General features: G+C 38.6%; 1 pseudogene; it reads left to right on the top strand.

Moving 5' to 3' along the window:
• The first annotated feature begins 83957 nt into the window (after positions 1–83957).
• Positions 83958–84365, top strand: LOC149233335 (putative anthocyanidin reductase pseudogene; annotated as a pseudogene).
• The last annotated feature ends 59814 nt before the right edge of the window (positions 84366–144179 follow it).

The raw sequence follows: 144179 nt of genomic DNA, 5'->3' as shown, positions 1-144179 counted from the left end.
TGTTGCTTTTCTGAAGTGAAACACCTAAGGTAGGTTTCCAGACATTTGTTGACGGCTTCAGTTTGGTCATCTGTTTGTGGATGATAAGAAGTATTGAGTTTTAGTTGGGTGCCTTGTAGCCTGAAGAGTTCCTGCCAAAAATTACTGGTGAATATCGGGTTGCGATCGGACACAATAGAAATCGGCATGCCATGCAATTTGAAGATCTGATCCATGAAAGATTGATCGACCAAAGTCGGTGTAAACAGGTGGGGTAGGGTGTAGAAATGAGCATACTTCGAAAGTATGTCCACAACCACCATGATGACTGACTTGTTTCTTGACTTTGGAAGACCTGTAATGAAATCCATAGAAACCTCCATCCATATTGTTGTTGGGATAGGCAATGGTTGTAATGTGCCTGGTGCTTTGACGGTCTCCCCTTTGTGCCGTTGACAGACATTACATTCTGCTACAAAAGTGAGGATGTCCTTTTTCATGCATGTCCAAAAAAATGATCTCCTGGTGCGAGCATACGTCTTCTAAAAGCCTGAATGTCCTGCAATGGGGGATGAGTACAATTCTGCCAAAATGCGACTTTTGAGGGTGGATGTTGGTGATATTACGACTCTGTCCCTGTAGCGAAGAATCTCATGCTGCCACGAGTAGCCCTTGGTGGAATTTGGATCTGCCTGCAATTGAGAAATGAGTTGGGAGAGCCCGGGATGTGAAAACCATTCCCTGCGCACCTCTTCAATCCATTCTGGAATGGGAAGGGAAATTGCTAACAGGGTACTTCCCTCCTCAAATTGATGAGATAATGCATCTGCTACACTATTTTCTTGTAATTCTTGTAAATGATCTCATAATCATATCCTAGCATTTTGGCGAGCCATTTATTTTGTTGTGGGGAGGATAAGCGTTGCTCCAAAAAATATTTAAGACTTTGATGGTCTGTGCAGATTTGGAAACGTCACCCCAATAAGTAAGGTCGCCAGGTCTCTACTGCATGTAAAATGGCCATCATTTCCTTCTCATATGTAGATTGGCCCAGATTCTTCCCACTTAGGTCGCCCTTCCTGCATTAAGACCGCCCCAATACCCGTACCCGAAGCATCACATTCAATGACAAAAGATTTGGTGAAGTCAGGGAGTGCTAAGACTGGAGTGGAACACATGGAATTTTTGAGAGTTGTAAATGCCTGTTGTGCGTCCTCATTCCAGAAGAATGAAGTTTTCTTCAGGAGTTGAGTGAGGGGCTTCGCTATGCGACCATAATTGCAAACAAATTTGCGATAATAGCGTGTGAGACCCAAAAATCCTCTCAGGCTCTTCAAGGTCTTAGGTTGAGGTCAATCCTACATTGCCTGGATATTTTTGGGGTCCACCTTGACACCTTCACGCCCCACAATGTGGCCCAAATACTCAACTTCTTCCATGCCAAACGAACACTTGGACATCTTAACAAATAATTTATGCTTGCGGAGCAGTTGCAAGAGTAGATCTACATGTTGAAGATGTGCAGCCCAAGTGCAACTATAGATGAGGATGTCATCGAAGAAGACAAGGACAAATTTCCTAAGATATGGTTTGAGAAGGTGGCTCATAAGGTTCTGAAAGGTAGATGGGGCATTACAAAGACCGAATGGCATGACTAGGAACTCATAATGGCCTTCATGAGTTCAGAAAATAGTCTTTGGAATGTCGACTTCCTTCATGCGAATTTGGTGGTAGCCTGAGCGAAGATCCAGCTTAGTGAATAATTGAGCCCCATTGAGTTCATCCAGCAAATCATCAACCACCGGGATGGGAAATTTATCTTTGACTGTCAACATATTGAGGGCCCTGAAGTCTAGACACATCCACCACTCCCCATCTTTCTTGAGCACCATGACCACCGGTGATGAATAAGGACTAATGCTGGGATGAATGACACCTTCTTCCAAAAGTTCCTTGATTATTTTTTCTATTTCATTATTTTGGGTGAACGGATATCTGTATGGGCGCACATTTGGGGGTTGGACCCTTGGAAACAAGGTGATGCTATAATCATGTTCCCCTCTCGAGGGTGGAAGCTCATGAGGCTTGTCAAAGATCGGCAGATGGTTATTTAAAATATTTTGCATATTAGGATGAATCGACAGAGACTTGGTTTCGACTGCCTGGATGGCATTAAATTGAGCTATAACTCCATGATGGCCCTTTTTTAGCAATTTTTCCATCATATGTGAGTTGATGATAGAGGGAGCTCCCGCCTGGAGTCCACGGAGGGTATGTGTGGAGTTGTTCTGCTTAAAACTCATATATAACTCCTAGAAATCCATTGTGATTGGCCCAAGGGTGCAAAGCCATTCAGCACCGAGGACAATGTCACACCCTCCCATGTGTATGGCAAACATTTGGGTCTTCAATTGATAATCCCCCATTTGAAGTTTGACATTTTCACAGCGGCCTTCACATTTCATTATGCCCCCATCCGCAATTTGAACTTTGAAGTTAGAAACTGCTCGTACAAAACAATGCACTGCTTCCGCGACTTTTTGATGGATGAAATTATGTGTACTTCCACTATCAATCAAGACTACTACTGGGCGATGTTTAATAAAACCTTTGATTTTGAGAGTTTGAGGTGAAGAAATCTCGGCCAAGTCATGTAGCAAAATAACGAATTCGTCAGGGACATTGTCCTTTTGGTTGTCCTCTTCTACTGCCTCATGTTCCTCCAGTGGTGGATCTTCCTCCGATGAGCTGTAATCAGTGGCATCAATTTGAAAAAATTTGGGCTCCTTGCATTTATGACCTGGGGAGTATTTTTCATCACAGTAGTAACATAATCCTTGCTTTCTACTTTCGGCCATTTCTGCAGGTGACACCTTTTGAACCTTAAGTGTTTGAGTCGTGATGTGAGCCTGTCGGGGGCGACCCTTAGCTGTGAAATTTGGGCGACTGTACTGGGCTGCTAACGCATGTTCCACGTTACGAGCTACCTTGCAAGCCTTCGTCCATGTGGGAGGGTGGTGCAGTATGACTTGGGCTTTTATGGCTTCTTTAAGACCACTGATAAAACATTCCATGTAGAACACATCTAAGAGGTCCCTAGTGCGGAAGGCTAAGGCTTCAAAGGCTGTAACATATTCATCCACTATGCCAGTCTGTCGGAGCTTAGCAAGACGACCCAGAAAAGAAGATTCCTGGTCAAAGCAGTCTGTAAGAGATTTTTTGAAGGTGTTCGAAGTCACAAAAGGTCCATTGCAATGGTGATGCCATTCCCACCATTGCCACCTTTCAGTGTCCAAGTACATGCTCCCCACCATAAGCTGAGTCTCATTATCTAAGATGTTATTCAGATTGAAATACTACTCCATTTGTGCTATCCATGCTGCCGGGTGAGAACCATCAAATTTATGCATATACAACTTGGGAGGTCGCGGACGGGATTGTTGGTGGAGGCCCCAGAGGTGAAGAGAGTGGCTAGACTCACCCTCACTGTGTCCATTGCCAATATACGCCTCCTCGTGGGCTTCCTCCTTGCCCTTCAAGATTATGCTAGTTAGAATGTCAAGCTGAAGTTGGAGGGATTGCAAGGTTTGTTCTAGTTTGTCCATCCTCTCATTGACCATAGCTTGAGCTCTAGTTTCTACCATGCACCGACCTGATGTTCTTGAAATTTGGTACCGCCCAAAAAAAAATTTCACTAAGAATTGAATGGTACAACTGTGCTCAGCTCGTCGTCCTGATTCTGATGGGATAGATCACCAATAAGCACCCGGAAGATCTCAAACTCTTTTTTTTTAACGAAGTTTTACTCTTTCCTTGGGAATACTGCAGTAACCGAATCCTCAAAATGTCAATGCTGCCAAAAGTGCTGCGAAAATCATGCCTGGGTATAGGAACCCCACACAACTACTCATATTCGGTGGATTTGAGAGATCTGAATGGCGGATCGGATAGCTCTGAGCGGCGGAACAGATTGATGCTGCGGATCTAATGGATCTAATAGATCAGAATGGCTAGTCAGAACTGCAGGACTTATGTCTACTGCTGCTGCACCCCTTTGCGCGAGTGGATCTGGCAGAGATGATGCGTGATCCCAAGATAGAAAAGGGAACTATGGTCTCGAGGAGTGTCAAGTGCTACAGATCGCAATATACATAAGGGTCTGGCAGTAGTACTCGGCCCAATGTTTCAGGGCTCTAACTAAGGAGGATCAACCGTACCCTTAGCCGTACGACCCGACTACCCTATCGTACGGGCGAGTAATCTCTCCGAGTGCTGTTCTCGGTGTACTGTAGTAGCAAGACAGTCGACGGTTTATCTATGGAGAGGTTGTAAAGGAGCTAAGGGGCTTCCGATATACCCAGAAGGTACTTGGAAGACAGTCCGTATGCGGTTCTGTCTAATCTGCTACTACTCGAAGGGGTACCCACAGGGGTTACAAGGGAGTCCAACAAGCGTGACCACCTCTTGTATTTCTTGCGTGCATGCCTCCCCAAATCTACAGGTTTATGCGCTCAACGACAGATCCCGTGGTTTAAAGACGCTATAACACGTCTCTAGCCAAAAAAAAAAAAATTGTTAAGAAATGGAGATCCCACCGGCCCTGGAAAGTGCTCCGATACCACTTGTTATGCTCTTAACCTGCAAAAAGATACCCAAATACAGAATATGCGAAGAAAGATACCCAGAACATAGAATAGTGAGAGACAACAACAAATATTTTATTATTCAGAAAGCAATGTTCACTGGCCTCTTCGAGGGGGCAACCTCCAATAGAGCAGAGCTCGATACAAAAATAAGACACGATGCTCCTCACAGGGAGTCTCTATCCTTTATATATGACTCATACATGCAATACCATGGATCAATACCATAGGTTTTATTAATACCATCTATCTAATACCATGGCCCATTTGCAACTAACTGTGGTCCCGTCATTAATTGCGGGTTAACCACTTACAATTATTAATATGGGCTTTATTGACTCTTTACTATGACTCGATCCCACTACATAAATAAGGGGGTTAGGGTGGGACCCTAACAGAAGAGCATGCCATATCATCCACATGCAAATGGGATGGTGGAAGCATTTAATAAAATATTGGAGAGCGTGCTAACAAAGGTTTGCAATGCTCAAAGAAATGACTGGGATGTGCGCGTGCCCATGGTGCTATGGGCTTAGAGAACGACTTGCAAGAAATTGAATGAACAAACGTCGTTCATACTAGTTTATTGTGTAGAATTTGTGATGCCGATGGAGAACATTATACCTAGTCTGCACATAACGACATTCACAGGAATGGAGGATCACGGAGCCCTGGAGGAGAGTTCATGCAGCTAACAGAGCTTGAAGAGGATTGATTTCTAGTTGGATTCCATCAACAAGTTCAATAGGAGTGTGAAAATGAATGGCACGATCGGCACATCAAACTACACACCTTCAAGGTAAATGATTTAGCTCTCTAAATAGGTACTTATTATAAATAATAATATATAAATAATAGATTTATTTTATTAAAAATATAAATAAACAATTATATATATATATATATATATATATATATATAAATAATTATATAATAAAATTATAACCAAATAAATATATAAAAATAAAGAATAATATAATAAAATTATAACTAAATAACTAAATATTAAGAAATATAATAAATAGCTATCTAAATAAATAAATTAAATAAGTATTAATGAAAATACCATTCATAAGCCGACTACTAATGAAGACAACAACAATATTTTACAAATAACTATTAATAAGCTCCGTAATTTTCACGCTCTCTCTTCTCAAAAACAAATCTCATTGCCTTGATCATGGACTCACTAAGCTAGTCTGAAACGTTGGTTTCAAATCTATTCACAGGTTTTTCCTCAAAATAAAAGAAATTCTATCAACCTGTATGGACTCCCTCTTTAACACCATTAAGTCCCACCATGGAAGGGACATAATGAACAATGCTTTAAATTTTGAAAAGATGAGAATCTCGAGAGCTAGAAGTATGTCAAATCTCATATTTCTAAAAGAATGTAGGGATAAAAACCTCATTCCAAACTTCGCCAAATGTAACCATCCCCTTAACCGAGGTAGGAACATCTCTGTCTTCAATAATCTCAGTAAAACCTTCATCAAACATGAAATCAAATTTACCAGAGTCCTATTAATTAAAATTTCTGAAAAACTTCTGAGATTGCATCTCGTGCTAGCATTGGCTCTCCGTTCTGATCTCTAGCAAATCTTGGGTGCCTTCACCTTCGCCAAAGCTGAAAGGATCTTCAATTATATCTTATCAAAGAAATCCAAAAAACTTAAAATCTATGGTAACACTGACTTCTGCTTCAAATCTTCTCAAACGCAGAAAATTGGTAAGGAATACAGCTACACTCGCCAGCACAAAGTTAACCAGTAGTACAATGCCACCATGAGGCAGTTTGACATGTGGGAAAACCCTCTGAAAGCGCAGACTGATGCTAACATCGTAGAAAAAGGCAGCAATTGGCATAACGTTCTCTAGCATAATGTACAGCAAGGAAATCAAGCTGTCAACGCAGTTAACAACGTAGGCAGCCCCATCACACAAAGCATTCTGTCCAACAGCGCGCAGAAAGAATGCATCAAACAAGTGGACAGCGAGAAAACGTGGATTAAAGCCAATGAATGTCTCAATAAATTAAACAATCAAACAGCGCAAGAGAGGACTATTGTTGCAGAAGATTTTACGCAGAATGACATCAATAATATCCAGCACGGCGCTCCCATCAGACACACTCAGGTTATTTATAAACAGATAGATGGAAAATCACAGGTTAAAAATACTCTCAGGCAAATAAATAGCCAGACAACGCAAAGTATAAATAATACACAAAAAGAAACTGTGATCAACCTCTCAAATCTGGCATTAGATGACAAGTTGAAAATGTTGCTAGAAAAAGGCATGAATTTTTCTTTATCTCCAGCAAAAATACCTGTGTATGATATCATTAGTAACGTTGAAGTCATCATCAGAAACACTAATCAAAATGTTGCAGAAGAAATAAGACAAGACGTGGCTAGAATTCTCAGAAATGCGAGACCTCCTCCCAGCAACATCTCCAAAGAAGAATCCATAGCTTTAAAAAAACATCACGAAGAATAAGGACATCATAATTTTAAAAGCAGACAAAGGAAATGCCACTGTTATTATGAATAGGTCAGATTATGACAATAAGATGGAAGAACACCTTAACAAGAGTGGCTGCTATAGAATTCTTAACAAGGACCCCAACAACAAAATTCTCCACTTAGTTAGTAACAAAATCAAAAACTCCTCTCTTGACTCTACTATTAAGAACCGATTAATACCAAATAGTGCCATCATCCCTAGAATTTATGGAGTTCCCAAAATCCATAAATCTGGAATTCCTCTCAGACCCATTATGAACACCATAGGATCACCTACTTACTGGTTAGCAAAATACCTTGCAAACAAGCTTAGACCTTTATCAGGTAACACTCCCTCTTATATCAAAGATTCTGCCTCTTTCATAGAATGGATTAAAAACCTAGAAATCAGTGACAATGCTCTCCTAGTTAGCTTTGACGTACTGTCTCTCTACACTATGATTCCTGAAGATAAAGCCATAGAAGTTTTAAAGAATACTACAAACCATGAAACTGTAGATCTAGTAGACATTTGCCTAAAATATTCATACTTCAGCTTCAAAGGTAAAATCTATGAGAAAACTCATGGAGTTGCCATGGGTTCTCCTTTATCTCCTCTGATTGCCAATTTATATATGGAACATTTTGAACAAATGGCCCTTAAATCTTTCCCCTTTACACCTGATGAGTGGAAAAGATATGTAGATGATATTTTCATTAAATGGAGACATGGTTTAGATAAACTTAACGAATTCTTATCCCACTTAAACAGTCTCTCAGAACACATAAAATTCACTATTGAGAATGAAAAAGACAACCAGCTCCCCTTCCTAGATGTCCTCCCTACCAAGAAAAATGGCAAACTAAGCCACGAGGTCTTCAGAAAACAAACTCACACCGACAAATATCTTCACTCTAATTCCCACCACCATCCGAAGCAAAAAGTAGGAGTCATCAAAACCCTAGCTGCCAGAGCTTCAAGAATCTCTGACCTTGATCATTTAGAATAAGAACTTAACCATCTCTGCAAAGTCTTCATCAACAATGGCTATCAAAAAAACATTATCCAAAAGATATTCAAATAATCCACAACCAATAACCAAAAAAGGAAGACTCTAGAATACCCTAGAATCTCCTTACCCTATATTAAAGGAACCACTGACAAAATCGCTAGAATTCTCACCAAGCATAACATTATGGTTGCCTTCACACCCCCTAACACCATCAAAAACATGCTAGATTCTGCCAAGGACCTTATTGACACAAAAAATCACAAAGGGGTGTACTCAATTCCTTGCTCTTGTGGCAAAGTATATATAGGTGAAATAGGGATATCCTTTGGCATTAGGCTAAAAGAGCATATTAATGACATCTCCAGAAATAGGTCGGAAAAATCTGGGCTAGCTCAGCATGCTTGTTCCTCCTCACATTATATTTGCATGGAACAAGCAAAATTAATTCATAAAGAAGACCATTATTTAAAAAGAAGAATAAAAGAAGCAATTGAAATCGAAAAATACTCGAATAATATGAATAGAGATGATGGTCTAAAGTTAAGTGATGCCTGGAAACCACTATTAAATAAAATAAAAAAACAATAATCATAATAATTAATAAATATATAATCATAATAATAATAATAATTAATATATAATAAATAATAATTATAATAATAATAAATAAATAAATAATAATAATAATAATAAATAATAGATTTATATTATTTGAAATTTAAATAACAAATTATATAGATATAAATAAACAATAGTATAATAAAATTATAACCAAATAAATAAACAATAATAATATATAATAAATATAATAAAAACCTATCTAAATAAATAGGTATTTATTCATTTATTTTTATTCATTTATAATAAATAAATAAAAATAATTAAGAAATTAAGAAGAAATAATAATAATAATAATAAATAAATAAATAATAAATTTATTTTATTTCTAATTTAAATAATATATATATATATATATATATATATATATATATATATATATATATATATATATATATAATAAAATTATAACCAAATATATAAATAATAATAATATATAATAAATACCTATCTACAAATAGGTACTTATTATAAATAATAATATATAAATAATAGATTTATTTTATTAAAAATATAAATAATAAATTATATATATCTATATATATATAGATAGATAGATATATATAAACAATTATATAATAAAATTATAACCAAATAAATAAGAAATAATAATATATAATAAATACCTATCTAAATAAATAGGTATTTATTAAATTATTTTTATTTATTTATAATAAACAAATAAAAATAAATAAACAATAATATAATAAAATTAAAACCAAATAAATATATATAAATAAACAATAATATAATAAAATTATAAGCTCGAAGGCTATTTAGAGGAAGTAGGATGTGATGGCATGATCTTAGCTGGGATAGTCGTTATCCTTCTTCTCTATGCTGACGATATTGTTCTTTTGGCAAGGTGCCCTTCTGATCTTGATAAGCAACTCAAGCTTCTTAAGGATTTCTGCTCTAAGAAATTTTGGAGGCAGATTCTGACTAGGAAGACTAAGGATAATAATAAAATTGCTCTTCACGATTGGAATTATTATCTTAATAAGCTTTATGAATCTCCAAATGTCATGGATAATTTGGAAACCCTGCTCACAACGAAAGAATTTTTCTCTTTAGAAGACATTAAGTTTGGGTTTAATCCCCTCGCTAATGGGAAAGCTAAGGACATTGAAGGTTACCAGGCGGAAATCATAAAAATTGGAGGTCATGTCCTCATCCCCCACATTCACAAGCTTTTCAATCAAGCAGTCAAGCAAGGGTTTCCTAAACCTTGGACTGAGAGCCTCATTATCCCTATTTTTAAAAGTGGGGATACAAATAACCCCTCTAATTATTGGACAATTATGATCAGCCCTCTCTTAGCCAAGTTGTATGGTAGTATTCTGGAAAAGAAGTTAAGCATATGGCTTGAGAGTGAAGGTAAGCAGGCTAAAGGCTAAGCAGGTTTCAGAAGGCATCACTCAACAACAGACCACCTTGTTACGCTTAGGATCATTGCGGAGGAATGTCGTAATGATAAATCCAATTTATTTTGTTGCTTTGTGGACTTTAGAAAGGCTTTCGATACGGTTCCTAGATACAACCTTTGGAATAGGTTAGAAGAGCTAAAGGTTGCTCTTGAGTTGAGAGTTGCTGCTATAGGGTTATACGAGAATGTAATTACCAAGCTAAAGAGCAATGAGGGGTGGTCGGAAGATATTAAGTGTAACATCGGAGTTAAACAAGGTTGTCCCCTCTCCCTACCCTATTTGGCATTTACATCGATAAGCTCAAAGGCTATTTAGAGGAAGCAGGATGTAATGGCACAATCTTAGCTGGGATAGTCGTTATCCTTCTTCTCTATGCTGACAATATTGTTCTTTTGGCAAGGTGCCCTTCTGATCTTGATAAGCAACTCAAGCTTCTTAAGGATTTCTGCTCTACCATGGGTATGACTGTTAACACTGACAAAACAAAGTTATGATTATCAAATCCAAGAAGGAAACTTACGCTAATTTTATGTATGACAATAATAACTTGGAGGAAGTGTATTCTTACAAGTACCTAGGAATTGATATCCATCACAAGCTTAACTGGAACCATAGCATTGAGAAAAGGATTAATGGGGGGTGGAAAGCTTATTTTGGTCTTGAAAATAATTGTAAAACAGCAAACCTCGTAATGTGGGATAAAAAGAAATTCCTCTTTGAAACTTTAGTCGCTCCTGTTATCTTATATGGCTATGAGGTTTGGGGTTGCAGCATCTCCAGAGAATCATGCAGAAAGATTGAGCAAATCCAGAAGTGTTTTATAACTTATAACCTGAAAATTAAAAGTAATACACCCTATCCTATTCTCCTTATAGAAGCAGGTATTTCCCCTATTGAGAGCCTAGCTATGCTTAGGTTTCTGTTGTACAAGCACAATCTCAACAACATAGACGATCATAGACTTCCTAAGCTAGCTTTAAATTCCAGCCAAAACCACCTAAGGCTCAATCGAGGATGGCATAAAGACACAAGGGCCTGGTTAAACTATTGGGAGATCAACGAGAATGATGCATTGCAAAACATAAGTAACATTAAAGATATTGTTACTTCTAAGTTCAAAGAAAAATTGTGGTGTGAGAAAGATTTAGCATCCAAAAGAAAATTAAGTTATTATAAGAAGGTCATCAACTCTGCCCTTGAAGATCAAAAGTATCTCTCTATTTTAACTAGCTCAAAGAAGAAAATTAATATAGCAAAGATTAGAACGAATTCTCATGAGCTACATAGTGAAACAGGTCGTTGGGCAGTTCCTAAAATGCCATGGATGGAAAGGATCTGCCATATTTGTGAGAATAGGAGCATCGAGGATGAAAACCACTTCCTCTTAGAGTGCCCTGTGTACAACCCCACTAGATCTCAATTTCACAATCTTTGTTACAATACTGACCTTCCTAGCCTTTTACAATGTCAAAATTATAGTGAGCTCGGGAGGCTTCTCTCCAAGCTTTTTGAGCATAGGAATAAAATCTTAAATCAAAATAAATAATTTGTTTATTTAGGTCCGATAGATCATTGTTTGGTCTCAGCGGACATTAACCACCACCATCATCATCATCATCAATAAAAACCTATCTAATTAAATAGGTATTTATTAATTTATTTTTATTCATTTATAATAAATAAATAAAAATAATTAATAAATTAATAAATAATAATAATAATAATAAATAAATGATTGATTTTATTTGAAATTTAATATATATATAAATAAACAATAATATAATAAAATTATAACTAAATATATAAATAATAATAATAATATATAATAAATACCTATCTAAACAAATATGTACTTATTAAAAATAATAATATATAAGTAATAGATTTATTTTATTAAAAATATAAATAATAAATTATACATATATATAAATAAACAATAAGATAATAAAATTATAACCAAATAAATAAACAATAATAATATATAATAAATAAAATAAATATCTATCCAAATAAATAGGTATTTATTAAATTATTTTTTATTTATAATAAATAGATAAAAATAAATCAATAAATAAATAAATAATAATGATAATAATAATAATAAAAATAATAATATATGGATAATAAAATTATTTTATTTGAAATTTAAATAATAAATTATATACATATATATATATATATATATAAAGAATAATATAATAAAATTATAACTAAATAAATAAATATAATAAATAGCTATCTAAATAAATAAATTAAATAAGTATTAATTAAAATACCATTCATAAGTCGACTACTAATGAAGACAACATCAATATTTTTCAAATAACTATTAATAAGCTCCGTAATTTTCACGCTCTCTCTTCTCAAAAACAAATCTCATTGCCCTGATGATGGACTCACTAAGCTAGTCCGAAACGTTGGTTTCAAATCTGTTCACAGGTTTTTCCTCAAAATAAAAAAATTCTATCACCTTGTATGGACTCCCTCTTTAACACCATTAAGTCCCACCATGGAAGGGACATAATGAACAATGCTTTAAATTTTGAGAAGATGAGAATCTCGAGAGCTAGAAGTATGTCAAATCTCATATTTCTAAAAGAATGTAGGGATAAAAACCTCATTCCAAACTTCGCCAAATGTAACCATCCCCTTAAACGAGGTAGGAACATCTCTTTCTTCAATAATCTCAATAAAACCCTCATAAAACATGAAATCAAATTTACAAGAGTCCTATTAATTAAAATTTCTGAAAAACTTATGAGATTGCATCTCGTGCTAGCATCGGATCTTCGTTCTAATCTCTGGCAGATCTTGGATGCCTTCACCTTCGCCAAAGCTGAAAGGATCTTCAATTATATCTTATCAAAGAAATCCAGAAAACTTAAAATCTTGGGTAACGCTGACTTCTGCTTCAAATCTTCTCAAACGCAGAAAATTGGTAAGGAATACAGCTACACTCGCCAGCACAAAGTTAACCAGTAGTACGATGCCACCATCAGGCAGTTTGACATTTGGGAAAACCCTCTAAAAGCGCAGACTGATGCTAACATCGTAGAAAAAGGCAACAATTTGCATAACGTTCTCCAGCATAATGTACAACAAAGAAATCAAGCTGTCAACGCAGTTAACAATGTAGGCAGCCCCATCACACAAAGCATTCTGGCGCAGAAAGAATGCATCAAACAAGTGGACAGCAAGAAAACGTGGATTAAAGGCAATGAATGTCTCAATAAATTAAACAATCAAACAACGCAAGAGAGGACCATTGTTGCAGAAGATTTTACGCAGAATGACATCAATAATATCCAGCACGGTTCTCCCATCAGACACACTCAGGTTATTTATAAACAGATAGATGGCAAATCGCAGGTTAAAAATACTCTCAGGCAAATAAATAGCCAGACAGTGCAAAGTATAAATAATACACAAAAAGAAACTGTGATCAACCTCTCAAATCTGGCATTAGATGACAATTTGAAAATGCTGCTAGAAAAAGGCCTGAATTTTGCTTTATCTCCAGCAAAAATACCTGTGTATGATATCATTAGTAACGTTGAAGTCATCATCAGAAACACTAATCAAAATGTTGCAGAAGAAATAAGACAAGACGTGGCTAGAATTCTCAGAAATGCCAGACCTCCTCCCAGCAACATCTCCAAAGAAGAATCCATAGCTTTAAAAAACATCAGGAAGAATAAGGACATCATAATTTTAAAAGAAGACAAAGGAAATGCCACTGTTATTATGAATAGGTTAGATTATTACAATAAGATGGAAGAACATCTTAACAAGAGTGGCTGCTATAGAATTCTTAACAAGGACCCCAGCAACAAAATTCTCCGCTTAGTTAGTAACAAAATCAAAAACTCCTCTCTTGACTCTACTATTAAGAACAGATTAATACCAAATAGTGCCATCATCCCTAGAATTTATGGAGTTCCCAAAATCCATAAATCTGGAATTCCTCTCAGACCCATTGTGAACACCATAGGATCACCTACTTACTGGTTAGCAAAATACCTTGCAAACAAGCTTAGACCTTTATCAGGTAACACTCCCTCTTATATCAAAGATTCTGCCTCTTTCATAGAATGGATTAAAAACCTAGAAATCAGTGACAATGATCTCCTAGTTAGCTTTGACGTAGTGTCTCTCTACACTATGATTCCTGTAGATAAAGCCATAGAAGTTTTAAAGAATATTACAGACCATGAAACTGTAGATCTAGTAGACATTTGCCTAAAATCTTCATACTTCAGCTTCAAAGGTAAAATCTATGAGCAAACTCATGGAGTTGCCATGGGTTCTCCTTTATCTCCTCTTATTGCCAATTTATATATGGAACATTTTGAACAAATGGCCCTTAAATCTTTCCCCTTTACACCTAATGAGTGGAAAAGATATGTAGATGATATTTTTGCTAAATGGAGACATGGTTTAGATAAACTTAATGAATTCTTATCCCACTTAAACATTCTCTCAGAACACATAAAATTCACTATTGAGATTGAAAAAGACAACCAGCTCCCCTTCCTAGATGTCCTCCTTACCAAGAAAAATGGCAAACTAAGCCACCAGGTCTTCAGAAAACAAACTCACACCGACAAATATCTTCACTCTAATTCCCACCACCATCTGAAGAAAAAAGTAAGAGTCATCAAAACCCTAGCTACCAGAGCTTCAAGAATCTCTGACCTTGATCATTTAGAAGAAGAACTTAACCATCTCTGCAAAGTCTTCATCAACAATGGCTATCAGGAAAACATTGTCCAAAAGATATTCAAAGAATCCACAACCAATAACCAGAAAAGGAAGACTCTGGAATACCTTAGAATCTCCTTACCCTATATTAAAGGAACCACTGACAAAATCGCTAGAATTCTCACCAAGCATAACATTATGGTTGCCTTCACACCCCCTAACACCATCAAAAACATGCTAGATTCTGCCAAGGACCTTATTGACCCAAAAAATCACAAAGGGGTATACTCAATTCCTTGCTCTTGTGGCAAGGTATATATAGGTGAAACAGGGAGATCCTTTGGCATTAGGCTAAAAGAGCATATTAATGACATCTCAAGAAATAGGTCAGAAAAATCTGGGCTAGCTGAGCATGCTTGTTCCTCCTCACATTATATTTGCATGGAACAAGCAAAATTAATTCATAAAGAAGACCATTATTTAAAAAGAAGAGTAAAAGAAGCAATTGAAATTGAAAAATCCTCCAATAATATGAATAGAGACGACGGTCTAAAGTTAAGTGATACCTGGAAACCCCTATTAAATAAAATAAAAAAGCAATAATCATAATAATTAATTAATATACAACAACAACAACAACAACAACAGTAGCAGCAGCAGCAGCAACTAAATAATAGATTTATTTTATTTGAAATTTAAATAACAAATTATATATATATATAAACAATAGTATAATAAAGTTATAACCAAATAAATAAACAATAATAATATATAATAAATATAATAAAAACCTATCTAAATAAATAGGTATTTATTAATTTATTTTTATTCTTTTATAATAAATAAATAAAAATAATTAATAAATTAAGAAATAATAACAATAATAATAATAAAAATAATAACAAGATTTATTTTATTTGTAATTTAAATAATAAATTTTATATATATATATATATATAATATAATAAAATTATAACCAAATATATAAATAATAATAATATATAATAAATACGTACTTATTATAAATAATAATATATAAATAATAGATTTATTTTATTAAAAATATAAATAATAAATTATATGTATATAAATAAACAATTATATAATAAAATTATAACCAAATAAATATATATAAATAAACAATAATATAATAAATTTATAACCAAATAAATAAACAATAATAATATATAATAAAAACCTATCTAATTAAATAGGTATTTATTAATTTATTTTTATTCATTTATAATAAATAAATAAAAATAATTAATAAATAATAACAATAATAATGATAATAAATAAATAATAGATTTATTTTATTTGAAATTTAATATATATATATATAAAATATAATAAAATTATAACTAAATATATAAATAATAATAATATGTAATAAATATAATAAATAACTATCTAAACAAATATGTACTTATTAAAAATAACAATATATAAGTAATAGATTTATTTTATTAAAAATATAAATAATAAATTATATATATATATAAACAATAAGATAATAAAATTATAACTAAATAAATAAACAATAATAATATATAATAAATAAAATAAATATCTATCTAAATAAATAGGTATTTATTTAATTATTTTTTATTTAAATAAATAGATAAAAATAAATAAATAAATAAATAATAATAATAATAATAAATAGATAATAGAGTTATTTTATTTGAAATTTAAATAATAAATTATATATATAAATAAAGAATAATATAATAAAATTATAACCAAATAAATAAATATTAATAAATATAATAAATAGCTATCTAAATAAATAAATTAAATAAGTATTAATTAAAATACCATTCATAAACCGACTGCTAATGAAGACAACAACAATATTTTTCAAATAACTATTAATAAGCTCCGTAATTTTCACACTCTCTCTTCTCAAAAACAAATCTCATTGCCCTAATGATGGACTCACTAAGCTAGTCCGAAACGTTAGTTTCAAATCTGTTCACAGGTTTTCCCTAAAAATAAAAATAAAAATAATATATGTATATATATATATATATGACAACAAGTTTGATAACTTTCCAGGAAAATTTCGGATGGATTGGCTGGGGCCATATGTCATCAAGGAGATTACCAATGGTGGAGTAGTTCAGTTGGTAAAGTTGAATGGAGAGCCATTCCCAAGGAAGGTGAATGGCAGCCGATTAAAGCCATACACCGACGATCCAACTAGATGACTACATGATGGAAGAACAGTGCTCTAGGTAGCTGAAAGGAGGTGCGGGAATATAAACTACATTGCCCGATTTGGAGAGTTGCACGATTGGGGAACTGCGCGGAATGAATGAATGTCACAGTGTCAACAAAAATGCATGGGGAGTTGCACTACCAAAGAAGGGACCGCATAGGGAAGTCGGAAAGTGATCGATATAGTCATTGTTCATGACTTGACAATGGGAAAATGGCTAAATTGAGTGGGGGGCGACATTAAAGTCAGAATTTAAGGGCAAGATATTTAAAAATCTGCCGCGAATCCAACATTTATGAATGAATTTTGGGGGAAACGGTCGGATTTGAATTCGAAAATGCCTATAAATTATAGGTGGTTTCCCAGGAAAAACACTAGGCATTTTGAGAATTGAGGTGTTGATCTCTCAGGCACATATGAATCGTGAGTACTTTGAAGCTTTGATAGTGAGTTCAGTTTTTGAGAAATTGGCAAAGGAAACGCAGGAGTTGTTCTCTAGTATCATGTCGGCGCTCGCAAAAACTACTGGTGTTGGAGAAGCAATGGCAGCAGAGGAAGATGCCCCAGAGATAGTAAGTGTTGAAGTACCTACAGAGGTACCCAAATCGCCGAGGTCATCCAGGCCAAGGCCTACGCCGACCAAAGGATGTACGAAAATGAAGAAAGATAAGTAGAAAGTGACACCACCGGTGTCAATGTCACCCAGAAAACACCCGTAGAAGGAAAAGCCCACCACGTAGGAGAAGGGAAAGGTAGTTGACCTGGAACCTGAAGAAGAAAGTGAAGAAATCAATATGGGTGGGGATGACATTGACATGGGGGTCGAGGACATTGACATTGAAGGGTCCGACCCTATCTCTAAACTACCCGAATACATTCCCCCACGCCAAGGTAAGGTAAAGGTCCCCAAGGATATTGATGAGTGCAAGGTCACGCTACATACACCATTGCTACTAGACAAGATCGCGTTTCACGGACTGCGCTTGATGTGTGTCTCCCTTTTAAAGCTGGAGGATTGGGATTTGGCTGATAGAGAGTGCTTTCCCTACTTAGCGACTTTTCACTTCATGCGCCATGTCTTCTGTAAGGACACTGGTGTGACCGCGCTAGAGCCAAGGAAATGGATAGAAGGGGTGGACAAGGTAGGACTACTAAACATGCTGTGGGTGCCACATTAAAACCACGTGCCCATAACCATGATAGTGATCAAAAAACCTGTTATGCTTGGTGCACGATGGGTGCCTATGGTTAGAAGAACCAATATTGACCACTGACATGCTGATCCATAGGATCACTTGGCTGCTGCATTTAGGACTAAATCCGACCATGGCATTTGGTGGAAAGACAGGTGAGCATGACCTCGCCGAGCAAATGAAGGACAAATTTAAGCTCATTAAGAAGTCGCGTGGCTACTCCATTTCTAGTATAACTGAACCTGCGGTTAGAGTAGCCACCCAGATCCTGGGAGGGAAAATTATGAGAAAGTGTTGCGTAGATGAAGTGTCGGAACTAGTCATATCATTAGTGGCCAGTGCACAGAGGATGTACAATTCAACTGGGCACGCTACCTCTGCAGCAAGTTCCTCACAAACTGCAGAGAGGTGCATGACCACAACAAAAATTTTCACTATGCATGGCTGCTCCTATCCATAGTGATTGTTGCATGAGAGTTACTGGAGGATAGTCAGTTTCCTCCGATCGTGCAGGATTTACCGGAAGAGGTGAAGTTCGCTTCACTCTAGGCCACCAAGGACCCCAAAATGGTAAAGGATAGCAAGATATTTTGGATCTTGATGGAGACGAGTATCAACATGGCCATCAACCGCAAACCACAGTTGTCACTAACTGTCTTCGACAAGTTGGCAGAGTATGTGGAGTTCAAGGCAGACTTCCATTGTGTCTCCATGCAAGCGTTGAAGGACCCTGAGAAAAAGTGGTATGACATTCCATACCTCGCCACAAACGATGTGATTGCGGCGGTCCTCGACCACTGGCTAGTAGAGTGGCGCACGGCCTCAGACTTGATATCTGGGTCTAGCAAGTCTACAGTGAAGCATAAGAAGGAAGAGGTCAAACTAAAGATGGAACAATTGGTTGAGAAGAGGAAGAAAGAGGCTGAGGACAAAGCCAAAGTAGAGCACGCTGCCAAAAAGCAGAAAGAAGGGCAAGAAGAAGAGTTGGAGCGTGACTCCGATTGGAGTCAGAAATCTCCTTCCCCAAGGACAAAAGAGGAAGAGTAGCGATCTGACCAGGGAGGAGCAGACTCGGAGACTACTCCGTTCTGGGTTAAGCACAACAGGGAGCATGCGAAAGTAGGGCCTCAGAAGAAGTTCAAGGCCAACAAAGCATCCCTCGACCCAATCACCTTGACAGAGGGTGATTTGAACGACATTGGTGATGCGGTGAGGGATGTGATCGTAGAATTGCTACAATAGTTCGAGTAGCAATAGCAACAGGCCTTAGGTGCCATTCAAATGGGTCTGTGCAAGCTGCAGATCCAAGCGTCATATGTATAGACTAGTGTGGGGTGAAGCAGCGCGGTGTCAACCAGTTTAGCACCTAGAACATTGGAGGCAGCACAAATGGTGTACACGTTGGATCCCTGGGCCATAGTGCTGCCAGATGGAGCACTAACTACAGATGAGGAATTTAACAAGGCCATTGTCAGCTCCCTCAAGAGGGTTGGGCTAAATTTGGCCACGCTTCCAAGTGAATCTCTTCACACCTTGCAAGCTGGTGTGATCGCCAAACTTCGGGCTCGAGAATAGCGTGTCGTGAACGTTATCATTGAGAAGGTGAACAATGCTCAGTTGGTTGTACAGAAGAATTCTGCCATTGATCTTCTTAAGGCCACCATGGAAAAAAATGAGCACATGAACAAGGTGGTGGCTGAGGCATGCAGGACTCTACCAAAGCTTGATATTCTTGAATATGCGCCAATTGATGTGAGAATACGGAAGATTGTTGCCAGAGTGCGCGATGTGATAACAGAGCTGGCTAGGGTCCAGTTTGAACTGAACCTTAAAACTATAGAGCTCAAGTTGAGGGCCAAACCTTCGACTCCACCAGAGGTTAAATAGCAGTGTGCGACTGATGTCAAAGATGCAGTAGCAGCTATAGATGCCATCGTGAAGGAGTGCACTGCGCTCTTCGAGCAGTAGCTCAAAGTAGTCACCAACCTACATGAGGATTCCACTGTGCAGAGGTTGGAAACTAAGGCGCGGGAGCTGCAACAAAGATATTATGAGGTTAAAGAGACATCGTGCACCGTCACCATTACATAAAGGTTAGCGAAGCTGTAGGAAGAAAAGGCATTGAAAGAACAGGTGGATTCAGCTCAGCGCAAGGAGACAGTACTCAAGGCCATATTGGGGCCTTGGCTAGGGGAGGCCTATGTCCTCACTATCTCCATTGAAGGGAAATTAGCGAGTCCACAGGTGACACAACAAAAAATAAAGGCAAATAGTGCAGAGCCAGCGATGGAGCAACTGGTCAAGCAGGTGAAGCAAACATCAACATAGTACACTGCTGAAGTCACAGTGGTACAGGTGGAGTTAAGAGGTATTCGTGATAAGATCTCCATGCCAGCAGAGTGACTCGAGGGTGAGTCACCAGATTTGTGTTGGGGGCCCATTGGGAACGGGTCCCCTACGGTCAATTTTTGGGTTAAAAGCCCAAGTATTGGGGCTAAAGGCCCAATTTTTGTGTAAAGAATGTAAAGTCTCCACATTTTGTGGTCGCGGAGCGTGAATATGTAAGCATTCAAAAAGGGATTCCGCCCTTAGTTTAGATAGTTTGTGTTGGCTTGATGAGATCCGCCCTTGGTCCGCAGACAATGGGATTGTATAAAAAGGGAGTCTTAGAAGAGTCTAAGGCAATATTTCATACGTTTTTGGTAGAATCCTGAGTGATTTTATGGGTCTATGAAGGCTAAGAGCGAAGAATCTTAGCGTAGGAAGAGGTTCTACAGCTAAGTGTGAAGAGTCTTAGGGTAGAAGTCTGCTGCTGAGTGTGCGGACCCCTGCAACTGTGTGTGCAGGGTAGTCAGAGTCAGTACTGGAAATCTGGATTACCAATAAAGAGAAGTATTCTGGAATTACCTGTGTATTTTACTTATGTTAATTGCATGTGATTATGTTATTGAACACTGGGTTTATGTTTTAATGCTACTCTGATGCGCGAATCTATATGTTTCTCTTTGTTATATGAACACAAGTAAGAATATATGTTTACTTATTATGACGGTATGAAACTAAGAGAATATGAGTAAATATAGAAGTAGGAGTAATTACAGAGGCACATAAGTGCCTGATCTATCTATTTAGGGTCCGTGAAGGACAACCGAAGAGTTTCGCGGAGGCTTCCAGGACAAATAAGAGAAATACTTTGATAAGCCCTAAAGGGCTTATCGGTTTGTGTGAAGGAAAGGTTAGGGCATATAACCGACATCAAAACCATCTCATGGTGTGGAAACTTGGTTCCCGCATCCCCCCATACTGCATCAGATGAGACTTTAGTCCGCGCTCCACTGATTGATGCCAAAAAGGCCAATGGTGTAGGTATTTGCTTGGCTTCTTAACGCTGAACCTGGGTCAGGGCCCATCAAGCCAATAGTAATCTTGTAGGCATTTTTTTTTATTAATCAATAAAAAAAATCCATGTTTTCTTATAACGTTTATGGTGAAATTTTCTAGCATTTTAACTTTCTAAAATTTGCGAAGTCAGAAGTCGACCAATATTTCCATTTCGACAAGTTTTGTGGAAAAGGTGTCGATTGCGACTTCATATCGTGGTCTTTTAAATAGTTAGTATGTTGGATTGCTATTGGAATGAACATTTAGCTAGCAAAGAAAATAAGCCTGGCCTCAATCAGGCCCGATGCATAGAAACATGTAGTTGTTAACTATTAAAAAATAAATAACTAAACAATTGTTCACACTAGGTTGCAATAAATTTTAAATCCATTATTTCATGAAAGTGAAAACTATAAGTAAAATTTAGAGGAACGAGACAAATAAATAGAGTATATTCAACTATTTATGGGTTCAGGAATCACAAGAAGCAAAGAAGCATGCTTGCATGTGAAAATATCAAAATATTTATAGCGGAATTACAACTCGCATGTGTGCTTATAAAAGTCACTGAATGCAAAAAACAAGTTAAAATATGAAGTTATATGAAATTGCAAGGTAGAAACTAACCACAAATAATAGAAATTTATTTAAAATGTGATCTTGTAGAGAATTTTGTTTAAAAGTCAATATAAAAGCTCAATGTTCTCCTATAATGTTTACGACAAAAGTTTTCAGTATTTTAGCTTTGTAAAATTTGCGAAGTCAGAAGTCAGCACATCTTTCCATTTCCACAAGACCCATGAGCAAGGTACTGCCCCCGACTCCATATCATGTTCTTTTAAATAGTCGGGAAATCACAAGGAACATACTTGCCTATATTTACAACATTATACACTGACGACATAGGTGGTAGTAGTAGTTTTTTTGGAAGAGTTTGTATCTGAGGAGATATTTGTTGGAAAGGGATTTGAATTAAAATTTTGAAGCGTTTTAAAATTCTTTTATGTTTGGGTTTTTTTGGGAATGTGTTTTTGTCTTTTGAGCGATTCAATTTTATTTGAAATTATATTTCTATGTTTGAGTTATTTTAGTGTATTTTTCTTTTATGTTTGGGTTTTTTCTAGTGCATCTTGATTAGTTTTATTTGAAACTATAGTTTTATGTTTGAGTTATTTTGGTACATTTTTTTTATCATTTTTTTGGAAATTATTCTTTTTTATGTTTGAGTTTTTTTATTTTTTATTTTTTTAATCAATTTTGTTTTAAATTTGAAATATATTTATTTAACTTACAATCTTAGACAATGTACTCTAAAATATTAAATTTTATATATATATATATATATATATATATATATATATATATATATAATCTTGTGAAAAAATATACAACCAAATTAATTAAAAATGTATATAAATGATTAAACTCTTTTATACTTTTAAACTATTTTATCAATTTATATTTAAAATACACCTTTAGAGTATATCTAATTTTTGGTTTATAATATGATTTATGTGAAGCTCTTTTTTACTTTGTTTATTGAGCATCTGTTTTTTTAACAATAGTTTTAAATTGTATGAAGCGATTGAATTGTTAATTTTTATTAATTTTACTTAAGATTGAGGATGATTATAAAATCAATTAAAGTTTAAATGAGTTTTTTAAATATTTTGACTAAACATTATAAGAGAAAAAGGGACATAGTTTAAAGCGACATGAATGCAAATTTAAATTTTATTTCAGTTTTTATTTAATTTTATTCATATATTTTGTAAATCAATTATTTGAAATATTAAATAATTAATTAAAATTAAAATTAATTAGGTTGGTATCATATTCCAAGAGGTCTCTTCGACTTCTCATGACAATTGGCATTCACAAGAGACTTTTCAACTTTCTCTAAAGTGAATAAGCTAAGTTCACATAACCCCAAAGGATTATGTTTCCAGGACCCCCCTCCCCCCTTAATCCGAAGGAGTGTATATGAGTCCAAGAAGAGAGATGAAACACAAAAGTGTATGGAATCCAATGGTTGGATGTGCTCTCTAAAATGGTGATTTAAAGAATACCACAAACCAAATGGGTTGTCTCTACTCTATTGGTAGAAAAGGCTAGTCTTTTCATTGTGAATTTTACCTGTTTCAACTAAAAATAAATAAACTTCCTTAAGTAGTCATGAGGGAGATCAATTATGTAATTGTAGTGTATTAGGAAGGGCAATAATTATTCAATCTTTGGATATGTGTATACGAGCTTCATGGTAGATGATTTAGGTATCAATCATGGGTTCTTATTAGTTGTGACTGCACAATTAAGGACTTTCTCCCATTGGGGCCCTTCTGTAAGGATGTCATTATTCGAAAGTGTTATCTATCTAGGTTGCAATAGTTTGAGGGGGCCCAATGTCTTAATTATTTGAGGCCTCCTTTCATGTTGTGTAACATGGACAGTGAGATGAATAACATAGTGAATTATATTCAACAAATTTAATAGTACATATTTACTTTGTAGTTAAAATATAATGAACTTCAGTCTAGCATCAGTCCATTGTGGAAATGTTAGTCAACCACAAAACTCTGAAGCAAAAAATCAAGGACAAATTGGATAGTCTTCATTAGTAGGTTGAATATTTACAATTTCCTCTTAGTGGTCATTAGAGCCGTCATTTTCTAGAAACAAAATATTGATCTTCCTAATCTCAATGCCCTATTTAGTCATAGTCCAAGTAATATGAGCCTGAAGATTTCATCCTTCTCCCTCATAACAGTTAATATGGTTTTTAAGTGTTGTAAAATTTTGAATGTGTTTTAGAAAATTTATACCACTAGATATAATACACCTATGGGAAGTTTGGATTTTTTTTCTCATGGGCATGTGAAGAAGCTTCTTACATACAGAATATCCTTGGAAGGTGTCTCTTTCTTGATGTAACTACTACACTCTCAACACAAATTTAGGAATATATTTTCTCATTCTAGTTAAGAAAAAAAAAAAAAACTCCGACAAGAAGATATAGTTATAGAGCACATTAAATACATACAAAAGTTGAGTCTAAGGGTAGAGAAAAATTCATAGGATAATTTTCTAGACATATTTATGGGAACCTTAAAAGGAAATAATCCAACATGAGGTGCATCTCCTTGAACCTAAATCTCTAGAGCATGCTTTTAGTCTAGAAATGAAAGTTGAAAGTAAAAATATGGCTACTAGAAAATTGGTCATTAATAACTATAGAGAAAATCATTCTCCCTTTTTGAAATTGACAATGTTGACACCTAAGCAAATGGGAAAAAGAAGAGAAAAGGGACTATTATCACAATTTTAGTTAATACTTTTAAAGTGCTGACAGTTTCAGTGTCAGCGCCAATTTGTAAAACATAGGTAAAAGCACCGACAAATAAAATATCAACTCTATTGTGGATTTGTAGAATAAAAATGCACTGACAAACAAGGTAGCAGTGCAAATATGTAAAATTGACAAATTAAACACTCACAGATGGACGATCAGTTATTGAAGGAAATTTCAAGTTTGGATGGTCAAGATGAAAAGGCACTAATGAAGCACACACTAGTGAAGGAGAGGGAACTTGATCAAGTGAGCATTGACAATTAATTTATCAGTGACAAAACTCAGTTTTTTATTCTATTTTTCGTGTAAAACACAATCACTTAGGGCAAGGTTTATGAAAATATGGGAACATTGTTTCAAGAAATGGAATAGGTTTTTGTCGAGAATGAGCCCATTAACAAAATTTCTCTCATGTTTTTCACATATATTCCGGTTGGAAGATTCAAAGGATTATTTGCAGCCCATTTTTCCAGATTTAAATGTTAAACAATTTCATGTTTTAGTCATCAAATTTGGGTGTGATTTTCAATATGTTGAAAATTAGTTTTCCAAATATGAAAGATGATTTTGTTGAAAATGAACCCATTAAAACAAATATCTCTTGGTTTTTGCAAAGGTGTCATGGTTTGATAAATACAAAAGGAATATTTGGAGCCTATTTTTTAGGAATTTGCCAAAAAAAAATTCTATATTAAGAAAAATGCCTAATCTACTTTCAGTTCGAGAGCCATATCATCAGATTCGACTTGGGCATTAAATCAACATATGACAATCAGATCCACATCCTCAGGAAACACCTTTGTATTCAAATGCACAAATTTGGTGAAGGATCAACTCTTTTTTGCAACTAATTCTAGATTTAGTTTAATTTTAATTTAGGATTTGATTTTGTTTCCGAAAAGAGAGAAACAGTTTGGGATATTATTTGTATTATTTAAGAAATGCTATGTAATGTAACAGGGGTTCAGTTTTTGTTGAAAAAATTATCGCACACTGTGTATTTTGGAATATTTTAATGAAGAAAGCCTGAAACTACAACATAAATTCATGTGTTGGGTGTTATATATTTGTTTTCTCCAGTTTGATGTGTTTCTTCTTGCCATGATGTATGATATTCTAATGATTGAATAAATAAAAAAATCGTTCATTGCAATGCTTTGTTTATAGATTCAATTGTTTGTATTCTTCTTTCTAAAGCTAGTTTTGGAATTCATCTATTTGATGCTCCTTCTCACCAGATTTCTCCTCTCATATTCTACTTTTCATTACACCAAATTAATGATTCATAATTTCTTAGCTACCTTGCCTTTGTTGACTGTTTTAGTGTGATATTACATTAAGTCAAAATAGACTCCATCTTCCAATGGTGTTTATTTTTCCCCATATTCCAACCACACCAACAAATTTTACATTAATCTGGCAATAGATAATTTAACAGACTTGCTACCATTGTGAACCTAGGGTAGTTGAGTTTAAGGAGAGATCCCCCTCTAGATTGAGGGGCCAACTTCAATCCCAAAGTCATTAGAGGTTACCTTATATTTTTTCCCCACAGTGAGGGTTTTCTCTAAGTGATAATAGGGACTATGTTATAATTGTGACAACAAGTATACTAAGGGGCATAAATTTCATGAAAAAATATTATTCTGCATATGCTATGAATATGAACGAGACCAAGAATTGGAGTTGTCACAAGAACTAGATCTATAAGAGACTACTCCAATGATAACTTTTCATGCATTGGTAGGTATCAATACTCCACAACCCCTCAAGATAGAAGGATATATAAAAAAATGAAAAAGGTAACAATGTTGATTGATTCACATAATACCCATAACTTCTTCAATTTACAAATTGCAAAAATTTCTTAATTTATTTGTATATATAGCATAATTTCAAATAATGATTGAAGAGAAAGTATCATAAATTATTATGGAAGTGCCAAAATTTCAAGATGAATATTAGGGGGGGTGGGGGGTGTATTTATTAGATTACCCCATGGTTGCAATCAAAATGGGTGGTGTTGATGTTGTGTTAGGGTCCAATAGTTGCAATCATTAGGAACAGTGGCCCTTAATTGTCAAGATATTTTCATAAGATTTTCCTTAGAAGGAAAGGAAATTGAGCCTAGAGGTATCCAAGAGAAAAAATATAACATGATAAGCTCTAATAGCATTAAAAGTGTTCCAAAAAAGTACACCATAGTGTAATTACTTAATTTTGTTCATCATATGTTCAAACATCTATATCCTTTTCTCTAGTGGATATCCAAAATGTTATAAGCAATCATTACAAGTTATTTAGAGCTATCCCTAAGGGTCTTCCATTTACTTGAGATCATGACCATGTTATTCATTTGCAACCTAGAAGTACAACACCTAAAATTAATTCTTATAGGTATCTTTATCCATAGAATATTGAGATTAAATGTATAGTTCAAGAAATGATAGGGGTTATCATCATTCAACATAGCTAGATTTATTTTTATTCATTAGAGGTGATGTTTATAAAAGAAGATGGTTCATGACATATGTGTCTCGATTATAGGAAACTCAACAAAATTAAAATCAACTATAATTTCCTATTCCTATCAATTATTAATTATTATATGAACTGCATGGAACAATTTTCTTTACTAAGTTGCATCTCTATTTACGAAATCATCAATTCAAAATGAGGCAAGAACACATTCCCAAAATTTTCTTTAGAAACCATGAAGGTCATTATGAGTTTTTGGTTATGCCATTTGGATTTACAAATTAATATTCAACATTTCAAATCTTGAGCAATTTTATTTGCAAACCCTTCCGTAGAAATGTTGGGTTACTAACTTTTGATGAAATAATAATCTATAACAAATATTAGGAAGAGCATGTGTGAGATGTTGATGGAGTCTTAACAATATTATAAGAGAAGCACCTATATGCAAAGCCTTCCAAGTGTTCCTTTGGGGTTCATGAATTGGAATATTTGGGTCATATTGTATCCCGTGAAGGTATCGAAGTGGATCCTAATGAAATCAAAGCTACGAGGGAATGGCTAATCCAAAATACTCTAAAGAAACTAAGAGGATTCTTAGGATTGACAAGATATTACCACAAATTTGTCAAGAATTATGGTCAAATAGTAGCACCTCTAACAAAAGTATTGAAGAAATCATTTTCTTAGATTAAAGAAGCAATCAAAAATTTTGGAAAACTTAAAGAGGCTATGTGTACATCTCCCATATTAGTGACACTTGACTTCAAAAATACATTCATTGTGGAGTGTGAAGCCTTAGGCCATGGCATTGGTGTAGTTTTATGCAAGAAGGAAATCCCCTTTCCTTTAATAGTTGCGATTTTAAAGTAAAGTAGTTATTCAAACCCATTTATAAAAGAGAAATGTTGGTCACAATACATTCTGTTAAGAAATGAAATCTATACCTAATAGGAAGACACTTAAAAGTAAAAATAGATCATGATAGTTTGAATTATTTCTTGGAACAAAGACTATATTTACAAGAGAAACAACAATGGGTTGCAAAGATGTTGGGTTATGCCTTTGAAATTATCTACAAATGGGGAAACATAATTATTGTGGAAGATGCACTCTCAAGGAAATATGATGACACAAAGGGTTTAATATGTGTTATTTCCATTCCATAATCTAATTTGGTGGAAGAAGAAAACATATATTAGAAGGAATATGAGAAGGTATGCAAGATCATTGAACATCTACAAGAGGACCCCCATGTAGTAGAAACATTTATGTGGAAGAATGATTTGTTGTGGTATAAGTATCACTTACACTTATGTAAGAATTCTCAAATCAAATAGAAGGTTCTTTTGGAATTACACACTCTCATATAGGAGGACATTTAGGGTTCTTGAAGATATACCATAGGATCAAGATGTATTTATTTATTTTATTTTATTTTTGGAGGAATTAAAGCAGATGTGCAAATGTTTATGGCTGAATGTGTGGTATGCCAAAAAAATAAGGGAGAAACAATCGAGGTTGAAAAAATCATACAACCATTAACCATACACAACCAACATTAAATAAGTTTCAATGGATTTTATCACATGATTATGCAAATGTGAAGGGAAAAATGTCATTATGGTAGTGGTAGATAGAATGACAAATATTCCCATTTTTTTTCTCTTTCTCATCCTTCTAAAGAAAGTACAATGAAAAATGCATTCATGGAAACAATCCAAAAGCTAAATAGAATATATGGAAGATTATTTAAAGTGACAGATATCCAATTTTCATTGGAATTTTCTTAATGAATTATTTTCTTTTTTGCGTACTCAATTGGTGACAACTTATTTTACCGTCCTCAACTTGATGAAAAAAGTCATATTGTGAACAAAGGTTAATAAGGATATCTATATTTCTTTGCATATTTTAATCAAACATAGTGGGTCAATTGGTTTCCCTTGGAAAAATGGTGGTACAACACATCCTTCCATACTTCACCAAAAATGTCATCATTTATGGAAATTTATGGATATCATCCTCCATCCATCATATCACCCTTGAAAGAGAATATAAAGGCTTAAAAGGTAAATGACCACATACTCCACCAATAAGAGATTCTCAAATTATTGAGGAACAATTCGGTTATAATAGCACAAATAAGATGAAACAACAAGCATATTAACATTACAATGAAAGAGAATTTTAAGTGCAGGATTGTGTATTCGTGAGATGACAACCCTATAAACAAATTTCCCTCAAGTAACAAAAGAAGGATGATAGCACCAAGGTGTTATATCCCCTATAAGATGTCGTAGAGGATTAGATGGATTTCAAATTGGAATCACATCCATATTCACATGTACATCTTGTCTTCCATGTTTCTTGCTTAAAGAAGGTAATTAGTGACAAAATCTCAATCCAACCTATTTTACCAGAAATTAGTGAAGAAGGGAAATAATACTAGAAGCCTAAGCGATCTTGGAAACAAAGATTAAGTAGCTTAGAAATTAAGCAATTATTAAGTACCTCATCAAATGGAAGAAATTACCAATGGAAGAGATGCCATGGGAAGACAAGTTTTTAATGTGGAAAAACCTATAGATAGTCAAGCTTTGAGGACAAAACTTGTTTAAAGGGGAAGGGCATGCCAAACCCTATATAAACCCTATGTTAAACATTTAAACCCCTTATTAAGCCATAAATATTGAGCGATTACATTTATATTTTTATATTATTATGTATGCTAGAAGCTTTCATTATACCATTTTATTATAATTCTACCCTTTGTATCATATACATATACTAAGGAGACCAATCTTAGGATAATAAAATATTGGCTTATACCTTGTATTCATTATAAAAGTATTCCCCCTTTGAAGTGGATCACAATTATTGATTTTTTTTTCATTTTAAGAAGGAAGATTCAAAAGAAGTTCTATTAACCAAAAGCACTTGATTTCGACAAAGATAAAGATAATTTATTCTTAAAGGATTTAAATAATGAATTAAATCTCCTATTAAATAAGACAAATATTAGTGATTTATACCATCATTTTACAACTCTTTCTAATTCCATCAACAAATTCTCTATTGCGGTGTTGTATAAAAAGTTAAATAAAATTTCCAACCCTTGGTATGATAAAGAATGTATGATTGCTAGAAAATCCATCGGGGATTCTTCTAATGATCCCTTAAAATTTGACAAGAGAAAAATATACAAATCCTAATAGAAAAGAAAATTTATGTTATATAAATAGAAATTAAGGGAAGCTTTTTAGTGTATCTAAGCTAGATCCTAAAAAATTATAGAGGGAAATTTTGACTCAAAAAACTAAAGAAAACAATATGATTCTCTAGAGCAATTGGAATTCCTACCTTAAAACATTGTATGAATCCCTTGATTTCATGGACAACATTCAGACCATTTCCATAGAAGAAGAATTTTTTCAATAAATGACATTTTCTTTCAGGTTAGGTGGCTAGAAAAGGGGAAAGTTGATGACATTGAAGCCTACCAATAAAAAAACCTTAAAAAATGGAGGACTTATCTCCATCACTAACCTCCACAAGATCTTTATTTTAGAAGTCAAGAAGGCTTCCCTAAATCCTTGACTCCTCTTTGTGCTTATTTTTAAAGGTGGAGATAATTACAATCCCTTTAAATATAAGATTATTATGATTAGACCATTTCATCCAAGTTATTATTATTTTGGAAAAAAATTATTAGTGTATCACTAAAAAGTCATAAGAAAAAAAGATAAAGGCTAAGTTACATTTACGAACTATTATCTGGGTATGGACCACCTTGTTACACTTAGAATTATTGTGAATAAGTGTCACAATAATAAACCCATACTCTGTAATGTTTCATTGACTTAAAAAAGACTTTCGGCACAATTCCTACGACTAACCTTTGGAATATGTGACCAGTAGAACTGAAAGATCCTCTTGAGTTGGGCGTTACCATGATAAAGTTATGCATGAACATTTATGCCAATTTTAGGAACACTAAAGTTGGAGGCTTGGTTGAAAGAAATTAATTGTGATATAGGAGTAAGTAGGTTGTATTGACCTGACTCTTACTAGTATAATCTTCATCGTTGTACTTTAGACCTTCTAATTTAGATTGATGGTATTGTCCTTATGGAAAAGGGTTCTTATGATATCATAACCAACTAAAAATACTCAAGGATTTTTTCTCTAGTTTAGGTATGACTGTTGGAGTCATGATTACTGTTACACCAAAACCTACAGGTGTTGGTAAACAAATGCATCTCTTGAGTTAATGGATCCTTAAGAGAAGGTTAAGCACATGTCGCAAAACACACAAGGAGCATTGGGTTATCTAATTCTCAATAATATCCCCCCAAACATGAGCCAGGGGTGTTTTTAACTCAAGACCTTTGGCTCTAATACCACTTTTTGGAGTCATTGTCGTTACACCAAAACATGTAGGCATCAGTAAGCAGACACATTGCCCGATTTAATGGGTCCTTGAGAGGCGGTTAAGCACATGTTGCGTAACACACGAGGAGTTTTGGATTATCCCATTCCCAATAATAATCATCAACATTGATAAAACAAAGCTTATGATAATTAAATCCAAAAAAAATCATTTATGTTAATTTCATCTCTGACAACAACAACTTGGAAGAAGTAGCTTCATACAAATATTTCAGAATATATCTTCATTATAAGTTTAACTAGAACTATAGCATTGACAAAAAGTTAAATGGATGTTGAAAAGGTTATTATAGATTGGAAAGAAATGTTAGACAATAGGACATTAACTACTAGACCTTTGGCTATGAGACAAGGAACAAATCCTCTTTGAGACTCTCATCACTCTTTTATCTCATATGGTTGTGAACTTTGGGGCTGCAACATCTTTAGAGAATCGTGGAGTAAAATAGAGAAAATCCAAAATCATTTTAGAATTTATAGTTTCAAAATTAAAGGTAATACACCCTGGCCTATCCTCATAGAGCTGAGTATTTCCCCTCTTGAGAGAATGGTTATGGCTAGGTTCCTAATACATAAGAACAAGATAAATCACTTGGAAGACAAGAGACTTTCTAATATTGCTTCAAATTCTAGTCAAATAGAATTGAGTATTTCCCCTCTTGAGAGAATGGTTATGACTAGGTTCCTAATACAAAAGAACAAGATAAATGACTTGGAAGACAAGAGACTGTTTAATATTGTTTCAAACTCTAGCTAAATCCACTTGCACCTCAAACAAGGGTGGCATAAATATGTCTAGACTTAGTTAAATCACTGGGGAATAAAGTAAGAGGTTATAATGTAGAATAATGATAAGATTGAAAATGCCATTAAATCTAAGTTTAGGGAGAAATTATGGTGCAATAAATAATTAGAGGATAAAATAAAATTAGGATACTATAAAGATGTGAACAACCCTTGTAATTTGAATAGGGTAGATAAGAAAATTAATATTGCTAAAATAAACATAGGCTCTTACAAGCTCCATAATAAAATGGGTGGTTGACATTTTTTGAAAATGGCATAGGTCCAAAGAAATTTGTTATATTTATAATAATAAGGGGGTCGATGATTACAAATATTTATGCTTAAATTATTGTGGATGCGCTCACATTGAATCACAATTTCAAAATATTTTTTATAATATCAACTTTCCTAACATTTTAACTCATCAAAACTATAATACTTTAAGATTTTTCTTAAAAAGGTTTTAAATACGATCATTTAAATTTAAATTTAAAATTAAAATTAAAACAAACCCTTAATTTAAAAAAAATGAGTTCAATGATTGTTTTTACCACAACCATCATCATCACTCCTAAATTAATTAAATTAATCTTTAAGCCATTTTTATAATAATTATAAAATCTCAATCTCCATTTAACTTTAAAGAAATGAACATTTGTTATAAAAAAAAACATTTCTAATCATCAAATCCACTTAAACCATACTAATCATTTTCATATATATATATATATATATTCATGGAATATACATATTCTATCTATTACATCAAAGCTGGAAAGAATTGAACCTGAGTGACGATGTTTCCAATATTCCTACAACCACTCAATAAATCCAAATTGACTAATACTTCCATAAATTTATCTAAACAGTAATATTTTTTCATTATATATTATTTTTTATTTTTTTCATTCTATATTTATTATTAACCGTCAATATTATATCCTTATTATCCCTCCAGACAATAAGATATTGCATTTAGTTTTTGGTTAAACTCATATTAATTTAAATCTACTAAAAAAATTACAAATCTTAAAATCTTAAAAGGTTAACTTTGCACATTAAATTTAATATTATTTAAAAATATTAAAAAAAAACTACAATCTAATTGACTACCAAATTAAACATGTTTTTAGTTATTTTATCGATTAATAAACCAAAGTAGACAAATCCGATCACCAATGCATGGATAGTTCTAGTCACTTACTATCATAATTTAATAGATTTATTTTTTCATTCACCTGCTTCCATAATTCTGCCTTAAAATATCGCACGGCTGATTAGAGTACTCTTGCTCCTTAATATATTGTCGAGCGGCCCCACCTCTTTTAAAATATTTCACGTGGATTGTTGGGGACTCTTTTGTGATGACTTGGTTCAACATTATTCTTTATAATTATGTCAACTTTATAGGATCCTCGATCCCCACCCATTCGACAACCCCTATCCACCTATGTCGAAGCGTTAGTGAATTAAATAAAGTCAGTGGAATTTTGATATAATTTGTGCCCATGTTTGGAATTTAAAAAACTTAATATTTTAAAAATTCGGGAAAAATTGTTTATGATAAATTTCCATCTTACTTATTGGTAAATAAATTTATTTTATCAAACACTAACTCACACAATTGACTCACACAATTTTCCATTGAAGAAAAAGTATTTACACATTAACACTTTCCATCAACCAAATCCTAGCCACAAGATGTGGTCACAGAATACATGAAAAACCAAATCCTAGCCACAAGATGTGGTCACAGAATACATGAAAACGAGAGAGCGGAAAAACACAAGATTTTTACCCCATCTACAAGTACGTTTGGACAAGCTATGTGACAATATGAAATCATATTCACTGAAAATTTAAAGAGTTTATGTATTACGATCATTCAGTGAATTTCTGACTTTTCTTTTGATTCAGATATTAAAATTTTATAACATAATTATTAGATTAAATTTTAAAATAATATAAAATTATTTTACAATTAATTAATTAATAATATAAAATAATCTATTTAATATATATGTGCTAAAACTATTTAAGGTTCAAACGAGGTTGGTATAAAGATATTAGGGCCTAGTTAAACCATTGCAAGAGAATGTTGCATTGCAAAACATTAATAACATTAAAAATATTGTTACTTCTAAGTTCAAAGAAAAAATGTGGTGTGAGAAAGATTTAACACCTAAAAGAAAACTAAGATATTATAAGGAGGTCACCAACCCCACCCTAGAAGATCAAAAGTATCTCTCTATTTTAACTAGCTCAAAGAAGAAAATTAATATAGCGAAGATTAGAACGAACTCTCATGAGCCCATAGTGAAACGGGTTGTTGGGCAGTTCCTAAAACACCATGTATGAAAAGGTTTTGCCATCTATGTGAGAATACGAACATCGAGGATGAAAATCACTTCCTCTTAGAGTGCCCCGTGTACAACCACATTAGATCTTAGTGAAAATCTTTGTTGCAATACTGACCTTCCTAGCCTTTTACGTTGTCAAAATTACAGTGAGCTCGGGAGGCTTCTCTCCAAGCTTTTTGAGCATAGGAATAAAATCTTAAATCAAACTAGATAATTCGTTTCTTTAGGTCTAATAGACCAAAGCTGGTGTCAGTGGAGGTTAACCATCATCATCATCATCATCATCAAGAAATTCACAAACAAAACAAATAATTAAGAGATTTAAAAAAATCAATTTTCTTTTCATGCAGGGCTATAATTATCAAGTTTAGGCTTATGTTACACAATATATTTCTCCTATGAAAAAAGAAATTCATTATTTTAAGTTTTAATGTATAGGTGTAATTTGCAAATATTGCAATCAAAGCGAGTTTAGACTTCTGTTATGCAACATATTTCTCCTATGAAAAAAGAAATTCATCCTTTTAATTTTTAATGTATAGGTGTAATTTGCAAATATTGCAACCCAAGCAAGAGCAATGAGAGCTGGAATTTGTAATTCAAAACCATTTGTGGTTGTGTAATTTTGACTACAATGAATTTGATTTTTAGCCAATAAAATATAAGTTTGTTTATCTCCATTATCAAACATAAGTTCAAAGATACATTTTATAGCTACATTTACAAAACATAGTAATTAATTATTTTAACATATAACCACAGTGTTCAAATAATTTCACTATTCTTTACTATGCCAAAAAACACACTGCTATGTAACACTTATTTAATTTTTATTTCAATTCATATAAATTGTAAATTCCAATCTTTTCATTATATATTGTTTATTATTTTAATTATATATTTATTACCCGCACTTAGTATTATTCAATTATAATTTCACTTTATATAAATCATAAAATTCAATAACACGTATTGTCCTTGCCGTAAGGTAATGAGAATTTGTTATTTAAAATTAAATATTAATTAATATTAATTAATTAATCCCTAAACTATTTTTATAATAATTAAATATAAAATTTCAACCTCGATTTTTAATTTAAGGAAATGAGTGTCTGCTATTTAAAAAAAATTTATCAAATTTAAATAATATTAATCTATATCACAAATATATAGAATATACATATTCTATCAATTACATTAAAGTGGGATATACATATTTTATCCCTTACATGAAAGTTCATTATGAGAATCTAGATGGAGATGTTTCCCATCATTCCTCCAACTATTGAGGATAAACTCAATTTCGCTAACGCTTCCATAATATATTTATTATTAACAAAATATTATTTTAATTTATATGTCATGTACTTCAAAAACTTTTGTCGTAAACACTTTCTGTTTGATTGTTCAGCTCTTACATCGGTTTTTAGTTCCAAAATATTTGTTGAACTTCCAACCTTATTGACTTGTTAAGTGAGAAAAACTATAATGATTTTGGGGTGCTTCTGTCCCTATTTTTTTATCATAAAAATAAAATATTAAAGAGTCCACATAAATATATAACTTTCTTAAGATCCATAGACGACATTGGTCTTAGCAGGTGTGACCACCACCATCATCATCAATTATGAATTAAGCATTGTATTAATAGATTAATATCTTAATTAATATTTCAATTTATTAAAATGTTATATATAACGTTTATATAATAGTTAAAATAAAATTCTAAAACATTAAGACTCATAGACGACATTGTTCTTAATAGACATTCACCACCACCACCACCACCATCAAGTAGGTATTAAATAAATATTATATTAATAAACTAATTATTAATAAATTAATATCTTAATTAGTATGTTAATATATTAGTTAATATTTCAAATTATTAAAATATTTTATATAACATTTATCTAATAATTTAAATAAAATTCTAAATCCTATTAATTTAATGATAACTTATCATAAAATAAACCCTATTCCTAAATTAAATTAAAAATATAATTAAAATTTGAAAAGCTTATTCACAAATTAATTAAATTAACTTAAATACGATAAAATTTTAAAACCTTATTAATTTTATAATAATTAAATTAACTTAAATACGATAAAATTTTAAAACCTTATTAATTTTATAATAACTAATTAAGGTAAAACCATATTCACAAATTAAACCCCATTCAAAAATTAAATTAAATTAAAATTCACATTAATTAAAATAAATTAAAATTTTAAAACACTATAAATTTAATGAAATGTCTACAAAATAGTTATCAAGTCGCCATTAAGTTTCAAAATTTTACTCATTTCTATATATCGTAACCTTCCTTGAGCCATTTGTGTATATGTTAAAATCTAAAAGAATCCTTTAGAGATTATTTCAACATCTTCTTCGTGGAAAGCATAATGCAAGTGCCCCTCCCACTTACTGAAAGTTTCCTGCATGTACTTGCATACACATAATACTAATTTGTACTTCTTTTGTTTCATTGCAATCATATATTGTTAAATTTCCATAAGGAAATCTATATTTTTTTTAATCAGATAATGTTACAAATAAATATGAAGTGTTGTTTCAATATAGGAAGTGTATCTTGAACACACAATCACTTGGTTGAGAAAATATCTCAAGCACACACCAATCTAGGAAACAACTCTTAACTAATAGGAACAAACTCCTTTACATAACAAGAATCACAACTGAGACAAGTAGGAATTACATTTTCCAACACACGCCCTTAATGACTACTTGTCTCGATATCAATGTGCAAAGTCTAGTTGTGGTCAAACATAACGCGAGAATATGTCGACGTCCATATAAAAGAACAACCATGCACCGGAATGCATGGGTGCCCAACTGCTACACTCGCCAGTTTAGTAGGATATACTTCACATACATGGTTCTGTCAACCATGATAAATGCATACATGTACATGTACTTGCAAATCCCCCTCCATCATCATCATGAGCTTTATTGGATTACCCATAATCATGCTCTAGGTTTTATCAGATTACCCTCAACCATGCCAACAAGGGCTTTCAGCCATTAAGGCTCAACTCAGCCACCAAGGCTCAACTTTGCCACCAACACACTCAATTCAGCCACGAAGGCTCAACTATGCCACCAAGGCACTCAATTTAGCCACGAAAGCTCACCACAGACCCAACTTAACTAGGCCCAGGGTTTTCACAACTCACCCTCAACCATGCCAAGGGTTTTGTTGGCAAACCCTAAATAATGCCTACAAGAATCCTTGTCCATTTCACTCTTACACGTGGTTTCTGGCTTACCACAAACCAACACTACAAAATGGTTTCTGTATGACCACAAACCTTCAATTACAAAGTGGTTTAAGATTGCCACAAACTTTATGGGGGTACATATTCCACATTAGGCTTACAATACACACTCCAACTCTTGGAGTTACTAGGTACATATTTTACAAAGATCATTATAAAATATTACATAGACTTGCTTACTAATACATATGTGATTCACATTACAACATAATACAGTATATTCCACAAATACAAACAAACTTTCAAACCCATTTGAATCCTTTGTCACTCATCTTAGATACACCATACCATTCATATGCTGGAACACACCACTGCTTTTCCACTTGAATATCATAGGCTTTGTACTTCTAGGCTTTGGCATCTTCATTTTTAACTTTACCATACTGGTCTTGGATCTCCATATTTTACCTATCATCAGTTAGAGTCAAGAGTTCTAACAAAATGACTTAACATTGAGGTCGCGAATCTCAATATGTATACAACTTACAAAGGCATATTCATTATCACTCAGATCTTGCGCAAAGCTTATATTTCTATATTAATTAAACTTAAAGGCTAATAGAAAAATTATTAATCCAGACCATTGGAGGACTCCTTTACCATGAGAAATCACTTCTAGTGAGAATGAAAAAAATATGGCAGTGTCATACATACTATGACATATAGTATGGACATCGTTGGACCTCATCATTGGTAATGGACATGAGGTGTTGTGTGTTTCTCCATAAATAAGGGTTTCTCTAGAAAGAAAACATCTATGATAGTTCAAATCTCATCAAAGAGAGAACGCCCAACCTAACGTTCAATGGGGCAAAGTTATTGACACAAAAAAACGCTGACTCCATTTCGCTCTCCCAGTACACCGTCTCTTCATCGTCTTGACTCCCAGCAGATGCGAGTCTTCCAGCTGCACCAGGAGACCCATCGATCTCTTGCTTCTTGCACCCGGTGTGGATGAGTCTACCGAGAGCTTCAATACTTGGCTCTTGAGGCCTATCCTGTGGAGGGCAGTGGTTGTGGCTAACCCTGCAATGCTACCTCCTTCTATATGCAGCTATGTGCTACAGAGAGGTCATCTCCGCAGGTTGTCTCTCATGGAACATACAACTCCTTTCACACAATCGTTAGCTTCCATCCGTCATTCCAAAGCAAATAGTCATATCTTTTGTACATGCTTCAACCTGCTGCGATTTGCTAAGAATATCAAGTGTTGCAAATTTGTGTATTGCATCCTTGTACTCCAGCACTAGAGAATCAATGTTCAACTTTCTTAATGCTTCTAAACAAGAAATTTCATGGTCCTTCATCCAGTCAAGTGTTGGAAATTTTTCTGGTAAAATTCCAAAAACAAATTAACTGAACACAGAGACAATGCTCTGTTTATCTCCAGGATCTTAACACAGGGAAGCAAAAAAAAATTCTCCAGAGAACAGAGTTTCAACAACACACATAAAACTTTCTATTCATTAATAAACTGCCTGTTACATATTTCTTCCTCTCTCTCAGAGGGATTCACCAAGAACTTCCACAAAAAACAAAACTACTCTGTCTCCTTTTGAAAAGATTTACACTGCTGTGTGTAAATTTTTCATTTACATTTACTGCTGTAAATAAAAATAATTTCATCATACCCTCCTGCGTATTACCAAACCTCCAGCACAAAAAATATTACATGCTATGTTCTTGTTTCATTTCATCTTCGCACTGTTGTGCGTATATCCTCTCTCACACTACACAACTTACATTACTCTTCATATGTTATAACAAAAAGCATTACAATTTTTTTTTAACAAAAACGACTACCAAAATAAAACATTACAATATTACATGCCGTAAAAAAAATAAACTTAAAGACTTTTACCTACTATCTACGACCATGATAAATTCATTAAATGCCTTAATGATAAAACCGGCGGTCAAACAAAAAAAATTTTTACTCCACGCAATCTCCATGCCCTGCAGACCTGTACGCAGCTTTGACTTGATCGACGGTGGACAGTCATCCTCGCAATCGGACGAATATCGCTTGCCCAAACTGAACGAGTGTTACGTCCCGATAAAAAGTGGTTTTGCAGAGAGTACAGTGGACGCGTGGCAGATTTTTATTGCATCGGGGGCGATTGAAGGAATACCACTCCTTCCGCAAAAGCGGTCCGATGGAGTCTGGGTGGTTTTCCTCAGTTGTTTTCGTAGGAGTAAATGCGCGCAGATGAAATTAATATTTCAACACTCCCCTTTAATTTCAACTGTTGGGCGTTCAGTCATACCCAAACACTTCCTAAAAAATTCGAAGCTTTTCTGGTCCAATGGCTTTGTCAGAATGTCTGCAACCTGATCCTGAGTCCTACAATACTGTAAAACAATTTCTCCATTGCTTACCAATTCCCTAATGTAATGAAACCTTGTGTCAATGTGTTTCGTTCTCTTATGAAACACCGAATTCTTTGATAATGCAATAGCTGAGCTATTGTCACAAAAAATCACCGTTCCTTTTGCCTGCTCTTGGCCTAAGCTTCTTAACATCCTTCTCATCCAAACTGCTTGACATGCTGCTGCAGTAGCTACCACATATTCAGCCTCTGTTGTAGACAATGCTACAATAGGCTGCTTCTTAGAAGCCCATGAAATAGCTCCTGAACCCATGTGAAAAACATAATCGGATGTGCTTTTCCGATCATCTACACTTCCAGCCCAATCACTAACAGTGTATCCAATTAAATCTGAACATTCTGAAGTAGTATATAAAATTCCAAACCGTTTAGTACCTTTAACATACCTCAGAATTCTTTTTGTTGCCTGCCAATGTGCTTCTTTTGGCCTCTCCATGAATCTAGAAATTAAACTAACAACAAACATTATTTCTGGCCTAGTTGCAGTCAAATTGTTGGGTCCCTATAATACTAGTGATTACCCCATTACTATTGTAGTTATACCCCTTATTTATATTGTTGTGCCCCTATTACCCCCATGTTGCTATTTATGTGCCCCATAGAATCCCTCTATTGTTATTTTTGTGGCTTTATATTATTATTGTTAGGTCAGCTGGATTATATTGTGACTCCTTAGACTCCTATATATAGAAAGGAGGTTTTTTCATTTGAATCATCCAAGAATTGTTCATTTATGTAATGTAAAGGAGGTTTCCCCCTCAAAGAGGCTGAATTCTAAGGCGTTGATCTATCTTTTCTATCTTTTCTTGAGCTGGTTTCATAACATTTGGTATCAGAGCTTTGGATTCTAGGGTTTCACTGCTCCAAACAGGTCATCGTGGCATTTTCGATATAACTTTTGTTCTGTGACGTTTCAGAAGTTGTGAAAAAACCCCATTTGAGAGGAAATCGCGCTGAACCTTGGGTCCGAATTTCAGATCTTTTCGCGTGATATTTACGGAGATATGATCTGAGGAATTTGGTCTTTTTGCAGACTCCTGAATTACATTCAAAACAGGTGACCTGGGGAAAATCGTCATAACTTTCTCTCTGGGGATCAGATTGAAATTTCGTAAGATGTTATAGAAAGGGGACGGACTGTAGTTTCTTGTGTGCATGTTTCAGATCCAAAGGTTGAAACAGTGACTCATGGCACGTCGTACAAGTTCACTCTACTGAACTAGTCTAGAAGCAAGTCACTGTGGGAGATTTCACATAATGCTTCCTTGGAGAATTCAATTTGGGTCAGACTTGTGGCATTGGAAAGAGGACACAGAAGGCTACTACAGATCACAATTTCCGAACTGGATGATGCGTAAGCTTGGTTTAACGGAATTCAAAGGGCATAGTAAAGCATTCTTATCGGTAATTGATGCCCCGAGGAAATAAAATGAAAACACCTAGTAAGGAACCTGAAAGCTCTAGCATGACTCATGAAGAAGAGGAAGAAATGCTACATGATATATCAAAATTACAAGAACAAGTGCAACAAATGTCATGCTCACAAAAGCTAACAGACGCTAAGATAAATGGCGTGGAATCTAAGATAAATGGCATGGAATCTAAGATAAAGGGCATGGAAGCTAAGATAGATGATTCAAAGACAAATTTGAAGAGAGACATGACAGATTTGAAGACAGACATGGAAGATTTGAAGACAGATTTGACAAATTTTCTACAAGAAATACTTACTAATGGTGAAAAGGTTGTAAAGGAAACTCATGATGTGAACAAAAATAATGTTAATCATGATTCCATAGACTCTAATGTTGGATCGAAGACCCACCATATTCCAAAAATCGATATGAGGAAGTTTGATGGCAAGGATCCCGCCACATGGATATTACAGATGGAGCAGTTCTTCGATCTCAATAATGTGCAAAATACACAAAAGGTACGTATGGAAACTGTATATTTGGAACCAAATCAGTTTGTATGGTATCAATGGCTTTTCTCTCGTAAAACATTTATCACTTGGGCAATTTTTACGGAAGAATTGATAGCACATTGTGAATATACAAAAAGCAACACTTTTTTTAGCCAATTGATAAGTCTCAAACAAAAGGGTTCAGTAATGGAGCACATTGAGGAGTTCCAAAAATTTAACATAAGGGTAAAACATATTCTAGAGGAGCATAGGATTAATGTGTTCATAGGGTCTTTAAAGGATAATATCCAACATGATGTTTGCCTTTGGGAACCTGATTCATTAGAGAAGGCATTCAGGTTAGCAAGAAAAATGGAAAGCAAAATTATGGCAACCAGGAAGCATACCACTCAGAACTATAAAGACAGAAGTGTTGTTGCCCCTAGTCTTCCACAACATATAAGGTTGACACTACAACAATTGGAAGAAAAAAGAGCAAAATGGCTTTGTTACAGTTGTGATAGCAAATACACTAAAGGTCATAAGTGTGCTGAGAAGAAATTATTTTACATAGATTATGAAGAGGAAGAAGAAAAAGAGCAAGAAAGGTCAAAAGAAGAAGATATACTCTAGGAACAAAGCCTAGATGAAGAACAAATAAATCTGGCCATATCTTGTTATGCATTGGTGAGAATTACCACTCCTCAAACCATCAAGATCAAATGAAAAATCAAGAAGAAAAAGGTAATAGTGTTGATTGATTCAGGAAGCACCCACAATTTTATTCATTGTAGGGTAGCAAAAGAATTGAATTGCTTCCTATATCTAGCACCAGAGTGTCAAGTGATGATTGCAAATGGAGGAACAATAAATTGCTCTGGAAGGTGCCATAATATCAAGCTATCCATGGGAGAATATGTGTCACGCCCCTACACCTGCGGTAGTCTTCCAACCGCTTGTAGCAAGGTGCGGCACCACCGAACGCTTTCTTTTCACCAATACTAACATTCGTGGACTACGCATACTTTCACATTAACATTACTTAGCTTGTGTTTCGCAACCAAGTAAGCTTGCAATTATCCTTTATACTTAATGAAGCCCATACTCATTCATTATCATCATGCAATTATACTAAGAACAACAACAATTGCAACAAGTATAAAGGGGAGGGGCAACTCCCCGTAATGTGAGTCTGCCCGACAATTTTATTAAGAATGTTAGTTTACAATAAACAAGTGTGTCTTGGCCGAACCAAGTCTCACACTTAATCGAATATTAAAAAGAGAGGCAAACCTACCTTTACAACATCTTGTACATCTCTTGCACAAAGGACGGTGCTCACCCGAGCCACTAAGAATCCTTGCCCAGTCTTACACCAAGAACCGCACCTTAGAAATCCACCCGAGCACACCTTGCCCAATCCACAACCAGTTTCAAGAGACTTTGAGTGCACCTTCTAAGAGTTGCGCATGAGGTATGCGCACTACCTCTTATTTCTGCGCACTACTTTACCCCTCACCTTATGCGTACTTCTCAAGTGCGAAGTTGGATGTTTGAAATGACTCCAATGCATGTCATTTATATACATATTACATAGTTTCATGTGTGGTCCCTTATGTGGGTGGTAGCCCCTTGGCCGACCCCCAAACTAGCACAACGCACCCTTAAACCACTTATCCTTAAGTCGGCCATGCCCCAACGCAGCCTCCTCCAAGTCGTAGTATAAAGGTTCATTGCTCCACGCATTTTCCATAAGTGTCGTAATTCTGTTCACGGTATCGTCGCATTGTCGTGCACGGTTTCGTCGCATTTCTGCCCGCACACCGTTCAGCACGCGCCCGTCGTGCGCCCGCGCGCCCTCGTGCACGGCGACTTCGCCCGGTGCCCGTCACACCCGCAACTGGAGGTCCTTACATCCTCCTCCACCTGAAATCGTTGTCGTCCTCGACAACATACCATCCCGGTAGCCATCCACCAGGATCATCATCAACCATGATGTTGACTTCTCCACACAAAGCAACCATCCTTGCAACATGTGTAGAGCCTCATCTCCACCATGTCTCGGCTTAGCAACCAACTATCACCAAGCTCATCATACCAAGGTATGCACCTCAACGGTATGCTCTCCATCAGATGTCATCTCGATCCATGATTACCGACCCTGTCTTCATCATGTGTCCTCATGTGAATTGCTGCCATGATACTTCAACATAATGCTAACATACCTCTGCACACTTCACGACCCCATGTTTGAACTAGTCGGGTGATCAGTCCAACTATCACGCTCAAACCATGAGAGTGAACATCCTCATGCCACCATTAGTCATTTCTCAAAACATCCTGCCACATTCTCGACTCATCAAAAATCTATCTCCATAATCCATGCTCAGGTCCATGGAACTCCATCCATTTCATCTGCAACATGCTGTCCATGATGTTTGGTGTCAATGTTCCACAAGAAATCAGCCACATCTATCCAACATCATCATCCATGTGTGTGTCTCCTCCATATGAAGAGATCATCTCATCAAACCGACTCTCGATGTGCCACATCTTGGTCCATGAAGCAATCTCCATCATATCTACAATGTTTCATCCCTCAAGTCTGCCATAGAAACAAGTATGCACTTGTCTCACCTATCCATGTGCTGCTCAATCAGCTCCCATGTGCCAAAAGTAGTTGAGTCTCGGCTCAACCCATGCCCAAGTGCAGCCACCAAGGCATCATCATCATCGTAACTCCATCACTCCAAGGTGTCTCATATCGATCCTCCACATCAAGTTACTCTTCCAAGCCATGCCCATACATGTACTTTGAAAGTATGCATCCCATACTGCATCAAAGTCTCCTGACCTCAACTCCTCAATGCATCAAATCCTCTAAGTCCACCATGTATAAAGTCCCTAAATTCACAACAATCTCATGTCATCATGAGCTCCATAATCTGCTCACAAATCCATCCAAATCCATGGTCTTGTTGCACCAGAGTGTACAACCTCTCCATAGGCTCACAAGTAATAAGTCTCCATGTCACACTAGCAAATCCATCTGCACAACATCCTTGCCTTGGCACTCCTCATTGGATGCCCATGACACCTTTACAAGTGCTCCCACATACTGTCCCTGCATAAGACTGCCATGCTCCATGTCTCCAATTTGATGTCCATGACTAAGTTGCCCATGTAGTCTAACCAAGTAGACTCATCACAACCATCGATCATCCTCACCCAAGCTGCAATCTTCGGTCTAGTGAACTCGGTCACCCAACCATATCATCATCATTACGAGTCCCTTCCATTATATCTCCTCCACCAAAGTGTCCACCAAGACTATCTCTTGGTCTCGGCCATGAGAAGTCCACCCAAGAGTGTGCCCTCCAATCTATCCATGAGTCATGCCGGGCACTTAGCCAATCTTCCATATGGCTAAAGCACGAGTCATTCCTCCACAACGATCATCATGTTCCTCCCTTGTCAAGGGCCTTTGTACCTTCTACCATAAGGTCACAAGCAGCCCCAACAAGTCCTGCAACAATCAACAATCCTTGCTTCTCCATAGAAGGCCTCATCCTAGTCATCCATGGTAAGATCCTCCCTAGCATTGGCAAACCGGCTTTGCCCTTCCCTGCATACGATCCATCTACCAAATGCCCAAATGAAACACAAGTATCAACACTTACTTCATCATCATGAGGTTCCTCCATGAGAGTACCCTCACCCATACATGTCCACAAACTGCACGATCCTGGTCCAACTTGATCAATCTCAAGTTCATCCTCCATCATGGTCATGTCTGCAACATCTCCAACTATCACCGCTTCCTCTTCCTTGATAGCACAATCTGCAGCTTCATCTTGCTCCATTGTCCAACCAAGTTGAAGAAGTTTGTCTTCAATATTCCTTTCCAAGACTTCAAGTTCCTTTCGGATCCCGGGCTTCTCTTCCTTCAACCTCTTCAACCTGTATAAGGTAAGCAAGAGCTTCCCTTCACCTTCTCCCAAACTTGCCATGCCTTGTCGTTTAGCTTGGTCCAAGCACTAAGCTTCACCTCTGTTAAACCTGCTTCCACTGTCACGAGCAACCTTGCTAAAACCGAGTCTTGAAACTACCTTCAAATGCTTCAACACATGAACCTAGTTCAAGTCTCAATATCACCTGTCAAATTTCCAAGTGCATGCACACTTGCTTCACCCAGCTCCCTGCAAGACTTCTCCAAGCCTTTAGACCTGCTCTGATACCAACTGTCACGCCCCTACACCTGCGGTAGTCTTCCAACCGCTTGTAGCAAGGTGCAGCACCACCGAACCCTTTCTTTTCGCCAATACTAACATTCGTGGACTACGCCTACTTTCACATTAACATTACTTAGCTTGTGTTTTGCAACCAAGTAAACTTGCAATTATCCTTTATACTTAATGAAGCCCATACTCATTCATTATCATCATGGAATTATACCAAGAACAACAACAATTGCAACAAGTATAAAGGGGAGGGGCAACTCCCTGTAATGTGAGTCTGCCCGATAATTTTATTAAGAATGTCAGTTTATAATAAACAAGTGTGTCTTGGCCAAACCAAGTCTCACACTTAACCGAATATTACAAAGAGAAGGAAACCTGCCTTTACAACATCTTGTGCATCTCTTGCACAAAGGACGGTGCTCACCCGAGCCACCAAGAATCCTTGCCAAGTCTTACACCAAGAACCGCACCTTCGAAATCCACCTGGGCACACCTTACCCAATCCACAACCGGTTTCAAGAGACTTTGAGTGCACCTTCTAAGAGCTGCGCATGAGGTATGTGCACTACCTCTTATTTCTGCGTACTACTTTACCCCTCACCTTATGCGTACTTCTCAAGTGCGAAGTTGGATGTTTGAAATGACTCCAACGCATGTCATTTATATGCATATTACATAGTTTCATGTGTGGTCCCTTATGTGGGCGGTAGCCCCTTGGCCGACTCCCAAACTAGCACAACGCACCCTTAAACCACTTATCCTTAAGTCGGCCATGCCCCAACGCAGCCTCCCCCAAGTTGTAGTATAAAGGTTCATTGGTCCACGCATTTTCCATAAGTGTCGTAATTATGTTCACGGTATCGTCGCATTGTCGTGCACGATTTCATCACATTTCTGCCTGCACACCGTCAGCACGCACCCGTCGTGCGCCCGCGCGCCTGCCCGCGCCCTCGTGCACGGCGACTTCGCCCGGAACCCGTCGCACCCACAACCGGAGGTCCTTACAATATGTATTGACTAGCCCAATGCTTTCCATTCCAATGGTAGGTGCTGATGTTGTCCTAGGAGTCCAATGGCTACAATCCTTGGGTACAATAGCTTTTAATTTTCAAGAAATTTTCATCAAATTTCTATGGAAGGAAAGGAAGTTGAATTAAGGGGTATTGTAGGGAAACCATGAAAGATAATCAGCTCTAATGGTATCACAAAGCTTCTAAAAAGGAGCAAATAGGTGTAATTGCACAATTATGTTCGCTAGATATTTCCACATTGGAATCATCTATTTCTCCAGATCTCCAAAAAGTCCTGGACAATCATTCCAAGGTATTTGAGACTCCCAAAGGTCTCCCACCTATGCATGATCATGATCATGCTATTCATCTGATTCCAGGAAGTGTTCCTCCAAACATCAAGCCGTAGAGATATCCCTATGTCCAAAAAAGTGAAATTGAACGTATGGTTGCATAAATGTTAGAGGCTGGTATAATTCAACCAAGTCAAAGTTCTTTCTCTGCTCCAGTAGTATTGGTGCACAAGAAGGATGGATCATGGCGCATGTGTCCGGATTATAGGGAGCTCAACAAGCTCACTATTAAAGATAAGTTCCCCATTCCTGTCATTGATGAATTACTGGATGAATTGCATGGATCAATTTACTTCACCAAGTTGGATCTTCGTTCAAGATATCATCAAATCAGAATATATTGAAGACATTCCGAAAACAGCATTTAGAACTCATGTGGGTCATTATGAATTTTTGGTCATGCCTTTTGGCCTTACCAATGCACCTTCAACATTTCAAGGTTTGATGAATTCAATTTTCAAACCATTCCTTAGAAAATTTGTGTTAGTATTTTTTGATGATATACTAATCTACAACAAGTCTTGGAAGGATCATGTTGAACATGTTGACAAGGTGCTACAACTATTGGAGGAGAAATGATTACATGCAAAAAGATCCAAATGTTTCTTTTGAGTCCAGGAGGTGGAATATTTGGGTCATATTGTATCTCATGAAGGAGTTAAGGTAGACCCTAGCAAAATTAAATCCATTAAGGAATGGAAAATCCCCACATCCATAAAGCTTCTGCGAGGATTTGTTGGGTTGACAGGGTATTATCGCAAATTTGTTAAGAATTATGGGAGAATAGCAGCACCTCTAACAACATTATTGAAGAAAGATGCATTTTCATGGACTCTAGAAGCAACAAAGGCCTTTGAACATCTTAAAGAGGCAATGTGCCAAGCATCGGTCTTAGCTACACCAGACTTCACAACAACCTTTATTGTGAAATGTGATGCTTTAGGAAATGGAATTGGTGCTGTTCTAATGCAAGATGAAAGACCCATTGCTTTTGAAAGTCGTCCAATCAAGGGAAAGTTTTTAAGCAAAGCTATTTATGAGAAGGAAATGTTGGCAATACTCCATGCACTTAAGAAATGGCGACCCTACCTAATAGGAAGACACTTCAAGGTAAAAACGGATCATGATAGCCTTAAATACTTTTTAGAACAAAGATTATCCTCCCAAGAGCAACAAAAGTGGGTCACAAAGATGTTGGGTTATGACTTTAAAATCATCTACAAAAAAGGGAAGAAAAATGTGGTGGCAGATGCACTCTCAAGAAAGGATGAGGATGTGGAAGCATTGGTGTGCGCCATTTCTATTATCCAACCAGATTGGATAAACAAAGCAAGGGAGGAATGGAAGAATGATGAAGAAGTGTGGGCACTTATTTGAAAGCTACAACAAGATTCCAGTACGTCTGATACATTTAGCTGGAAAAATGATTCGTTATGGTACAAAGATCGCTTATACCTCTGTAAGAATTCCCAGCTAAAACAAAACATTCTTATGGAATTGCACACTTCTCCCTTAGGAGGGCACTTAGGATTTTTAAAAACTTACCATAGGGTTAAGAAGGAAATTTTTTGGGATGGCCTTAAATCAGATATTCAAAAGTTTGTGGCGGAATGTTTGGTTTGCCAACAAAATAAAGTTGGAACAATTAAGACACCGGGTCTATTACAACCTTTATCCATTCCAAGCCAACGTTGGGAGGAGGTTTCAATGGATTTTATCACAGGTTTACCCAAGTCTGAGGGAAAGAGTGTCATCATGGTGGTAGTTGACATACTTACCAAGTATGCACACTTTTGTGCATTATCACATCCATTTAAAGCCAGTACAGTTTCTACTGCATTTATGGAAACAATTCAAAAGCTACATGGAAACCAAAAGATTATTGTAAGTGACAGAGATCCCATTTTCACTGGAAATTTTTGGACATAATTATTTTCTTGTCTTGGTACTCAGTTAGCTCATAGCTCATCTTATCATCCTCAATCTGATGGGCAAACTGAGATAGTAAACAAATGTTTGGAAGGATATCTTCGTTGCTTTGTATCTGATAAACAGACACAATGGGTCAAATGGTTTCCTCTCGCTGAATGGTGGTATAACACTTCCTTCCATACAGCAACAAAAATGACCCCATTTATGGCACTTTATGGGTATCAACCACCATCCATCACATCATATTTAAGAGAAAATTCTAAGGTTCAAGCAGTGTAACATCACATCGAACATCAACAACAAGTCCTCCAACTCTTAAAGGATAACCTCGTGTTGGCACAAAATAGAATGAAACAACAGGCAGATCAACATCGCAGTGAAAGAAGTTTTGATGTAACTGATTGGGTATTCCTACGGCTACAACCATATAAAAAAATGTCCCTAAAGCAAGCTAAGAAGGATAACAAATTATCACCAAAGTATTATGGTCCGTACCAGGTGTTGCAAAAGATTGGTACTATGGCATACAAATTGGAGCTTCTTGCAGCTTCTCGATTGCACCCAGTTTTCCATGTTTCATGTTTAAAGAAGGTTATAGGCGAAAAGCTCCCAGTTCAAACAATATTTAAGTATTAGGGGTTTACGCAGTTCATTATATTAGATATAACGTATGACCATTTCCATGAGAGGTAGTCGTAACTGACTAATTTCTCATGATTTTTGAATTGTTCACTTAGCACTCATTGCGTCGGGTGATGCTCACATGGGTGAAGAAGTGGGATTGAAACTAGTGAAATGAATCACATAGCATCAATCGTCATTTCCGGGGCTTGCACCCGGTAACCAGGACTTCCCGGGAGGTCACCCATCCCAGATCTCCTCTAGCTCAAGCGCGCTTAACTGTGGAGTTTTCCCCACAATCAAGCCCACTTAGCTTGCTACCCCATTTGCAAAACTTGAGCAAGTATTGTGCCTCATGAACTATTCAAGTAGAGATCCCTTCGCTCTTTTTGAATTTAAGTATTAGGGGTTTATGCAGTGCATTATATTAGATATCGTTTTTGGGATTCAACTATGTTAAGTAAGTCATTAACGTATGACCATTTCCATGAGAGGTAGTCGTAACTCACTAATTTCTCATGATTTTTGAATTGTTCACTTAGCACTCATTGCATCGGGTGATGCTCACAGGGGTGAAGAAGTGGGATTGAAACTAGTGAAATGAATCACATAGCATCAATCGTCACTTCCGGGGCTTGCACCCGATAACCAGGACTTCCCGGGAGGTCACCCATCCCAGATCTCCTCTAGCTCAAGCGCGCTTAACTGTGGAGTTTTCCCCACAATCAAGCCCACTTAGCTTGCTACCCCATTTGCAAAACCTTAGCAAGTATTGTGCCTCATGAACCATTCAAGTAGAGATCCCTTCACTCTTTTTGAATTTAAGTATTAGGGGTTTACGCAGTGCATTATATTAGATATCGTTTTTGGGATTCAACTATGTTAAGTAAGTCATTAACGTATGACCATTTCCATGAGAGGTAGTCGTAACTCACTAATTTCTCATGATTTTTGAATTGTTCACTTAGCACTCATTACATCGGGTGATGCTCACAGGGGTGAAGAAGTGGGATTGAAACTAGTGAAATGAATCACATAGCATCAATCGTCACTTCCGAGGCTTGCACCCGGTAACCAGGACTTCCTGGGAGGTCACCCATCCCAGATCTCCTCTAGCTCAAGTGCCCTTAACTGTGGAGTTTTCCCCACAATCAAGCCCACTTAGCTTGCTACCCCATTTGCAAAACCTTAGCAAGTATTGTGCCTCATGAACCATTCAAGTAGAGATCCCTTCACTCTTTTTGAATTTAAGTATTAGGGGTTTACGCAGTGCATTATATTAGATATTGTTTTCGGGATTCAACTGCGTTAAGTAAGTCATTAACGTATGACCATTTCCATGAGAGGTAGTCGTAACTGACTAATTTCTCATGATTTTTGAATTGTTCACTTAGCACTCATTGCATTGGGTGATGCTCACAGGGGTGAAGAAGTGGGATTGAAACTAGTGAAATGAATCACATAGCATCAATCGTCACTTCTGGGGATTGCACCCGGTAACCAGGACTTCCCGAGAGGTCGCCCATCCCAGATCTCCTATGGCTCAAGCGCGCTTAACTGTGGAGTTTTCCCCACAATCAAGCCCACTTAGCTTGCTACCCCATTTGCAAAACAATATTGCCAGAACTTGACGAGGAAGGAAAAATTATATTGGAACTCGAAGCAGTCACAGAAACAAGAACTCGACAACTACGAAATCGATCAATTTCAAAGTATCTTATCAAGTGGAAGAACTTATCCGCTGAAGATTCCAAATGGGAGGATGAGAATTTTATGCAGAAGTATCTAGAACTACTCAAGCGTTGAGGACTGTTATCACTCAGGTTGTTCCCTTTGACTCCTAAGGGAATACGGCCGAGGTAACCACAGACCAATCTTTGGATCACAGGTCCTAGCCTACCTGCAATCAGAGAGGGCTCTCTCTTTAGGATTTAGCTTCGTTTAAGTAATATTTAGGCTAGTTATGATGTACTGAATTTTGTTTAAAGTTTTGGTTGAATGATGTCTTCTAGCAGCTAAAATGTGATATTCAGGATCTTCAGTCCATTGGGCAATGGAGTCTGTGATTATGTGTTGTTTGAGGAATTGAGTGAGAGTGATGAAACTGCAGGGCCATGTGGGTACTCATGAAACAAACTTCAAATTGTGGAATATGGACTATTTCCAGCCAGTGAGAGGCAACCAAGAATCTTTCACTAAGCTGGAGATGTGGAGGAATGAAATATTAATCAGGAGCAGATTAGAATTCCTGAACAGTATTTACTATGAAAGATTTAGTATGAAGGTGAGCAATTAAGAATTACACATCCATAACTAATTCTGAAGAAAACATTCATAGCAGCATAGATTGAGTTTAGGGTGTTCAATGAACAAATCCTGAACTATTCTTTTTCTCTACTGCTAAACCGTGAAACAAGTAGCATAAGTGGACTATGGAAGAACGAAATACATAATAAGATGGTTCAGAAAACTTATTGTGACATGAAATAGCGTAGGAATCCTGTAGCAGCAAGAAAACACACCACAACACTTCAAACAACTCAGAACTTTAGAAATTCCATTAGCTTCCTGTATTAAAAGTCTGAAATTACAGCATAGCTTCTCCAGAAGAAAAATCAACAACCCCAATAAGTTTATGCGTGGGGATATATATACAATCGTTTTACAAAATATCTTAACGATGAGTCATTTGCTCAATAATTGTCTTTACCAACTTTCAAAAATAGCAGATACAATAGTTATTGCTACTTTAAATGGACAATGAATGACTTTTCAGCTCCGTCAGAAATTCTTTAACTTTTGGAGGCAACTGGATCGGTTGGGTGCTTCGTATTGATTCTGAGTAATATGCTCTTTATTGCTTTGTCGTGGTGCGGCTATCTCAGCCCCGTCATCTGCATCTATAGGCATCTGCTTTGGTGGTCAAACTTGATTGTTGAGTTGGCCTTTTCAATTGCTTTCCCAGTCAGAGCAAATATATTAATTTTCTGAAAATGCTGACTTGTGATAAAAATACAAAAATATGGTCAACAACCTGTTTCTTCACAGCAGTGTTTGTATCATGCCCGTCCACCATTCCTTTGTAGGCAATTGGTGTCTTAGGATTATGCCTAAGGTTTCATCTGCCTCAGTATATTTGTAGTATTTTGGAGGCATTTCAAAAAGATGTCTGATCTCATTCACAATAAAAAACAAATTCTCTAGTTTGTCATAGAGACTCTGCCTAGATGGAGGCCCTATTTCCTCTGGGGCACTTGCTGCTGCAGTGATCTGATTAGTGGCATATGTATTGACCCTCTTGGCATAGTTTTCATGAGATAGTAACCTTCCTGCACTGGTTACTAAGCTGGGAAGACCTCTATTATGTAATGTTGTAATTTTATCAATGAATTTGTTCACCTCTGTCCGCATTTCTTGACACCTTCTGTCCAATGTCTGTACATGATTTCTCAAAGTGAGCACCCTCTTCACTAGTAAAATGGTATCAGTTCTGTTAGTGATACCCATTGCTGCCAGCTGAGGGCCAGTGCGATTGTTAAGGACATTGATCATCCTATTGGCTATTTCAGGCATATTTCCTAGAGATGCCCTTGCTCTTTGACTTTCTTTTTGGGCCCTACGTATGAGATCCATATGCTCATGGATAGTTTCAATATATTTCCACTGGTTTGTAATAGATTGACCAATATTGGCCCACAATATCTTCTTAATTTCAACTACAACTTTATCAAGAGAGAGCTCTTTCTCCAGTTCCTTTACTTTCTTCTCAAGAGCCCTTACCTCTCTTGTTTTTTCAGCTACACTTTGCTTTGATTTATCATACTTTTCTTCAATGGTAGCCAATTTATCCTCGGTCTCTTGCAGTACAGCCATCTTTGCTTCTAAAGCTTCCAGCTCCTTCATCATGTTCTGCATACTTAGGCTGGGTCCCTGATCTGGTGATGTTGTTGGCGTTGATACTCCTGCAGCTGGTGCTGATGTTGAAGGATCGGCCTCTGATGTTTGTCCTGTGGGAGGAGTTGTTGTAGTAGTAGAAAGTGGCACACCTTCAGTGGATGCAAATGTCTGTGCTGGCTGCATTGGTGCCTCACCTTGTCTTGATTTTAGTGCTACCTCTAGTGCACTCTCTGTTTCCATCAATCTCTTGTATAAACTCAGGAGTAAAGCAACTACATCCTGATCCTTCTTTTGCTCTGCCACCTCTCCAGTTTGAGGGTGAAGGGTAGCTCGCAGCTTGATATGCTTTCTCATAGCTGCTATGTCTTCATCTCTTTTCTTTAACAGTGCCTGCACACCCTTGGGGTCCTTTGGATCATGACCCAATTCTATAATGATCTCTTCCAAGGACTTGATTCTGTTGTCCTTGGCTTGAGATGATGCCTTCTCCAATTCCAGTTGAGCAGCAGTGCTGTGTAGAGAATTTTGTAATTGGTATGCCAGTATGGTCTTATCAGCTAATGTGGAATATATCATTTCCCCGGTTTGCCTGTGTAGCTCAATCTGATCCAAGGGGTGGATGTCTTTGGCAAAAATTTCCAAATTAGTTCTGATATAATCGGCAGCTGTTTGAGGTTGCTGCATGGTAGGCCTGAAATGACTAAGAGTCATTTTTTGTTCTTGAATGTCATAAGCAGACATTAGTCTCTGCTGATTAGTTGGCGCCATTTTCAGGAGATGGTTGTAGCTTTGGTGTTTGAGGGGCTCATTCCTTTTCTTGATATCTATGAACTGTTGCTTGATGCTAGATTTCGCCTTAGATTTCTGCGTTGAAGAGCTCACCTCTGTCCCATGTGGCATGTCCTATCCTTGCTGCAAGGAACTGGCCGATGTTTCGATGCTAGGAGGCGGCATATTATCAATTGGTCTCTCTGGTAATTCCTCCTCAGAAAAAGGGTTTAACCTCTGTCTTTTTTCTCCTTGCTGGTTCGTAGAAGTAGTAAGAGGAGTATCCTCTTGCCTATCCCTTTTCCTTGTTATTTCCTCATTAGCAGGTGTTTGTAAAACAGAGGACTCAACTGTTACCTCCTGCCTTGGAGGGATTTTCTCTTGTGTCTGCTGTTCTGTGGAGGCAGGTTCCTTGGCTGTACCTTCCTGCTGCTCTACTTGTTGTTCTATTTTTGGAGGTAACTCTTCTTGTTGCACTGTTTTTCTTTTAGCCATGTCTGTTGCTGGGTCAGTTGTTTTGGCAGGCTGCTGGGGAACGGTGGATGAAGAAGCAGCTTCTCCAAGATGCCGAGAGCCTGAAGACCAAACCTGTCCAAAATATTCCAAGTCAACTGCCTTTTCTAAAGTTTTAATGGCTTTCTCTGCTATTTCTTCTTCAGTATAATCTTGCACTAATGTGCCTTCTTTCCACTCTAATTGATTAGCATATTTTTCAACTTCTCGAATGCTAATGTGGTCATATGTAGCAAGCCTATGCTTGATTCTTCTGAGGCTTATGAAATGGTTAGGGTCATAGGGTGCCCAATAGAAGCTTGTCTTTAGCTGGAGGGCTTTTAGCATATCATCAGTGAGTCTAGGAGGAGGGGAACTCTGCAGCAGTGACAAGGCTGTATGAATGAATAGGTCAATAAACTCATAGTAGTTGTATGGTGAATAGTGAATGTGATGACAGAATGATGTCCAGAATATTACAGATCTTCGGCTTCCCTTTGCATCTAACTTCTTGAGGGAGACACGAAAACTGTCAGGCTGATTGTATAATAGCAGATGATATATGTAGGAGGTGTACTTGAATACCCTCTCTCTCTCCAAGTTCATGAACTGTTCATGAATTTTGTTGGCTATAAATGTAGCATAGTCATACTGGACAGCAGGGGGCTGTCCTGGGGTAAAAATGGATAGCACCACCAGTGTTGTCTCATCTACAAACTCACTGGTCTTGAACCCTAGGATGGAGGATATGATGTCTACCAGCAGTCTCCCTATGTCATTGAACCAGTCATGCAGATAAGGGGGAGGCTGTCGGGGCTGGTACTCTGGGCGCATAAATAATTGGCCAATTCTTGTAATTTGTGAGTTGGAGAGCTTGGCACCTTGCTCTAATAAAAGCTGCATGGAAAGAGGAACCAGTGGCCTTGTAGGTTGGAACTGCAGCATTTGGTTTATGGCTTCAGGAGTAATATGGAACAAGACAGAGCCTGAAGGACTCAGAACAGCTCTTTGATTGGGGTCATAGTTTGTGCAGCATTGGTGAATCAAGTCAGGGAATTCATTGACCTGAGGGAGATAGTAAATTGGCAAATTGGATTTCCAGATTCCCAGGAGGTCTGTACCATCTCTGTGCTTCTTTCTCAACTCACAAACTATTTCTATGTGGTATGTGATTCCCCTCTCTACAGTTTCTCTCATCTGATAATCTCTGTCAGCAAGGGCTAACCATTCCAGGTTCTTGTGTGGGGCATTTAATGGGGCAATGTTTAATGCCACAGGGGTCTCCATGGTTAACTGATACTTGGAATTATATTTGAAATTGTTTCTTGGGCACAGCAATACAGAGCAGTGGATTTCAATGAGCAGGGCAATTATTTGCAGAGAGAACAAGGTAAATTGGGGTGAAACTGAGTCGAAATGCTCCTGGGGGAGATTCAACGAGCAAATGCTGGGATTGGGAAATGCTTGTTCGGTAAGCTTGTTTGGCAATGGTTCAGTTTCACAAATGCGCCATAAGCTGTGAATTTGTGGTAATTTGGCACAATGGGGGACCTCTGTGGGTGAACTTGGGATTACAGTGTGGAAAAGAAACACTGGTCACTGAGGATTCCTGGTAATTACTGTGTTTTCCCTCTTTTTTTGTTTGCTTCGGTGAATTACGCAAAAACCAAGGCACGCAGAGGGAAACTGATAAATACCTGGGTGCAATCGGACAATGGTGTTGATATATAGGTGAATTCACGGTGCCAGCAGCAAGGGAGCAGTCTTCAGAGCTGGCGGACAAGCAACGTAATCGCTCATGCAGGAGTACAGTGAGTATTTTTGTAAATAACGCGAAAAAATGACTTTTTCGGGCAAAATAGGGAAATTCGGCCTTTTGCTCCTTTTGTTGGATGACGCCAGCATGACGTCATAGGTGGGGTCGGGTACAGAGTGATGACGTGGCGGCCAATGAGCGGCTCTACGTGGACAGGTGACATAGCGGACGGCTTGGAGCAATGGCGGATGGGGCGGTGATGTGATGCTGAGGCGGCAATGACGTGAGGGTGACGTGGGAGTGACGTATGGCGGAAATAGGAGGGCGGTAAGCCGTAATATCGGACCGCTCATAGTACGGGTGTGGTTTTGGCAGGAGGCCGCCCAACACAACCCAGGAGCGACACGCGTCTGAGCCCTGACGTCACCCTTTGACAGATTTCGGGCGCTAATGTTCAGGCATCGGGGGTGGTCCGATATTGCCGTGGGTCGTCGGATGGGAGGGCGCGGATCCGACGGTCGACGGGCAGCGGAGGTGATGGGTGGATACGGTAGGTCCCGTCGGGGATTTTAATAATACTTTTTTGTTTTTTTGCAGTGAGCGCGCCGAAACATACTTTGGAAAAGCGGAAAAAGTGGGTTTTTTAACAAGGTTTTATACAAATGGCGTGGGTAATGCACTGTGATAGGTTTGTAAAGGGGATAAGGGTAGGAATAGGTTATTAAACTAACCAAATGTTAATTCAATCCCTGACTTTAAATGAACCAAATACAACAAAACCTTTGATTCTGTATGATTCTCCAAACTTTGAAAATATGGCTATAATGCCAAAAGGGGGGGGTATTTACATATTTTGTGGGCTTTTTTCACAATAGTGATATAGTAGTAAGGGAAAAGGGGAACATAGGGAGTTAAATAATAGGGTTAGAAGTCAATGTGAATTGGGGATATGAGAGATTGGAAGTGAGGAATAGAAAACTAAGTTTGGTGATTAAACTTAGATTTTTTAGAAGTAGATGGGGAATGATTTTACACAAGAAATGTGGCTTCTTTTCGGAGAAGAAAGTGCAAACTTGTCATGAAATTTCCAAGAAGAAATACAAAGAGGATTGTTTAGGAAAGTCCTGAAGTCCTCCATGGGATGTTAGAAAGAGAGTCTTTGGGGGAAAACAGGGGAGTCAGACATGCTTCTATATTTGCCTTCAAAATGCTGCATAGATACCTTTGCAACTGCCAACATATGCCTTCTTGATCAAGGCCAAAACTGAATAGGATTAGGATTCTACAACTTCTGGCTACCTACCCAACTTAGAACCTAGCATTTTTTGTTACTTCAGGGAGGGTGCATTTAGACTTAAAAACCCTCATATGCTCTTTTCTTTTTGCTGCCCTTCTATCTAAATCTACCCTTATATCTTCCAGGGGCCCAGATTAAGCAAGTGGGCTCCTTTATTTCTCTATCCAGCTAGTCATCTGTCAAGCTTGAACTACTTGAACAGGTACTCATTACCTACTCTAAAACAAGCAATTTAAAACATGGCATGGCCCAGCTTGAACTGTTGAGCCATCCATCAAGATAGTAGTGGCATTTTGATTGGCCACTTTCCTGGTCTTTCTTTGGGGTTCATTTCAATTCTTTTTTCTTTCGACCATTTCATTTTCTTTCCTTTTGATTATTCTTTTAAGGCATACGCTCTTTACATTTTTTAACTTTTTGCTTTGTTCACAAAAAATGGAACTTTTGTTTCATCAAAGATGATCATTTTTAGCATTTCCACTGTCAATCATGAAATATGAAACCCTATTGGTATAGGAGGCTAACAGTGGCTCCACTTGGGGATGACTTTTCCAGATGAAAAGTCAAGATCAACAGGTCAGATTGCCTTCTTTTTTTCACCCTTCTGCAGTTTAACCTTTCCTTTTATTGAAGACTGAACATCTAGACCCATGAAACTTGCATGCAATACTCCTTAAGCTGATCTGTTGTGAAATTACAGCCCTATTTTCCTTGGTTGTCTGATTGTTTCTCATCTCCCAGATAGTTTGCAAGTACCTTCTCTTATTTTCCCATGATAAGGTGAATAATATTCATCAAAATAGTGCTGCACCTTAGTTTTTCTCTAAATCTGCTTCATTTGGAGCTCTATCTATCCGCTAAAAATAAACATACTGAAAATACAAATTTATGTACAATATACAATTGAGAAGTGCTTGATCAGAGGGGATCAAAGTAATGCTTAAGCATCCTTCCATTGACTGGGCCTTCCTCAGTGTTTGAGCCATCCAAGCTCTTTAGAAAATAAGTGTTATTACCTTGTACAACATAAATTACATAAGGTCCCTTCCATAAGAAGTCAAATTTCCCATGTTTTCCTTTGTCCTCCCTCCTGGAATCCCATCTTAGCACTTTGTTTCCTATAGAGAAGTCTTCAGCTTTGGTTCTTTTGTCAAATATTCTTTTGAGCTTTTCTTGCAGTACTTGGGTTCTTTCTTAAACTTCCTCTCTCATCTGCTGTAGGTGAATTGTTTGATTGATCCTTCTCTGAATGTCAATGGGCTCAGCTTGTATTTCTTGCAGCAACTTGATTACAGGAACACCAAAAGATGAAGGAAACCTTGCTTCCATTCCATAAACCAGTTCATATGGGCTTGTACCAATGGATCTCTTGGTGGTTATTCTATCTGCCCATAGAGCATTCACTAACTTCTTCTGCCAATTCTTTTTGTTTTCTTCCAAAACTTTTTTGATGATGTTGATTAGGCTTTTATTGGAAGACTCAGCTAGGCCATTGCCTTGAGGATAATAAGCTGTGGAATGACCTAAGGTCATATGATATTTGTGGCAAAAGTTGATCATTTTTTTGGACTTGAAAGCGACAGCATTGTCTGTGATAATTTTGTCTGGATAGCCAAACTTGGACAAGATATTGGTCTCTAGAAATTGTATGATAATGGAGTCATTGGCCTGCCTACAGGGGACAACTTCTATCCATTTGGTGAAATAGTCTGTAGCAGTCAGAATCCACCTATGCTGGCCAGAGGATGGGGGGTGAATTTCACCAATAAAATCCAAACCCCATTGCTGGAATGGTCTCTCAGTTGAAACAGGTTTGAGTGGTAAAGGCAACAACTTTCTCTTCCCTTCAAAGATTTGACATTTGTGACAAGACATTACAAATTTTCTTACATCAGTAAACAAGGAGGGCCAATAAAAACCAGCCCTTAGGATTTTATCAGCTGTGGATTTCCAGTATAAGTGTCCTCCACAGTCACCTGCATGAAATTATTTGAGGACATTGTCAGTTTCATCCAATGTTAAGCAATTAAGTAAGATTCCTTCATGATTTCTCCAAAACAAAACACTGTCCATAATACAAAATTTTGATGCTTTCATTTTCAAGAACCTTTTCTTAGTTCTGGACAACCCTGGAGGAGCTTGCAGGTTTAACAATACAAAACATATATCAGTATACCAGGGGGATTGCATAAAGGCTTGGTTGATCTGTGGAGTCGCCATCTCCTGTTCATTGTCCAGTTCATTAATGTCAAGGGCTTGGCAATTGGTTTCAGCCATCAACTTGGCTAGACCCTGTCCTTTTATCAATTTGGTAGGCTTGATTTCCATGTCGTATTCTAAGATTTTGGCGATCCATTTGCCCCTCCTACCTTCAATTCCTTCTTGGGTCAAAATGTCCTTCACTACTGCATTTGGGACATAGGAAATGATGTGGGAGTACAGGATATAGATTCTAAAGTCCTTGATTGCTTTCACTAGTGCATAGGCTTGTTTTTCCATGATCTGATATTTCAAGGGGGTATCCCTAAGAGCTCTGCTAAAGAATGCAATAGGTTTTTCATAGCCTTGGTCATCTTTTTGTAGCAGAACAGCAGTAATTGTATGCTCAGAAGCAAAGGAAAAAATGATGAAATCTCTATCAAATCTAGGGCTTGTTAGGACTGGTGTGTTTTCCAATGCTCTTTTAATATCCTCAAAGGCTTGTCTAGCTTCTATGGTCCATTTGACCTTGGTTTCAGCATGTTGTTTAACAGTCTTGTGAGCTCAGCCAAATTTGGAATGAACCTTCTCAAGAAGTTGATTTTTCCTAGAAAGCTTTGTAGTTCCTTGATGTTTCTTGGATGTGGTACTTGTAGGATGGCTTGAATTCTATCTAGATTGATTCTAATACCATCTTTTGAGATTATATGTCCCAAGAGTTTACCTTCCTCTAGCCCAAACAGTGATTTCTTTGGATTTAAAGATATGCCATATTTTCTACAAATTGTGAAAACTTGCCTCAAGTGTTCTAAGTGTTCTTGATCTAATTTTGAGAAGGCGGTTAGATCATCCAGGTATACCACTAGAAAATCGTGAATTTCCTTAGCAAAGGCTATATCCATTGCTCTTTGGAAGGTGGCCCCTGCATTTTTAAGCCCAAAAGGCATTTTGACATATTTGAAAGTTCCCCAAGGTGTTGTGAAGGCAGTTTTGTCTTGGTCATCTGGGTGTACTAGAATCTGATTGAATCCTGAGAAACCATCTAATAATGAGATCCTAGAGGCTCCCACTACCCTTTGCAGGATATGATCCATTTTTGGTAAGGGGTAGTGGTCTTTGAGAGATACTTTGTTTAAATTTCTTAGGTCAACACATAGTCTGATTTCTCCTGTCTTTTTCCTAGTAGGCACTAGGCTTGAAATCCATTCTGAGAATCTGATTGGAGCAATGATTCCTGCTTGATACATACGTTTCACCTCTTTTTCAATGAGAGGAAGGAGCACCAGGTTCACTCTTCTGAGTTTTTGTTTAAAAGGCTTTTGGTTTTCTTTTAAAGGTATAGTGTGCTGGATGACTGAGGTATCATAAGATTTGAGGTCCTTATAGCTCCAGGCAAAGACATCTTGGAACTCTTTAAATAACTCAATGTATTTCAGTTTCTGCTCAGGTGGTAATGCTTTGAATAACTTTATCATTTTGGGATTTTCTGTAGTCCCAATGTTACAATCTTCAATTTCAGCATTCAATGGTTGCATTTTTGGTTTTCTTGAGATATCATTTGAATCAAACAAGTCCTCCAAAGGGGTTAAACCTGTGGGCAAAAAATTATCTTTTAGCTCAATTACCTCTACTTCTGTTTCAGCCAGTTCATCTTCATCTATTTGACTCAACTTTTGTATACTTTCGTTATTGAAGGTGGTAGGGTGCAAAACCAGATCAACTGTTTCAGCTGATATTTTCTGTGTATTTGTGTGTGCTTGTTGTTGATCATCTTCAGTGATTGAGTCAATGTTAATGCCAGAGAATTCCTCTTTTAGAGTGAGGAAATTATTTATCTGAGTGTCACTCTCAAAGACTTGCCAGTTTTTGATGTTGTCTGGAACTGTCGGCCTGTGTTTGATTTCAGCAGTAAAAGTATGATTGGGTTTGAAAGGCAACTTACAAGTGTTGGCAAAGGTTGCCAAGCTGTTAGCATGTAGATTGAGTTCTCTGGAAATTTTAGTCAACTGTGATTGTGAGAAGGTATCAAGTACCTGAATAGCTGCTGCCTTATATGCTCTCAACCTTAGATCATTTGTGGTAAAGTTTCCTTTGATTTGTTGTATGATTAGATCTGAATCTCCTAAGATTGAAACTTTGGTTGCACCCAAATTTTTTATGAGTTTGAGACCTAACAAAAGGGCCTCATACTCAGCCATATTGTTTGTACATCGGAAGTTTAACCTGTATGCACGACCCTCAGCCTGGTCATTGTGCACATCATGGATCCAGATTCCTGCCCTAGCTCCTAACTTGTTTACAGAGCCATCAAATTCTAAGTACCATAAGGTTTCATGATCAAGACTTGGATTGAGATTTTTAGTAAGTTGGATCATGGGCAGATTTGTTTCCTGCAAATTGGTTGATACATTGTGTTCTGTTGTTACCTCAGCTATGCCTACAGTCCTTTGGTCTTGGGGGGCATATTGTTCATTTAATTTCTCTGCCTCATCTACTATTAATAGTTCAGAATCAGCCTTGCTGCAGATGTCAACATTGTAGAGAATGAATGAATCCATGTCAGAGTGTATTGAATAGATTGGGAAGTTTTGGGGTTTCTCTTGACTGCTTACCACATATTTCATCAATGTTTCACGGTATAACCTCTTTGGCTGCCCAAAGACTGAAATGGTTGCATAGGACATATCTAATTGCAAAGATCATTGGAGTTTGGCCCCCCAGGATCTGGACAAGAGCATACCATACTTAGGAGGTATGTCAGCTACCACTACATCCATCAAGATTGTTTTGGTTGGGTATTGGACCAGAGAGACACATAAATCTTTAATCAATCCTAAGCACCTGACTTGGCTTGAATCAAATGAGAATAGGTCTTTATAAGGTCTTGTGATGTCTAAGTCGAGTTTTTCCATTACGGATTTGGGCATTAAGTTGTGTGAGGCCCCGGAATCAAACATTGCATTGTGTAGAACCTTATCATGAATGTTTAAACTGACATAAAAGGGTGGAACCCCTCCATTTTCTGTTTTTCCATTAACCTCAGGGCCGAACAACAACTCTGGTTGGTCATCTAGGACATTCACAGCATCTTTATTGTCTGATACTTGGAGTGACTTGTTAATCTGTTGTCTGTATACTTCATGTTTGGCTAATTCCGAAAGAGGAACTGATATCTTCAGCTTACTTATTTTTGTTTCCAAGTTAAAGGGCTTTTCAATTTGCATCTTGGCATTAAGTGCAGCAGGTTTTTCTTTTTCAGCTGGGTTATCAATGATCTTTTGTTCATGGTTGGTATGGTTTTGAGTAAAATTAGTACCATGTTTGTTTCCAGGGGTGTTATCCAACTTTATTTTTGCTGGATGGAGTGGGACTGGCTGGTTTTCAGATGTCTGTTGTTCTGAAATATCCTCCACAGTGACTTCTGAGGAGTGTGGGTTTGAATTGCCAGCTGATTGTGGGAGAGTAGTCTTATCATTGGTCATTTTTGGCTGCTTATTGTCCTTTGGTTTAAGAGGTTCAGGTACATCTATCGTTTTGGTCCTTAGTTTATACTGTTTTTGTACCTCATAAACAACTACATCATAACCTTCTCTGAAATCAAATGATTCTCCTGATTTAGTGTGAAATTGATTGTCATTATAAACCTCTTGATCTTCTTGTGTTAAGAAGACTTGATGTTCACTGTCCAAACCCATTAGGTTGATGTGAGGGTCCTCATTAGGTTCACTAGATGTTGAAGCCTCAACATAATTTTCTTGGAAAGGAGGTCTGACATGATGGTCAGGATCAGTCCTTCTAACATTAGGATTTTGATTCTTTCTAAAGTTTGGGTTTCTAATATTGCTTGTTTGACCTTCCCATGATGATTTTCTTTCTATGGTTTCCACCCTGTCCCCAAGTCTATCCATACCTTTGATGATTGCATCTAGCTTTTGCTCAAATGATGAGGGTTCTTCCTTAAAAGTGGTTCTTCTTTCAGTTCTTGCCCGGTTTCTTTTAGCAATCAGATTTGCCTCTACGCTGACAACTATGTTTTGCATGTCTGCCAAAGTTGCAGGGGCTCTTTCCCTTAGTTGATATGCCATATCAGCATCGAACCCATTAGGGAACTTAATTAATGCCAAATCAGGTGGAGGCCTAAGATTTTGAGGAATGGCATCATAAACTATGTTGAATCTGGTGCAATAATCTAGTACAGTTTCTTGAGGGCCTCTCCTTATGGAGTCATACTCAGATAAAATGTGTAGAGGGTCCTTTTTCTTTTCCCATCTGTTTAGCAAGGATTGATAAAGAGCGCCTGAGTTAGGTATAGAATTTGCAGCAAGTGCTCTGAACCAAGTTCTTACTTCACCTGTTAAACTTTGTACACAAATTTTCATTCTCACATCATCATCATCTATCTCATAGTTTTCAAAGTAATCTTGCATTTTCTTGGTATGCTGTAAGGCAGTGTATGTATTGGTTCCATCAAAATAAGTGATCTTACTTTGGTAGTCTTGAGGCATAGCCCCCTGATTACCAGGTAACTGAAGGGGAGCATAGCGATTAGCCATATTTGGAGGGATAAGTGGGACAACAAGTAGAAGGGGAACGACTGGAAAAACAGGAACAACAATAGCAGTTTGTGTATTGGGTGGGGGTGTGGACAATATGTTTTGGGAAGTGGATGAGGAAGAGGGGGAAGAATGGGTTATATGAAGGTGAACTGATGGTTTAGCAGGGGTTGGGATGTAACTTTGTTGAACTACCTCAGGGCTAGACTCAGCAGATTCTTCTGTTTCCTTTTGGTTCCTAAGAGTCCTGGGAATCAAATTAGGGTTATCAAAAACCGGTGGAGGATTTGGGTCAGGATTTGACCTAGTATGTCTAGTTCTCTTTTTACGAGCCAGCTTCTGAGCTTATTTTTGGTATTTTTGAGAATATTTTTAGAATGGTCAAGGGATTGCTTAAATTTTGGAACCACTATCTAGAGCAGACAGCAGTTGAAACATTAGTTCAGTCCCCAGCGGAGTCACCAGTTATGTTATCACTCAGGTTGTTCCCTTTGACTCTTAAGGGAATACGGCCGAGGTAACCACAGACCAATCTTTGGATCACAGGTCCTAGCCTACCTGTAATCAGAGAGGGCTCTCTCTTTAGGATTTAGCTTCGTTTAAGTAATATTTAGGCTAGTTATGATGTACTGAATTTTGTTTAAAGTTTTGGTTGAATGATCTCTTCTAGCAGCTAAAATGTGATATTCAAGATCTTCAGTCCATTGGGCAATGGAGTCTGTGGTTATGTGTTGTTTGAGGAATTGAGTGAGAGTGATGAAACTGCAGGGCCATGTGGATACTCATGAAACAAACTTCAAATTGTGGAATATGGACGAGTCATTTGCTCAATAACTGTCTTTACCAACTTTCAAAAATAGCAGATACAATAGTTATTGCTACTTTAAATGGACAATGAATGACTTTTCAGCTCTGTCAGAAATTCTTTGACTTTTGGAGGCAACTGGGTCGGTTGGGTGCTTCGTATTGATTCTGAGTAATACGCTCTTTATTGCTTTGTCGTGGTGCGGCTATCTCAGCCCCGTCATCTGCATCTGTAGGCATCTGCTTTGGTGGTCAAACTTGATTGCTGAGTTGGCCTTTTCAATTGCTTTCCCAGTCAGAGCAAATATATTAATTTTCTGAAAATGCTGACTTGTGATAAAAATACAAAAATATGGTGAACAACCTGTTTCTTCACAGCAGTGTTTGTATCATGCCCGTCCACCATTCCTGTGTAGGCAATTGGTGTCTTAGGATTATGCCTAAGGTTTCATCTGCCTCAGTATATTTGTAGTAGTTTGGAGGCACTTCAAAAAGATGTCTGATCTCATTCACAATAAAAAACAAATTCTCTAGTTTGTCATAGAGACTCTGCCTAGATGGAGGCCCTGTTTCCTCTGGGGAACTTGTTGCTACAGTGATCTGATTAGTGGCATATGTATTGACCCTCTTGGCATAGTTTTCATGAGATAGTAACCTTCCTGCACTGGTTACTAAGCTGGGAAGACCTCTATTATGTAATGCTGTAATTTTCTCAATGAATTTGTTCACCTCTGTCTGCATTTCTTGACACCTTCTGTCCAATGTCTGTACATGATTTCTCAAAGTGAGCACCCTCTTCACTAGTAAAATGGTATCAGTTCTGTTATTGATACCCATTGCTGCTAGCTGAGGGCCAGTGCGATTGTTAAGGACATTGATCATCCTATTGGCTATTTCAGGCATATTGCCTAGAGATGCCCTTGCTCTTTAACTTTCTTTTTGGGCCCTGCCTATGAGATCCATATGCTCATGGACTGTTTCAATATATTGCCACTGGTCTGTAATAGATTGACCAATATTGGCCCACAGGATCTTCTTAATTTCAACTACAACTTTATCAAGAGAGAGCTCTTTCTCCAGTTCCTTTACTTTCTTCTCAAGAGCCCTTACCTCTCTTGTTTTTTCAGCTACACTTTGCTTTGATTTATCATACTTTTCTTCAATGGCAGCCAATTTATCCTTGGTCTCTTGCAGTTCAGCCATCTGTGCTTCTAAAGCTTCCAGCTCCTTCATCATGTTCTGCATACTTAGGCTGGGTCCCTGATCTGGTGTTGTTGCTGGCGCTGATACTCCTGCAGCTGGTGCTGATGTTGAAGGACCGGCCTCTGATGTTTGTCCTGTGGGAGGAGCTGCTGTAGTAGTAGAAAGTGGCACACCTTCAGTGGATGCAGATGTCTGTGCTGGCTGCATTGGTGCCTCACCTTGTCTTGATTTTAGTGCTACCTCTAGTGCACTCTCTGTTTCCATCAATCTCTTGTATAAACTCAGGAGTAAAGCAACTACATCCTGATCCTTCTTTTGCTCTGCCACCTCTCCAGTTTGAGGGTGAAGGGTAGCTGGCAGCTTGATATGCTTTCTCATAGCTGCTATGTCTTCATCTCTTTTCTTTAACAGTGCCTGCACACCCTTGGGGTCCTTCGGATCATGACCCAATTCTATAATGATCTCTTCCAAGGACTTGATTCTGTTGTCCTTGGCTTGAGATGATGCCTTCTCCAATTCCAGTTGAGCAGCAGTGTTGTGTAGAGAATTTTGTAATTGGTTTGCCAGTATGGTCTTATCAGCTAATGTGGAATATATCATTTCCTCGGTTTGCCTGTGTAGCTCAATTTGATCCAAGGGGTGGATGTCTTTGGCAAAAATTTCCAAATTAGTTCTGATATAATCGGCAGCTGTTTGAGGTTGCTGCATGGTAGGCCTGAAATGACTAAGAGTCATTTTTTTTTCTTGAAGGTCATAAGCAGACATTAATCTCTGCTGATTAGTTGGCGCCATTTTCAGGAGATGGTTGTAGATTTGGTGTTTGAGGGGCTCATTCCTTTTCTTGATATCTATGAACTACTGCTTGATGCTAGAGTCCGCCTTAGATTTCTGCCTTGAAGAGCTCACCTCTATCCCATGTGGCATGTCCTGTCCTTGCTGTAAGGAACTGGCCGATGTTTCGATGCTAGGAGGGGGCATATTATCAATTGGTCTCTCTGGTAATTCCTCCTCAGAAAAAGGGTTTAACCTCTGTCTTTTTTCTCCTTGCTGGTTCGTAGAAGTAGTAAGAGGAGTATCCTCTTGCCTATCCCTTTTCCTTGTTCTTTCCTCATTAGCAGGTGTTTGTAAAACAGAGGACTCAACTGTTACCTCCTGCCTTGGAGGGATTTTCTCTTGTGTCTGTTGTTCTGTGGAGGCAGGTTCCTTGGCTGTACCTTCCTGCTGCTCTACTTGTTGTTCTACATTTGGAGGTGACTCTTCTTGCTGCATTGTTTTGCCTTTAGCCATGTCTGTTGCTGGGTCAGTTGTTTTGGCAGGCTGCTGGGGAATGGTGGATGAAGAAGCAGCTTTTCCAAGATGCCGAGAGCCTGAAGACCAAACCTGTCCAAAATATTCCAAGTCAACTACCTTTTCTAAATTTTTAATGGCTTTCTCTGCTATTTCTTCTTCAGTATAATCTTGCACTAATGTGCCTTCTTTCCGCTCTAATTGATTAGCATATTTTTCAACGTCTGGAATGCTAATGTGGTCATATGTAGCAAGCCTATGCTTGATTCTTCTGAGGCTTATGAAATGGTTAGGGTCATAGGGTGCCCAATAGAAGCTTGTCTTGAGCTGGAGGGCTTTTAGCATATCATCAGTGAGTCTAGGAGGAGGGGAACTCTGCAGCAGTGACAAGGCTGGATGAATGAATAGGTCAATAAACTCACAGTAGTTGTATGGTGAATAATGAATGTGATGACAGACTGATGTCCAGAATATTACAGATCTTCGGTTTCCCTTTGCATCTAACTTCTTGAGGGAGACAGGAAAGCTGTCAGGCTGATTGTATAATAGCAGATGATATATGTAGGAGGTGTACTTGAATACCCTCTCTCTCTCCAAGTTCATGAACTGTTCATGAATTTTGTTGGCTATAAATGTAGCATAGTCATACTGGACAGCAGGGGGCTGTCCTGGGGTAAAAATGGATAGCACCACCAGTGTTGTCTCATCTACAAACTCACTGGTCTTGAACCCTAGGATGGACGATATGATGTCTACCAGCAGTCTCCCTATGTCATTGAACCAGTCATGCAGATAAGGGGGAGGCTGACAAGGCTGGTACTCTGGGCGCATAAATAATTGGCCAATTCTTGTAATTTGTGAGTTGGAGAGCTTGGCACCTTGCTCTAATAATAGCTGCATGGAAAGAGGAACCAGTGGCCTTGTAGGTTGGAACTGCAGCATTTGGTTTATGGCTTCAGGAGTAATAGGGAACAAGACAGAGCCTGAAGGACTCAGAACAACTCTTTGATTGGGGTCATAGTTTGTGCAGCATTGGTGAATCAAGTCAGGGAATTCATTGACCTGAGGGAGATAGTAAATTGGCAAATTGGATTTCCAGATTCCCAGGAGGTCTGTACCATCTCTGTGCTTCTTTCTCAACTCACAAACTATTTCTATGTGGTATGTGATTCCCCTCTCTACAGTTTCTCTCATCTGATAATCTCTGTCAGCAAGGGCTAACCATTCCAGGTTCTTGTGTGGGGAATTTAATGGGGCAATGTTTAATGCCATTGGGGTCTCCATGGTTAACTGATACTTGGAATTATATTTGAAATTGTTTCTTGGGCACAACAATACAGAGCAGTGGATTTCAATGAGCAAGGCAATTATTTGCAGAGAGAACAAGGTAAATTGGGGTGAAACTGAGTCGAAATGCTCCTGGGGGAGATTCAATGAGCAAATGCTGGGATTGGGAAATGCTTGTTCGGTAAGCTTGTTTGGCAATGGTTCAGTTTCACAAATGTGCCATAAGCTATGAATTTTTGGTAATTTGGCACAATGGGGGACCTCTGTGGGTGAACTTGGAATTACAGTGTGGGAAAGAAACACTGGTCACTGAGGATTCCTGGTAATTATTGTGTTTTCCCTCTTCTTTTTTTTGTTTGCTTCGGTGAATTACGCAAAAACCAAGGCACGCAGAGGGAAACTGATAAATACCTGGGTGCAATCGGACAATGGTGTTGATATATAGGTGAATTCACGGCGCCAGCAGCAAGGGAGCAGTCTTCAGAGCTGGCGGACAAGCAACGTAATCGCTCATGCAGGAGTACAGTGAGTATTTTTGTAAATAATGCGAAAAATGACTTTTTCGGGCAAAATAGGGAAATTCGGCCTTTGGCGCCTTTTGTTGGATGACGCCAGCATGACGTCATAGGTGGGGTCGGGTACGGAGTGATGATGTGGCACCCAGTGAGCAGCTCTACGTGGATAGGTGACATAGCGGACGGCTTGGAGCAATGGCGGATGGGGCGGTGATGTGATGCTGAGGCGGCAATGACGTGAGGGTGACGTGGGAGTGACGTATGGCGGAAATAGGAGGGCGGTAAGCGGTAATATCGGACCTCTCATAGTACGGGTGTGGTTTTGGCAGGAGGCCGCCCGACACAACCCAGGAGCGACACACATCCGAGCCCTAACGTCACCCTCTGACAGATTTCGGGTGCTAATGTTCAGGCATCGGGGGTGGTCCGATATTGCTGTGGGCCGTCGGATGGGAGGGCCCGGATCCGATGGTCGACGGGCAGCGGAGGTGATGGGTGGATACAGGAGGTCCCGGCGGGGATTTTAATAATACTTTTTTGTTTTTTTGCGGTGAGCGCGTCGAAACATACTTTGGAAAAGCAGAAAAAGTGGGTTTTTTAACAAGGTTTTATACAAATGGCGTGGGTAATGCACTGTGATAGGTTTGTAAAGGGGATAAGGGTAGGAATAGGTTATTAAACTAACCAAATGTTAATTCAATCCCTGACTTTAAATGAACCAAATACGACAAAACCTTTGATTCTGTATGATTCTCCAAACTTTTAAAATATGGCTATAATGCCAAAAGGGGGGGGGTATTTACATATTTTGTGGGCTTTTTTCACAATAGTGATATAGTAGTAAGGGAAAAGGGGAACATAGGGAGTTAAATAATAGGGTTAGAAGTCAATGTGAATTGGGGATATGAGAGATTGGAAGTGAGGAATAGAAAACTAAGTTTGTTGATTAAACTTAGAATTTTTAGAAGTAGACGGGGAATGATTTTACACAAGAAATGTGGCTTCTTTTCGGAGAAGAGAGTGCAAACTTGTCATGAAATTTCGAAGAAGAAATACAAAGAGGATTGTTTAGGAAAGTCCTGAAGTCCTCCATGGGATGTTAGAAAGAGAGTCTTTGGGGGAAAACAGGGGAGTCAGACATGCTTCTATATTTGCCTTCAAAATGCTGCATAGATACCTTTGCAACTGCCAACATATGCCTTCTTGATCAAGGCCAAAACTGAATAGGATCAGGATTCTGCAACTTCTGGCTACCTACCCAACTTAGAACCTAGCATTTTTTGTTACTTCAGGGAGGGTGCATTTAGACTTGCAAACCCTCATATGCTCTTTTCTTTTTGCTGCCCTTCTATCTAAATCTACCCTTATATCTTCCAGGGGCCTAGATTAAGCTAGTGGGCTCCTTTCTTTCTCTATCCAGCTAGTCATCTGTCAAGCTTGAACTGCTTGAACAGGTACTCATTACCTACTCTAAAACAAGCAATTTAAAACATGGCATGGCCCAACTTGAACTGTTGAGCCATCCATCAAGATAGCAGTGGCATTTTGATTGGCCACTTTCCTGGTCTTTCTTTGGGGTTCATTTCAATTCTTTTTTCTTTCGACCATTTCATTTTCTTGCCTTTTGATTATTCTTTTAAGGCATACCCTCTTTACATTTTTTAACTTTTTGCTTTGTTCACAAAAAATGGAACCTTTGTTTCATCAAAGATGATCATTTTTAGCATTTCCACTGTCAATCATGAAATATGAAACCCTATTGGTATAGGAGGCTAACAAGGACAACACTTTTTTGAAGGAGAGGGGCATGTTGGCTCCCTATAATACTAGTGATTACCCCATTACTATTGTAGTTATACCCCTTATTTATATTGTTGTGCCCCTATTACCCCCATGTTGTTATTTTTGTGCCCCATAGAATCCCTCTATTGTTATTTTGTGGCTTTATATTATTATTGTTAGGTCGGCTGGATTATATTATGACTCCTTAGACTCCTATATATAGAAAGGAGGTTTTGTCATTTGAATCATCCAAGAATTGTTCATTTATGTAATATAAAGGAGGTTGCCCCCTCGAAGAGGCTGAATTCTAAGGTGTTGATCTATCTTTTCTATCTTTTCTTGAGCTGGTTTCATAACACAAATACATAAGACTGCCAACTATGCTCTTGTACAAACTAGGATCAAAATCCTTGCTGCTGTCCTCTTTGCTGAGTTTTAATCCCATCACCGTGGGAGTGATTTCTGCCTTGCACTCTTGCATGTTAAATCTTCCCAATACTTCATTAGCATATTTCTCTTGTGAAATAAAAATTCCATTTTCATTTTGATCTACTTATATTCCTAAGAAGTATCTCAGCAAACCCATGTCAGTCATCTCAAATTCTTCTTTCATGACTGTTTTGAAATTTTCAATAAGGCAATCATCATTCCCTGTGAAAATAACATCATCAACATATAACACAACAATTAGTAATTTACCATCCTTTTCTTTAATGTAGAGGGTGGGTTCTCCCTCACATCTTTCAAATCCATTTTCCAGTAGATAAGTATCTATCCTACTGTACCACGCCCTTGGCGCTTGCTTCAGCCCATAAAGAGATTTCTTCAATTTGCACACTTTGTGCTCTTGGCCTTTCTTTTCATAGCCTTGAGGTTGTTCAATGTAAACCTCTTCCTTTAACACTCCATTTAGGAATGCTGACTTCACGTCCATTTGGTAAACTTTCCACTTGTTTTGTGCTGCTATGGACAACACTACTCTCACGGTTTCCATTCTTGCAACCGGTGCGAAAGTTTCCTCATAGTCTCTCCCATACTGCTGCTTGTATCCCTTAACAACCAGTCTCGCCTTGTGTCTTTCTATTTTTCCTTCAGCATTACACTTGGTCTTGTAAACCCATTTGACTCCAATGACTTCTTTTCCTTTGGGTAGTTAAACTAAATCCCATGTCTTGTTTCTCTCTATGGCATTGATCTCCTCATCCATAACTTCTATCCATTTCTTATTCTTAATTGCATCTTCGAAATGAATAGGGTCATCAACATGACAATATAAATCAAACAAAGACTTCATACCTTCATCATAAATGTCACTTAAATTTCTGAATTTCTTACCTCTTTCATTTGGTGTACAAGTGCTTGAAGACGCACTTGAATTTCCTCCTTGTGGTGTGCTTGGAGAAGCACTTTCATTTCTCCTTAAGGGTGTCTCTTGCTGTCCTTGTGTTGGCGCTGCTATTTGGGGATGTATTTCAGCCATCTCTTCATCATCTTCATCATGAGAAAAACAGTTTTTAACATTCATTGTTTTCTCTATGCTTCCATCCCAAGCTTCCTCCTCAATGAATTGAACATCTCTGCTCACAAAAAACTTCTTGGTAGATGGGATATACAACCTGTAAGCTTTGGATTCTTCACTATATCCAATGAAAATACATTTCTCCCCTTTGTTGTCCAACTTCCTCCTTATCTGATCTAGAATGTGTGCATAAGCCACACAACCAAAAACTTTCATGTGGGTGACTCCTTGCTTTCTCCCACTCCATGCTTCTTCCGACACTCTATTCATGACTACTTTTGTAGGACATATATTCAAAATATATACTGTACAGTGTACAGCTTCAGCCCAATAATCATTTGGCAAATGCTTTGCCTTCAACATGCTCCTCGCCATATCCATGATTGTCCTGTTCTTCCTTTCAGCAACTCCATTTTGCTGCGGGGTGTACCTAGCTGTAAATTGCTTATGAATTCCATTTTCTCTACAAAACCATAGGAATTCCTTGGAGATATACTCACCTCCTCTATTAGTTCTCAAAACTTTGATATGCAGCCCGCTTTGGTTTTCTACAAGTGCTTTGAAATTTCGAAATTTTTCAAACACTTCACTTTTGTTCTTTATAAAATAAACCCAAGTCGTTCTGGTGAAATCATCAATGAATGTTAGAAAATATTGGCTGCCTGCTAGTGATAGAGTTTTCATTGGTCCACATAAATCTGAGCGGACAATCTCTAAGGGTGCCTTTGCCCTTATGGTTTTCCCCGTTGGAAAACTTTCTCTGTGTTGTTTCCCCAAGATGCAGCCTTCACAAAGGTTGTCCGGTTTCTCTATCAATGGTAATCCTCTTACCATTCCTTTTCTACTCAACAAGTTAAGACCTCCAAAGTTGAGATGTCCAAATCTCAAGTGCCACATCCAATTTTCATCCTTTGGTACGCTTTGGAAAGCCTCTTGGGTAACTGCTGCGATTACTTCATTTTTTTTCAAATTTGCCCTTATTCTGAGAGGGAACATCCTGTTCCTTGTCATCTTCACTTCAGCAATACATCGTTTGTTGGGTGCTCTATCCATGATGGTGCATACATCATTCTCAAAGAAAACATTGTACCCCTTTTGAACAAGCTGTCTAATACTCAAGAGGTTACATTTCATTCCAGGAACATAATAGACATCTGCTATGGTTTTCTTTTCACCTTTCTTTGTAAATATTTTTACTTCTCCTTTTCCCATAACAGAAATTTTACTATCAGTCCCAAGTGTGACTTGTGATTTCACATTTTGATCTAAATTGGAAAACAGGGCTATGTTTCCTGTCATATGGTTGCTACAACCGGAATCTAGAAACCATATATCATCACTATTTGTTTCAGCCATGTTGCAAGCTAACAGCACATTATCTTGGCTGATATTTTCTCTTGTGATATTTGCACTAGATCTATTATTCATATCATGCTGCTTCTTCCTACATTCATTTGCATAATGCCCATATTTTTTACAATAATAACATTGGACATCGGATTTTTCATACCTTTGTCCTTGAGCATGATGTTGTCCACTTTTTTGGTTGCTGCCTTGGCCTTGGTTTTGATTTGAATTGTTGCCTCTTCCTTGAGCATTTGCTGGACTGTTTCTTCCACCTTTGTTTTGGCTTCTACCTCTTCCTCTCTTGTTTCATCTGCCTTGACCTCTTCCTCTTCCAAAGGACATCTGGGTCTTGAAGGCTTGCTCTAGAGATGAGTTTTCATTTCTACTCAACCTCTGCTCATGTGTTATCAGTGATGCATGAAGTTCATCAACTGAAAAGTTTGTGAGATCCTTTGTCTCTTCTATGGTGGTGACAATCACATCGAACTTTGAGAGTAGGACCCTCAATAGTTTCTCCACAATCCTCCTTTCTTCAAGAGTTTCTCCATGAGATCTTATTTGTGTGACCAGACCAATCACATGTGTGAAGAATGAGTCAATATTGTCTGACTCCTTCATGCAAAGATTCTCAAAATCTCTTCTCAGCAATTGTAGTTTTGCTGTCTTCACTTTTTCCATGCCATGTTAGGTTGTCTTGAGAGTTTTCCATGCTTCTTTGGATGTCTTGGCTACTGCTATCCTTGGAAACACACTCTCATGCACTGCCTGATATAAAAATACGAGGGCTTTTGAATCCTTCTTCTTATAGCTCTTCAACAGATCTTTCTCTGCCTGTGTCAAGTTATTAAACTCTTCTTCATCTGCTGGTTCTTAAAATCCATCTTCAACTAATTCCCATAAATCTTGTGAGGCAAACAAGGCTTTCATGGTTATGGCCCAATAGTCATAGTTTTTCCCATTAAACTGTGGGAGCTGAGTATTAAAAATACCCATGCTAGTGCTGGAGCCAGCCATTCCTTGCACTCTCAGCTATGCTTCAAATATTTGACTGTGTATTTAAAATCACTAACTGTTTTCAACATCTACACAAAAAAAAACTATGAGAAATACCTGGATCCTTTCTTGACTGAGAAGTTGCTGCAGAAAGAAGTCCTTCCTTCAGCTTCTTTGACACCTTCAAATAGCCTAGACAAGCTCTGATACCACTATTGGAAATTTTTATGGTAAAATTCCAAAAACAAATTAACTGAACACAGATACAATGCTCTGTTTATCTCCAGGATCTTAACACAGGGAAGCAAAAGAAAATTTCTCCAGAGGATAGAGTTTCAACAACACTCATAAAACTTTCTATTCATTAATAAACTGCCTGTTACATATTTCTTCCTCTCTCTCAGAGTGATTCACCAAGAACTTCCACAAAAAACAAAACTACTTTGTCTCCTTTTGAAAAGATTTACACTGTTGTGTGTAAATTTTCATTTACATTTACTGCTGTAAATAAAAAAAAATTCATCATACCCTCCTGCGTATTACAAAACCTCCAGCACAAAAAAGATTACATGCTCTATTCTTGTTTCATTTCATCTTCGCACTGTTGTGCGTATATCCTCTCTCACACTACACAACTTACATTACTCTTCATATGTTATAACAAAAAGCATTACAAATTTTTTTTTAACAAAAACGACTACCAAAATAAAACATTACAATATTACATGCCATAAAAAAAAAAAAAAAAAAAAAAACTTAAAGACTTTTACCTACTATCTACGACCATGATAAATTCATTAAATGCCTTAATGATAAAACCGGCGGTCAAACCAAATTTTTTTTTTACTCCACGCAATCTCCATGCCCTGCAGACCTGTACGCAGCTTTGACTTGATCGACGACGGACAGTCATCCTCGCAATCGAACGAATATCGCTTGCCCAAACTGAATGAGTGTTACGTCCTGATAAAAAGTGGTTTTGCAGAGAGTACAGTGGACGCGTGGCAGATTTTTATTGCATCGGGGGCGATTGAAGGAATACCACTCCTTCCGCAAAAGTGGTCCGATGGAGTCTGGGTGGTTTTCCTCAGCTGTTTTCGTAGGAGTAAATGCACGCAGATGAAATTAATATTTCAACATCAAGTTCTGCCACCACAGTCAGCATTGGAGGCAATAATTTCAAGGGAGGATCCATTCTAGGAATAAGAGGATTGGTTGCAACATGGTCCTGGATAAATTCTTCGTCAGGCAAAAATAATTTCCATGCTATAATGCACATTGCTTTATCGTAGAATTATGAGTTTTCTAGCTTGATCTCTAAGTGCATAGGGACACTATCGATGAAAAATGGGTACATAAGCACTTGAGAAACCACTTTTACTGGTTCTAAGCGATTTCCAGCCTGAACTGCCTTACGAGCTACATGGTCTGCGATATTTGCACCAGAGCTTACACCAACAAGTACACATCTAGAAGGATCGTTGTGAGTTGCAAGCCATGGCTCCACCATGGACCCTCCAAAGGAATCGACAACCATGAATTCGCTAAAGTGGCCCGTCTTTACAATTCAATCGAAGTGCTCACCGCCGAAGTAGAGATCCATGACTCCTCAACCAACTTTACAGATCTGGACTTTGATCCCAATTGGCCATCACTGGCCCTGGAACACCCAAAACCGCACACACAATAAACACTAAATTCTTTATTTCCCTTGGCCCAAGAGGGGCCAAGTACCAGGCCCTCATAGGGTTTGATACCATGATAAATTTCCATAAGGAACTCTATATTCTCTTTAATCAAATAATGTTACAAATAAATATATGAAGTGTTGTCTCAAGATAGGGAAAGTATCTTGGACACACAATCACTTGGTTGAGAGAATATCTCAAGCACACACCAATCTACGAAACAACTCCTAACTAATAGGAACAAAATATTTTATATAGCAAGAATCACAACTGAGACAAGTAGGAATTACATTTTCGAACACATACTACATGTTGACTGTTAAATATTTATTTCCAAATAAATCAACATTGTTTTTTATTATATTCCAAAATAAACAATAACTGTAGACTATATTAATATTGACATTTCACTTTCCTTGTCTTTATTGTTAATATTTAATCTTGTTATTATATTCCAAAATTAATTATATGACTTTTTAAATATTTGCATTTCACTTTCTTTCTCCTTACAATTTATCTTAAATGAATCTACATTAAAGTTATCTCCCAACAAATGATTTTTACCACAATGATGTTTCACAAATTATTTTCTAATAAATTAAAGAGAGAAACAACTAAGAAACTGAAAAACTATTAGTAAACTTTTCATATTATGCATTAGATGATGTATAATGTATAAGGCAAAGAATATTCCGTTGGCTTGAAATCTCAACGATTTATTTTATTTAATATTAATTTCACTTTATATAAATCATAAACTTCGACGACACGTACAATAGTCCTTGTGGTAAGTTATTATACAAAATAATACATGACATATTTTAGAAAATGAATGTTTGGGTACACTAACAAATTTGGTAGAAATTTTGGGAAATCAGGTTACAGTCCTTAAGTGTCAAGATTTTGGGTGCCCTAGAGATTTTTGATGGTGTTGAATCTATTTCCACCATAAAAACCAAAATTCAAGCACTTCCATTGTCAGATTATTTAGGAAAAAAATGGTCGGATTCAGGTGATTTCTAATGTCTCGACATATTTTCTGCCCAATAAACAATGCCTTTTATTTTTTATAAATCATATAATAAAAATATTGTCAACCAGAATTGACCCTAGATGTTTTGATTATTGCGTTGAATAAGAAAATTGGGAATTACATTCTTTCAATCATATGTACAATGAGAGCAAAGTTTGTGGGTGCTCAGTTTATGTATTAGACTCAGTCAAGTGACTGAATAACATTCAAAGTATGGACAACACTCATAAACATGTTATAAAGAGATTCAAAGTATGGTGTGGCAATAGAGGAACTCTTAGATTTGAGAATGGGGAGTGGAAATTGCACACGAAGGAAACTCTCGCGAGCTTTTCTCTTTCCCTGTTGTTGCTTCAGGTAAAGCTAGGCAATATGGTAGATGCATCTTCCAACAACATATTTTTGATGCCTCTCTAACTGGTAACCAAAATAAGATTTCTAAGAACGATGTCTTCAAATTGGGATTCTCCAGTCTTACCAAAAGAAACTTTAAGGAATGTTATTTTGGTATTTGGTATGCCATGGCCCCACGAAAGACAATTTCTTGGGTGGTGAACAGAGAATGTCCACTGCAGAACATGTCTGACGTTTTCAATCTCTCATAGGACGAGAGTATTCTTATATGTTTTGGGGGATCCATTGTCTAGTCGTCTGAGGCAAAGATGAATACTTCTTTGACTATGATTACAGACTCTGGTAACGTGAAGGTGTTGAATGCAGAGAATGGCTTTGTCAGTATTTGGGAGAGCTTCAACCATCTCAGAATTATGTGGTTGCCTAGGATGAAGATCAGTGTGACCCAGAACTTGACTCCCTAGAAAAGCACTTGGGATCTAAGTCCATGGCCCTTTGGCCTTTGGATGGATGTAGATGAAATCAAGAAGCTCATTTTGGTGTACAAGAATCAGATCAACTACTCGAAAACTATGTTACCAAAAACGGGATGAGGGGCAACGTTTCTGGCAAAAACCGCTCTAGAAACAAGACGACACAAGAAACACTGTCTTATACGCCATTCTCGTTCTCGTTGGCCAGAAACTGGTTTCTTGCGAAACGGGTTGTGAAACGAGTCGTTTCCTTCATTCTCGATTTCCTTTCCCAACTGGAGTTAAATCCTATAGCGTACACTGCAAATTGTTTCTCTTTCATTCTCGATTTCCTTTCCCAACTGGAGTTAAATCTCCAGTTGCCTTTTCAAGCACTACAACTGCACATGCTAAGTCTTTTTCTCTGTTGAAAAAAATTGTGCATGCAAAATAAACTAATGTTTGTGATAGCTCTCAAGGTTAATCAAGGATTTAAGCTGCAGAGGAGATCAAATTATCATTCCCCAGACGCAGCAAAAGAACAGATCAAAACCGAGCCGAGCAGATTCACAACCCCAACAAGTTAGGTTCAGTGCCATCGTTTTCTTGTGAAGATATATCTCAGGTGCATCGTTCAACCAATTTGTGCAGTCATATTTTATCTTTCCGTGATTTGATCCTTGAGCTCTGACGTTTACATTTTGTTTCTGGTAGTTTTTATTTTGTAGCTTGAAAGCCCACATATCTTAATGTTTTCTTGCATCATAAATTTTATGTCTTTCATCATCTAGAAATTTCCAGATTGTTTTAATATGCCCTTCACCTCTATATTTCTAGATATAATGTTATGAGAATCGTTCAAGTAACTAGAACTTACAGGAAATGAAATTTTGGAATTGTTGTTTTTCATATTTCTTTGTCCAACACTATGGCCACTACGAGCCTGTGTTTTAAATTTTATATGACAAGAATTATATGATACCAAAATATATTATGGAACAAGAAAATTGAATTTTAGGCTTTATCTTATCAATTGGGATTCAAGAGTGGTGATATATCAAAACCCCAATGATTGTAGGGTCTTAAGGTCCAACTGTAGTAGTAGTGCATAAATCATAAAAGATAATAATCGTGAAGCGGTGTGCAAAAGGAAGCCAAACAAAGTCTCATTCTTTGATCAAATAAAACACACTAACATTGCCAAACAAAGTCTCTTTCTTTGATCAAATAAAAAACACTAACATTTTGAAGGCCTAAGGGATTTAATGCAATATTTCCCTCTCTTGCATGACCTTTAGATACTTGTGGTTGGATCTCTCGGCATACAAGGCCTTGAAAATATGTGAGCTCTTTGAAAAACATGAAATGATTTTTTGAAAATGGAAGAACACAAAATATAGAAAATTGGTCAATATTTCACACTATGCATACCTTCCAACTTCATATATAATAAAATTTTAAAGGGCTAGGGTCGGTAAGATTGATTTTATGAAAGTTTATAGAAGTGTTTAGCTAAATTTTTGGATCTACAAAATTATATATTTTTTAAAGTAAATTATTATTTATAAATGTTTCTTTACAATTTTACCAGTGAAAACATGGAATGTTTATGATTAATTCTTTGTTTTATATTGTTTACCTTTAACCTTCTATTTTCTCTCTCCTCGTTTCTTATATACGAAACCTCCAAACTTTGTACTGTTCCCGTTTCTCGTTTCATTTCCCGTTTCGGGTTTCTGATAACATAGCTGGAAAAGTGGTGCCTGCAATGGCCAAATGTTCAGCCAAGTTCCAGAGAAGACACAAAATTATGCATAAGACATCACACTTTACAATAACGGTTCATACGAGTGTATCACTTATTCTGTGAAGCCCCAGTTTCCATAACTATTGTGTTTCGTCCTGGATGAGTTGGGATAAATTCGACTTTACTTTGTGATTACAAATAATGAATGGAACATGTTTTGGGAAAATCCCGAAGATCAATGCCAGGTGTATGGTGCGTATGTTGTGTGTGGGGTTTATGCATCATGTCACTATGAAACTCTCCAGTCCTACAACTATCTCCCTTGATTTTTTCCCAAGGACACCCGAAAGTGGGACTCTCAACCGTGGTCAAGAGGCTGTGTTCGAAAGATGCCATTATAGTGCAGCCATGTTGGAAATTTTGCCAACATTAAAGTTGGTTTTGTAGAGTTAAGTGGCAAATCTACACCCCCTCAAGGAGTTCAAGACAGAGGGCAAGGGGAAGGGCAGTGTCAAGCTGCATGTCTCGATAACTGTTTGTGCAACGCATATGCCTACATTTCTAACAACACTTTGCAGGCTTGTTTGATATGGTTTGGTGAATTGCTAGATTTGTCTCATACGACCTCCAATGGAATCTATTTATTTTTGCTGTTAGATGCCTCTGATTTCACTGATTCTTCTAACTGTAGAACCAGGGTAATTGATATTGTTTATTTAGTGGATTTAGAGATTTAACTCCCACTTGTCTTGTGCACATTGAGTAGGATTAGTCATCATAAATATAATTTGTTATGTGAATTGGTTATTTGTTAATTAATTGGATCCTAAATATTTACTCCAACTAAAATAGTTCCTAGTTTAGTGTTTGGTTGAAAGAAGTTTTCAACTAAGTAAATGTAATTAATTTAAAATAATTTTAGTGTATAATTTTTTTTTTAAAACTTGGTATCATAGCCGTAATTAATTTAAAATAATTTTAGTGTGTAATTTTTTTTTTAAAACTTGGTATCATAGCTTTTTGGGCTTGGGTCCCGTGATCATGGAGAGATAAGATAGTGCATGTTAGTTTTTCCTTTAGAGTATGTTATTGTGTGATTGCTACAATTGTATTGATTGAGTTTGTGGTAAGTGAAATAGATGCATTGAACTACTATGAGAATAATTACTCTGGGCTAGTGGCGGCTAAAGACGTGCGAGAGATCCAGTTATTACGTATAGGTTGTTGCAAGCTAGTTCAACCAAATTCACTCTCTCTCATGTGATAATGACTTCTAGGAGATGAATTTGGGATATGATAGATACTAAGTCGACAACCGCTGAGTCAGGCTATTGGTGTTGCTGCCACAAACGACAGTGCGCTGTGGGAGTCCTATGCTGATGCATAGACATGCGATAGGTGCTCTGCAGGAATCCTGTGTTGCTGCCTAGACAGTCGACTACTTTGAAAAAAGAGCTCACAGGCATGGAATATTAAAATTACGATGTTTGTCTCATGTATGCTCATATTGGCCATTAATTTTTTGCTGAATATCAAATTAACACTGCAATTCAAAAATTATGGATCTAGGAAGTGAAGCTCAGATTCTCAAGGAAATGACCACCGCTTAAATTTCCCAGAGGGTGATATGAGATTTGGTAATATAAACTATGCATTCAGATAATTTTGTAATCAGTGCAGACAGTCTAGACTTTTCATGGATTCTGAAAACAAATGGTCACCTTGCATTGGAGACTAGATATGCATTGTACGAGCAATGTAATGCTCCAATGAGTGCTTCATAGTTTTAGCGTCATTCCCTAGCTTAGGAAAAAGTGTTTGGCATCAAATGAATTTGTTAATGATTGGATGAATAAGCGTCTAAATGTGGGAGGAGATATTTAACAGACTATATCTATCTCAAATGTTCTTATAACAATGCTAGATGGCAGTCAGTAGTAAGCGGCGGAGTCAACAGGAGTAGTTGACAAATAATGACAGTTGTTGTAGCTTCTAAGGCAGCCAGGATGTATAAATTTTCTTGTTTGTCAATGAAATGATTAATCTTACTTCAGTGAGTCTTCCCAGTTCCATCAACTAGTATCAGAGCTTGGAGAATGGGAGGAGTGAACCACCCAATCCTGAAGATGGCCACTGCAATGATCAATGGCCAGGGAACCACTGTGTGCATGACGGGAATGACTGGTTACATGGGCTCCTGGCTAGTGAAGTGCTTACTCAACCAGGGTTACGTTGTTCACGCTATAGTGCGCGATCCAGAGAATGAGACGAATGTGCGCCATCTCCTGGACATCTCGGGCACTGCCGAAAGGCTCAAGCTCTTCCGAGCTGAGCTATTGGAAGATGACAGTTTTGACGCTGCCGTCACTGGCTGCAAAGGTGTTTTTCATGTGGCAACTCCTACCGAGTTCATACCCAAAGATCCACAGGAGGATATGATCAAGCCGGCAGGCGACAGAACGCTGAATGTTCTGAGGGCATGCACGATGGCCAAAATCATCAAACGTGTGGTGGTCAATGGTTGCCATGAATGAGTCAGAGGAGACAGTAGCACGCAGACGTATTAACCGCTAAAGAAAAGATACAAGCAACGGACAATAAGAACCAGTGGAGTTGTCGTTGCGAATCTGTGCAACAGTTAATCTATGTGCGCTGACCAGAGTCGTGGAGCTTGGAGTAGAGGCTTTGTGGAACCATTCTTCTCCTATTTTTTGTAAGTTGCATTGGCGTGTTTTAACTATTCAAGATATGAAAGCGTGGAGTGACTGGTTGGATGTGAGCCCCAGTCTATAGATCCATTAAAATTGGTGGTCAGTGAGCATGGAATGAACACGTAACCTTCCACATGAAGCGTTGGAAATTGTGGATGGTGTTGTAGGGCTGATCGACGTATTTACATAAGCGTGTAGTCAGCCAGTCTAGCGTGAAAAAGAAAGCACTTGAGGTTGTGGATGGTGCTATAGGGACGATCCGCCCAGTTGGATGGCGTAGGGTCGGCCACGTTGAAGGTCGATCCATATGAAGCCAAAGCGGTGAAACAAAACAAAAAAGGATGAAGCCTGCAAATTGAATGCAACGGAACTGAGGTTGAGTTGTTGTGTGAGCTCCATGGAGGCATTTGAAGAGCGTTGTTGGCATATTAAGTTGATCGTTGACCAGAGAAGGAGAGCTCGTTGTTGGAAAACGTTGTTCAGAAGCATGAATAGTTATTATAAAGGTATGTGATGCTTATGACATTTCCATTTGTGTGGGGAGCATAGACATTGCTAGGCATGTTCTTGATTAAGAGCCATGGATATCTAGTGCGCCGAGGAGATGTGAAAGTGTGGATCCAGTGAGTTAGCTGAGAACGTGTGAAGCCATTGTTTGAACAATGGTGTGTTGCTTGCTATGGAGTTGCATGGTGCGAAGGAGGCGCATATTTATGATTTGATGCAAGATCCCGTGTGGTGAGACTCATTGCTAGAGCCTGTGGAGCTGTGTGTGGTCCATCGTTGTCTGGAAGAGGGTATAAGGGTGATCCTAGGACAATATGATCTCAGAGCCTGTAAGCTCGATGATGTGTAGAGTTGTGAGCTCTGTGGTGTGAAGATCCTGAGGATGGCTTGGTGATTGTGAAGGGCAAGTGGAGTATGCTATGTCGTTGACGTTGTTAGAGAGTGTTGTTTCCAGCAGAGTGTCCGCTGAAGAGGGTTGTGTTGCCTATGACACCTATGTGGTGCAAAGAGTGATCTAGTGGAGTGTTGGCATATAAGAATGTCTACCACCAAGTGTCTGCAGATGAAGATTGTGTCGATCGTGACGTCTGTGTGGCGCAAATAGATTCAATGGAGTGTTGGCAGATAAAAGTGTCTGCAACCAAGTGTCCGCTAATGAAGATTGTGATGCCTGTGTGGCATAAAACCATTGGAGTGTTGGCAAATAGGAGTGTTTGCAATTGAGTGTCTATTGAAGAAGGGTGTGTCAACCATGACGACTATGTGGCGCAAAGAGTATCCATTGGAGTGTTCGCAGATAAAAGTGTTTGCAACCGAGTGTCTACTAATGAAGACCATGATGCCTATGTGGTGTAGATCACAGAGAATATCTAGTGGAGTGTTGGCAGATAGGAATGTCTGCAACACCATGTCCACTGAAGAGAGTTGTGCTATGTGAAATCAACAGGAAAAATGATAACCCCCTTATCAAATTTTTTTATGCAGTGTTGTAAGGCCTAGCTGAGACTGAGACCACTAGGAACCTTAAAGTTTAAGTCATCGTGATTAAGGGGAGGTTTGTTAAAATATTAATCAAGATGCCAACAAACCTTGTTCTTATAACGACAGTAGATGGCAGTCAACAGCAAGCGGCCAAATCGGCGAGAGTAGTTGAAAAATAATGACAACTGTTGTAGTTTCTATGGCAGCTAGGATGTATAAATTCTCATGTTTGTTAATGAAATGATTAAGCTCACTTCGGTGAGTCTTCCGAGTTCCATCATCAAAGCCTCTTCAATTTGGAACGTGAAAAGGAATTAACAAAACTTTAATGCTCTATAGGTTTTATTGTATTACCTATACTCAAATATTTGTGACACATCATCCATTTGTAGAAGGACATTGGAGAAGGTCATCACTCTTGATATAGTTATATTATTTTTTGATAGAAGAAATTTTGTATTATAATTTGTTTGTAAAATTTAATATTCAAAGTAGGAAAGAGAGGTCATTTTGTAAAACTGACTCTAGATACATTCGGTATCTAGATAACTCTTTTATACAACTAGGTAGTTGGCACTCATTTATTTGTAGATGGGAGCTTGTCCATGGAATGACTAGTAGTTCAATTTTTATTGCAAAGAGATAATTGATTGTCTCTAAAGCCACAATTTTAAGAGATTGATGGGTGTAAAACTCAATATGGATGGTTTTCTAGATAGTTTGGTAGTTGTGGATCTAGGGAAGGATCCCTCATTTGTTGAAGATGTGGGAGTGGTCTTCTGGTCAGGTGAGGTGAGGTTATGTGACAACTTGGGATGTTGTTCAGTAATTTACTTTGTGAGATCCATATTTCCAACTACACCTTTATGAGGGTTATGAGACAACTTGTTGGAGTTCACTCTATGAGATTTCAAAAATGGTTAAAGAAGTTAATGAAGACATTGCAAACAAGAAAATCAACTCCTTAAGAAAGGGACTTAGGAGATTTAACTCCCACTTTTCTTGTGCATATTGTGTGAGATTCCTCATTATAAATGTAATTTTTATGTGAGTTGGCTAACTATTAATTAGTTAAATCTGAGATATTTACTCCAACTAAAATATTTCCTAATTTAGTATTTTCTTGAAAGAATTTCTCAACTAAGTGATTGTATGATTATTTTCTTGAAAGAATTTCTCAACTAAGTGATTGTATGATTATGATAGAATTTATATAAAAAAACAAATGATTGATGTATTTATATCTGTAATTAATATAATGTAAAATAAATTTTGGTGTGCAATTGTTTTTCTTAACTGTGGGCGGTGTGGTGAGTGGTTTGGTTGTCATTGCGGCCTTTGTGATATTGTTCGTCTAGCATTCCAGGCATCCATCATTTGTAACAGAAACCCTGCCAGGAGTACTGAAGGTATTCACTTACCAAGAGCTTAAGATTGCAACGAGGAACTTTTCCTAGCGGCTGGGAGACGGGGGCTTTCGTTTCATCTTCAAAGGGACTCTAACAGACGACTCTCTGATGGTTAAGAAGTTGGAGAGCATGAGCGAAGGAGAGAAACAAGTCAGTGCAGAAGTGAGCACCATCGAAATCACATAAATCAAAATCACATAAACATTTGAATTTAGTGACGATGTTGGGATTTTGCGCTGTGAGCTCTAAAAAATTGTTGGTGTACAAAATTCAAATATATGCCCAATGGCTCTCTCAACTCCTTATTCAACAAAAAAGAGAGTGGTGATTAGAATCAGAACAAGGTGTTGGACTGGAAAACGCGCTTCGGCATTGTGGTTGGGACCTCCTGGGGAATCAATTACCTACACGAGAAGAGCGGGCACTACATCATCCACTGTGACATCAAACCGGAAAACATTCTTTTAGATTCTAATTTCCGCCCAAAGGTGGCCTATTCGGGTTGGCGAAGCTCCTGGGCAGAGAGTATAGTAAGGTCCTTACAACTATGGAAGAAACCATAGGGTACCTGGCCCCCGAATGGCTCTATGATATGCCCATTACTACCAAGGACGCCATTTACAACTTCAAAATGACACTGATTGAGATCATTGCATGACAAAGAAACGTGGGTGGGGTTTTGCAATCCAGTGAGCTCTTTTTTCTTACTTAGACTTGTTGGAAGAATCACCGTACCTCTATAGAATCCGTAATTTCCACCCTGGGGATCCTAGTTACTGGCTTGTAATGTTTACTAACATCTGAGGGTTTTGGTGTAACAGCAAACCTCCACATGGTACCAAAGCTTGGACCCAGGTTCCATTCCCCGAGTTGTGTTTGAAGGGGGTGTTGGAAGAATCACCACACCTCTATAGAATCCGTAACTTCCACCATGGGGATCCTAGTTACTGACTTGTAATCTGTGGGTTTTGATATAAGGGAAAACCTCCACAGAACTGTAATGCAAATCAATGGGAAAACGCCATGGAAGTGCTTGAATAGAAGTTGATAGAACGTGCAGAAACAGAACAGGTGACGAGAGCTGCCATCGTGGGAGGATGGTGCATCCAAGACGCCGAAGATATGAGGCCATCGATGAGTGAAGTGTGCAGATATTGGAATTTGGAAGGCACTGTAGACGTGCCCACTGTAAGACAAGGCTTCTGCACGCAATGATAAAGAGTCATAATTCCTCTACTTCATAGTTTTCTCTTTTCGCGCTACACAGTAATCCCTCTTTAGATATTCATCTAATTAGTTTACCCAGCTTGTATTTTCTATTTTGCTAGATTTTCATCGCCCAAGCGGAAAGGTATTTTCGAAATGAAGATAAATCTTAAATTTGATTAATATCTCTATAACATTTAATATGTTTTTCTTAATTGAAAAATATTTTCTAATTTCATTATCTATTAGAAAAACTTATGAAATTATGTTTTTTTTTTCTTGTGAATGGTGTTTTATTTTATTTTTTTTATTAATTATAATTTTTACTTAAATTTTTTTAACATAACCGTGGTACCAACTAACATAACCAAGTGGAAATTCACATAAGGTGGAGCCCATATCTTCATCTATTATAGCCAACAATGCCATATTATATACCTTCTTCCCAAGTCTATGCCTAGCCATGTAATAGTACTTATCATAGGCTCATGGTAGTCTTTAGGCAAGGTGGTGAAATACTAAATTATTTCACTAAGATGAAGGATTTATTTCACTAAGATGAAGGATTCAACCCAAAATTATTTTTTTTTATTAATTATAATTTTTACTTAAATTTTTTTAACATAACCGTGGTACCAACTAACATAACCAAGTGGAAATTCACATAAGGTGGAGCCCATATCTTCATCTATTATAGCCAACAATGCCATATTATATACCTTCTTCCCAAGTCTATGCCTAGCTATGTAACAGTACTTATCATAGGCTCATGGTAGTCTTTAGCTAAGGTGGTGAAATACTAAATTATTTCACTAAGATGAAGGATTCAACCCAAAACTAGAATTGTGGGGCTCATAAAAACATGAGTTAGGATTTGAAATTTTAGTTTTAGATGTTCTAAGAAGCCTACAACATAATTAATTTTATTATCAAACTTACGACTTCAGTTGTGATGTTTGTCCATATCTACCCAACTCATTCACATAATAATTAAAGGCTCATACTCAAAATGTAACATCATAATATAAAATTAGACCAAACACATACACAGTTGAAAAACATAAAATTAAAATATTTGCATATACTTATTTGAAATGTTTTACTTGCAACTAAATAAGCGTGTGTACCTTTCCACCTTACCATAGGCTTATCTTGGCCTATATTTCCTTTAGCGATCCACCCACTAACCATGTCATCATACTAGTAGGGGAAAACTCAGGTTTTCAAGGAAAGTTTCAGTTGTGACAACCACTATCCTTCATAGAAAAAAGATAATACTCAACCTTTACACATTGGGCTAGGACTTCCACAAATTATCAATATGCCTTTGTAGTTGGTTGTAGCTACACAAGGATGTCTTTTCTCTACCAATGTAATCCCTTAATGACCTCCCCTCTTAGCTCTTACTCTCTTACTCTTGTAGCAGCTACAACCACCCTCCAAAATTTTGGCTCGCATGGAAATTTTGGAGCCTGCCTTGGATCTTGCGATCGATCATCCTTGGTCACTTATTGGTAAGCTGAAGATTTCAAGCTCCCCTCCTTGATCCTAAGAGTTGTTCGTCTTCTCATCTTTATGCAGCTTGTGTCATCATCGGGTATAGGGGTTGTTGTTTGTCATGCAAAAGGAATGTTATTTTTCTTCAAGGGAATTGTGTGCATATGAGTGGTTGTCATCACATAAGAAATGTTTCACTCTCACTTCACGCACTCTTGTCGAAGGTTATTTCATTAAGAGAAGTATGTCTTATGCATTATGGATGGTCTACGTTGTGTCCCTAAGTGTCCGTGTGCGATCACACTCAAGTCCTATCAATTTTTACATATGTTTCATTGATCTCACACTTAGCCATTTTCCCGAGCAACCTAGCCTCATCCAGCTTCTCAGAACTGTGCGTTTTGCTTCTGCAACCATCAAGCTTTCTCCCTTGCTTGTTGAAACCCGCATCCCGTAGATACCCCAACTAGCACTGCTCTCCAAAAATGCACAGAGCAATCAGGAAGCCAGCACTGCTCTCCATAAATGCAGAGAGCAGTCCAACTATATTGCACTTATAAATTGCGCAGAGGTTTCCTCCCAAGACCCCCCATCCTGTAGTAGTGTCATGTGCCTGAAAACTGTGTAGTGTTGTCCAAGTTGTCCAGTCGATATTGCATGCAGAAGCTACGCATATATCCCTCCCAGGGCCTCATTCCAGCAACAGTTACTCCTTGCTAAAATCATTCCAATCCATCGCCCAGTGACTATAGGAAAAGATGACATGCTAAGATCACTCCCAAGGGGTTGAGGAGAAGGACCAAGAGACTAAGTAATGGAAACAATGATGACCGCATGGAAACTCCGTTGAATACATGATCATCTCGAGCGTAAGTATGGTAAGTAAAGAACACCTTTCGAAGTACACCTCTTAGTTTAGTTTGTAGGATTTCCTTTCATTGTCATATCATCCTGTCCTCAGTAACATGCATGTTCACAAACATAAAAGGTCATTTCATGTGTTTTCTCTACATGTTTTGCTTTCTTTTCGCTTGTTTCACCAAATATCATCTTTGACATGTTGATTTTTATGTCATGCTTGCAACCTTGATTTGATGATGTTGAAGGTTGTGGTTGAGTTGTGTTTGCTATGTAAACATCTATCACACTCACACACGATGTTGTAAGTACTGTCGCACAAGTGTCATCATGGTCGTTCGAATTTCTATTTGAAGTGTCGTACTTGTCACTCTCACCAATAGACAGTCCCGTAGTCAGTCACACTGATCATATGTTGTCTTGTTGGTTTGAGGTGTCTTTTCACTGAGTCATGTTGACCATGTGTTCACAAGGTCATGTATTCACGAGTTTACTCACTCACACAATTAGTCATTTTTCTTAAACTATGTTGAATAGATCACCCTCCAACAGTCGGAACTTCGCTGAGCTGCACTGCATAGTATCAGCCCTCAGTGATCATGTATTGCTGCCCAGAATTGCGCAGAGCTTGAGGTTGCCTCCCAGGTAGTCTGCATTGTGAAATCTTAGAATCAAGCCGACTTACTGTCATCCAGAATAGTGCAGAAGTTTCTTAGCAAGTCATCTCAATCTGCGATGCTCGCAAGAAAATCTATCAAGCTTCCTGCTGGTCAACTAGAGAGTTTGACCGGGCAGTGACCCCGAGCTTCACTCCTCCAATAAATTGAGTAGAAGATTCTAGCATGCCCGCCTCCGTTGACTGAAGAAATTATGAAGACATGGAGGACAGGCACCCGCTGCTTGTCACTACACTGTCCTCGAAATTTGCACATTTCTGTCAGCCATTCACCCTATCAGCCAGCCTACTGCTCCTCCTGAAAACTATGCAGTTTTCATGGGTTGTCCTCTAGCTTATCGACACCTCGCTCATCCCAGAAACTGTGCAGAGATGTCCTACAAGCCAGCCTCGCAGTTCTATGTAGTTTTGGCCAACAAACTCCTACAGCCCTCTACTAGCCTCCCCAAAGAATCTGCGTAGTTTCACTTCCAGTTTCCTCCCTGCTGCCTACATTTCCTCCCTAGAAAATGTGCGCAGATCTTCCCTTAAGCCAAGTTAGATCCCACAGACAATCACTGCTAATCCGGATTTCCCATCTCAGCCTCCCAGTGATCTCTGCGCAATTTCCTTGACAGTGCCGGAGCCTGCATCCTAGCATGAAATGTGCTCTACACAATTTCAGAGCCTTGTCCTCTCTCCCAATCACCTACACCCAAAAATGAAAGATGATGCATCATGGTAGAATAGGATATTTTTGGATTTGATGTTGTATCTTCATGAGTGATTGCGGATACATGTACATGAATGAGACATGGTGTGACAATGAATAGGATGAACAAGGAGTGCATGTTAGGAGACTTGTTCGTGAATGAATGAATACATGAAGCGTACCAAGTAGCAAATGAAGGAGACATATGTGCCTGCATGAACTATCAAGCGAACACTAAGACCATCGAAGACTTCGCACACCTTGCCATGTGGAGATGAAGCTATGATACACCAAGAGCACATTCATCACTCAGCAGTACTGTAGGTCAACATGGACACCACCATCAGCATGAAGATACTAGCACTATCATGTCGAGTCATGTCATGAGTCAACTCGGCCACATCACTACGTTGGGTCATACTATCATAATCAATGTAATGTAACATGGAAGTCCAAGAGACCCACATGTACAGTTGAAGAGTCATGTAAGTCAAATAGTCATGAGGGAAGTTGAACAGTCACAAGACTCAGTTTCAGACTTGGCTATATATACCCCTCATTTGTACATACAAGGAACTATTCACCTTGGTTCCTCCCACATAACCTTGAGAGTCTATACTATTTTCTTTGAGGAGCGAGCAGTGGCTCCAATGCCCCACTATCGTGGTTATTGATGTAATGGTGTATGGATGTGTCTTGGAACTTTCACTTAATTCGGAAGCCTATTAACAGGCCAACACATTTTTACACATTTATTGTATTCATTTGTAAGACTATTCTTTGGACACTTGTAATTCATGTTGCTTTAACCCGTATTAAGACAGTTGAAATATTTCGGTTCTTTTAGTATATATGCTATTGGAAATGTGTTGTATCATATGTTAATGTTGTCTCGCCCATGTGGACTATTCTGCTAGACACTCGACAGACTCGTTCTTGTAAACTTGTTATAATGACCATCACACTCATGTGGACTATTCGATAAGTGTTGTACGTGCTATATGCTCACCTTGTGTTTTTGACTTTCGCATCCATGTGGACTACTCCACTGGAAGTTGAACATGTCTTGCTCTATGGTGTGTCTCTAATAGAGATGGGACTATTCCCTTTGACTTGAGACTCACTCTCACCCTCTCCCTCTGCAGTGAAAGAAACTTGACACAAGTGACACTAAGCTCACCAGGAACGTGAACCTCAATGTTCAAAGACAAAGTAAACCACTCTCATGTGTTGACAAGCAAGAGCTAAGGCATACATTTGAGATAATGGAAACCAGGCCATCGTACCGAATGGGACTCCTACACCAAATGGTGTGAGGTATAGTTGGGAATTCATATTGGGGAGATCCCCTTAATGTTGGCGGGTCCATCACCATCAAAATTTATGGTGCTAGAAGGAGGGCCAGATGACAAGCTAAGTCCTCACAATTTGTTTTGAATCTTCGCACATCTATCATGGAGTTTGTTATAGTTCACCCTTCGAAATTTCTGTCCAATGGACATATCTCTCACATCAAGAGGGAGTTATGGGATGACTTCTCAGAAATCACGTATGATGGTGAAGGCAAAGTGGCATGGCCTGAGCACTTACATGACTTCCTTACATTCTTGGGGAATGAGGAAGAGTTTGATGAAGTAGAGGTTAGCATGTTGCTTGCATACACACTTTGTGAATCCTTGAAATGATGGTGCCGCAACCTGCCTCACAATTGTGTGCACTCTTTTAAGCACTTCAGTGATATAATCGAATCAAGTTTCCATAATTTTCATCCTGAAGCTCTTGATAAGAAAATGTTAAAAAAATGGAAGGCCCCACAAGAATCGCCTATGGATTTTTGGCAGCGCTTCCGGTTAATCATGTTTGAAGCTCTGAAAAGTCAGATGAAATTCCAATATCTCATGGATAGATTTGAATATTTCCTTACCAAATTACTCTGTCCCAAGCTAAAGATGAAGTTCAAACACCAATGAGCATACTTCAATGATAGAGTTGCGCAATCACGAGTAGACACAGTTGTTGTCACAAGTGATTGCTCACCTTCCCCTCATCAAACAACTCTACCCCCGCAGAGTGATGTGGGAGAACACGCACACAACTCTGTTCAACTGTCACATCCTCCCACCCTCACTACTCTTAAATCATGTGCAGATTTGGTTGGGAAGCCCATGGGTGATCATATGTGTTTATTACCTCAACCTCTGTCCCCACGTTCTACTGATCCTCTAGATTGTATTGTCTTGTGTTCTTCCGTTCCAGACTCCACACTTGTTGTGAACGAGGATCAAGCTATTGACCGAGTTGATGTTTCAAAACCATCCCGCATTGTCATGTATGAAGAGTATGACCAAGAACCTGAGCATGAACCCACGGTGAAGGATGACCTCCTTGTGTCTGCGCCTCCTCCGCTTTTCCCTAACATCTCTAGTGATTCTGATACCTCTGATTTTCCTTGTGTAAATTCATCCACAGATGCATCTACTTCCAATCATTCACAGAACACTCCTGATGTTATTCCATCATTTGATAGCAAAGAGGAAAAATCTTTCATTAAGAATGCACTTGACTTTTCATCTACTTTTTCCAGAAATGTAGAGGGTGAACATTCGTGCTTCTCATCTGCTCCTCTATATGATTTATCAAATCATGAGGATGTCGACAAACATTCTCAATTTTATGAGCTTGGTTGCCGTGATCTCTGTATTTCTTCATTTGATCATGATGTTGATTCACTCATTGTTAATCTGTCTAAGCCACTGGTCTTCGACGATCTATCTTTTGATGAAGTGGAAACCCTGCAAGCTATTGAGGCACTTCAACCTGAGCTAATGGTTATGTCAGGCCCTCACTGTCTTGAGGTTAGTTCCACTTCTCATCACAAAATTTGTGAAACACCCAAGGCTCCTCATCACTTATCCACATGCTCTGAAGATCAATCTGACACACATATTTCACTTCCTCCACCAGAATCACATGATCCCATCACTTATGCACTTTGTTATCGCTAGGATAGAATAGGTTGGGTTGTGTCAACCTCCAACCAAGTGTAACTATTTCAAACGAACTTTTGATTGGAAGTTATCCCTTCCAATCTGAAAGGGCTCTCTTAATATACTTAAAAATTTGACAATGATAAGCTCAAAAATTTAGATGGCTAACTTTGGTTTACTTTTTTATGTAGTTTTACACAACAAATGAAGGAAGTTGGAGTACTTGTCGTGAATTCCAAGTAGTCAGATTGCCATGAACACTGATAGAGACATAGGAACATAAAGAACATGATGAGAAAACATAAAACAAAAAGCCAAACACATGAGCCTCAGGTAGTAAAACAGAGTTGTTGCAACATACCGAGGATTTTTTTTTTTTTACAAAGAGTGGCCTCCTTCACATTGTCGATCCCCACTCCACAGTAAAAAAAAAAAACCTAGAAATATATAGACCAACCTATACATCTTATCATTAATGACAAAATTTTCCACTTGGGGCTATAATCGATCATTTTAGATTCCTATTTGACACCTATTGAGAAACTTTAGAGATTTTTTGTTTTACACAAATTTCAATACAAATAGGACTCTTCTATCTTAGTGAGCTCAACACAATTCTGTTGGTGGACCTTATCGAATCGAACCAAATGTTAAATGCAATGTTGATGTGTCTCATGCCACATGGATGTGCTGACCTAGTTGACTATACTGAGTTGGACCTCCACCAAGTTGAATTTTAACATTTCTTCAACAAATCTGGCTAGAAACATTTCAGTAAAATAGGCCTCAAAGATAAGTGCTTATTATCCAAACCCTGATAGTTGTGTAAAACCTAAGATACATGTTTGTAGATGAGCCATTTTTGAACACAACCCTCCTTCAAATTTCCAAAATTCCTTAACGTTTTGTCAAAAAGTGAGCTTTAAGTTGACTACTAAAATGGACATTTCCAGAAATTTCGTAACAAAACATTTTTGTAGAAAATTCAAAAAACACCTCTTTGCTATTTCTCTGCAAGTTCTAAAAGTTCTGAGGTCTTCCTTGATGTTGGTAAGCTAAATACATGCCTTTAGAACCTATATTTTTTAGTTTTAAACCTGCATTAACCTTCATGAAAACCTACAACAATTTGTAGCAAAAAATTGGTTTTACTATGGGGAGTTGCTACGAAACCATTAGGACTTCCTTAGCAAATCCCCTACTTTTATAACTGGATTTGCTATAAAATTCTATAAAAGTATTTAAAATCCAATTATGGATGGATAAGCGTGAGGCACATAAAAATTTGAAATTGAAGCTTTATGAAAAACCCCTTTTTAACTTATATGGACCCCACATCATGACATGATGACCAAAAACACAATGATCATGAACCCTATTTTGAGAAACTTTGAAAACCATAGCTAATTTTGACTAGTGACTAAGAGAAAAAAGAAATCCTAAGTGTTATCATGGATAACATTGGCTCCAATGGGCATGTTGTGCCCCAGTGGTGTAGCAAAGAACCAACAGAGTACTTGCCTTATTGAAAACTTGAAAATTGATGATATCCTCTCTAAGTTCTTATGGCCTTCACTTCATGCTCAAACCTATTTTGGGATTGATGATAGTTGTTGTAGACTTCTTTTCTTTTTTCCTTCAAGGTAATCAACTAATTGATCCTTCGTTGAACTGTATTTGGTTCTTCCTCCAATCCTTGTAACAATTTCATTACTCGAACTCCAAGGGAGCTTGGAAACACAACTTCAATCTTGTAGACTACATGCTTATTCATTAGGTTGTTACCAACCTCCTGTCATATTCTTCAGCTTGCATTCAACCCTTGACATGATTTTGAAGCAAAAACAATGTATAAACTGAAACTTTCAACTACAATCTTCAAACTAAATGTTGAAAGAGATGCTTGCCCAACAAGCTTATTTATGTACATACCAATCCAACTCTAACAACTAAATCCAATTCCTTAATTCAAGAAATATGAAAGCTTCAGTATAACCAGTCAAACAACTGATCCAACACCTGGGCTCCTTGAATGTGCTTGAACAAAATCAGTAGTGGATCATCTATTGGCAACTTGGAATGAAAATTGAATCCACAACCTGAACTTGTAAATGAAAGAAACTTCACCTTCATTGATGACTGGAATAGACTTACCAAAGGATCTTGATAATCATGAAAAATCACCTCTTCTTGATGAGTAAAATCATGAGGGTTGAAGTCATTCATAACTGATGGCTTCTTTTGTCCGATGTCTTCAATTACAAGAACATCATCCAATAAAAAGACAACAATATATTTGTCTTCCCTTTCATGTAAATCAACAAAACCATCCATGCATCCTTGAACATCTTCAAACATGACATCCATATTGTGTGTATCAAAACTAATATTTTGCTTATCAAACAAATCAGATATAACCTTTGGTAGTTTTTCTTGAGGAATGTCATCTTGAGTTTGAACACTAACAACTCCTATACAAACAAATTTATGCATATCATCCATGTCATTTTTATGATCATCAAAAAGAATAGGTAAAACCTGTATATTTAGCTCTTCATGTAACTCAAGTTTACCTAAAAGTGAAGTTTCATTCACTTTAACCATGACAACATCATTATGATTTTCGAAGGAAACAAGTTCTTTTCTACGTAGGCAACTTTCATCACATGTTACTTCATTGTTCATAATTTTCATGCATGTATTTTCAACAACCTGATCTTGAGGAGTTTCTTCTTGGTATAAAATCTCAGAAAAGGAATGGCCTGAAAAAAAATTTGAATAATTTGACTCATACATTTTACTGCTTATAGATGGACAAGGCTACAAATCCTCATGGATTTCATCTACTATGACTTGACTGTAAAATTGTTGATACATTTCATCTTCAACTAAAGAAGAGACGTCTTCTTGCTAGAAAACTTCTTGATCATCATGACAACTAGCTTGAAGAAAATTCATAAAGTTCCTCTAATATCTCATCATCATCATACATTCTATAACATCATTAATACTTTTGAGATATTGAATGAAGCCTTAACAGTCTTGAAACAATGGTGATGAAGGATGAGACTTCCCATAATATCCAAAAAATATTCAATGGAAATATTTAAGAGAACACAAGCTTCCTAATGGCAACCCTTCATACCATACTCTATCTTTGTCTTCAAGGGTAGCCATAAACATCTTCATGAGACAATCCTTAGGAAACTCAACCCTCAATTTACATACATGTATATGGAATTTAACCAAATGCAGACCAACATCATCTTTCTTTTCATCTTTGAACATGGGAAGATGGGTTGACCAATCAACACAAGGCATGGGATTTGGAAAACCATAGATGTGAGACCGATCCATAGGAGCATACCTAGCATTTCCTCTTGCAATAGAACTCATCTTGGAACTTCTTCAATCTATTGATCTTAAAGCAATTGACTCACAGTGAATCTTTGATCCTCTGTATCTTTTGAGATTGGAGTCGCTAGGGTAATATCACAACCTTCAGAAAACTCTGTTTTCCTGTTACCCTCAGGAATTAGAATGAAAAGAGTCAAAGAAAAATCCAGGAAATTGATCTTTTCGGCTCCCGGCAGATGCACCAAAATGTTATACTCTGTTTTCCTGTTACCCTCAGGAATTAGAATGAAAAGACTCAAAGAAAAATCCAGGAAATTGATCTTTTCGGCTCCCGGCAGATGCACCAAAATGTTATCACTGGGCTAGAATAGGTTGGGTTGTGTCAACCTCCAACCAAGTGTAACTATTTCAAACCAAATTTTGACTGGAAGTTAGCCCTTCCAATTTGAGAGGGCTCTCTCAATATACTTAAAATTTTGACTATGATAAGCTCAAAAATTTAGATGGCTAACTCTAGTTTTATTTTTTTTATGTGGTTTTATAGGTAAAGGAGAATGTGATGGCTGCCACCATTGGGCATGGAGTCAGATAAAGGAAAATAATTGACAAACAACAATGCTTAATGGAAACTGAGGCATATCTGGCTTTAAAACTGATATCAAATAAACATTTACAGTCATACACAGCAAATGAAGGAAGTTGGAGCACTTGTCGTGAATTCCAAGTAATCATATTTCCATGAACACTGATAGAAACATAGAAACATAAAGAACATGATGAGAAAACATAAAACATAAAGCCAAACACATGAGTCTCAGGTAGTAAAACAGAGTTGTTGCAACATATGTATTAACTAGTGATTTTTTTTTACAAAGAGTGGCCTCCTTCACATTGTCGATCCCCCCTCCGTATTAAAAGAAAAACTACAAATATATAGACCAACCTAACCATCTAACCATTAATTACAAAAACTTCCACTTGGGGCTAGAATCGATCATTTTAGATTCCTATTTGACACCTATTGAGAAACTTTAGGGATTTTTTGTTTTACACAAATTTCAATACGAATAGGACTCTTCTATCTCAATGAGCTCAACAAAATTTTGTATGTGGAACTTATTGAATCCAACCAAATTTTAAATGTGATGCTGATGTGTTTCATGCCATGTGCATATGCTAACCTAGTTGACTTTTCTGAGCAGGACGTCCATCAAGTTGAATTCTAAAATTTCCGCAACAAATCTGTCTAGGAAAAATTCAATAAAATAGGCCTCAAAGATAAGTGTGTATTCTCCAAACCTTGATAGATGTGTAAAATATTAGAGAGGTTTTTGTAGATTCATCTGTGCAGAACAAAAGAGTCCTTTTGATTTATAAAATGCGTTACCATTTGGTGAGAAAGAGAGATTGAAGTTGACTACTAAAGCAATCATTTCCAGAAATTTCGCAGCAAATTGTTTTGTAGCAAATTCAAAAAACATCTCTCTACTACCTCTCTGCAAGTTCTGAGGTCTTCCTTGACTTTTTTAAGCTAAATACATGCCTTTGGAACCTCCTTTGTGAATTTTTAGACCTACCTTAACCTTCATGAAAACCTAAAAAAATTTTGTAGCAAAAGACTCGTTTTACTATGGGGAGTTGCTACGAAACTGTTAGGACTTCACTAGAAAATCCCCTATTTTTATAATTGGATTTGCTATGGAATTCTATAAAAAAAATTAAAAGCCAATTATTGATGGATAAGTATGAGGCACATAAAAATTTGAAATTGAAATTTATGACAAACCCCTTTTTAACTTATGTGGATCCCACATCATGACATGATGACCAAAAACACAATGATCATGAACCCTATTTTGAGAAACTTTGAAAACCCTAGCTAATTTTGACCAATGAATAATTTTTCTTTTTCCTAAGTGTTATCATGGATAACAGTGGATCCAATGGGGATGTTGCGCCCCTGTGGTGTAGCAAAGAACCAGCAAATTAGTTGCATTATAGAAAACTTGAAAACTGATGATATCCTCTCCAAGTTCTTATGGCCTTCAGTTCAGGCTCAAACCTATTTTGGGATTGATGATAGTTGTTGTAGACTTCTTTTCTTTTTTCCTTCAAGGAAATTAGTTGATTGATCCTTCGTTGAACTATATTTGGTTCTTTCTCCAATCCTTGTAACAATTTCATTACTCAAACTCCAAGGGAGCTTGGAAAAACAACTTTAGTCCCGTATAATGCGCTCCTATTCATTAGGTTGTTCCCAACCTCTTGTCATATTCTTTAGCCTGCATTCGACCCTTGACATGATTTTGAAGCAAAAACACTGTATAAACTGAAACTTGCAACTACAATATTCAAACTAAATGCTGAAAGAGATGCTTTCCCAACAAGCTTATTTATGTACATACCAATCCTACTCTAATAGCTGAAAATCCAACTACTTAATTCAAGCAATATGAAAGCTCCAATATAACCAGTCAAAGAGCTTATCCAACACTTGGGCTCCTTGATTGTGCTTGAACAAAATCAGTAGTGGATCATCTATTGGCAACATAGAATGAAAATTGAAACCACAACCTCAACTTGTAAATGGCAGAAACTTAACCTTCACTGATGACTGGAATAGACTTACCAAAGGATTTTGATAATCATGAAAAAACACCTCTTCTTGAAGAGTAAAATCATGAGGGATAAAATAATTCATAATTGATGGCTTATTTTGTCCTATGTCTTCAATTCCAGGAACATCATCCAATAAAATGACAAAAATAGATTTGCCTTCCCTTTATATAAATCTACAAAACGATTCATGCATCCTTGAACATCTTCAAACATGACATCCATATTGTGTGTATCAAAACTATTCTTTTTCTTATCAAACAAATCAGATATAACCTTTGGTAGTTTTTCTTGAGGAATGTCATCTTGAGTCTGAACACTAACAAATCCTATACAAACAACTTTATGCATATTATCCATGTCATTTTGATGATCCTTAAATAGAATAGGTAAAACATGTATATTCAACTCTTCATGTAACTCAGGTTTACCTAAAAGTGAACTTTCATGCACTTTAACCAGGAAAACATCGTTATGATTTTCAATGAAAAAAAATTATTGTCTAGGTAGACAACTTTCATCACATGCTACCTCACTGTTCAAAATTTTCATGCATGTATTTTTAACAACCTGATCTTGAGGAGTTTCTTCTTGACATAAAATATCTTAAAAGGAATGGCCTAAAAAACAATTTGAATATTTTGGATCATACCTTTAACTGCATATAGATTGATAAAGTTGCAAATCCTCATGGATTTCATGTACTATGACTTGACTATAAAATTGTTGATCCATTTCATCTTCAATTAAATAAGAGACATCTTCTTGTTGGAAAACCTCTTGATCATCAGGACAACTAGCATGTGAAGAAAATTCATAAATTTCCTATAATATCTCATCATCATCCATACATTCTACATCATCATTAATAGTTTTGAGATATTGAATGAAACCTTAACAGTCTTGAAACAATGGTGATGAAGGATGATACTTCCCATAATATCCAAAAAATATTCTATGGAAATATTTAAGAGAACACAAGCTTCCTGATGGCAACCATTCATACCATACTCTAGCTTTGTCTTCAAGGGTAGCCATAAACATATTCATGAGACAATCTTTAGGAAACTCAACCCTAAGTGTACATACATGTATATGGAATTTAACCAAATATAGACTAGCACCATCTTTCTTTTCATCTTTGAACATGGGAATATGGGTTGACCAATCAACATATGGCATAGGATTTGGAAAACCATAGATGTGAGACCGATCCATAGGAGCATACCTGGCATTTCCTTTTGTAGTAGAACTCATCTTAGAACTTCTTCAAGCTACTAATATTCAAGTAATGGACTCACCGTGAATCTTTGATATTATGTATCTTTTGAGGTTGGAGTTGCCAAGGTAATATCACAACCTTCATTAAACTCTATTTTCCCATTACCCTCGGAATCATAATGAAGAGACTCAAAGAAAAATCCTAGAAATTGAGCTTTTCGGCTCCCGAGAGAGGCACCAAAATGTTATAACTGGGATAGAACAGGTTGGGTTGTGCCAACCTCCAACCAAATGTAACTATTTCAAACCAACTTTTGACTGGAAGCTATCCCTTCCAATCTGAGAGGGCTCTCTTAATATACTTAAAAATTTGACTATGATAAGCTCAAAAATTCAGATGGCTAACTCTGGTTTTCTTTTTTTATGTGGTTTTACAGGTGAAGGAGAATGTGATGGCTACCACCATTGGGCATGGAGTCAAATAAAGGAAAATCATTGACAAACAACAATGCTTAATGGAAATTGAGGCATATCTAGCTTTAAAACTAATACCAAATAAACATTTACAGTCATACATAGCAGATGAAGGAAATTGGAGTACTTGTCATGAATTCCAAGTAATCAGATTGCCATGAACACTGATAGAAACATAGAAACATAAATAACATGATGAGAAAACATAAAACATAAAGCCAAACACATGAGTCTCAGGTAGTAAAACAGAGTTGCTGCAACATATGTATTAACTCAGGATTTTTTTTTTTACAAAGGGTGGCCTCCTTCACATTGTCGATCCCCCCTTTGTAGTTAAAAAAAAACTACAAATATATAAACCAACCTATCCATCTTATCATTAATTACAAAATCTTCCACTTGGGGCTAGAATCGATCATTTGAGATTCCTATTTGACACCTTTTGAGAAACTTTAGGGATTCCATGTTTTACACAAATTTCAATACAAATAAGACTCTTCTATCTTAATGAGCTCAAAAAAATTCTATTGGTGAACCTTATCAAAACCAGCAAAATTTTAAACGTGTTTCTGATGTTTCTCATGCCACGTGGATGTGTTGTCCTAGTTGACTTTTCTGATTTGAACCTCCACCAAGTCGAATTTTAAAATTTCTATGACAAATTTGGCTAGGAAACAATCGGTAAAATAGGCCTCAAATATAAGTACATATTCTCCAAACCCTGATAGATGTGTAATAAATGAGAGAGATTTTTGTATACAAGCCCCTGCTAAATAAAACCCTCATTTAGATTTCCAAAATTCCTTACTATTTGGTCATAACGTGAGCTTGAAGTTGACTACTAAAACTGTCATTCCCAGAAATTTTGTAGCAAATTCAAAAAACACCTCTATGCTACATCTCTGCAAGTTCTGCAAGTTCTAAGGTCCTCCTTGATGTTTGTAAGATAAATAAATGCCTTTAGAACCCCCTTTGCTAAGTTTTAGACCTGCCTTAACCTTCATGAAAACCTACAACAATTTTGTAGCAAAAAACTGGTTTTACTATGGGGAGTTGCTACAAAACTGTTAGGACTTCCATAGCAAATCCCCTGTTTTTATAACTAGATTTGCTATGGAATTATGTAAAAGTATTTAAAATCCAATTATGGATGGATAAGTGTGAGGCACATAAAAATTTGAAATTGAAGCTTTATGACAAACCCCTTTTTAACTTATATGGACCCCACATCATGACATGATGACCAAAAGCACAATGATCACGAACTGTATTTTGAGAAACTTTGAAAACCCTAGCTAATTTTGACCAATGACTAAAAGTTTTTTTTTTTCCTAAGTGTTATCATGGATAACGCACTAGAGGAATCATACATGGCAAGCACACTTTCAAGGGTTAATTTATCTCTCTTTCTCATGTTTGCTTATCTGTCAAAGTGAAGAGAGTGCGCATGCTTATCATCTGCATGCAGTTTGTCACAACACCTTGTTAAGTCCGCAAAATGTTTGTCTTGTGCATTCTATCTTTTCTTTTATGTGGATGTTTTAGAACTCAAAGTGTGTTGGTCTTCATTTTTATATCTTTCATGTTTTCTGGCTCGCTTGACTGTGCTTCTTCATGAACCGTGCCTTCACCAACACAGGCCAGCCAATTCGTCAGTGGCTGCATTGAAAATATCACTTCACGTGAGTAGGCCCATGCACTATTTAGTGTAGGAGTAGGAGTAGTCTTTGCTTCTTTCTTTGATTTTATTTCTAATTTGCATGTTTTTTTGCTTGCTTACTTGGTTTTGTTTTCTTCCTTGCTTGTTTTTCTCACATGATTTTCTCTCGCTTTACTTCTACTTTTTGCTTTTTTATTCTTTGCTTGCTTGTACCTGTAGGTTACCCTCTCATGAAACCATGTTTGCCTCTCGAGACAAGATGGGAAAATATAAGAGGACTTGTACAACTAGCAACATTTGGTTATCTATTGTCCTCTCTCTTTATGAAGAACTTATTATCTTCAGTGGATGATGCCTTGATGGAAAATGCATTCTATTCAGAGTGAGTCTTGGTGAAAACACAAAGCTTGCACTGTTAACTAGTTTCACCTACTCTAATCAGTTCCTTTTAGTTAACCCTTGTAAGCTCGGTCAAGTATAGTAAGGTGAGTGGGAAAAACTTAAGAAGTATGTCAAAGATATATATAACATACTTCTCTAAAGGAACAACCTCTTGTGCTCTCAATAATTTGGGATCCCTCTCCCACCTCTGAAATAAATAAGTGCATATGAACAGTTCACGCAAAAAAAAAAAATGAAAAAAGAATAAGGAAAAGGAAGAGAAAGGATTCTTGCGCAGAAAGGTGATACAAGTAACGTCACCGGGGTACTAACCAGGCTCGCTGGCAGTGGATCGATGCTTGTGTTATTGTGTGACTCCGGCGGGGTATAGTCCTAGCCTGCTGGTAGCAGAGCAACACGAGAGATGAAACTTAAACTATGACAATCATATTACTTGTGCACCAATAAACCTCTCATCCCCAAATGAAACAACTGAGTTGAATTGGCTTGGAATGTGTGCTAATCGATCAAGAGCATGGAAGGAGCTACATCTTTCAATCAAGCTAGTGCAGAAACCACAATGATCAAAGAATTGAACAATACTTTCAGAAGGGTTAGACTCACTTTTCATGAAACAAGGTCCATTCATAGAGCTGGAGTTCGACTAGTATGTCGCCAAGTGTTGTAGCAGCTACAACCACCCTCCAAAATTTTGGCTCGCATGTAGAGTCTTCTATGGATTCTATGACCAATCAACCTTGGTCACTTATTGGTAAGCTGGTGATTTCAAGTTCCCTCCTTGATCATAAGAGTTGTCAGCATTCTCATCTTTATGCAACATGTGTCATCATCGGGCATAGGTGTTGTTGTTTTTCATGCAAAAGGAATGTTTTTTTGCTTCAACAGAATTGTGTGTATATGAGTGGTCGTCATCACATAAGACATGTTTCACTCTCACTTCACACACTGTTGTCGAAGGTTGTTTCATAAATCAAAGTATGTCTTATGCATTATGGATAGTCTATGTTGTTTCATTAAGTGTCTGTGTGCGATCACAGTAAAGTACTATCAATTTTCACATATGCTTCATCGATATCAGACTTAGCCATTTTCCTGACAAACCTTGTTACACAGTAATTTGTCACTGCCTTCACTCCAGTCCATCTAGCGTGTCATGTGTCTAAGTAAAACATGCTCATACTGAACAAATGCTCTCTTGTGCTGCGATGGTCTGACTAGCTACATTGCTCACTAGCGATGTCAGTGCTAAAGCTCAGTTATACACCCGCGATGATCCAGATTGGGCGAATTTGTTCCAAGATTCGGCCTTCTGGATGACTCTAGATCTGGTTGTTGGCATAGGTTGTGTCATCCTTCCTTCTCTGGAATGGCAGTTCCATCAATTGTGCTACCTTCCTTGGAGATAAGCTCTCTCTTCCAACTTTCATGGAGACTCCTCCTATTTAAACTCTCACCATTGCTATGCTCTACTAGTTTGGATAGTTGGATAGTTGGCTAGTTAATAAAATTCTTAAATTGAGCAGTGTTATTAGTATAGCTGGTGTGAGTGTGAAAAGTGTGGGATTGTTGATAGTTTGTGGAAGGTTGTGAAGTGCCCTTGACTTTGTGTAAAACTTATGAGTGAGAGAGAACTTTGTGTGTTGGGAGATCCATCTTCAAAGAGTGAATGCTTGAAAAACATGCTAGCTGGATTCCTCTGAGAAGGCTTGCGACGTCAAGACCTCGGTTGTAAGCTTGCTCTTATTTCATTATTAATACAATCAATGATGTTTTCCTATGTCTTGTATGTAATTTACTTGATAGCTCATGACTTCTTGACTTTGTGAGTAAATAGATCATTGTTGTTTTCTGGTTACGTGCTTTGTTGTATTTCATTTGCATTGTTTCAGGTTGATTACTCATTGGAAGCGGAAGCTGGAGTAGCACAACGGAACTCCATTGACCACCAGTTGAGGTAGGTCTCCAACTATGACTGTTTAAGGAAAGCTATTGTTGATATGTCCTTGTTTGTGACTAGGCCCACTCTAGGGCTAGAGGGGTTGCCTCTGTCCGCAGAGGGAACACTTTCCTGCATCACAAATTGGCGACTGCACTGGGGAGTTTGGCCTATGTTCTTCTCTTGTTTTTATTTTGATTTGGTCTCTTTTGAAGTTTGGGGATTAACTATCAGGCTTTTGAGTTTCCTGGGTTGATCTGGGAAATACCTCTGTTTGATTGAAGGATTGATTGTTTTTGGTTTGGGAGTTTTTGTTCACCTGTCATTGTTTTGAACATCATCGTGGATTAAAATTTAACAGTCTCGTTGTCATCACGCTCACCCTTTTGTAAGATCTTGTGCATCGCGTAATAACGTCACTTAGTCACGATGACTCTGTAAATTCGTCCATCGCGGGAAAGTTGTGTACTTCCACGCTGTCATCGCTCTGTTGTTGCAGTTAGTTCTTTATCAGTGCTAGTTGCTTGTGTATTACCCGCACTGATTCCTGTAGAATTGATTTTCTCAATTCTGCCTCCTAAGTCCGTCAGTCCTACTGGTTCCTTGCTTTTCTCGCTTGCTTAGTAGCTTGTTTTTCACTGTTTATGGTTAAGGCACTCTCTCATTAGCTTTTTTGAATGAATCTTGCTTTTTTCCCTATGTGACCTAGTTCATTATTTCAAGTTTCTTGAATCAATTGGCTTGGTTGCTGGTTTGCTCAAGGTTTGTTTGCAGCTTTCTTGTTGGTTTAATTGAGCCTTCCCCATTCCTCGTTTTTGGTTGATTGTTTAGTGTCTATTATTGAACCAATCCTTGGTATTGATTTGATTTCTTTTCACTACCGAACATAGATCACAATTGTTTGGATCAACTGATTTTTTCCACACTGGCTTGTTTGCTTATTTGTTTCTTCTAGATGTAAAGACATCAAAATAAAAAAGAATGCATTCATTTAGTATACGAAAGTGAAAGTGAATTTGCATTTCAAGTTTGCATGTTGGAAATTGAATGATAAATCTCTCATTAGTAGTATCTGTGTACTTTAGGAATTGATGTTTGTATGCATTGAGTGATTGCCTTTGTTGTCTTGGTTTTCTTGGTTTGGGAATGATCTCTCTACCCTCCCATAGGTAGGTGTTCATTGAAGTAAGAGGATATTTTGCTCATTCTAGCTGCATCCTAGGATTTGTTGTATACATACGGTGAGGTCTGAAAACTAAAACATAATTCAAGATCAACTCTAAAATTAACTGAATAAACATAACAACACATTGGAACATAACACACACTGTTTAGAGGTCTAGGCTAGAGACGTGCTCCGACATCATTAAACCTAGTCACTTTTCAAATGATTGTTGCTTCTCAAGCTCCAACCGGTTTTCAGTACCAGTCTGGGTTCTAGACCCAATCTGGTCCTCAAATGCAGGTTGGATCCCAGTCTCAACTTGCCTATCAAACACAGCCTGGCTCCCAGGCTCAGTTTGGAGTCCAGCTACCTTATGGTTTCCAGCAGTCCCCTTGGAAAACCCAATTTTCCCCGTACCAAAATTATCAACAACTGTAGGTGAGTCCTTACCAGAATTACCAGCAACCGTATGTTGCTCCTGCACGCCAAGTTGGTAATCAATGGAATGCTGGGGGGCAAATCCAGGGTCAGCCATCGAGTTATAGCTATAACCCCTATGGACAAAATCCCTATGGACAGAACCCTTTTGGGCCAAATCCATCCAGACAGAAGCAATGGGGGCAACAAGCAGCGAGCTGGAACTCTGGTGCGGCCTCCTACCCGCGGCCTCAGATGTCCTTTAACCCTCAATTACCCTTCTTAGCAATGTTGGAGTTACCGGATGTGTCCAAACTGACAAATGATCCTATTCTTCATAATCCATATTGGTCACCGGTTCCAACTAAGATTTCCAGTGAGTGTCCCAAGTTTGACGGTAAAGATGGAGAAGATCCCCAAGCCCACGTCATGACTTATCATCTATGGTGTTCATCAAATTTGTGGCTTGATGATTCAATCTGGCTCCACCTTTTTCAACGGACCCTCACTGGCTCTGCTGCTAAATGGTATATTGAGTTAGCTCGCAGATCTTTTCAGGCTTTTAACTCGTTGACTATGGCATTTTTAACTCATTTTCAGCTGCCGATTCGATATGAAACAGGCACACATCTACTGACATCCTTAAAACAAACAACGGCTACACATATCTCCGATCATATCCATGAATGTAGATGGTGTCGCCGTTTGATTAAGTTTTGGATTCCCGGTTAGCTTCTGACCAATTGGTTCACGACCTCTTTTGTCGGTCCGATAGTGCGGGACATTGCTATGGGGGCATGTGTAACTGAAGAGTAGGCTATTGCACGTGCTCAGTACCTTGACTTGGTTTACTCCTAGTCCGGTACACTATATGATTATTTGCCTGATGCCCCGAGGCCTGGAACTTCCAAAGCCCCGCCAACACCATCTGTTGACGACGTCATTGGTTCTGTTAATTTGTCCTCTAAGAAATCTTCCGCGAACCCTGGGAAGCAAAAGTCGAATGCTCCGAATGAGAATACTTCTCAGGCTGTATCTAATTCCGGTAATACTTCCGAGGTTAACACAGTCGAGTCCACCACGGCGGACAAGGCCTCGAAAGGAAAAAAGAAAGGAAAAGGGAAGAATAAAGTTGATTAACCGAAGCAGGATTCCCCTAAACCTCCAACCGAGGAAGGTGCCAAATGCAAGCCTAAGTATCCTTGCCTTATCTATGACAAGGATCACTATACCAAGACTGCTCGAGGCGGTCTGAAGTTAGTCGTTTGTTGAAAGGTGCCCCCGGGACTCCGGCCATGCTCAAAGAACCCTTTCCCTCGCAACAAACACAAATGGTGGCTGATCCATCCCAATCCTCTTCTCCCTTTGGTTCTCAAGTATTTATGGCTGGGACGATTCTCGTCCACATTAGTACTCGGGCAAAAGAGTATCCGTCACCTGTCGGGAAAGAGCCTGAGGTCCCCTCTAGCGCTCCTCCGTCCAGTTCTGGTCCCCTCCATATTGAGAGACCTAGCACTGAGATGCCCATCCGACCCCCTCCTAAAGGTGTACTCGGGAAGTCTTCTTACAACCCTAACGCTCGTGTTTCTCAGCACTATAACACCATTGAGGACTTAGCCCAGGCTCCGTCAGCTATGTCCGGTTTAGAAGTTCTCTGGAGCTGCCCCTCTCAGAGGAAGTCCTTGCTATCGGCTATCAGTGGCATTGACCCGGCCGACTCGGATTTGATCACTTTTGACCTAGACAGTCATATACCGAGACTGCCTCACCAGATTTCCTTCCTTATCCAGGTCATCATCAATTCTAAAACGATTCACCGTACAGTCATTGATGAAGGCGCTTCTACTTGCATAATGTAATTGCTTGTTGGAAGGCTATTGGTTATCCGACTCTGAGTCAGTCTCCTACGACCTTGGAAGCCTTTGATGGGAGAGAGTCTCGCTCTTATGGTATACTCCAACACTTGCCTATTACTTTGGAAGGGAAGACGGTCGAAGTGGAGGTTGAAGTTGTTGATGGTAATCCAACTTACAATCTCCTTTTGGGACAACGCCGGACATATGCCATGCAAGCCGTGGCTTCATCTCTATTTCATGTCATTCATTTCCCTCATTAGGGGAAGATCGTCACAGTAGATCAGCTGTCTTTCTTTGCCTCCTCCTCTTCCGATGGCAATGTGTCTTTTGTGGAGCATACCTCTGTTCCATGTGAGAGTGTGGGAGCTGGACTCTATAAAGATCCCGCCCTTATGGGTGTTTTTTCGCTCCCGCCTCCCTACATCGCTCCTATTAATATGATTTCTGTTCGCTTTGATCCTTGGGTTCTTCCCCCGGCTAATCAGATAGAATCCTGGGGCGATGAGATGCCGTTGCATCTTGCCAAGCTCAACTACGTCAAAATTGTTTCCACATCGGCTCCATCCTCTAAATCTGCTCCTTCAAGCAGAACGCCCGACTCGTACGCACATTCCCCTTGGCATGGAGATGGCGCTTCTTCAGACCCTTTAAAGGAAATTTTTCCTTCTGATGAAGTGATTATTGAGACCATGTCTTTCGAGGAACCCCCTTGGTCTGATCATCACCATCTTTCCTCGTTTCTCCCTGCCCATCAGGAGATGCTTACCTGTCTCGAGCGGTTTGCTCCTTGTCTCCCATCCCAACCCCTTTAGACACCCATTCCAGTTTATCAAGTGTCTTCTGAAGGGAACATGGGAAACATCACACAAACTCAGCCAATCAACATCTCTGTTAAACCAGGGATTGTCGAGCACCTCCATATCAGAGTAACCTATACTCCGGAGGAGATTCAACTTTATACTGACCTTTTTCGCAAATTTCGTGATGTGTTTGCTTGGTCTTACGAAGAGATGCTTAGCATCGATCCTAGCATTGTGGTGCATGAGATACCTACATATTCGGGTGCTAAGCCTGTTCGGCAGCGTTTATGCCCCGTGCACCCCTGAAAGGCTACAGCTATTAAAGCAGAAGTTGAAAAGCTTCTTAAGGCTGTTTTTATTTACCCCATCCTGATCCCACTCACAGAATGGGTCTCTAATATTGTCCCTGTGACTAAAAAACAGGGTACTATCAGGGTCTGTGTTGATTATCATGATATTAATTAGGCCTGTCCCAAAGATAACTACCCTACACCCTTCATTGACCAGCTCATTGATGAGTGTGCCGGGAGTGACATGTACTCATTCATGGATGGTTTTTCTGGTTATAACCAGATTAATATTGCCCCTGTAAATCAAAACAAGACCACCTTTATTTGTCCGTGGGGCACTTTCGCCTACAAAAATCTCCCCTTCGGTTTAAAAAATGTCGGTGCCACCTTCCAACACGCAATGTCTTATGCATTCCATGATATTCGACACATTGTGCAGCCTTACCTGGATGATCTGCCAACTCATTCAACCAAGCACCAGGACCATCTGACTCACCTTCACGAAATTTTTCTTCGCTGTCGACATTATTGTATCTGGCTTAATCCACATAAGTGTGTCTTCTGTGTTGAGTGAGGCAGACTTCTCAGGTTCATCATCTCCCGAGAGGGTATCCATTTGGATCCCCTTAAAGTCGAAGCCATCCTGAATCTCCCTCCCCCTGCTTCTTTGCAGCAATTGCAGAGTTTGCAGGGTAAAGCGAATTTTTTATGACGATTCATTTTGAACTATGCCGAAGTGGCCAAAGGTTATACGCGGTTATTGAAGCGAGATACCCCTTTTCTTTGGGATGCCGCTGCACAAGAGTCATTCAAGCGCCTCAAGGTTCTCCTTGTTTCTGCTCTGTTGTTACGTCCTCCTGATTATCATCGTGACTACACTCTATATTTAGCTGCTGCTGATACCACTATTGGTATGGTTCTAGTTCAAGATGATGACGATGACACTGAGCATGTCGTTTATTATCTCAGCTGCAATCTACTAGATACGGAAACTCGATATGCCTACGTCGAGAAGTTGGCATTGGCCGTCATTTTTGTTGTCCAACGTTTCCACCATTATATCTTATTGCGCACCACGACGGTGGTTTCTGATTGCAACCCGATGACATATATCCTGTCACATCAGTTACTGGGGAGCAAGTACTTGAAGTGGATTGTTATCCTCCAAGAGTTCAACTTGGAATTCACCACTTCCAAGTCTAAGAAATCCCTCGTCTTTGCTAAGTGGCTTTGCTCTCTGCCATCTCTTACCGCGCCCTCTCGCTTAGAGGACCATATTCCGGACGAAACTTTCTTCTTAATTAGAACCCTCGACCCTTGGTACGGGGATATCATTTTCTATCTTCAGACGTCCTCTTTTTGTCCCGATGTGTCTAAGGATGTTCGGCGACGAATTTGCCATCAGTCTCAGCCCTACCGTATTATTGGGGACACCCTGTACCGTCTCAGCGCCGACTCTGTTCTCCGCCAATGCTTAACATTCGAGGAAGCTGAACAAGTTCTAAATGACTGCCATTCTAGTGCCTGTGGTGATCACATGTCCGGGTATGCTACTGCTCAGAAAATCCTTCGTCCTGGTTACTTTTGGCCCTCCATCTGCAAGGATTGCATTCTTGCTGTCCGCTCTTGCCATGAGTGCCAAATCTACCAACGGAAGATGCAGACGCCCCCCGCTTCATTGCACCCTGTTGTTACCGTCGGCCCTTTTGCCAAATGGGGCATTGATTATATGACCTGTAACCCTCGCTCGGCCAGGGGGCATGGGTATATCATTGTTGCCGTTGATTATTTCACAAAATGGGCCGAGGCGATGCCTACACTATCTGAAGACGGTCACACAGCGGCACAATTTTTATTTAATCATGTAATCTCACATTTCGGAGTCCCTCAAGCTATCGTCACTGATCACGGCAAGCATTTCCGTAATCATATGATGACTGAGTTAACAACCCAGCTAGGCTTGCAGCATGATAGCTCGACACCATACTATCCTCAGGCCAATGGCCAAGTAGAAGCCATCAACAAGGTTCTAGTTACGATGCTTCAACGCACCATTGGCATGCACAAGTCCAACTAGCACTTGATGTTGTTCTCTGCCTTATGGGCCTACCGAACTTCTGTGAAGGATGTCACTGGATTCACCCCATTCCAATTGGTTTACGGGCTGGAGGCTACCCTTCCAATTGAGTGTGAGATCCCTTCTTTGAAATTAGTCATCAAATTACTCCCCAACACTACTCCGGTAGAAGAACGCCTTCTCTACCTAGAGCGGCTAGACGAGACTCGTTGACTAGCCTCTCTAGCTATTGAAGCACAGAAGAAGAGAGTGAAAACTCACTTTGATCATACCGTCCATCCTCGTTCTTTAGTTGAAGGAGATTTAGTCCTGCTCTACGATCAAGAAAATGATAAGCTGGGGGCAGGCAAATTCGAGCCCATGTGGCACGGGCCTTATATTGTAAAGCTAGTTTTGTAAAAAGGGGCCTATGAGCTGATTGATTATGAAGGGAACCCTCTAGATAAGCCCCAAAATGGGTTTTACTTGAAAAAATATTATGCATGAACTCCATGCACTCTAATTTGTACATACATTTGTTTTTAGCAGGTGTGTTGTGTGTGTGTTTTCATGTTTGGCTTGGTGTGTAGGCATAATTGCCGCTTATTGTGTTTTTTGCTTCTTGTGCAGATGTCTGGTACACCTTACGTTGGTTTCACTGATGGTGCCTACCGCAGTACCCGCAATCTTTCTTCTGTGGCATGGGTGATATACGATCCTGACGGTGAGTTAGTAGACCTTCAAGGTTTTTGTCTGGGTTGTACCACAAACAATGTCGCTAAATATAGTGTTGTTATTGAGTTACTAACTGAGGATATCAATATCAGTATTCGTGCATTGGTTGTGAATCTGGATTCTTAGCTTGTTTTCCACCAGCTTAATGGGCGTTATTCCGTCAGAGACCATTGGATTTTAAGGTTGTATTTACGTGTTAAATTGTTAGAAATGAATTTTGATTTTATCACATATCAACACATTCCATGAAGATTAAACACGTTAACCGATGCATTAGCAAACCATGTATTAGACAGACATTTGCGTAACATGTAATCAAAATAACATATAAGAAGCATGTAAAACACAATAATGAACCATAGGAATATGTATATATATATATATATATATATATATCGTGTGGCACACCGAGGCGCTCAAAAAATAAGTGTATATGTCCAAATAGAGTCCATGTTCTTCGTACATCTGAGACACACGTCTTTCAAAAAATCAGCAGGAAATAAAACCTAGGCATCTACTGTGGTGGGTTATGCTCTCTATAGCACACCACCGCTTGTGCCACTCACTTTAACAGGTGATGCACCTTGGGTATCACTCCTACTGTGTGAATCTAGAACTCTATGGGGACCTCCTCGACCCCCATGTAATCAGGGATCCCCGGCATCAGGCCCTCAAGATTTTGGGCCACTGTCTCCACTGAATCATCAGTTGGGGGAGCCAAGGCCAGCACTGCGATGCCCTGTGCATCCCTCTATGCCTCTGGAGCCAACCCTACAGGTCTCACTGGTCCCACATCTGTGAACACCATAGAGTTCGGCATTAGGACATATGCATGAAAAAATCTAAACAACATCATAAAAAATAAAATAATGTGATCAAGTGTCTTACCACCATTGTCCCACTGCTCACCAGCGGGCAGCTGCATGTTAGGGTCTCCGCGAAAGTCCATGCTGGCATATGGCCAGTCCTCGATGAAGATCGTCTGGCGATCCAACCACTCATGGAACAGTGTCCCCCACGACACTGGTCGTCCACTGACTCCTCATGGCATAACGTGTGCCCACCATGTGATTCTGGTCTCCTGTGGTCTGGGCAAATCCAAGTCCATATCCTGCAACTACAGTGCCAGCACCCACTCCAACATGAGCAGGACTAGGATGGACTCGTAGCCAAATTGTTACATCTCTCCTCGACGGTAGTTGGTAAGTTGTCTCTTCATATTAGCTGTCACTGTTTTTGCCGAGTTGAACATGGTTAGATTGAGACATTCGAGATCCAACCGGAGATCGGTCTTCGATGCCTCATGTTGGGCTTGGGAGCCCGCTACCCCCGTCACCAAAAATAGCATTGCACGAAGAACCACGTCTTCCACCGTCGAGATTGCTACCTTCTCGCTTCTTCTTTTGCATGCTCATGGGCACACTCGTGCCATCAGCATCTCTAAAGAATCGCCCCCGGGTCGCTGCCCTTCTATAATTGGCCTCTCACCGCGACAGGACAACTTGGTCAAGAAATATACGTTCGTGGCATCGAACTCAATGTCTTGGCCTCATATTATGAATTTCCCATCTGTGGGATTCCAAGCACGAATTAGTAGTTCTAGAAAATCGGGTTAGTCCCAAAGGTGCGGGGTAAGGAAGAACTTTAGCAACCTGCATGCACATAAATCATTTCGGAACCCAACATCAGCAAAAGCTTCCACATCATTATCATCCTGTGTTCGTTCCTACCAAACAAACGCCATTATGTCCTGCATGACGAGAAAAAATGAATTAGAACTTCATTCACAAAGTTCCATACGTAATTTGCACAAAAACATAATTTCGCGTCGCCATCGCGACTGTTTTTAAAATAGTCGCGAAGTTGACAGTTCAATTTTCTCGCTGTCATCGCGGAAATACATCACATTCTCACGATGATCGGAAAGCGTTTTGTGTAAAGTGCACTCGGTCGTCGTGGACCCGAGCGGCATACCTGCGATGACCGAGCGGCGGACCCCGACTCAAAAATCCATCTAAACTTACATGTCTAACGCCAAAATACATAAAAAAGATACTGAAATGAAGCGCATGAAGTAGTCTACTTACTTGGTAGCAGCTTCAGGATGATCCGTGGACAAATAAGGGCAAAATCAGCTCGCCAACTTTGCTCAAGTTGGTGCTCCAAAATGCTCCAAGGTGAAATGAACAGTGTGAATGGTAAAAATAAATGGATTACCCCCCTTTTTATAGTAATTTTTGAAAAATTAAAAAATTATATTTTAAAATGTGGGTTTTTTCCTCATTTTTATCACATGGTTGGTTAAAAATTTGGCTTTTTAACTATGTATCCGCATATATTGTTCATTTTATGTCGAATGGGTTTACGTTTGACATGTTTTGTACAGAGCTACAGGTAGTGGAGTTATTTCATGCTTCGTGTACGCTTGATCTATAAAGTCGTCTTTAATGCTCTTTTTCGACTTAAAAGATGAAACGATAGCTGAGTCATTCCTTTTGACTCGTTAAAAGAAACAAGAGGCGGTCAACTTTAAGCTCTTTTCCGATCGTGTAAACACGAAAATATTGTCGGCCCTTTGTCATTTCAGGTTTGTTACTGGTTATGAAACGACGTGACTTCGATCACTTTTCTACCTTTTTGGGTCAAAGTCACTAATCATGAAAAGTATTCCTCAATCGTAATGGTCAAGCGATTCTTTCGAGTATTGTTTTGTACTTTTTCGGGCTCGAGAGACACAAATTTATGAAAAAGGACCCCCCTGGATTTTTCTTTTCCGTGTCTTTTTCAAACTCTCTAAACATGAAAAAGACTCCGAGTTTTAACTATGTCGGACTCATTAAACCCTGAGGACATTGGACTCGTCACCATGACGAGACTTGAGCTTCTCCTCCCTAGGGCTTGTTAAACTATTACTAGGTTGGATTTGACCAGCAGTCGAACTTCTATTACAAGCATATGTTATCCCCTTCAAGCTTGTTTTCAAAAATAATTGGGGTACTTGCCAGCAATGGTGGGGGGAAATTTGGAAATCATCATTGGCAGCTAGTCACTTTTGAACATCGACACTTTTGCTTCTTCTCGGGTTGGGACATCCATACATCGTCATTTGGCCTTCCGCGGGTTCGGGTTGCCATTTAGCCTCATTCCATCCGATTCACGCCATCTCCATCAAGCCTCTGATCCCTTGGTACCTAAATGCTGCCACCTTCTGGAGTCGTGTCCCTGACATGTTCAAGAGTATAATCCTTTTGCAGTTTACATCCTTGCCTCCTCCTTTGATACTCTGTTTTTCCATCTATCGCTTGTTCCTTATCTCGTGTCGTTGATGGGGGAAACATTATGGCCCTCCTACGATGCGTCGTCTCCTCTCGAAATCAGCTCATTATCCAGGAGATTGATCTAGAGATCCCCTTTGGTACCTTAGAGCTTGCACGCCTCAATGGAAAGTTCTTCACGCCTGGCGGTCAACTTTCATCATTTGTCATTGATTGGGTGATTCCACAATTGTTCGACTTCAATTCCTTCTTCACACTTCGTGGATTGTGCTAGACTGTACCTTGAGGACCATTGGCATTATTGGTGGTTTCTCTCTTGCTTGTTAACGGTTCCCATCATTGACTAGTAATCAAGTGATTTTCTATCATGCTCAACTTCAACACATTTATTCGCATGTTAGAATTTATACTATGATCGGTTGGGTTCAAGAACCCGAACTCAGATTACACATGTTCGGGCTGCGTGGATTGGTTCATAATTACATGACTCATTGATCGATGGCTGCAACCATACCTGAGTCTTGATGGATGGTTGCAACCATACCTTTATTACTATCATGGTCTTATTAGCTGGATGACTGCATCCATACCACAGACCTACTTCGCATGACTTTTCGATGGCTGTGCCCATGCCTAGACTACATGTATTTCACTATTAGAGATATCAGTTGTACTTGCGCCTGCAGGTCCCTCCAGACGGTGTTCCAGCTTAGTCAATTTCATAAAGCATTTCACCCCTCCCACGCTCTCGGGCTTCATACTTTAGGGGGCATCTGTTACACAGTAATTTGTCATTGCCTTCACTCTAGTCCATCTAGTATGTCATGTGTCCAAGTCAAACATGCTCATACTGAACAAATGCTCTCTTGTGCTGCCAATTGACCCACTTTTCCTAAGTTATCTGCCTCATCGTGACTATGGACTTAATATACGCGCTAAAGGGTGCTCATAAACAATCCAGCCATGCTGCTAGCGCAGAAGTACATCTTATTCCCGCGATGGTCCGATTTCATGATCCAGCACGAGGGTACTTATTATCTTTAGTGATGGTCTGACTAGCTACATTGCTCACTAGCGATGTCAACGCTAAAGCTCAGTTATACACCTGCGATGATCCAGATTGGGTGAATTTGTTCCAACAGTCAGCCTTCTGGATGACTCCAGATCTGGTTGTTGGCATAGGTTGTGTCATCCTTCCTTCTCTGGCATGGAAGTTCCATCAATTGTGCTACCTTCCTTGGAGATAAGCTCTCTCTTCTACCTTTCATGGAGACTCCTTCTCCTATTTAAACTCTCACCATTGCTATGCTCTACTAGTTTGGATAGTTGGATAGTTGGCTAGTTGGTAAAATTCTTAGATTGAGCAGTGCTATTAATATAGCTGGTGTGAGTGTGACAAGTGTGAGATTGTTGATAATTTGTGGAAGGTTGTGAAGTGCCCTTGACTTTGTGTAAAACTTATGAGTGAGAGAGAACGTTGTGTGTTGGGAGATCCATCTTCAAAGAGTGAATGCTTGAAGAACATGTTGGCTAGATTCCTTTGAGAAGGCTTGCAATGTCAAGACTTCGGTTGTAAGCTTGCTATTATTTCATTATTAATACAATCAATGATGTTTTCCTATGTCTTGTATGTAATTTACTTGATAGCTCATGACTTCTTGACTTTGTGAGTAAATAGATCATTGTTGTTTTCCGGTTACGTGCTTTGTTGTATTTCCTTTGCATTGTTTCAGGTTGATCACTCATTGGAAGCGGAAGCTAGAGCAGCGCAACAGAACTCCATCGACCACCGGTTGAGGTAGGCCTCCAAATATGGCTGTTTAAGGAAAGTTATTGTTGATCTGTCCTTGTTTGTGACTAGAACCACTCTAGGGCTAGAGGGGTTGCCTCTGTTCGCAGAGAGAACACTTGCCTGCATCACAAACCTAGCCTCATCCAGCTTCCTGAAACTATGCACTTTGCTTCTGTAACCATCAAGCTTCCTCCCTTGCCTACTGAAACCCCACAGTTGCAGAGACCCCAACCAACACTGCTTTCCAAAAATGCACAGAGCACTCAAGGAGCCAGCACTGCTGTCCAGAAATGCGCTGAGTAGTGAGACTGCACTGCACTCAGAAATTACGCAGAGGTGTCCTCCCAGGGCCCCCCATCCTGCACTAGTATCATGTGCCTCAAGCTACGCAATGTTTTCCAAGTTGTCCTGTCGGTATTGCATGCAAAAATTGCAGAGATAGGCCTCCCAGGGCCTCATTCCAACAGCAATCACTTCCCACTGAAACGATGCCAATCCATCTCCCAGTGACTAAAAGAAAAGGTGACAAGATGAGATCACTCCCAAGGAGATGAGGAGAAGAACCAAGAGACTAAGTAATGGAAAATATTAGGACCACATGCAAAATTTGTCGGATGCATGATCATCTCAAGGGTAAGTATGGTAAGTAAAGAACACCTTTCGATGTACACCTCTTAGTAGAGTTTGCAGGACTTCTTGTCATTGCCATATCATCCTGTCCTCAGTAACATGCATGTGTACAAACACAAAAGGTCATTTCATGTGTTTTCTCTACATGTCTTGCTTTCTTTTTGCTTCTTCAACCAATTGTCATCTTCGGCATGTTCATTGCTATGTCATGCTTGCGACCTCGTTCTAGTGATGTTGAAGGTTTTGTTTGAGTTGTGTTCTCTATGTAAACATCTATCAAACTCACACATGATGTTGTAACTATTGTTGCAAAAGTGTCGTCACGATCTTCTAAATGTCTATCTGAATTGTCACACTTGTTGCTCTCACCATTAGACAGCCCCACAGTGAGTCACACTGAGTATATGTTGTCTTTTTTGTTTGAGGTGTCTTGTTTCAGAGTCATGTTGAGTTTGTGTTCGCAAGGTCATGTATTCACAAGTTCACTCACTCAGACACTTAGTCATTTTGTTGAAACTTTTTTGAACAGATCACACTCCAATAGCTAGAGCTCCAAGGAGATTCACTACGTAGTCTCAGCCCTCAGTGATCATGTATTGCTGCCCAGAATTACGCAAAGCTTGAGACTACCTCCGAGGTAGTCTGCACTGTGTAATCCTAGAATCAACCCGATTGACTATCACCCAGAAAAAAGAAAAAGTTTCTCAGAAAGTCATCTCAATCTGTGTTGCCCGCAAGAAAATTTATCAAGCTTCACATTGGTCAACCAGACAGTTTGGCCGGGCAGTGACCTCAGGCTTCATTCCAAAAAAATTCTCAGAAGCTACCAACATGCTTGCCTATGCTAACTGAATAAATATCAATAGACATGAGTGACAGGCACCTATTTCCTATCACTACATTGTCCTCAAAATTTGTATAGTTCTGTGAACCAGTCACCCTATCAACCGACCTACTGCTCCTCCTGAAAATTTCATAGTTTTCATGGGTTGTGCTCTAGCTTTACGACACCCCGCTTAGCCCAGACACTGTGTAGAGTTGTCTTGCAGGCCAGCCTCCGAGTTCTATGTAGTTTTGACCAGGAAGCTCCTGCAGCCCGCTACCGACCTCCCTTGAGAATCTGTGTAATTTTCAATGCTATTTTCCTCCCTAATGCCTCCCTGGAAAATTTGCGTAGATCTACCCTTCAACCGAGTTAGAGCCCACACACAGTTAGTGCTAATCCGGGTTGCCCATCTCAACCTCCTAGTAACCTCTATGCAATTTTCCTTGATAGTGCCCAGAGCCTGCATCCCAGCCTAAAATGTGCTATGTGCAATTTAGGAGCCGTGTCCTCTCTCTTAGTATCTTGCACCCGAAAATAAAAGATGATGCATCATGGTAGACTAGGATATTTCTGGATTTTATGTCGTCTTGTCATGAGTGATTGCAGATATAGGTACATGAATGAGACATGGCACGATGATGAATGGGATGAACAACGAGCACATGCTAGGAGACGTGTTTGTGAATGGACAAACACATGAAGCGTACCAAGTAGCAAGCGAAGGAGACACATGTGCATGCATGAACTATTAAGCAAACACCAAGACCATCAAAGACTTCGCACCGCTTGCCATGCAGAGGTGAAGCCATGATACACCAAGAGCACATTCATCACTTAGCAATATTGCAGCTTGACATGGACACCAACATTAGCATGAAGATACTAGTATTGTCGTGTCAACTCATGTCATGAGTCATCTCAACCACATCACTACTATGGGCCATACTGTTGTAATCAATGTTATGTAACATGGAAGTCCAAGGGACCCACATGTAAAGTTGAAGAGTCATGTAAGTCAAACAGTCATGAGGGAAGTTGAACAATCACAAGGGTCAGTTTCACCCTTAGCTATATATACCCCTCATTTGTACATACAAGGTACTTTTCACCTTGGCTCCTCCCACATAGCCTTGAGATTCTGTAATATTTTATTTGAGGAGCAAGCAGTGGCTCCAATGCCCCGTTATCGGGGTTAGTGATGTAATGGTGTACGAATGTGTCTTTGAAATTTTGCTTTATTTAGAAGCCTGTTAATAGGCCAGCACATTTTCACACATATATTGTATTCATTTGTAAGACTATTCTTTGGACGCTTGTAATACATGTTGATTTAACCTGTATTAAAACAGTTGAACTATTTCGGCTATTTTAGTACATATGCTATTGGAAGTGTGTTGTATTAACGTTGTCTCACCTGTGTGGACTATTCTGCCAGAAACTCAATAGACTCATTCTCGTAAACTTGTTATAATTACCATCGCACTCGTGTGGACTATTCCGCTAGGTGTTGTACGTGCTATCTACTCACCTTGTGTTTGTGACTGCACTATCTGCATGGACTACTCTGCCAGAAGCTGTGCATGTCCTATTGTGTGGTGTGTCTCTAATAGGGTCAGGACTATTCCCTTTCGACTTGAGACTCACTCTCACCCTCTCCCTCTACATTGAAATAACCTTGACAAAAGTGACACTAAGCACTCACCAGGAACGCAAACCTCATTGTTCAAAGATAAAGTAAACCACTCTCATGTGTTGAAAAGCAAGAGATAAGGCATATATTTAAGATAATGGCAACCGGGCCATCGTACTAGATGGGACTTCAACGCCAAACAATGTAAGGTCTAGTTGGGACTTCATATCGGGGAGATCCCCTGAATGTTGACGGGTCCAACACTGTCAACACTTACCTAGGCAACATCAAATTTCCAACCCCATTTGGATTAAATACCATTTAGGCATGAGTTTTCATTTCCCTAAGAAGCTTTATCTGCCATAAATTACCAACAAAAAACCAACTAGTGAATCAAATTATTTTTCACTCATGGGTGTTCTCTGCTCTTTTCCAACTCATATTCTACATTTTATTATCCAAATTGAATCATTACATTGCATTTCATCCATATTGATGCTTTTAGAATGGAAAAAGTGAAAGAATAAGCTCACGGGACCTCAACTGTTGTGAACGAGTTCCCCCAAGGATAGTTTTGGGGCTAAAAGCCCATATTTTGGGACAATTTTGTAATAAAGTTGTAAATTCTCTGCATTTTGTGGTCACGGAGCGCGAAGGTGTCAACAGTCATAAAGGGTTGTCCGCCCTTATTTTGCAAAGTGTAAAGTCGGCTGTAAAGATCCACCCATGGTCCACGGACCATGGGATTGTATAAAAAGGAGCTAAGTAAGTAAGTTATATATAGAATATAGAGAAGCATTGGAGTCTACGTGTTCTTCGGTCTAGCATAGGTAGAGGCTTTGCAACTGAGTGCACAAAGGCCTAGGGTGGAAGTCCACCGCTGAGTGAACGGACCCCTACAGTTGTGTGCACAGGACGGACAGAGTCTGTATTAACTTAAAAATATAAATAAAGAGAAGTATTCTACAATTACTGTGTATTTGGTTCTTGTTAATGCATCTGACTATATTGTGGTTTGGGATTAATTTACAATGTTTATGTGATGTGCTAATGTATGTGATTGCATTGGTTAATTAAACACAAGTAAGGGTATCAGTTTACACAGCGCTAACTGTGATTGATTAGTAAGATAAGTAAAACACTTAAAATAACATGGGAACCTATACAATACATATTCATAGATGCGCGAAAGTACCTGGACCACGGGTTAGGGCTGCGCAAAGGTCAATCATACACCTTTGCGGAGGTACTGAAGGGTGGAATAAAGGGTAGACTGTCGGAGCCCTAAGGCTTAGTGACCAACGCGGAAGTAGGGGCAGAGGGTATAAACCAACATCACGACCATCTTAGGTGTGGAAAATTGGTTTGAGCATTGCCCCATATTGCTTCGGGTGAGACTTCGGTCCGTGCTCTACGGGCGGATGTCAAAAGGGCCAGTAGTGTAGGTATTTATTTGGCTAACTAATGTTGAACCTGGGTCAGGCCCCACAAAGCCAACAAATGGTTCTGATGCTGGGACCGGAATCTGCATGAGAGATGTGTGATTTTGTATAATTGGAATCCAACCAAGAAAGAGGTCAAAGACTAGTTGGATAGGAAGATCCACAAATTCATGGCACATGAGAACAGAAACCCACGAATGATAAAGGAACAATGGCTGGACAGGTTCCTGTAGATAGAAATCCATGAGATCTTTTTATGTTCCTTTCCAGTTGACTTATATGAATGGGTTGTAAAGCTAGCAAATAGTCAAGGAAGGTGGAGGCTTGACGGTCCTATTGTCTGGACCCCGGAGTTAGTACATAGACTGGAAGCCTCTAAGGATAAGATTGCCCATGCTGTCGATCGTTGGCTCAATTGCATCATTGGAGGATTGTGACTGAATTTGTGTTCAATACCTTAGTGAGTTACAACAAGGCGGAGCAACACGTTTTCAAAGGTCCACGAGGTAAGTACTTGAAGTCTTGAAATACCTAGATTAAGATGTTATTGTGTGAAAAACAGGTTATGCAGCTACCTTGATGTTTGGAGCTACGCAAAGTGGAAAGACTCACAGGAACGAAGGAATAATTGGTTTTGAATATAGCCCACTGATTTCACCTCCGTTGGGTGACGAAAATGGAGTAGCGCAGGATTCTCCACGAAGTGCAATTCAATTGATAAAACGGGGATTCCCGTGATTGCCACCTCCACCTACACCACCTCCACCTTCACCATTGTCACCTGTAACTTCACCCACACCACCACCACCTCCACCGTAGTTCAACATGGAAAATTTAGTGAAGCTTCCTTTGTTTAAAGGCTTGGGAAATGAGGACTTGGACCAGTTTTGGTTCATCGTAAAGGCTGTATGGGAAGTTCAGGGTGTCACAGACGATCACATGAAGAAGGCAACGTTGGTTAGCACTTTGCAGGATCCCGTGCTAACATGGTACATCAAATACTCTAGTGATAACCCAAATGTTGGGTTGGCAGAAATCCAGACCACACTAAATAAAGAGTTAAGTAGGCCTAAATCCAAGGCACAATCGATTCTGGGGTTCAAGGAAATCGTGATGAAACCAGGCGAGACACCTTGGGAATTGGTTTAGAGATTGAAGTGTAAAATCCGAGAAGCTAATATGAACTTAACAGATGGACAACACCGCGAGTGGTTCGTGGCTTCGCTCCTGCCACACCTAAGGGTTGCATTGTCACAACAGTAGATTACGACTCAGTTAGAGGCCTTGGAGATTGCTATAAGATTACATGAAACACCAATGCAAAATCCGAATCTCGGGGTTCAGCAGATCCATGCACAATTCCAAAATATTTTCCTCAAAATGCAAAGTTTGAAGCAGGACAAAACAGTTCGACTAGAGGCGCATGAAGAGATATGGTGCCTGAAATGTAAAGGTCAAGTGCATGACAAAGACCACTACCCAGCCTTTGCAAACTATATTGTAGGACGAGGACCGATGCCTTTGAGGCTGGAAGCCCAAGCAGGACCAAGCACGGGGCCTGTGTTGTGGTGTGCTATATGTCAAGTAGGAGGGAAACATACAACTGATAACTGTCATTTGATGTTGAAGTTTGTACAAACGCCACAACAAGTGTTGTGCAATTTCTATAGGTCAGTAGGGCATGATGAGTGCAACTACCGAAGTTATGAATTGATTATGGACAAAACACCTACCTATAAAGTTCAGGCAGAGACGAGGCCCCCTTGCCAAAGTGTTGGGATGGCGCAAACAGGCTTTCAGGGGCATGGACAAGGCCGAAGCAAAGGAGGACCTAGCAGAGGTTGAGGATAGCTAATTTGTTACAATTGTGGAGGGCTAGGACACTATGCCCATGAATGCATGAACCCAATGGGTCCATCGTGCAAATATTGTACTCAGTTTGATCTTTAGACAGAGGATTGTCCTATGCTGATAGAGAGGATACGTGATAAAGGGGTGTTACCACCGCAGCCGACTTAAAACCTGTAGATGATGAGGTCTGAGCCTCATGAAGAGGATCTGAATGTGAATATAATGTTCTGAAGTGGAATTGCAATGGGTGATGATAAGGGGAAACAACTCGAAGACATCGCATGGGTTCGCAAAGCTCCAGTGAAAGAGGCTGAATTTGATTTGGAGCGTGCATGCTAAACGTTCATGGAAGAAAAAAAGAGCTTCGTTGAGGCCTCTACCTTAGGGACTCGAGATAAGCCTATTCAGGAAATGAACCCTTCTATGATTATAAAGTTTCTAAAGACCTACATGAAGCTACTACACGATAGCAAGGTTATGAAGGGGTTACAGGAACTTATAAATAGATGCACCGAAAATGCTTTGGGTGAACAGCGCGTGGTTCGGAAGATTGGTAAGCATAAAGCAAGGACAGGGTGTGAGATGAGACTCACCACGTAGATAGGCAAATATGAAATGGATCAGGTTATTCTGGATCTAGGGTCAAACGCGAATGTTTTGCCGAAGAAGAATTGGGAGCGGATGATGAGACCCGTGCTGTAGTGGTCACCGATTCAGCTAAGGATGGAAAATCAGTAGAAGATCATCCCCATGGGACAGCTACAAGGAGTAACTATAGACATTGAAGGTGCCAGTGCATTGGCTGATCATGAAGTGATAGAAATTGTGGATGACAGCAACCCCTACCCTACGCTCCTTGGCATTGATTGGGCTACTAACATGAACTGGGTAATCAACCTAAAGAAGTGAAAGATGATATTTGAAAAGAAATCGCTTCGCATAATAGTACCCCTAGATCCTTCTGAAGGTTCGCGCTATACTGAACCAGTCCACGCTTATGAAAGTGATGATGATTTGGATTGCATATATAAGATAACAACGCGAGACCAATATTGGGTGAATACAATAGTGGATGGATGAATTACATGGGATCATGAGAGTTCCTGCAACTCAGACTCAGATGAAGAATTAGAGTGCTAGCAGAATTGGCTACATGAAGTAACCACGTTGAGCTATAACATGATGACCCGGTCCCTACGCTTTGTGTCGTTAGAGCTAAGAAATATTCCCACTTATGATGGCTTGAATGATGTGGTTGTGTTTTTGGATGCATTTGAGAGGGAAGTACCCGTGAAATAGTGCTTCCAGGCTTTGGACTGGGCACTGCATGCTACACCCGTGAGCTTGTGGGGTACGCACAAGGGTAGATTTGATGATTGGCGCGAATGTAGGAGGATGATGATAACACGCTTTGGGAAGCCAAAGGTACGAGTGACAGAATATGATGAGAAGTATGATCTACGTGCACACTTGGCCAAATGGGCTAAGGCTTATGGAGCGAACTCCCAACTTGAATGGGTACACTTGTTCTGCCACACCTTGGATGTCATCCTGATGAACTGGTATTTAGAGACAGAGCTTTGCCATGGCACAGGTGAATGGGATATTCTGCGTGAAGGGTTCATAATGACGTTCACCTTCGAAGATGAATTTGACTGTATTGATGAAGCACTACAAGAAGTTAAAGTACGATCTTTAGGATACCGTAGGATCCTTTGGATCTGGTTCAACCCGATTGGACTACTCAGCTGAGCCATGCGCTGGAATGCTATAACGTGATTGCTAAGGAAGAAGATGAGGATCCATGAAAGATTCATATCCTTGAAACCAAGGGTCACCGCAACATTGAAGGACCGCAGATCGAGAATCCTGATATAACTGCGTTGCTGAAAACAAAATAGGTAAATATTGGTATGGAGGCGAAGCCCAAATTCGCGAAGATTGGAGATTACTGGGATGAAGCGACAGTATATAAGGTCATCAAATTGCTTTGCGAATACCAGTATTTGTTCCCTACCAAGGTTACGGAGCTAAAGGGGATAATAGGAGACTTGGGCATTATGAAGATCACATTAAAACCCAACGTGAAGCCGGTTAAGAAAATACCTTACCATCTCAATCCGAAGTATAAGGAGAATTTATGCTCAGAGTTCGATAAGATGCTCATGGTAGGCATCATTAAGCCCATAGAAGAATCTGATTGGGTGAGCCCAATTGTGGTACAGGAAAAGAAGCAAAAGGATGAAATAAGGATATGCGTAGATCTCAGGAATTTGAATGACGCTTATGTATATGATCCTTTCCCAACTCTGTTCACTGATGAGGTATTGGATAATGTAGGTAGCCAAGAAGCATACTCCTTCACTAATGGGTTCTCTGGGTACCATCAAATCAAAATAGTGCCTGAAGACAGAAGCAAGATGACCTTCGTGACTGAATGGGGATGTTTTCAATGTTGGCATTATGATTCAGGTGTTGTCCTTGATGGCAAACCCATTCAGGTGATAAATCAAGAAGGACGCAGGAAATATGTTCAGCAAGTGCGTCCCCGCAGGTATACCATACAGAACCCGCGTCCAGGGACGCAGGCCAGCCGTTCAGGAGGTGCGTCCGCCCAGTGCACACATTTCAAGGCAGAGAAAAGCACGTGGGGGTTTCTTGTGTGGTATCTAGCCGACGGTTTTGTGTTTCTATGGTGTCGGCTCGTGGTTTTGTTCCATGTTTTGGGGAGAAGCTTGCCTATATAAAGCAAAGGAGTTCATTTGGATTAGGTATCATCTTGGTTGAATATCTTTTGGTGAGATCTAGTCTAGATCTATGAAGGCGAATCTTCTAATGGACTGTGATCTCTATGGCGCATGATCAGATCTGTGGATCTGAGTGTTTGGGTTGGTTCTGAAGTCCTCATATCTTTTATATCTGAAGGGACGCAGGTTCAGTGAAGGGAAAGTGCGCCGGGACGCAGTACAGTAAAGGCTCAGGTGCGTCTCTGAGGCAAAGGACGCGGCGCGACTGTGTTATTGGGTGCGTCTCTGAAGCAAAAGACGCGGCGCGATAGTGTTTCTGGGTGCGCCGGTCGCAGCAAAGCATAGAGGAACAGTGCGTCGGCACGCAGAACAGTGGAAGGTAAACTGCGTCTAGTCGCAGGTCACAGAAAGAAAATATGCGTCCCTGTCTTAAGATGATCTGTTGACTGTATATTTCTGTTCATAAGGTATTTTGGGTTATTTCTGTAATTACTGATCTGATATCTGTAGTGGACTGTATCTGTTGTATACTTGTTGATCATTTGATTCTTCATAAAAAGAAGTAGGGGGTTGTAGCTCCCTTCCAGGAGAGACTGGAAAACGAGAGAGAGTTGTAGCTCTCTGCAGGTTGCAGCCTGCGTGCTGGTAAAGGACTGCACCAGTACAAAATCATTGTAAAAAGAATTTCTTGAAAGAAGATAGAGACATATTGCAGCAGGTGGTTTTCTCCCGCATTGGGTTTCCACCTTACATCTTGTGTTCTTTGGTGTGACTGTCTATTTTCTTTATTCATGCTCATTATTTTATGGTACTGATATGCAAGAATAATTCAAAAGATCAAATAAGGAAGATTTGGTAAATTGCTTGATAATACTGATTCACCCCCCCTCTCAGTATTATTTCCAACAATTGGTATCAGAGCAGGTCCTTCAGAAAAGCTTGATCGCTTGAAGGTAGATCGTTCATCATGAGCAACTACGAGAGAGAAGCATCAATCAGGCCACCAGTTTTTGATGGGACAAACTTCAATTATTGGAAGGTAAGAGTTACTGCATATCTTCAATCTCTTGGTACTGAAGTTTGGGACATTGTAGAAACAGGCTATGCTTTTCCTTCAGCTACTCCTACAGATCCAGCTGAGAAAAAGAAGTATGAAACAAATGCAAAAGCAGTCAGTACTCTATTAGGAAGTATATCCCAAACAGAATTCATGAAGGTAATGCACTTCAAATCAGCAAAAGAAATATGGGACAAAATGATCACAAGCTATGAAGGAGATGAACAGGTAAAACAAGCCAAACTTCAAACTCTCAGAATTCAATATGAGACTCTCAAGATGTATAATGATGAAAGTGTGGCTAATTATTTTCTTCGGGTAGATGAGATTGTAAATTGTATGAAAAATTTGGGTGAAGAAGTAAAGGAGTCTCTAGTAGTTCAAAAGATTCTAAGATCATTATCCCCCAAGTTTGAATCCAAAGTATCTGCAATAGAAGAAAAAGAAAATCTCCGTGTTCTTACTATGTCTCAGCTACATGGAATTCTAACTGCTTATGAAATGAGAAAGGGAGGACCATCAGACAGAAGGGAGGCTGCTTTTAAAGCATCAGGCAAAGAAGATTACTATGAAGCAAGCCATGATCCAGAAGAAGAGGAAGAAGAATCAAATTTTGTCAGAAATCTTCAAAGAGGTTCTGGAAGGTTCAGAGGTAAGCTACCTTTCAAATGCTTTGCTTGTGGAAGAGTAGGTCATTATGCTGCAAAATGCTCTTATAAGGATAAAGGAAAGGAACCAGTTAGATGGAACAAGAAACAAAGCGCAAATAAGAAAAGCTACTACACCCATGAAGATAGTGATGGCTTATCAAACAGTGATGAAGATGAACAAGGTAATAAATATAGGTTGTTAATGGCATTTGAAGATGATGATTATGAGGATGCTGTAGATGTGGATAACCTTTATGATGAAATTACTAGACTCAAGAGATGCATAGAAGAAAAGAACATGATTATTGATACTCTACAATTCCAAATTGATGAAAAGGAAAAACATCTTGAAAAATTAGAAGGTGAAATTGTTGGTCTTAGAAAAGAAATTGAGAAAACAAAAACTATTAATCTCAAGTTTGTCAAAGGATCTGAAACTTTGGATGAGATTATCAGTGTGCAGCGGTCTCCACTAAATAAGACAGGTTTGGGCTATAATGGAGAAACTTCTCAAGCATCCACTTCAAAAAGTTATCTTGATGCAGCAAGAAGAAATGAGCAAGAGCACAAGGAAGATCATCAGGTAAAGCAGGGACAAATGTCAAGCAGAAACTATCAGGGGCAATCCAGCTTAAGGGTGAACAAAAGCCACAACCAGCCACAGGTAAAATCTTCTCAATTTGGTTCAAGAATAGATGAAAATAGAAATTACAATCAGTTGGCTGGTAGATCCAATAATCGCAGAAGCTTCTTCAATGGACAATGCTTTTCTTGCCATAACTTTGGTCACAAAGCAGCTCAATGTGTTGCGTATAAAACAATCATGACTAGGGAAGCTCAAAAACAAAGAAGTATGACAGGGATTACAAAAAGGACCTATAACAACTTTTCAGCTCTTGAAAATGAAGTTGAATGTTCTATTTGCAATAATTTTGGACATAAAGACTTTGAATGCAGAAGCAGGTTTCCGGAAAGAAAGGTACAAGAGCAGAAAAAGGAACAAGCCTCAGGCGCCAAAACATGGAGAATAAAGGAACCTCAAACAGAAAGATGTGGGATAGCATTTTATGCAGAAGGACAAGAAAATCTATGGTACATTGACAGTGGATGTTCGAAGCATATGACAGGTGATAAAGAAAAACTTGAGTCTTATTCTAATTTAGAAAAGGGAAAGAAAGTCTCTTTTGGAAATGATACTCCTGCAACTATAAAAGGAAAAGGTATTGCTCCTTTAAAAGAAGATGTTAAGGCTGGAAATGTTTTGTTTGTTGATGGATTGAAGCATAATCTACTAAGTGTCAGCCAGATGTGTGATCAAAGAACCGAGGTTATATTCAGATCAAATGGATGCCTTGTTCGTGATCTTGATACAGGTAAAACAGTTCTCAAAGGAAAGAGAACTCCAAATAATCTATACATATTTGATGAAGGACAACAACAATGCTATCTAAGCAAGAATGAAGAGCACTGGTTATGGCATCGAAGGTTGGGACATCTAAGCTTCTCACAAATAAGGAAAGCTTGCAAATATCAGGCAGTTCGCGATCTTCCAGATATCAAAATTCCTGACAACACCATATGCAGATCATGTCAGTTTGGAAAACAAACCAGAACTAACTTTCCAGAGAAAGAAGGATCAGCCAGCATGCCTCTTGAGCTAGTACATACAGATGTATGTGGACCATTCAGAAAAAGAACACCTAGAGGAGAGGAATACTTGATATTATTTATTGACGATTTCTCCAGGTTTGTTTGGTTAGGACTTATGAAGCACAAAGATGAAGCATTCGAAAAATTCAAAACCTTCAAAGCCTTGGCTGAAAATGAATCAGGTCACAAAATTAAGTGCCTCAGATCTGACAGAGGTGGGGAATTTACTTCAAATGAATTTTTCGATTTCTGTGATGAACATGGGATAAGGAGAGAATTCTCTACAGCTAGAACGCCTCAGCAAAATGGAGTTGTTGAAAGAATGAACAGAACAATCCAACAAATGGCTCGTGCTATGCTTGATGAATCAGGAACCCCCGCAACCTTCTGGGGTGAGGCTGCACATACTGCGGTTATTATTCTCAACAAGACAAATGTCCGGGTGAACAGCACTCAAACCCCTCATGAGCTCTGGAGTGGTAAAACTCCTTCGGTAAAGCACTTCAAAATATTTGGGAGCAAATGCTATATCAAGAATACTGAGGAGCAGCTTGGCAAACTTGATCCTAGAGCAGATGAAGGCATTCTTCTTGGCTATTCTCCACATAGCAAAGCATACAAATGCTACAATAAAAGACTTGGCAGAATTGTTGACAGCATTGATGTAGTGGTTGATGAAAAGGGATATATTCCTAGGCAAATACATCGTGAAGACATCGAAGAAGATGAGAGCTACCCTCAAAGACAGAATGATGAAGAAGAAGAACCTCAAGAAGAATCTCAAGAAGAACCTCACGAAGAAGCAGAAGAATGGACAAGAATAGAAGAAAAGACTCCATCCAGATATGTTCAGAAGAACCATCCAGAATCTCAGATCATGGGACAAAAAGAAGCAGGTATACAAACTAGAAGAACAGTTGCAGAAGCTTCAAGCTATTTGGCATTACTTTCCTCCACCGAACCACAAAATGTGAAAGAGGCATGCAAAGATGAATGTTGGGTGAAAGCAATGGATGAAGAACTTGAGCAAATCGAAAAGAACAACACTTGGGAGCTGGTTCCTAGACCAAAAGATAAGAATGTTATTGGAACAAAATGGGTCTTCAAAAATAAATTGAATGAAAATGGAGAAGTAATTAGAAACAAAGCCAGACTCGTTTGTAAAGGGTATGCGCAGCAAGAAGGAATAGACTTTGAAGAAACTTTTGCTCCTGTTGCAAGACTTGAGGCCATCCGAATGTTCCTTGCTCTCTCAAGTTTTCAGAACTTCAAAGTATTTCAAATGGATGTGAAATCAGCCTTTTTGAATGGAGACTTGGAAGAAGAAGTGTACATTGAACAGCCAGATGGGTTCATTCTTGGAAATGATCCAAATCTTGTATGCCGATTGAAAAAGGCTCTCTATGGTCTCAAACAAGCTCCAAGGGCTTGGTACTACCGGTTGGACAAATATCTTCATCAACAAGGTTTCTTAAAAGGTTCAGCAGATAGCAATCTGTATATAAAAGTTGAAAATGACAAATTGCTAATACTTGTTGTGTATGTAGATGACATTATTTTTGGCAGTAATGAAGAAGCTATGAGTCAAAGCTTTGCCTCAGTCATGCAGAAAGAATTTGAAATGTCCTTGCTAGGAGAACTGACATATTTCCTTGGTTTGCAAATCCAACAGAAGCAAGGAGGAATCTTTTTATCTCAAACCAAGTATCTCAAGCAGATTTTGAAGAAATATGGCATGGAAGATGCAAAACCAGTATGTACACCCATGGTCACAGGATGTAGTCTCAGTGCAAATGATGAATCTGCAGCAGTACATCAACCAACCTACAGATCTATGATTGGAAGTTTACTATATTTGACAGGTACCCGACCAGACATCATGCATGCAGTTGGAATAGTTGGAAGATTTCAGGCAAATCCGAAGGAGACTCATCTTCAAGCAGTGAAGAGAATTTTCAAATATCTTCAAGGGACTCAAAATTATGGCTTATGGTATCCTAGAGATACAGATCTTACTCTTCATGCCTATACAGATGCAGATTGGGCCGGAAGCGTGGATGACAGGAAAAGCACAAGTGGTGGTGCGTTCTTTATGGGTCCCAGACTGGTCTCTTGGTTCAGCAAGAAACAGAGTTCAATTGCCTTGTCTACAGCTGAAGCAGAATATGTTGCTGCTGCATCTTGTTGCACCCAACTCCTTTGGATGATGCAGAATTTGCAGGATTATCAAATCACTTGTACTCCTCCAATCCCTATCTTATGTGACAACACAAGTGCAATCAGCATCTCAAAGAATCCGGTTATGCATTCAAAAACCAAGCACATACCAATCAAGTACCATTTTCTCCGGGAACAAGTACTTGAACAGAAGGTCAAGTTGGAGTATGTTCCTTCTAAGGAACAAGTTGCTGATATTTTCACCAAACCGTTGCCCAGGGACACTTTTGAATACCTCAGGCAAAAGCTGGGGGTTGTTGATGCATCATCTTACTGTTGATCATCTTCCTATTGGTGGTATAGGCTCAGGGGGAGCACATAATGCATTGTTGGCATTATGGAAAAGGAGATCTTGGAAATAGCTGCAATATGTCTCTATCTCCTTCATGATGGATTTCTGGTTACAGATCTGGAGATGCATGAGCATAGGGGGAGCATACCCTTTGCCCTTGATGTCAAAGGGGGAGAATGAAGCTGAAGATTATGTGGTTGCCATCAAGTCCAAAGGGGGAGATTGTTGGCATTATGATTCAGGTGTTGTCCTTGATGGCAAACCCATTCAGGTGATAAATCAAGAAGGACGCAGGAAATATGTTCAGCAAGTGCGTCCCCGCAGGTATACCATACAGAACCCGCGTCCAGGGACGCAGGCCAGCCGTTCAGGAGGTGCGTCCGCCCAGTGCACACATTTCAAGGCAGAGAAAAGCACGTGGGGGTTTCTTGTGTGGTATCTAGCCGACGGTTTTGTGTTTCTATGGTGTCGGCTCGTGGTTTTGTTCCATGTTTTGGGGAGAAGCTTGCCTATATAAAGCAAAGGAGTTCATTTGGATTAGGTATCATCTTGGTTGAATATCTTTTGGTGAGATCTAGTCCAGATCTATGAAGGCGAATCTTCTAATGGACTGTGATCTCTATGGCGCATGATCAGATCTGTGGATCTGAGTGTTTGGGTTGGTTCTGAAGTCCTCATATCTTTTATATCTGAAGGGACGCAGGTTCAGTGAAGGGAAAGTGCGCCGGGACGCAGTACAGTAAAGGCTCAGGTGCGTCTCTGAGGCAAAGGACGCGGCGCGACTGTGTTATTGGGTGCGTCTCTGAAGCAAAAGACGCGGCGCGATAGTGTTTCTGGGTGCGCCGGTCGCAGCAAAGCATAGAGGAACAGTGCGTCGGCACGCAGAACAGTGGAAGGTAAACTGCGTCTAGTCGCAGGTCACAGAAAGAAAATATGCGTCCCTGTCTTAAGATGATCTGTTGACTGTATATTTCTGTTCATAAGGTGTTTTGGGTTATTTCTGTAATTACTGATCTGATATCTGTAGTGGATTGTATCTGTTGTATACTTGTTGATCATTTGATTCTTCATAAAAAGAAGTAGGGGGTTGTAGCTCCCTTCCAGGAGAGACTGGAAAACGAGAGAGAGTTGTAGCTCTCTGCAGGTTGCAGCCTGCGTGCTGGTAAAGGACTGCACCAGTACAAAATCATTGTAAAAAGAATTTCTTGAAAGAAGATAGAGACATATTGCAGCAGGTGGTTTTCTCCCGCATTGGGTTTCCACCTTACATCTTGTGTTCTTTGGTGTGACTGTCTATTTTCTTTATTCATGCTCATTATTTTATGGTACTGATATGCAAGAATAATTCAAAAGATCAAATAAGGAAGATTTGGTAAATTGCTTGATAATACTGATTCACCCCCCCTCTCAGTATTATTTCCAACATTCAATACAGTGTAATTCCTTTCAGATTGAAGAATTCACCTGCGAATTTTTCATGCGTAGTCATTGCTACATTCAAAGAATCCATTCATATGTTTCTGGAGGTGTACTTTGATGACTAGACTATGTTTGGGCTGGTGAAATTCCATGTGGAAAGCTTGCGCTTAATGCTAGATACTTGTCGAAGGTACCAGATTGCGCTCAATATGAAGAAGTACCTGTTTTGTGTTCCTTTTGGGACTCTGCTGGGTCATGTGGTTTGTTGATAGGGACTGATGGTAGATCTTGTGAATATTGCAGTGATACTTAACATGGAGGCGCCGAGGAGTTGAAAAAGTTGCACGTGACCTTGGGACATGCTGGGTACTACTGGAATTTTATCAAGGGACATGCCCAAATCACCGCGCCTATGGAGAATTTGATGAGAATGGATGTCACGTTCTGTTGGAGCGAGGACTATCAGAAAAGCTTGGATGTATTGAAAGGAAAAATGTTCACTGCGTCGATTTTAGTCTTCCCAGATTAGAAGAAGGAGTTTCATGTACATGTAAACGCATCATGTATAGCATTGGGAGCAGTACTGACACAGGCTAGTGGAGGAGAATTGGACCACCCTATAGTGTTCGCAAGCAGGAGGTTACCCAAGGCTGAGAAGAACTATTCCACCACCAAGCGCGAAGGATTAGCCATGGTATAAGCACTCCATAAGTTTAGACACTATTTGTTGGGTGGGCACTTTAAGATGTACATCGATCATTCTGCGTTGAAATACCTGGTCAATAAGCTTGTGTTGGGGGGGAGAATTTATAGGTGGTTGTTATTATTCCAGGAGTATGACTTTGAAGTTATTGTGAAGCTTTGATGACTGAATGCGGGACTACATGATCTGTCGTGCATTGAAATGGGGGAAGAGCTCACTAATTTGGAAGAGGGATCTCCTGACACGCAACTATTTACAGTTCATGTTGAAAATGGTAACTTTGAAGACATCATACACTTTTGTTGTGGCCAGCAACAACCCCCCTTCTTATTTTAGTTTTGACATCAATACTAAATAAGTGGGGACCCTTCATCTAGAAAATAACGATAAATTAGAACTTGTATTTCCTTTTTGAATAAATCTTACTATCATAAATTTAGGAGAATATATGCAAAAATCCAAAAAGACTTAAGTTTATGATAAGTTCGAACAAAATCTTTCTCTCAATGATAAAAGCATCACATCGCAAAAAGGAAATAATGACATCATATAAGCAAACTCCTACAAATGCGAAATCGCGATGCGAGATCGCACACCAAAGGAACTCATTGCATCGCAGTTTTCATATGCTTCAAACATCACTTAAGGTGAAATACTTCAAAGATGGCGATATGCGATAATGAGTCTCACAAATCGCATTTCGCACAAACACATGGTAATGAATGATTTTCGAAACATAACGGATTAGCGATAGTGCGATCAACGATATTGCGATCTGCGATATTGCAAAGAAAATCGCAGAATTGCATTATCGCATATCTGTAGGGCACGTCGTTCCAAAAAAGGTTTTTCGTAATCCGATGTCAATTCATGCGCATTAATGAGTTAGTTGATGATCATTAATGACATAAGGTTTCAATTTGATCAAGAAGTTAGTTCACATAGGGTGACATATCTTATATGATTTCAACATTTAAAGCTTTCCCATCACCTTATTCATATCATTACTCTTTCCTAATTTCATAAATTGTAGGAGCGGAAAACAAAAAGGTATACATAGAAATGTTTATAGTATAATAGGAAAAGAAGGAGAAACTCCGATTTCTGAAGTCATCTAACAAAAAGTGCAAGAGACAAAAACTGGCACCAGGGAAGCTCGGATCAAGAAACGGAAGTAGTTTTCGATGCGCAATTAGTGCTTAGCGCTAATCCTACATCACCGGGAAAAACCCCTTGAGAAGGAAAGCCTCTGAATGCTCAGTCACCAAAAGGTCCGAAAAATTGTAGGAAAATGTGCTAAAGACTAAAAGCAAAACTCGAGTTCTAAAAACAGTGGTATTTGTCAAGGATATTTTTAAATGTTGTGTAAATTTCTCCCAAATGCACAGCATTTACAGACTAGCTGGAGGCAAAAGGCTGAAGAAAGAGCTGAGTCCATTAATAGGTTAACTAAGTTGAATTGGGATTCTTACTGGAAGTACTTGGTTAAACCACACAGTGAATGCATGACTCTCAAATTCCTCACTGACTCTGCCGAGAAGATGAGAAGATAGCGCTAGCGCTTGCTAATTCTGTTTTCGAAGGACAACTAAAGTCAGAGGTTGGCCAACCAACTCTCCTCAAGCCAATGCTAAATGCTTGCGACCACAGAGAACAGATACATAGATAGTAATTTTTATATTCAGTTTTAGTTTTAGTTTTTCCTTAGATGAGGACGGTCATTTAAACCGCCTCCTATATTTTTGTAATAGACTATTTTTAGGATTTAGCTAGTAGTATTTCAACCCTTTTCATGCATTTAGAGAAGGGTCCTAAAATTTGTCAAAAACATTTCCTCAGAACATGCACTTTTGCACCCTCAAAGGAGGTTTTGATGAATGAATGGAACAAGGTTTATTGATATATGTGTTTAATATCTGCTACTGAAATTGCACTTTTGTACTCTTAGTAGATGTTGAACTGAGAAGAGATGGATCATTATTGCTGAAGCTCATGAGTAGAACTTGTTATCAATGGTACTTTTATCTCTTAATGATTTCTACTTATGTGTTTAAGTGATATTCATGTTTAGTTATTTATATATGAATGCCTGAATGCTTGGGTTATCATTTGGCACTTTTGTACTGTGATGGCTATTCTATTTGTGCTTAATATATGAATGACTTATTATGTGATATGTTTTTCACAATTGTTTGGCTAACTTCTTATATGAAACAGTTCATCTTTATTGAGTTCTTTTCTTATAGAAATTGAATGATCTTTATTACCAATTGCTGTAGAAACTATTTTAGATCGCATAATCGAAAGATTAAATCCCGGGTTAGTTTTAGAATTAGATATTTCTGTTTATTAGAATACAATTTGCATGTTGTTAGATTAGATTTAGAATAAAATCATTTTACTTAGGAATTATTAGAAAATAAATATCAATTCTCAACACACACACACACAAATTGGGAAACTGGTCCCATATCCCCAGTCAGACCCACCATCCCAAATGGAAAAGGAGCTGCTTACCAAGGTCTGGACCGGGTGGGTATCCCCCTTGTTTTAGACCCGATTTTTAGGGCTTCAACAACTTCCTAACAATAGGAACCACCCTGAAATACTACATCGTCCAGCAGAAAAAGTAGTTAGTGGTGTGCGTGACAGACTTTTCTGTCATTACTAGACATCTATAAAAAATGGGGTATGATTGTCACACGGAAACTGTCAAGAGTGCGGACACGACTGACCTTCCTAGAAGTCTAAGACATTCTAATGACAAACAAGACAAAATGGAGTGATCTTTCTCTAAATACACCTTTTACAACATGAAAACTACAAGTGTTTAGGCTTACCTTATTCCAAAACGCTGTTGTTGAAGTCCGTTCTTGACGATCCGGATGAGCTCCTCCTTCAAGTCAATTCCTGCAACCACAAACAATCAAACAATTACCAAGCACTTGCATTTCATATAATAAAACATATATTCAACATGCAGACCAAGGAACACATGAAATAACTCATTAACACAAGCTATTGAGAAAAATAAACCAGTTTGTATTAATAACGAAACAAAGAAACTCTTACAACCTGGCCTTGGTGTTGTGCAAGTTCCTCCCAGGGTCCATCAAGGGTTTTCCTCTACTTTGACAAAGCTCACCCTCTCCCAAGTAGAATCAAGTGAAGACAATCTCTCCTCACAAAGGCTCTAATGGAAGACCTAAATCCTGCAGCATTTACCCAAAGAAAATGTATAGCTCCAACCTCTCCTCCTTCTGGCTCAATGCCTTTATTTATAGTGCTGTAAAGAGGTTATTCAGGTCCACTATCAATGGGATCATCCCCCTCTATGGGTGGGATAGCTCCCTTATTGATGGGATAGGTTCCCCCTTAATAGAGATACATGAACCAACTGGAGGCGCATCCATTTCATCAAACCGACCTCTAGAATGTTCTAGAAGTAACCACAAGTAACTTTTTTAAGATAAAACTCGCGCATTTTGCCTTTTACAGAGGGACGCACCTGTCCCTTAACATACAGAGCGTCCATGGACGCATATTTTGTGAACATGGTCAGCGTCCCCGCAGGTAAGGCTAGAGAGAACCTGCGACCCCAGAGATAAACATGATTTTTACAAGACTTTCTCTCTTCTTTGAGTTTGAGATGGATAACAGAGGCATGAGACTTGCCTAAGAGGGTAGCATGACTTGTTGATTGGAGCCATACTAACTGTAAGTAGTCAAGGTGACATTTTTTAGTGTAACAGATTGCCCCCTAAAGTGCGAAGCCTGGAATAGAATAGGGTTTTGTAATTCTAGGAAGGGTGAAGCGCTTTATCATTTCAAGGATTGCCTTGTGGATGGCCTGGTTGGAACCTGCAATTTTCAACACAAAATACATGGATAAGATTATATCATCACTGAGGTAGGCATTCCCATACTCAGATTCAAAACTTTAACTAATGGACTAACTATTCTGATACAGGAATGATCTTGCAGTACATCATTTTTATAGACTTTTGTAGACACAGTATGGACGCAGCCATCTGTTTATGATTAGTCTACATAGATAATGAATACAAAACTCCTCGCAGCCTGGATGGTAGAAACTAGATCCAGGGTCTTCACTTCTACTTCCCGAATTGGTACGATTCTAGCCATGTGATTAAATGATTCGATGTCGAACATGGTAGAAACCACTTGATTACCAGTCAATGATGTAAACTGTTAACAAGCGTGAGAGAAACCACCAGTAATGTCAATGGTTCTCAAAGTACCAAGCACAACCCGTGAAATGTGAATAGATGTTTTGATGTCGAACACTTCACGGAATCCTCTGATCGAAAGTCAATGATGTAAACTGACGTCAAAGGCGAGAAACCTGCCATTGATGCATGCAGACTTCAAGGTACTGTCGATTCCTAAGTCATCTTTCTAGATAATGTGTCGATGTCGATAGAAAGCGACCCGTTGCAGGCAAGCCTGCAACACGAAATCATTGTTCAAGTTGAAGAAATGTTGCTGTAAGGACTGACTCAGGGATGGTCAATGGATGACAAGTATTTTGCAGATGAAAGTTTTGCTTGCAGACCTCTTGAACACATAACGACACAACAGATGGTTTGGTGACGAATAACTCAAAGTTGATCCCTGAACCCGGTTAAAGATTTTCAAAGTGATTTAGTCAACTGTGAGGTAAAAGATTTCCCAACCCAGGTGAATGAAAAGTGTCGTGTTCAAGAGCGGTAATAAAGTTTCTTCTGAGGCAAAAGGTGACAAATAGGTTCATTCTTCTCTTTTTTCCCCCACCATTTCTGGCAAGTACCTCTTTATTTTTAACAAGCTTGAGGAGGATAACATATGCTTGATTATAAGCTCATCCTTCGGACGAGTCCAACCTAGTTTAAATGCGAACCCTAGGAAGGAGTGGTTCGTTCCTGTTTGTAATTGAACAGGTCCTTTACTGTAAAAGTTTAACGAGCCCAGTATAGGAGAAACTCGGCGTTTTTCATTTTTAGAGAGTCTGAAAAACTTAAGGAAACTCCACGTTGAACTTTTTCGTATATTTGTGTCCCTCAAGCCCGAAAAAGTATAAAATAATACCTGGGGGAACCGCTTGATCTTGCGACCAAGGAGTACTTTCATAATAGTGTCGTTGACCTGAAAAGTAAAAAGCGATCAAAGACACGTCGTTTTATTTCCTTATCGAGTTTGAAACGACAAAAACCCGGCAATCTTTTCCTGATTTTACGGTCAGAAAAGAGCTAAAAGGGGACCGTCTTTTAATTCCGTTTTAACGAGTGAAAAAGAAACACTCGGCGATCTTTTCATGTTTTAGGAGTCAGAAAAGGGCTTAAAAGATGACTCTGAAATTTTGTTTGTGAAAAATTACAATTTCCCTTGAAATCCCTTCGTCCTGCACAAAAGCGACACATTACTCATACCTGTTTAAAATAGGCAAAAATACATTTGAAAACATCTTTTCATGGTAAAAAATGAACTAATTCATCCAAAAAACCTATAAAAAGACCTTTTACCATGTCATTTTTACCGTTTCACTGTTGAGGTTGAAAAAGGAGCTTTTGACAAGAAACTTCCCGTGGTTGCTGCGGAAAATCTGACCGTCGGAATCGAACGCCGCTTCACCGAGGTATTTTACACATCCCACTCTTCATTTTTATCCGTTTAGTTTTTTGTTTTTGGTCTCTGTTTCATTTTTTGGGGGGGTTTTGGGTTCAAAATGCGCCCCTCGGCGGACGCAGGTGCCCTTCGGGTGGGCCGCGTCCCCCGACTTTTTCTCACACGGGAAAAAGGTCTGGGGACGCAGTCCGCCTTCAGGCGAGCTGCGTCCGGACGCCCTGTGCTAAAAAGCCGGGGTGCGTCTTCCGCAAAGGGCGCATTTCAAAACCCTAACTCTCTCAAAAAACCACCAAATTTTCTCAAATTAATTTCTAATTGACTCTTTTGATGTGCAGGGCCAAAACATGTTAGACTGGAGAGAGAGAGAGCACGTAGAAGACGATGAAGCTGCGATTAACCACCAACCCTCTCTGGATGCCTTAAGAACATGTGGATTGTACAAATATTGGACCATACCGGGCATGAGGGGCCAGGTAAGATTTTTGGAATGGCTAGTTGAGCGATGGAACGTTCAAGATCAATGTTTTTACATTGGAGGGCACCAGCTCGAGATAGAGCCCTCGGATGTATACTTTCTCACTGGCTTGCCAAACAGAGGTGAGCAACTCAACCTTGCGGGGACCAGGCCGGGTGGCCAATCCCTTGATGATCTCCGCGAGGAGTGGTGCAGACCAGGGACTCGCCATAAAAAGGGCGTGGAGATAAAGCACATCGCTCTGGCGGAACTTAGAGTTATTGCATTTACGGTCACTAGGATTTGTGGCGCGGCCGCCTTGCACATTGCTTCCGGATCCCAAATGCGGATGGCAGTTGACTGTTACCAAGGCACCATCTTCAACTGGTGCGAAGCTGTGTCGGCTCATATGAAGAGCCAACTAACCAAGGCAAAGAACGGACGACTAAAGACTTTTGGATATGGGCCTCTAGTCGTGAGCTTTGCCTTGGAGAGAGTTCCTATGCTGATCCCTCAGCAACTCACTGTTGATGACTTGGGTCCTCGGGAGCCAAAGCTTGTTCGATGGGTTGCGGTGATGGCCCGGCATCCTGACGAGGGTGCTGCAGTGGTTCGATTCTCTGACAGTTACTTCGACTGGCTAGAGGGCCAGCTTTTTGTGATACAAGACTTTCCATATGCCGGAATGGATTTCAGAGGTGATCCGGACATGGTTCTTCCACAGGGAGAACAATGGGATGACAGAGGTACTTTCATTTTCACAAGTTTTCTAATTATGTATTTTTTTATTTTTCATATATATCGTCTCAACGTAACAGTAAAATTTTAAAAATGCAGATGTTGGACCACAGCGTCCAGCCAATCTCCGGCCTTACGACAGACGACATCCAGCTGCACCGGCACCGGCCTTACAGGATGCGACAGCAGAAGTACTAGCCGATTTGGAGCATGATCTAGAGCGTCTCACGGCAGATATACCTGAGACTACTATGGATGACATTCCAATGAGGCTTCAGCGCTTCGTGGTTGCAGTCCCTGGACCGTTTAGGAGATTTCTGCGCAAGATAGCCCGCGCAGTGGTGTCGTACAGAGAGCACCACCAGTGATTGACTAGTCACTTTTGTAGTCACATGTGACATTTTTGACTTTTTGCACTATCATTTTGCCGATCATAAGGTGTGTTAAACCTATGATCGAAGACGATGTATATATTTTTGGACACACTTCTATCTATATCTATATATCACTATTATCGGCTTATCTTGTTTAACATGTATGATGAAATGTCTTTAAATTTACTTGCATGATTATTATAAATGTCTGTCCAACACTTGAGAAGCAATTGCATCTGCTAATGTATTCAAAGACCTTGGAATATGTTGATATTCAATGTAATCAAATTCACGTTCCAAGAGACGCACTCTCAAAAACAACCTTAATAACACAGGATTTCTAATGGCATAAACTCTATTAAGCTGTAATACAACAAGTTCAGAATCTAACCTCACTATCAAACGTCGAATTCCAAATGAAATAGATTCGGATAATAATTCAACCACTGCACTGTATTCTGCAATGTT

Source organism: Pinus tabuliformis, chromosome J (assembly GCF_031772625.1).
Source record: "Pinus tabuliformis cultivar Carrire ecotype Pingquan chromosome J, CPIR1, whole genome shotgun sequence".
Classification (NCBI taxonomy): domain Eukaryota; kingdom Viridiplantae; phylum Streptophyta; class Pinopsida; order Pinales; family Pinaceae; genus Pinus; species Pinus tabuliformis.
The sequence above is the reverse complement of the archived record's forward strand: the minus strand, read 5'-3'. Positions and strand labels throughout refer to the sequence as shown.